The sequence below is a fragment of the Ammodytes marinus genome (assembly GCF_949987685.1).
Source record: "Ammodytes marinus genome assembly, chromosome: 5".
Lineage (NCBI taxonomy): Eukaryota > Metazoa > Chordata > Actinopteri > Uranoscopiformes > Ammodytidae > Ammodytes > Ammodytes marinus.
In genome coordinates this window covers 23277419-23421597 of record NC_137234.1, presented here as the reverse complement: position 1 = coordinate 23421597, position 144179 = coordinate 23277419, and the positions used below count along the sequence as shown (strand labels likewise).

Genomic DNA, 144179 nt, shown 5'->3' with positions numbered 1-144179 from the left:
GACTTTGGAATGTCAAGATATGTACTTTCTTGTTATTAACCAGTATAGTAAAGTAAGACAGCATGATAAACTAAAGATTATGTGAGTATGGAGGCTTGCAGAGGAAGATCACCCTCAAGCGAGAGAGGTTTATCGTTCAAAGCCTGAGTCGGCAAAAGATTCAACCGCTTTACTCCCAGCTACACAGCAGCAAGCAAACCCAGAGTTTTCCTGCAGGGATCAATAAAGAATCGTATTAGTTCAACATTATCCAACTAATATTGTGTTCATTACACTCAAACTAATCAGACATGATTAGTCATAACTAGTTCATTTCCTTCAAAGTGGTGCCCATGGGGAAATCGCTGAAAAAGTTACAAACACTGTTTCCTTTACCTCTACCATTCTCTGCTAATGATGACCCATCCTTTGAGGTGCTCCTTCAGCTGAAGAAGGTGTGTCCCACGGTCGATCCTTTGTGGCCCTTTTCTGGGCGAGCAGCCAGAAAGTCTGCAAATTATGAGTTGTCTCGCCGTCACGCTGACACGTAACCGCATGCTTCGATCAAAAATCTTCTTCAAGCTGTGTGTGCACACATGAGCATACATGCCTGTATGAACATGGAGCGCGTTGTGGATATGGCTTTGACAAAAGGTGAGACCTAGGCGCAAAGAGGCAGCAACACTTCTTGCTCTTCTGTGAGCAGCACAAATTGCCCTCCTTAAAGAAAAGCATTGATTTTTTTAAAGAAGAAGGGGAAAAAAGGTCAGAGCATGGTATAGGAGCAGAACACAGCATATTGACTTACCACTTAAAATGGCTAGTAAAGCCCTGTTGATGACCAGAGAAACATTGCCATGAAATTGTTATTCCTATTCTGTGCCAGACTTACAGCAGCACTTAGATGTAGCTTTTCACAGCACACAATATTTATATTTTCTCTTTGCCTCTCAAGTGCCAAGAGGTACTTGTTACTAGAATTATTTCATCAAACTACCCAAGTATTTGAATAATTGAAACTGAGTCAGGCCTTCTTGGAAGCAGGTGAATTTACTTGCAAACAGCAGCAAGGGTCAAACAATAATGTACCACAAATGGGCTTACATGATTGAATACATCGAATGAACAGTGTACATGGGATTATATGCAAGAGAAGGTGGTGTGTGCGCAAACACATACTAGGTTTGGTGTGTCCAGCCCTTATTTTGCTGGCGAAAGCAGAAATGTTTTTAATTGGCAGATATTCCCAGAAATTCATCTCAGCTGGTGTTATCCTTCATACAATGTCTGATAACAGAATATGGGGAGTGAAATTACTGTGCACATGAATGCGTCATACCTCTGTATTGTGCCAAAATCTTATTAGGCTTCAAGGCTAAACAACAAACTTGTAGCAAAACACTTTGGAGTTCTCAGGTTCTGGGACAAAGTTCAACAGCCAGAAAGCATGTATTGTGCATTAAAATATTATACAATAAAGCAAATTAAATTCTGTTAACAGTACTGTAGGCTGTAATTTCCACAAAATAAGTACATGGAGAGTATCATATCTAAATTAAAAACATTTGGGATCATGCATCGGGCTCTCCTGACATTTAAGCTCAGCAGCTTTTTCCTCCATTGACACCAGCGGTAAAATCCCACTAGCACTGGCACATACAGTTAGCATTTTCCCCTCTCCTTACTGGAAGCCAAATGCGTCTTTAATGAGAGAGATTAGGAGCATTTAAGACAGAATGAAAGCACTTTTCAGCCATTGTATCTTTATTACTGGAGCCACAAGGGCCCTTAGCACACATCAGCCTCTGTCACACCAATCATTCAAACGCTGTTATTTCCCCCCATGCGCACAGTTCAGATACACACAAAAACACACAAGTCCTCCATTTGCACCCCTGATCTTCAGCAGCCATCTTTACCTCACAGTCTTTGCTGTTGCTCTCTCTCTCTCTCTCTTCCTCTCTCTCTCTCTCTCTCTCTCTCTCTCTCTCTCTCTCAGCATCACCAATTAGACAACGGAAAAAATAGTCCTTGATTGTGTGTCTGTTAAACTGAAGGGAATGTTGCATCTTTATGACATCTCTGCCAGAGTTGGCTACCAGCGCGAGTTCACTCACAGATAATCTATTTTGTTTTCGACTGATCTTAATAATGAGCTTTCATGGCGAAGATCAAAAAGCCAGCTGGCAGAGCTGCATCTTGGGTAAAGCTCCTCAAGGTAAATGCAAGCGTGCCCCTCTCTGTCAAAACGTAGCACTGTCAGCAGTATCACACCCATGCTCCAGTTGAAAAAGTCATTGGTGAATCCCAACAAATCATTAATAAATCAGTGCCTAACTTTCAACAACAGCAATACATTCAAAACACCATATGCATGCATTATTGGGTATTGAGTGCCGTCAGCAGGGTTGAAATCATAGGTTTATGTCTTTACAATAATTAAATGCTCAATAGATTTCATCCCTTAGTGCCCTTTTTTGGTCGAAAACACACTCCAGTAGGGCATATGGTGATTGCTTAACTGCTGTGATACTGCAAAAAGCAATTAGGCATTTTACAATCAGAGCCAAATGTTCAATTTAAGAAGTGTCTAGAGCTTTTGAACTGTTTGAACTGAACTTTTACGACACAATGAAGTAGGCAGATTCGGGTTGTGATTTAATGTAGGATCCTCACTGAGAATGACCCCGTTCACATTGTTATGTGATTGTTTTATATAAACATGTGGATTACAGCACTTTTACTAACTTATAAAATGTTGACTATTTTAGTCCAGTGGTTTGCAAACTAGAGGTTGTGCCCCCTCCAAACAGGTACAAGATAAATCTGGGGGATTTGATAATAAAAATCTTTAAAATGTATATTCAGCTTACTTTATAATACCATGGTATGGCTACTGGTGTCTGGTTACCCTGAACTCAGAATACAGTGGAATAGAAGCAGTATTTTATTTACATATTAATGTATTATTCATGAATCTCTCTCTTTAGTGACTTTTAGTATGTTTATAATAATTTCACCTGGCCTCCTAAGGGTGTTTTCAGTGCAATAAGGTAAAATCAGTCTATCTACTGGGGTTCAGTCACACACCCAAATGACTGCTCTCACCAGGCAGTAACAGCCAAGCTCTTACTAAAGGATCTTACCCCGGGGAGAGTGTTTCTTCCGGGAGGTTTTGGAAAACCCAGTCCAAATCTTTTTCAAGTGAGCAACGCTCAGATGTTTTAGATGTGGGTGTTGGTTACTGCCCCCTCTCTTCCTCCCCCACAGCCAGCCGTTATCCCTCCTCCTCCTCTGTTTGGCATCTCTTTCTTCCTTTCATTCCCCGCTCCACTTGCAGGGAACAGTCGGTGTGAAAATGTCTGTAGGATTTTTATTTCTCTTTAAGTATTTAAGTCTTTTACACAAGGAGGACCAAAGCAAAGTATGGGGCGTGGGCTGCAGCATCACAGAGGCAGTAGGAAGGTGTGATCACAACGCTGCAGGCTCAGATAGAATCACACATCATGCTTTTCAGCCTTGGTCTGTGAGTTTGGTTTGGCCCCAGTTTATCCAGCCCACTCATCTCCGCTTGCAGCAGCTGAAGGTTTTCGGACAAGTTTGAAACACAAGAAACCGAAAGGAAATGTGGTTCCTCCTTTTCTTTGTCTGGCTTTTACCTTGCATGCTTTGAATTGAAATTTCTACTCTCTCTGTTGTTTGCCTACCTGCTCCCACCCAACACAGCCAAAGGGCCTAGATAAAGGTTTACCAGCAGTGTCAGCAGTACCTCAATGAATTCCCAACAAGCTTTAATTTTCAGACTCATCCATAATTCACCGATAGAGGGCACCGAACAAAATGGCATCAAGCTGGATTAAAGGCGCAAGTGCGGTATCTTTCCTTTCGGTTTAATTTGAATAGATTTCATATTCATTGAAACAGCATATGAGACATCCAAGTTCATTAAGTTGAAAAGGAAAAGAAGCAGACAGCATGGGGTACAGACGGTGGGGGGATGGACTCTGACTACAGAAACATCAGCATGGATGGCTGTGAGCTGTTTTTGAGTGTCCTGATGCTGCTACTGGTTTAAAAAAAGCTGTCTTTTGCCATTATTGTCTATTTTTCCTGACTATCTTGTATATTTTGTCTAGTGTTGATGTCTTAAAGAGATACTTGCAATTTAATGATGCACTTCCATAAAGTTGCGGGACAAGAGAAATCTTATAAAAATAGGTACACCAGAGGCCTAGACCTCCTGACTTTTAAATCCTAGTATGGGTCAAGTGAAGTGTAAAAAAAAAAAAAGGAAATCTGGATCCTAAATTTCCCAAAATGCAATTCATCAGCATATTTTCACTTTCTATCTTATCTTGCAGTAAGAGTTTGATATTTTATGAAATACACATATTCTCTTACTTGCTAGGTGTTGGTATTCTCTTTCTTGCAGGGAGTTATGTGAAAAGATTGATACTCGGTCATCTCTGCTACACTAAATATAAAGCCACAGTGATTTAACTAAGTTCAGCAGCTAGCCTCGTTCTATCCTTTGTTAGGAAAATATTTTGTGTTCTTTTAACCAGAGTTGAAGAAGGAAAAACAAGTAGAAGATTTATTTCAAAGCTTAAAGATTTATTATCTAAATTGAGTGAGCAGAAACATGTAGGCCTACATGGAGCTTACTGGTTCTCAAAAAGCGTCCCCAGTAAGACTGAAGACAAAATGGTGGGACAAAGTGTTATATGGAAACAAATACATTATTTCTGATTGGTTGACTATGTGTTAGAGGCTGGCCGTAGATGTTAGGCTTGGCTTGATGACGTCTCCTTCTTGCTGGTCTTCATAAGATACATTTCATGTTTTACACTACACTGCTCATAAGAGAGGTGAAGGGAGGGTGCGGGTCGTTGCTAGCCGGTTGTCATGTGCTGGCTCATCCCACACAAATAGTTCTCCCCTGACCTTGGGCAAAAACTGCCTGCCTCTGTATATACAGTGTTGTTATGTGCACTTAAAAATGGTGAATGAATGTGAAGTTACTAAACATACAAAAGTGTATAAATTTAAAAAGCACAAGAGTACAAAATTAAGATTTATTCTCACACCTTACAGGTTCTAATGGCGCTTTTCCACCGCATGGTATCAGCTCGACTCGACTCGACTTGACTCGCATTTTTGGCTTTTCCATCGCAATTTCATGGTACCTGGTACCACGTAGCGGCTGCTTTTTTGGTATCGCCTCGCTCTAGGTTCCAAGCGAGTTGAGCCGATGCTAAAAGGTGACGTCGGCAGACGGCCGGCCACTGATTGGCCAGAGACTATTGTTTGGCCAATCAGTGGCCAGAGACTACCGGCTTCATTCTGTTGTTTATTCTCCCCAACTCTCCGGCACTTTTGAGTGTATTCACGCCGCGTGCAGCCTTCTCTGGCTCTCTTTCATTTGATTTGCATCACAGATCCGAATTTATTTTCCATATATTCGCTAAGCTCACCCAGTGTTGGTTGTTGGGGAAGTTATTTAACATACGAGAGGAGACATGTAGGGCAGCTAGCAGCTAGGCTAGTAGCCAGCTGGGACAGACATGATAGCGTGCGATTACATTACAAGCCTCGGACTGAACTGATTACCTCAATAAAATATGCAGGCTGAGACACGGCTTGCATTTGAAAACACGTATCCTGAAACAAGCACTAAACAGTCAACTTTATCATGCCCGTGTTTACGTAGGGATGTACGTGACGCATCCCTACAGCTGACTGTGTGGCACACATCGGGACAACAACCATCCCTTTTAATGGCCCATAGCAATATTCTTCTACTTCTTTTAGCAAACAGATACAAGGGGGGTATTTCTTAAACATTTTTCATCCGTGTTTTTGGCGGTTGGTTCAGTTAATAGTGCAACAACTGCTCGTAATTTCTGCTTTGCTACTTTGCTCCGGAGTAGGCTTTCAGCCCCTTACGACAACCCCGCCCACGTTCAGCAGGTACTATTTGCGGTGGAAAACGACCCGTGCTGCTACCAAACCGAGTTGAGTCGAGTCGAGTTGAGTCGAGTCGAGCTACATGTGCGGTGGAAAAGCGCCATAAGGTAATGAACCCAAGCTGAAGCAGACTAACGTATGTATGTATGTACAATATATATATATATATATATGTATATATATATATATATATATATATATATATATATATATATATATATATATATATATATATATATATATATATACTGTATATATGTATAAAGTAGCAGTGACCACCTGGTGTCCATGAGGTTGCCAATTTTTATTCTGCAGACTTTGGTGCCTGTGTTACTGCTGCCAATTGTAATTTTTTTTGTTTACTTTACAGTTTAAAAATTCTCGTCATTTATGCATAAAACAAGCAAGATAAATAATGTAAATACCACCTTTAATTTGACTGTAACCTGAATCAGTCTACCTGCTTTCACCAGCCTCGAGTATGTATGCTAAACTAAGGCTAACCTCGTCCTGTCTCACTCTCCATACATGATATAGATAGCAAACTTTTCATTTTACTCTTGGAAAGGTGGTAAACATTGAACTATTCCTTTAAATGGCTGCAGGCTCTTGTGGGCTACAGTATGTTGGTCAGCTTGTACACCTCGATCGATGGGTCTCCTCCCCATCTCCTCCTCCTTCATCTCCCTCTCATTTTCCACCCTTTTCTTGTTTCCAGTCTCCAGTCACACAGCCCCAGTCCCATCAGTAGGCTACCCCGGGGCTGACATGTCTACTGATGCTAACAAATGACGAGCGTCCCCACTGACTGCAAGTCCATCTGTCTGTGTCACAGTAATCTAATTTCATAAATATAATCAGAGGGGTATGTTATGAAAGGACCTGTAGTGTAGTCTGGACTCCTCTGCATCTTGGCTGTGTATTATTCCACACACAGACACAGACACTGTCTGCAGCCACAAGACCGACAACAAACATGATCATTGCAATACACAGATCGACGTTAGTTTGGTACGTGACGAGTATTGAACAGAGAATTTGCTGCACTATTTAATCTAATAGGAAGAGGCAGTTGCCAATTACATGCCAGCTTCATTGATCGGGTAATGGAGGGACAATTGATGCTCTGCGATGATTTTATTTGGTTTGAAAAGTAGTTGTGCTGAAGAACTCTGCTAGACAATTTAACATTACTCAAGTGAATGAATATACAGCAGTCAATTTGCCACAATTGATCGAAACAAAAAAATAACACAGAAAACTCTAAACCCACTGAGGGCGGATAGACTTGAAACCACAGAGCCCATTGATTATTAGCCAAAGCAGCGCCACAGTATTCCCACCGACCAGCATTTGCATATTCAGCTTTAACTGTATGTTCTGATGAAACAGAGGCTTCACAAGAGCCATATGCTCAATAGAAAGCATCTAATTAGCTGGTAAATGAGACAAGCGTTGACCTCCATCGTAGGGGTAGATAATCCCTGTTGAGGCAGTTTGAAGAATTATTGATCGTTAAGGCCCATCAAGCTGAGGATGCAATCGACCAAAGTATACAGAGAGACCAAAGTAACCATTCAGACCACAAATTCTTGAGACAACAGAGAATAAGTTGAAAAAAATAAAATAAATAGAATGTCTATGTGTACATGATCACGAAAAAGAGTGAACTGACAGGACCTTGAAGGGTTCTCAAAGATACTGATATAATTAGTGGCAATAAAGACTTTGAAAACTCCTTTGACGATGCTCTCGACAGAGATTATCTCTCTCCCAAACAGTAGAGAGCAGAGCAGCAGGCCGGGATCAGGGTTCTCTTGATGCCACTGATAGTAGACTCCACATAAGCCAAACCATTGTGTGAAAAACTCCATTCAGAAACCCAACAACAACTTGAAAGAATCCATCTAAAGTTATGTGTGCTCCGTTTGATTAAGGCTTCAATTACTGTAACACCCAAAAGAAATCCCTCAAACAACATTGACTTCATTTGGAGCATATTCCAATAAAAAGATCAAAGTAAGAAATAACAGGAAATATGTGAAGCTGTCTCTGTTTGGCAAGCTTTCTGATGGAGGACTGTGATGTCTGCCAAGCTGCTGAACCTGTCTGGAAGGGAATGGAAGCAGCAATTGGCTGATTCACTCAATCTCTCGTGTTCAAGTCCTAATAGACTTCATTTCAGAACAATTGATAGTTTGTCGCGTCGGCTGTGCTATGGAACATGAAGCCTGGGATGTGAAGCGATAGCCAGCATATGGCAGATTTAATGAATGTGAACCATCTCGTCATCTGCCTCCCTACAGACAGTTTATGCATGCTAGACCCTGCAGACCTTGTGTGTTGTTGGGATTCACAGGCACTTCCGGACCACTTCACTCTGTGGGGTTCACCTTACTGAATTAATTAGTATGCTCTCTGTCCACCTGAGCCTGGGCCTGCTATCACTTAAAGCCGAAGAAAAACGACTAGAAATTTGATTCGTTTGTTTTGAGTTTCAGTCACTTTTATTCCGCCGAAATGCAGAAGCTTATTACTCTGATTCCCCCAGATCAATGGGCTGTGTTCCAAACACTGTTTGTATTTTATCTCTTTCTTTTTTTCCTCTGTTCTGCCAAGGAGAGTGCTCCTTTAATGGATTTGAACACTAACCTGATGAAGAAGCATTTATTGGCTTATCAGGACAAATCATGTTTTTGAGCAGGCTCTTAGAATCAGAACTCTTGTCTGTAATAGGATAAACAAAATGGCCTCGTCTCAAGTGGGAGAGTGTGTGAATCTTCCATTGCCAATAGAAAATATATGTTCCAAAAGAGATGGGAGGGAACATTCGATTAAACTGATCGAGCCCCTGGATGTTAATCCTTTACTCACATGCATCAAAGAAATAGCCTGTGCCCTGTGAAAAGCACAACAAGAAGAACATAATTTCAAATTGAAAAAATGAATCTCGCCTGGGTAAATTAGATTAAAATAGCTGAATAGCACATGTCCAGGCTCCTACTTGGAGCCAACACATAAAAAGGATGAGGTTTTAACACTGCGCTGCCTTCGGTGTTAACTGGAGTGATCTCTCTGAATATACAAAGTGCCCAAAATAGAAAAAGTTATGAAATATTGAGATTTAATGGGGGAAATATTTTGCTCTTCCCTCTGGCGCACCAGTGTTTCTTCTGTTCTGTCCACCAAATCATTCTCCAAATTCAAAAGAGGAGAGTGGAAGTAGCGAGTAACAAAAACACAAATATCATCACTCACCATCTGACAACATGACAGCTATATTTAACAGCACAATCAAATATGCAACATCCTCTAGTTATTAAATCACCTGAGGCCTGAGGAAATGTAAGTAAAGGAGCATTGATTGGGGGGGCCAACACAGCGCTCCGTCATTATCGACTGACTCCGCTGTCAGGAAACAACCTGACAAGCTATTCACTCTGGAAACACAAAGAACAAAACTGAATAATGCAGTCATCAAAACGTTGGTCATTTGAGACTGTTGTTGGGTGATTGTCAAAGATATATGGAGTGAAATCAGTCTCAATATTAATGAATGCACAGAGAAGGATTCAAACTTGTATTTTGTGATTTATATATAAATGACTCTCTTCTCACAAATACATTTCAATGCACACACAAATGGATACCGTCATATATAAATGTAAAATAAATCCATCTATAATAAAAAGTTTCACAAACACATTTCCGATCCACACACAAATGTGTCTTGTTTTAAATAAATGTAATATAAATCCATAAATATATTAATTTAAAAAAGATTTGCAATTTTCATAAAAAATGTGTTTGGATTTTGTTACATTTATATACAAACTGTTACATTTGAATTTACAAAATGCTTTTAATTTGTGAACTTCCTTGCATTCATGTGTGAATTGGTCTGTATTTATGTGTGGATTTTTGAGACTCCCCTGACGTCGCTGGATTCACAAATGCGCTTTTTTCAACCAGGGACTACCTGTAGCCAATCGGATGTCTTCCTCGTTTTCAGCCAATCACAGGAGCGCAGTCCCACAAACAGTCCTTATGAGAAGAATAAATGCAGTGTGCTTGTTTATTAACTGAAACAATCAAATAGAATATAGAGAGAGTTCTATGCAGTTTAGAATATCTTTAACTACATTAGCATGAGTAGATTGTTCATCATACCTCTGTTCCTTTTCTTCTCCATGGTTCCATTTGTGTGTGCATTGAAATTTATTTGTGAGAAGAGAGTCATTTATATATAAAACACAAAATACAAGTGTGAATCCTTCTCTGTGCATTCATTAATATTGAGACTGATTTCACTCCATGAAGAGATGGCGATGATAAAGTTCAAATAGATAACATAGTTTCAACTAAAATATTCTTATTCATATTAATTGCAATGCAGTTGAACACAAGAGCATAATCAAAAAGAATAGAGTAGCATATATTTATTTTATATTCCACTCAGTATGAAATTAATTATTTTCTTTTTCAATAAGGAAATGATTCATTCAAACATTTCAGATGAACAGGAGCCAGCATGGTAAGCGTTATGCATTTACAAGTAATATAAAAGGCTTTATACATGTTGTAGATGTTGTAGAACCATAACAAAATCTCGTTCATACGGCCATTAAAGATGAAAACAGACTGTGTCAGCCATGCAACACATGAAATAATTTCCTTTTATTCTGATAAACACCAAAAACTGACTATGAATTGACGGAGCAGGAGGATCATGTTAACTGGAGAGAGTGTGGCTTGTGGTTACACTGACATTGTGTGAAATCGTATTTTAAATATAATCTTTCTCATGAATGGATGCAGTCTGGTTCTTACGTAAGAAGGCCAAAATTGTGGAAAATGAACTGGTGCGATTATGATGTGATTCTGACAATGCGTTATGAATTGGAGAGGACAGTGATTGTGTTGACAAATATTCAGAGGCACAGCACAGCACACATACCTTACATGTGTACGTCCAAACAAGGAAATAGGTACATTTATCACTGTGCACACTTGCACCTTTAAATCTGTCAAAGTAGTTTATGTATGCATTAAACATTCATCATGAATGTTGTTTGGTTTTGTGTTTTTTTGTTGTTGACTAATTCACTTTTTATGTTGTCATGGCTGATATTACATGGGCCCTATTTTCAGTGGTGGCAAAGCACCAAGCTTGGGCTTTGTTCAGGTGAATGAATAATATGCTAGTGTCCAACTGATTGCGGGGAGGCTGAGACTTTGCTGGAGGGGGGATCCTGCTGCTCTCCACCAATTAGAGCCACCCAGTCACTATTGCCACCTGCTGGTCCACACAGAAAGCTCATCATAGTGCCAGCTTGCAGCTAATCCAGTATACTGAAGAGGGGACAGGAAGAGGCACGTCCTGAAAGCTCGCCATCTGAAACCTGTTGTAGCAAGACAAGAATGGTGATCTTCACCCTCCATCTCCTCAGTTACCTAGCTGCGATTCTATAGGTTTTCGTAAGAAGCATTGCGACACCCAGGAGCCTCGATATATACACAGCAGGTCCTAGTACTCCCTGTCTGATTGCCTTTTTTTCATACCGCCATGGAATAGAGGAGTGAGAAAAATCCAGAGATACCTGTTCTGTTGCTATTCTACCACATTGTGCTACCCCTCTTCTCTTGGAAGTCTTCACATTCAAGCATGTATTCATTTGCAGGGCCTGATAACATGGCTAATGGGATCTCTGCAGTCCGATCACTCAAGAGCTGGATGCCATTAACAACCAGGTAGCCTGAGCAATGTTCTTTACATTAGGCGAACATAGGCATTTTTAGGAAAGAAATAATAAAAGAGACATGGTAGTGGAAGTTACCATGGAGCAGCTTTTTTCTGATGGTTACAAATATATGAGCAAAACAACAAGATAATATAGCACAAAAACAGGCCATAGGCGTGTGAAGAACACCATATTATCACACAAAATACCATTTAATTTAACTTAGGTTTAAAGTGACAATGGGTTGCTGCAAAATGCAAGTCCTTGTATACCACCTGTGAAGGGATAATTTGACCATTCGCAATATTTTTTAAACACTGTTCTATTTTCTACAGCATCCAAAAATAAAACAAGGCAAAACTGACTAGATGTAACGTGTTGAATAGTGAGCCTCAGAGGTGCTGGTAATGCTAAGCTAAGCTAACCACCGCATGCTTTCAAGAATCAGCTTTAATTTGTCATTGCACATGTTACAGAGCAACGAAAATCTGTTTTCAGTTATACCCCGCCAAGAGACATAAAGGACTGTAACCGTTACATTGGAGACAGGAGGGATAAACTGAAAAGTTGTCAAGCGTGCGCTGCGCCCCTTATCATAGGTAGGAAAGGGTCAAACAAGATGGGAAACTAGGGAAAAAAGGCTGTTCCCAAACTGGGCTCCTGTAGCAGGAACGCAGTGTGGAATTGGGGAAAAAAACACCTCAGCACAGTAAGCACATAGAAGAACATCACAGACAGAAAACTTGAGGACTTGCACATTGGGCATGGGAGAAGGGTCATTGAGTTAAGGCCTTGGCACACCGGGCGCGACACGAATAAACGGCACGTAAAAGCAAATGTTTTGAAATGTGAATTTTGTCGCGTCTCACTTTAAGAAGTGACGTGTCTCTGTTCCCACAGCCCTATGTTCCCACATTCCTAAGTAACTATATAATAGAGAGTGTGTGTGTGTGTGTGTGTGTGTGTGTGTGTGTGTGTGTGTCTGCGTACGTGCGTGCATGTGTGTGTGTCTGTGTGTGTGACTGTGTGTGTGTGTCTCAACTGCTCCAGGGGCGCTGTACTGCGGCTGACCCTGCGCTCTGACCCCCTCCGAAGTGTGGTAACTTGAGAGGGGATATGCGAAAAGACGAATTTCAATGTGCCTCGTGTACAACTGACAAATAAAGATAACTTAACTTAACTTATTCCTGTCACTTTTCACTCTGACCGTGTCTTGGTTTTGTGGAGAATAAATGAAATAAAAGGAGTTTCCACTACTCCTGCACTGTGTAGTGTGGGCTGTTATTTATAATGTATGATATCAATAAACAATGTAGAATTGACTTCAGTGAGAATTAAACAATGCCACACCAGATGTCCTGCAGCAGCAATGGGCCTGATCTAAAGGAGAGTTGCTGCAGAGTTCTCGGAAGGATGTGATCAGAGCAATAATCAAACCGACACGTGCAGGATTTACGTAATGGAGGACATGAATCAGCGAGCAAACAAGCAATTAAAGCACAATTAACTGAGAGCACAAACTTACAATTCACACCGGATCATTAATGGCTGTAAACGTTATTTACTAAACGTAGAGAGAGCTGCAATAAAGCAAACAGAGTACCATGTGAAGCGGTGTATACTTAAACTGGAATATAGGGCGATGCTTGTCACATGTGAATGATGTCCAGTAAATTATGTACATGACCTAAAGCTATTGGCCATGAAAGGTAAGTCTCGAGAGAGGGGCTAACACATGACACATACTTTATCAGTCTAAACAAAAAGACTAGTAGGCTATGTACTTTTTCATTTCAGCTACCAAAAGAACATTTTGCTGGTTTCTTTCGGTAGAAAGGAAATTGTTGCAGGTGAAGTCTGTGGATCTTTAAGAGAAACTGGAAAGACACGCTCCTTCTGAGTGTTTCAAATGTAATTTTGAAATGCTTTCAGTGCCTCAAATGGCAATTCTGTTCACCTCTATTGTTTGTGGGTTGCAGCAAAAATCTCATGGAAAGACATTTCAAAAGTATGGCACAATAAACCAAGGATTTTGATGATCTGTCCCTTTGATTTGCACGCGTTTATTTGCAAGTACAGGTAACGATACAATACAAATAACAATACATCAAAGACCAAAGACAGACACCAATGTTGACAGTGGCAGAAAGAAAAGTGTGTAAGTCTGGGAAATTGAAGTTCCAGTGGCAAAAATACATACTTTTGAAGCAATTGATCCCAGAGAAAAAGGTTCAGACACAGATTGGAACAGCCATTTGAAAAAAAGCTATTTTGGCACAGAATCAACATAAATCGTCTTTAAAAAAAGCATCAAGGTCACAAAAAAGTATTGATCATTACCTCTATTTTCCTCAGTAGGCATGTGTCTTTGATTCAATGGAGGTTCAGCTGGAGCTCTGTCGATGCGTGTGTCAGACAGGAGTGGTAGACAAAGATAAAGTCCCAGGTAGCTATCTGTGTCATCACTGATATAAACAAAAAAAATGTTGTATCAGTGATATCAGTGGAACAAAAATGGTTTGTTATCTCGTCATCATTATGTTGACTTCATCTACTCAAATGCCGACAAATTAAATACATTTTTATAATTAAATCTCGAATTTAAAAAATCAAACCTTGCTTCTTTTAGAGCTACAATTTACTCAATCAAATATTTAAAGCGGATCGATTTATGTATTTAACTGTGTATATTTCCATTTGCAGGAGAGCTTAATGTGGTTTGGTCTTCATTGACTCGAAAGAATTAAATCATACACAAGATTTTAGTGTATATTGTAATGCATAACTGATGGCTACAAATATCAGTGTACTGTACGTATGTTTGATGCTTAAGCAAAAGCAGCTATAAACCCTAATCCATTTCCATAATAACGATTGATGACAGTACTAAGTCTGTGTAAAAGGAGTCTCTCATTGTGACACATCCACAGAGATTAAGCTCCCCCTCAGCTCTGCAGTGTTTCAGCATTGTGTTTTGTTTTTATGGCCTGCTACTGTACTGTTACAGTTCACTCTCACTGCTCTCATCAGCGTTGTTTTCGGATTACATGCCTGGGTGGTAAACTGGCAGCCAGGTGAGTCCCTCACATTTGTTGTTGTTGAAGAGTGAGGCAGTTGCTTTAAAAAAAAACTCAGAAACAAGTCTTAAAACAGTGTGTGTTGGTTTTTTCCATCTCTGGTTTTTCAATCAACACATCTTTCCTTGCAGGTTTTCAGGCGCTGCTTCTTGTCCCTTAATACACCTCCTCTTGGGCCTGTACAAACTCTCCCTCACTGTCACACAGTCTGTGTGTGGACTTACACTTCTATAGTTCTTACTGGTGTGATCAGCCAGAATAACAAAAAACATATTGTATAATGTGAATCACTAAACTGTTTCCATGTATGGTTTATGTAATGATGTGATATGAAAATAAATATGTCTCAACAGAAAGTGGAAGGAGACGGGGGAAGAGAACATTTATGTTGTAACCAGAAGAAGGAGGTGTGCAGGACAATGAGCTTTGGTGGATAATGTACACCAAATTATATCATGGTGACATTAACTTTAATTATATAAATGCATTACTTATTAATGACTTTGTTATGACTAGTCAGCAAATAAACGAATGACAGATCAGGCACCGACACATGCAGAGAAGAAATCTCTTCTTTATTCCAATCTAAATGTCATTGATACATCAGTAGTCATGGAAAATAGACGCCTGTATGTGCACATTGCGTGGTGTGTGCCCCCTTTCGGTGCTTCTGCCTCTACCAGCCTCCCAGTAAGATCTTTAAGACAACCCCCTGAGTCACAGTGTGCCTGAGGTAATAAGAGAAGACTTCTCACTTAAGCTAAGCAAACATTCTCCCCATCTAGCAGCACCTCCACACGCATTTGAGTTTCAATATACTGTGTGTGTGGGTGTGTGGGGGCCGGGTTACAGTTACAATGGTGGCGATGGCGCAGAGGAACTGAATTCAAGATTCATGTTGTATTAAAGGGTATCATCGGGATGTGTCATCTCCCTCCGACAAAAAAAAAACGTATTAAAAGCTAAATGAGAAATTTCCCTTGTGAGTTTCAACACACCCACATTTCTCAGCAGCTTTGCGTCCCTACCGTCACAACACCACAGAAACCTAAGCTCTCTGTAGTCCCATCTCCGCATGAGGCCCTGCGCTGAGTGTTGCTTTAACCTTGAACTACCTGGAAATCCTATTTTCTCTCTCAGCAGCACAAACAATCTTTTAGGATCAAGCAGCGCAGACGAGCAGTGACCCGCTCTCCACATTCTCTCCCCCAGGACGTTAAACATGGTCCAACTGGCTGGCACAGGGAGGAGTGTTTCCAGAGATGAGTCTGCTGCCTGTGTGTGCAATCTCCCTCAAACCCCCCATCTTCTGTAAGTGTTATCCACTGGGGAGCACTGCTACCTCCTCCTGCTTCATATCTTACAACTGCCTTTGAAACACAAGTCTTTTCAGGGGGAAACGGCCTATTTCGTTCTGTTTTTCTGGTGGCATTTTTATGTGTGTGCATCTCTCGGGGGAGCAGCAGCCAGCTTTAGCTTCAGTGTATTGTGCCAAAAACTTTCTAATGGAGGTGGATTTTCTTATCACAGACATAACATCAAAAGACTTCCTTCTTTCAGTGTGTGTGTGTGTGTGTGTGTGTGTGTGTGTGTGTGTGTGTGTGTGTGTGTGTGTGTGTGTGTGTGTGTGTGTGTGTGTGTGTGTGTGTGTGTGTGTGTGTGTGTGTGTGTGTGTGTGTGTGCAGCTATAAGAACTCTGTGGGAGCAGGACCTTGGTTCTGCCTTCACAGATCACATGTGGGATTCAGTCCTGGATCAGATACATTCTACCTCCATGTGCGCCCGACATGCTCTTGTGCAATTTAAAGTAGTACATCGTATCCACATATCTAAAACTAAACTAGCTCGTATGTTTCCCGATGTAAACCCGACCTGTGATACAGTCATATGAAAAAGTTTGGGAACCCCTCTCAGCCGGCATTATAATTGACTCTGCTTTCACAAAAAAAAGATAAAAGTGGTATGTCTTTAATTTACCAGGAACAGCTAAGTACTGGGATGTTTTCCAAACAAAGATTTTTTGAAAAGCAGTATTTGGTTGTATGAAATAAAATAAAATGTGAAAAACTGGCTGTGCAAAAATATGGGTACCCTTGTGGTTTTGTTGATTTTAATGCCTGTAACAGCATGTAAAACTGATGACTTTAAACACACAGTTGGTTGGATTATGTTGTTAAGCCTTGAACCTCATATAATTGTCTGTTTAATCATGAGAAAATGTATTTTAGGTGCCTAAATGCAAGTTGCACTTCTCTTTGACTCTCTGCTGAAGTGAAACAGAATGGGATCATCAAAACAGCTCCCAAAAGATCTGAAAAACAAAGATTGTTCATTGTCATGGTTTAGGGGAAGGCTACAAGAAGCTTTCCCAAAGGTTTCAATTGTCAATTTCGACTGTAGGGAACGTTGTCAGGAAATGGAAGGACACAGGCATAGTGGCAGTTAAACCCAGGCATGGCAGACCAAGAAAAAAACAGGAGCGGCATAGGTGGAGGATTGTGAGAATGGTTGCACACAACCCACAGATCACCTCCAAAGACCTGCAAGAACATCTGGCTGCAGATTGTGTATCTGTACATCGTTCAACAATTCAGCGCAATTTGCACCAAAACATCTGCTTTTTATAAAGACCAAATAACTTAATTTTTGTCTCATCAGTCCAAAGCATTTTCTTCCAATATGAAGTTGGCTTGTCTAAATGAGCTTTTGCATACTCCATGCAACTGTATCTGTGGCGTGGGCGCAGAAAGGGCTTCCTTCTCATCACCCGGCCATACAGATGTTTTGGTGCAAATTGCACTGAATTGTAGAACCATGTACAGATACACAATCTGCAGCCAGATGTTCTTGCAGGTCTTTGGAGGTGATCTTTGGGTTGTGTGCAACCATTCTCACAATCCGCCGCATATGCCGCTCTTGTACTTTTCTTGGTCTGCTAGACCTGGGTTTAACTGCAACTGTGCCTGTGTCCTTCCATTCCCTGACAACGTTCCTTACAGTAGAAATTGACAATTGAAACCTTTGGGAAAGCTTCTTGTAGCCTTCCCCTAAACCATGACAATGAACAATCTTTGTTTTTAAGATCTTTTGGGAGCTGTTTTGATGATCCCATTCTGTCTCACTTCAGCAGAGAGTCAAAGAGAAGTGCAACTTGCATTTAGGCACCTAAAATACATTTTCTCATGATTAAACAGACAATTCTATGAGGTTCAAGGCTTAACAACATAATCCAACCAATTTTGCGTTTAAAGTCATCAGTTTTACATGCTGTTACAAGCATTAAAATCAACAAAACCACAAGGGTACCCATATTTTTGCACAGCCAGTTTTTCACATTTTATTTTATTTCATACAACCAAATACTGCTTTTCAAAAAATCTTTGTTTGGAAAACATCCCAGTACTTAGCTGTTCCTGGTAAATTAAAGACATACCACTTTTATCTTTTTTTGTGAAAGCAGAGTCAATTATAATGCCGGCTGAGAGGGGTTCCCAAACTTTTTCATATGATTGTAGCTGTAAGAGCGCACCGGCATCAGTCTTTCATATGTACTGGCTATGTCCCACCTTGACTGGGTTCTGGTCATCAGTTTTTCAAACAATTTCTGAAGTACTTCAGCATCAAATCGAGCCGAACCCTTTCACTGCAATTTTTGGCATTGCTCCCAATTCAGGCTTGCCTAAGGTGAAGCTAAAGGTACTGGCCTTCACCTCTTTGCTTGCTCGTAGGGCTATCTTGCTCAAATGGAAAGATCCTGCTCCTCCCTCCCACTCACATTGGATTAGAGACATTATGTCATGTATGAATCTGGAGAAAATTCGTTGTACTGCCTATGGATCTCATCTGAGACTAAATTTTATAGATTGTGGCGCCCCTTCCTGGACTATTACGAGAAACCGACCACAATGGTTGAGGAGTAGCTACCCCCTCCCCTCTTTTATTTTTTATTTTTTTTATTTTATTTTTTTTCATATTGGTTGTTTGTTTTTGTTTCTTGTTGTGTGTGTTTGTGTTTGTGTTTCGTTTCTGTTTTTTTTGACGTTGTGTATTGCTTTGTGTGTTGATTTCTTAATGCAGGACTGTTTGTGATTGGGTGGGATATGGGTGGGATATGTTCGTGAGGGAAAAAAAGGGGAAAAAAATTTAATAATCCATTGTATTGCAGCTGTTTGATACTTTGTGATTTAATAAAAAAACCTTTTAAGGAAAAGACTTCCTTCTTTCAGTGTGTGTGTGTGTGTGTGTGTGTGTGTGTGTGTGTGTGTGTGTGTGTGTGTGTGTGTGTGTCTATAACCTTCTTCCCATTCCTGTCACTTTTCACTCTGACCGTGTCTGTTTAGTCTCGTTTTTCTCAATTTCCCTGCAAACTGTGAGTCTCCATGGCTGGCGTTTACAGATTATGCTGCACACACACACACACACACACACACACACTCCACAGGGACTCTCTTTCCATCTGACAACTTAAACAACGTTCGGTCACCATCTGTAAATGCTCTGAATAAGAACCATGAATTACTGCACTGCTGTAAAATGAAGTATTGAATTGATTTATTTGGTGATTATTTACAAACCCCTTAGACATGAAGCGCATCTCATTTCTTTGGCAGTGCAAAGACAAAGCTAATTAAACAGATAATGGGTTTTTATCAGGGATTCGTTCTTCTCTCCCAGCTGGATGTGAATGAGAGGGATCATTGTCACTCTGCTGAAGACTGTATTCCTGTTTGAGAGCAGCTCAGTTGTCAATCACGACTTGCGTAACCTGCTTTAATGAGATGTACGCCCTGTGCATTATAATACTTGATCTGCCTGTCAGTTGGACTGGAAAATACATATGACAGCTGAACTGACACAAACAAGCACATGGGCTGTGGTGCACCGCACATGCAGCTACACGTGTGTGAGTATCTCTCATCCTGTGCTGTTCTTAAAAATAATCTCCTTTATAAGAGAACTGTTGACACTTGAAACTGAATTAATTAGTTTATATGAGCGTGTCTTTATTTTGTGAAAGGAATCACAAAAGCTAGATGTTTAGAGCAGATGGTGTGCTTATGAATGTCACCATACGTCAGCTGTCTCACACACTCATACAACAGGAGGGAACTGATGTAAACAGTATAGTCACCATATACTGGGTTTTCCACCACATACAGTATGTATATCAACAAAGATGGACATCATCATCTATCTTCCATAACTGTGTTCCCAAGTCAAATAAAGCAGAAGAAATGCCCCCACCCCATCCCCCATTTCAGCAAATGACTTAACTTTATGTCACTCAGCATGGTGGTGGTCTTCATTTTAGAAGACGCACGAGAAGAGAATGAACAAGAGAGAATTACGCCTTGTTACTGTGAATGACTGTCTACAAAAACATGAGCGAGAGAAAACATTATGCACCTCAGGATGCTTCTCCCCCTCTTTTGCTCCTATCTGAAAACATTCGTACCACTCGTACTTCTGAGGAGATCATTGAGTGCACTCTTGCACAAAGCTTAATTCCACAGAAGCATATTAATGGGGGTATTTGCATATACGGAGAAAATGAATTGCACGTCATACAAGACAAGCTAAGAAGTACCATTGTGTCATCAGTTTTCCTTTGACAGTAAAGCATATCGTTGTGTGAACACGATCAGTCATGTGGTAGCACCTGGGAATGCAAGTTCCAACTCGGAGCACACTGTTTGATTGTTTTTACTGTTCTCCCCCACCACGTGCAGTAATAATTACAAGGAGGAAAATCAATTCGGCAAAGCTCATTGTTTTGATTTATATTAATCAAAGAGTAAGCTCTCTAAATAAATGATGCTTTCTGAAATTCCTGCCAAGTATTTCTGCCCGCGCCCTGCTGTGCATATTTGTCGAATGAGCCAAACTTGTTCAGAGACCAAGTGAAGCCGCTTTTCTCAAACCTGGTGGGAAAAGCGTGATGTGTGGGTATAAGAGGGCTTTCAAAGTCGTTTGCAGGGTATTTTATGGATCGATGTTTGTCTTATTTAAGCTGCAAGCAGGCTGCATGCTTACGTCTGTATTTCTGCATTAATCGCATCAGTACATATACATCTTTAATTATGCAGCCTGCTTGCAGTCAGCAGAAAACTGGCAGGTGGTCAAACTGAATCCTGCATCAACACAGCGTTACCTGTAACATCTCCATCATCACACAAGGTTGAAGCAAACAGCTTTCTGCTTAAAAATGTCCATTTTGTAAGGAATGATTCCGGTACACTCAGTAAAGTAAATTGTGATCACATTTTTAGACCAAACTCAGTATCACTTATTCCTGAGTTTCCTCAGTGCTCACTCAGTAATATTCCGCTTTATACATACATCTTCTTCCTGTGAACTTTTTACCCACATTGAACTCTCTTACATGATGGCCTGTTTACCTAGCCTGGTCCTACAAGACCATCATACTTCATTTCATTTGTACAGAGGGTCTGGAATCTCTCAATTGACAAACGTTAACTCACTTGAAGGCGGGTGTCTGTTGAAGTTTAAAACTATTGGATCTGCCAGTGCCACTCTGGATCTGCCAACCAATCGCATAACGTTCGGTCCTGACGCATGTCATGCGCCGGCTTCTGACTACAACTGAAACTGGTGCACGTCATTGTTCTCAGCCACTCCCTCTGCTCGCTGATTGGACCGCCAAAAATCTGGACGGAGAAAACCCACTAATATACTGCAGGCCCAGACTACTGAAGGGAAATAAAAATTGAGCAAAAGTACGTAGGCGGGCGGTGCCAGGCTACTGTTTTCCCTGTTATTAGAATACATTAGTCCTGTAAAAGAAAGCAACATTTCCCTAAATCTTAGATTGTTCCTTATTTATATATATTTTGTATCCTTTATGTCCCACAAGCCCGGTCTGAGCTAGGAAAGACAGCTTTTAGCTTCAGTGCCCCTGACTCCTGGAACAACTTACAGCAACAAATTAAACTAAATAACTTCATATCCTTTAACCAATTTAAACAAACTATTTTAAATCTGCCAAACTCTACCTGTAACTGTTTTAATTAGGCTATATTGTACTCTCACCCATTTAATTTTAATTGCTACCACTTAATTTCACCACTGTGTAAATGTTTCAATTGTTTTTCTCTTCACCTGTTGTTGTGTATTTGATGTATTTGCGTTGAATATTGTTAATGTATTGTTGTTTTTCCTTTGAATTTGTTTGAACTCGACGTCATTGAAAATGAGGGTCACCCCTCAATTGGTCTCTCGAGGATAAATAAAAGTTAAATGAAAAAAAATGAAATGAAATATTCAGCACACTGTACGTTTACATTTGAGGGTGAGGTCAAGTGTAAGAAACTGTCATTTGTTTTCAGTGAAGTGTTGGTCTACTGTCCCTGACTAATGACTTTAGTGTGTAAAGTTATTAACAATATTGGCTCTGAGCTCCATACACATTCTTCAGTACTTCTCAAAGATCAGATGTCCATGGAGGGCTGGAGAAACAGCACTGTGACCCTGGACTCATCCAAAAATCTGAAACTTTTAAATCATTCTTTCTTTTTATCTGTACATGTTAAAAATGTTCTGCTTAAAGCCGAGGGACCGCGAATATCCTCAAGAGGTGGAGTAAGGATGCAGGAGGAATACTGTAGACTCGTCCTTCCCTAAAATTGTGCATTCAAGGATGACAAACCCATGCAGCGGTCAGGGAGCTTAGATTCCCAATTTTCATAATGATTATAATGGGACAGAAGTCAGAGGCAGACCTAAAGGTTGCTTGCTTTGTCTTTATTCACCCACAAGCCTGGCGAAAACAGCTTCTGTTACAGAACTGCTTTGACAAACCACATCGGCTTGAATTAACCACAAAGAATGAGAAGTATAGCACGGAAAACCATCCAACTTAGAATTAGCAAATCAATTAGTTTCAAACCATTTAGCTGGAGGATAAACAGAGAAAGACTGCGGGAGAGTCTATTTAACCCAAATGCAGAGCTCTTTCTCCTGTCTATTTTGAAATGAAGCTGTAAAGAGAAAAATCAGACAATTAACTGTAGCAGCAGAGTATTTAATCAAGCAATAGCTGCTCCAAGATCTTGAGTCCTTTGATCTTTAAGGTCCATCCATGACGTAGCAGCACGTCAGGAATGGCAATGAGCACAACCAAAATCACAATACTTTATACTGTTACATCAAAGCATTCAGTTATCACACAAGCACAACAATGTAGTGTGTCGGGATTAACTGGGCATGTGAAGGGGGGAAAGGCTCTAGGCAGTCTGAAAGGACAGTGATTCACACAGCATGGGGCGTCTGGGCATTTAGACAATGGGTTAGATGTAACCAGTTAGCATATAGGGGCCTGTGGGGAGGATGGCAGGGGGTGTCCGAAACGCAGACAGAACAATGCTTTGTCTATGTGAATATTTCTTATCACATTTCTCCCTTTCTATCATTTATGATAATAACAATAAGTTACTGTAATATTTCTCTTCAAGAGACATACAATATGCAATATTTTTCATCACAAAGCCGAGAACCCAGAGTATCTAAGAACATTTGCTCATTTGAGTAGTGTATTTACGTACACATTTGAGGCCCCTGTACTTGGCTTACGTATTTTTATTTCAAGCCACCTACACTTCTTATCCACTGGATAGGGGAAATATTGCACTTTTTTACTCTACTACAGTTTGTGGGACAGCTTTAGCTACTGGTTATTTACTCAAAATAATTAAGATTATACCTGACATACAGTCTTAATTCTACTCACAAAAGGCTTCTAAGATTTGACGCAATGGTACAGATTTAACAACCAAACTTTATGATAAAAATAAATAATAAATAAAATAATTATTAAAGTACACTTTATTATTTAATAATATGGTGTTTAATAGTATGACTGTCAGTGCATATTACCAATGTGCTTTTGCTACTTTTACTTGAGAAAATGATCTGAAAACTTCCCTCTTCCACTGATTCAGAAAGAATATCATGGACCTATTGTGGCCAAGGGTTTATCCAATTCGTATCAGTATGACTTAAGGTTGTTCCTGTTCACCTGTGTGGATACAAATAGACTTGGCTGTCTGGGGGGTTTGTAATGATGAAGATGATGCAGACAAACACTCACCAAAGACTGCACACACTAGTTTTACTGCACCCTCTCTGTGATGTCTGGAGATTGTGTTGCACTGAACTCTGGCCAGACCTCGTACTGACATGTGAAACAAAGAAAAAAATACTCTTCAGAATAAAAAAGAAGCAGAGAGACAATTTCCCATTATGAAAGGGAGAGGTACCCAGAGACTATGATAAGGGGGCAAATTAGTTATATCATCAAATCTCTCTCTCTCCCTCTTTCTCTCTCTGTCTCACACACCGCACACACACAGAAACAAACATACACACACACAAGCAATGATCGTGTTTGACCAACAGGGGGAGCTAGAGCAGTTCTTTACTAACTAGTTGCCGCACTTAGGCTGTTGAATTGCCTGCATCACTTGGAATTAGCAGACAAGTGAAACATGTGTTTGAACGGTAGGCTAATATGTGTAGCAGTTTTTCCCTGAAATGACTCTGATACATAAACAAGGACTCTTATTCATGATTTTAATGAACACTCGAGTGGCGCTGGTCCCATCAACAAACACCAACTAAAAACAGTCTTCTAGTCACAATCATATGACGACCACAAAACACCTGATTCAATTATATCCATTGCTACTGCAGTGCTGAAACACAAGATTTTTTATTTTTTTTTGAACTTGCAGCCGCAAATGTATTTCTATTTCAACCGCCTGTGTGAGAATAATTTAAATGTTATACTCTTGTGCTTTTTACACTTATACACTTTTGTATGTTTATTAACTTCACATTCATTCACCATTTTGTAAGTGCACATAACAACACTGTATATACAGAATAGTGCTGTCAAACGATTAAAATATTTAATCGCAATTAATCGCATTAATGTCATAGTTCACTCGCGATTAATCGCATTCTTATCTTTTCTAGCCTAAATGTCCCTTGATTTCTTTTTGTCCCATTATTTTTTCTAATTTTAATGCTCTTATCACACCCATTCTCTACACCCTCCACAGTGTATTTCTTCTAAAATGTCATAATTTGCAATTCAGTGCAAATAGCCCACAATGTAGCCTAGATCTCGCCTTTTGAGAACCAGTAAGCTCCATGTAGGCCTATATGTTTCTGCTCACTCAATTTAGATAATAAACCTTTAAGCTTTGAAATAAATCTTCTACTTGTTTTCCTTCTTCAACTAAAAGAACAAGAAATATTATAGGCCTACCTACACCTGCATTGCTTTTGGGGCTTTCTTCCAGAGTGAAGAAAAAGTTTTTTGATCTGATGTAACCTGTAACCTCTTCACCTTTAGGCTAAATGTGTTTACATGAATCAGTTGAAGTGTTAACACAAATACACTCAGTTGGTAAACACATTATAGAAAACGTTTTTACACATGTTAGGTCATAAAACAATTGATGAACTCTTAAAGCAGCTCTGAGTAACATTTAAATATCTTTTAAACAGCCTCATGTTTCCTCTCATAATCATAAATTACCTTTAACAGCAAACGAGACCATCAGTGCAAAGAAAGACGTTTTTAGTTTTTATTACTGCTTTTGGTCTGGTCGTACACCCAGTCCGATTTTCGGTTCGCTCGTTCAGGCTCTATGGTCACATATCCGTATTGGTCGCAGATTTCAGTGTGGCGCTGCAATGCGATTTGAGAAGCCTATCCCTCCAGGTGAGGGAAGTGGAGCGGGAGCCTTGTTTGAGACAGTTATTTGTCGTCATAATAACTGATAACGGGGCTGAACCGTCAAAGAAAAAAATTAAAATGCAATGAAGAAAAGCTAAAAGGGAGAGTGATAGACGGGCGGGAGGAGGGGGTTGCCAAGCAACGTGTACACAATTTCACGGGAGCGAATTAGACTTACTTTGCCTCACCAGCATCATCAGATGACCATTATTCATCTGAAATAGTCATTATTTACAACAACATAAACACATTACCTCATCGTGATCCATACTAACTGCCGTCTCTCGTTCATTCACTTTGTGTGAGGACACGGACTCTTTCAGCTCCGTGAGAGGTGACACTGCATCAACTCATTGCAATCAGGTGTGTGTAGCACTGACTGGCATTAGTTGATGCTGTGTCACTAACCACTCTCACGGAGCCGAAAAGAGTCCGGTGCCCTCACACTTTCAACACACGGACATGTACTATATTGCTTCCTGATTATTTGAATCTCGCACGCCCGGCACGCGCTAGAAAACAGCTTTACGACAGCTGGCGTCGTAAAAATACTACCGCTTTTGTCCAAAGGGGCCGCCAACGTGCCATGTTACTCGTAGTGGCTTTAAGGAGTTGTTTTCCTTAAACATCCTTTATTGCCACCCTCGTAAATGATACTTAACTCTAGCAGAAGGTTTGAACTTTTACTTCTTCAGTGAACATTATACAATTCACAGATGTCTAAGTAAAACATCACGGATCAGTGAGTGAGTGAGTGAGTAAGTGAGTGAGTGAGTGAGTGAGTGAGTGAGTGAGTGAGTGAGTGCGTGCGTGCGTGCGTGCGTGCGTGCGTGCGTGCGTGCGTGCGTGCGTGCGTGCGTGTTTGTGTGTGAGAGCGAGAGAGAGAGAAAAAAAGACGTTCAACGGAAGAGGAACACACTTTGTTGCACCTGTGTAAACAAACCCAGACTTTCCCAGACTTTTGTTTTTTGTTTTCACTTCATCGGCATCTTTATAGCACTGCAAGATACAGGAGTGCGCGTCACTTCATAGAGTATCAAGGAAGGATTTTCCATTATCAAAGAGGCTCTGAGCTGTTCTTTATTCTTATCCACATGAATAAAATCTATATAAACTACTAAAAATTATTGTTTTTGGATTAGTTTTACCACAAAATGTTTTGCCTTATTATGCACACACACACACACACACACACACACACACAAACACACAGTTTTGGGAGAGTCTCAGTGAGCATTTGTGCATGCTTGGTGAGAAGCCCTGAAAGCCCCAAAATAGCACCTTTTAGCTGCATATATATGGAAGCACACAAAGACACACACATGCACACACAATAATTTCCCAACAAACAGACAGACACAACCCTTAGATATCCGTATGGATCCTAACCTTTCATGTGTTGCTCATATTTTCTATGTATAGGGCTGCAACTCTGAAAATTGACAAAAATTATTAAAAATCATGTTTTTCTTGTTTTGTTTTAGGGAGCATTTTGACGTATCAGTAAAAGCTGGAGTAAAAGGATAATTCAGCTAAATGGGGGTAAAAAGTATAATTTTGGTGTCTTAACTTTGCGACGCATGGCTAGTATCATCACATTTACATATCTCTGTCAATATGTCTATCGTTTGAAAAAGAAAGGTTTTTACAGGTTTTAATGCTTTCAAATTGAGCCATTTTTTACATACAAGTTTGGGTGTGTGAAGTTTGGCTGTCTGTACAGTGTACACAAATACACAAACCATACTTTCTCAATAGCTACATATAAACCACACATTGGTATCCCTACCAACACATCAACACCATTTAGGTTGAAATATTTTTTGACATTGACCTTTGGGGGGCAACAATTTAGCAGGACTGACAACCAGGAAAATAGCCTGTCATTCAACCCCATGCAAAATATACCTAAAGGGCACCACCTCGTATTTGGGTGAAAATCACAAATATTGATGCCTTGTGTCAAGGACGAAAGCACAAAATAATAGAAAAATATATTTTATGCTGGTTTGTCAGCAGGATAAAATTTGGAAAAATAGGCCGTTTTGAATGGAAGTCAATGAGGGCCGAAAATGGTCTTGGGTCTTCTGTGTAACAAAAAAATGTCTTGCCTTTATTATAGGTGCTATGAAGTTGCTGAGTAGAAATTCAGAAATTATCTGCATAAAAATTAACACTGGCCAAAATGTATTAGGCTAACATAAGCGCAGCCAAAGTTATTCAAAAAAATTAAAAAATAAAAAGGCCAAAAGGCCGAAAATGGTCCCAGGGGTGCATGAGGGTTAAAAAAAAGTCAAATTAAATTCTAGAAACCCTTTAAGAAGTCTTACAGGCGTCTGTAAATATATGACTGCAATAAATTACTTCAATTAGCCTACTTCTAAAAGGGTGGAAAGATTGGCATCAGGCTCTTAGCTGTTAAAAGTCCTTTAGTGCTTTAAACATGTCAATTCTTTTGACGTTGGGCAGAAGGACAAAGAGAAAACATGCCATAGTAGTGTGGGATTACAGGGGTCAAAAAAAGAGTGGAGGAAGGGCAAGGCTCTGCTGTTAATCTTTCGGCCTTTACTCAGAAAAACAGCATTGGTAGCAGGTTGATGAAAGAAGACGCAGTTTGAGGCAGATGAGGAGGTCTTCAGTAACAATTATTTTATTTAAACAACAAAACTCATCCTGCAGTCAAAACAAAGCCAATAAAAGTTAAAGTGTTATAGCCAAAAAAAAACGAAAAGAGGTACATGCATAAAAGAAAAAGCTATGAAGAATTCCTGTAAACTAAAATACCTGTCTGTCACAACTTCAGCCAGTATTTAGTTTGTTTTCATACGTCTGTTTTCCTGGTTTACTTTCTACTCATGTCACTTCAGACCCGGCCACTCCCTCCTGCTCTGCACTCCCGGTTAATTACATTCACCTGGCCTGCCCCACACTCACCTGCTCCTCATCAGTTAATCAGCCCCAGTATATATTTCAGTTCAGTTCCATCAGTCAGTGCCAGATTGTGCTTAGTGCCTTCACCCAGCTTTCCAGCGGTCTGAGTTTATTCCTTATCATTCTGATCTTGCCTGCCTGTTCCTGTTTTTGACCTTGGACTTTCCTTTTTGCCTGCCCCAACTGGACTTGTTTGCCACGCTGTGTTACTACCTGATTTGTCATCCACTTTTCATTAAATCTGTTTTTGAATCTGAACTGTTTCCTGTGTCGTGCTATTGGGTTCTTGTCTGTCTTTCCCGGAAACCTGACACTGTCTTTTCCTGAATTGTGTCCGTCTTTAACCTGCCAATCTAAGTGAGCTGATTGGTCCTTAGGTCAGTAAGCTCCGCCTCTCCTAACTCCTGATTGGTGGACCCTAACTAACTCCAACCTATACTATTCAGAGGACATCTGTTAATCAATCCCTGGAGGCGATATCTCGTGGGGCGCCAAGAAGTCTGATTCAGTAACTTTAGGACAATCTCTTTAGCCAGGGACCAATAAATTAGCTGTTAACTCTTAACCAGGCTGTCCTAAATTGCCCCCCACAAAGGATCATCTCGGAGTCTCCCTTTGTGTGCAATTTGAATGATCTACAGATCAGCCTGCAGGCTTCCTCAATTTAAGCAATCCACATGCGAGAATGAGCAAAATATCCGCTTGGATAAATGATCATGAAAGTCTGGAGTTATTAGCTAATCATTATTATCGGACCCAAATGAAATCATTGACCCAGACAATCACTTCTACACTATCGGAAAAAGAGACTGTCATTACCATACTGAGGATTAATTCATCAGATGCTTTCAAACAAATGGGAAATTGTCCATCTTTAATTTTTAATAGCAGAACTCTCTACACTAACTTTTCAGAAATTAAGGAATATCTACAGAAATTCTCCAACCAGTTCAACATCATTGCAGTGTCAGAAACATGGATTTAAGAAGGCAAAAGCATGGACTTTGAACAAAAGGGATTTAAACTGGTTTGTGTCAAAATATAAGGTTTGAAATCGTAAATACAATGTGCTCTGCAATTGATAACCTAATGGAATGTGTGACTATTCAAATTCAAATGAAAGATAAATGTTAATCATCAGCTGTGAGTACAGAACACGTGGGAGAATTACTTTCAAAGGCAAATAAAAAGAAGATATTTATCTGTGGGGATATAAACTTTGATTTACTTTAAAAAAAATAATCATTCACTGACTGAAGAATTTGTAAATACACTGCATGTTATGGGCCTGCAGCCGAGGTCAGCAGACAGACTGACTGTTTTGAATACTTTTGTAGATGTGAATAAGGAGACCTAAAATTGTCTGTGTATTGCAGGGGTCCCCAAACTACGGCCCGCTGCCGATTTTAAAAATATAATGTAATATGGCCCTTTGAATTTTTTTTTTTTTTTTTTTTTTTGCATTTCTTAGTTAACCCACTAGTGCAGGGGTGTCAAACACTGATTGATTGGCCCGTGGCACATTTTTAAAATATAATGTAATATGGCGCTTTTAATTTTTAAATAATTTAAATGCACTCATTATATTACAGAGAAATATGTCCCATAAAAGAAAATGAGCAACAAGCCCATCCCAGAGGACCCTGCATAATATTTTATTTTAAATTAATATTATTATGGAAAATCTATGCGTCGTTCTCCAATAGCTTCTAATTCATCTGACACAGTGTCTCCATTTTTTTTTCATCCAAAATTCTTCAGATTTAGCCTCTTAATTTCCCTCTCAAAGTGCACCAGATTCATGCATTTCGCTTTAAAAACTTTAAAAAATCTCTTTGGCTTCTCCTGCCCTTCGGACGATAACACAAAGTAATATGTGTGAATATGCAAAGAGAAAATTGTGTATTGTGTGTAATTGTCCGGAAGAATAATAATAAATAAATAAATTCCTAACTCTGGTCCCTGCAAGATGGGACCAACTCAGTGTGTGTCCTCCTGAAGCAGTATACCTTAATAAAAAATGTTTAGTAACATAATACACTACAGCTCTTTAGGGAAGCTGTCCAGCTGAATATTTCTTAAACCTGATAGAGTGAAGAAAAACACTCTATTACACTGTTACCTGGCCTATCATGTTTTGAAGGGTGAAAAAAGGGATGATTTTCACATGAAAATGTGTTCAGCTGTTACCCTGGTGGTCTGTCAGAGAGGGAATATGTGTGAAAAACCCAGTGGCACAAAGAGCTATGTGTGGCATCAGGATTTACCCACATCCTTTGAGATAAAACTCTTTTTTTTTTAAAGATATTTTTTGGGGCATTTTTATGCTTTATTTATAGTGCAGAGAGACAGACGTGAAATGGGGAAGAGAGGGGAGTGACATGCAGAGAACGACCGCGGGCGGGAATCGAACCCGGGTCTGCTACCGCCCTACCAACTGAGCTAAGGGCGCCCCCTGATAAAACTCTTTTGAGATAAAACTCAAATAATTGCAACAGTTTTAAGCAAATTTTTACTTACAGTAGGCTAATAAATAATAACTTCAATTACAACAAAAAACTATAGCTGCTGTTAGAGTGTGGTGACTATTATTGAGTATTATAAAACTAGTAGGCCTATGTATAAAACTATTAACATGTAAAATTATCACAAAGGCCCAGTCAGAAAGAAACCCCACTTTCTTAAATGGTATAGCAGTCATGTACGTTGTAGTATAAATCACGACTTCTATGTCCACAGATCTCTGAAAATCGTCCTCTTCCTGTCTCGGCAGCTCAGAACTTTAAATTGCTTTTGAAGTGTTGGCATGTGGAAGGAGAATGATGCCTCAATAACAACCTGGATAGTTGAGGACAAAGGTAGCCTATGTGTGTATAGCCTATCTCATCCCCTTTATCAGCTTTGTGTGAACACATTGTTGGAGCCTATCTTGCCAGCCACACTGACTCATAGGCAGAGGGCTCAAGGTTGCAATTCCCCGTCTGAAATCAAGTCACTACATCCGCTGACGCTGATAGACAGCCGCCATCTATATAAAACAATCCCCAGGTGTGCTGGTCAAGGCCAGAAGGGTCATCTACTCTGGGTAACTTCAATGACATGAAGAAAACGATCCATTAAGACTCATCCACCTCCCCCATCAAATAGCAATATCTTCACACAAGATGAGAACATAAGGGGCTCTGTGATTATACTGCCAGGCTCAGGTCACCACTGTCACAGGATAAACAGTGTGTAGCATATGACTGTGCCTCTGAGCTGCCCTCTGCACACATGAGATCACACACACACTCTCTCTCACACTCTCTCACACTCTCTCACACACACACACACACACACACACACACACACACACACACACACACACACACACACACACACACACACACACACACACACACACACACACACACACACACACACACACACACACACACACACACACACACACACACACACACACACACACAATTTCCTTTTTATTCATTCAACTTTGAGTGTAAATCTAAAATGTGCCATACCTAGCTCAAGGTGGTAATTATTCATTTATTCATAATATCAGAAAGTAGGAACGTTTTTAAGCGGAACCCAAGTTTTGTGTCCCGCTTTCAGGAAGGCGATGGAAGTTTTCTGTCCGACACTATTTTGCGTTCGTGTGGAAAACACATGAAACAGCAATAATGGGTGACAGCTGGGTCGACATTTGACACGTCTGTTTTCCCCATTAGTGAGTGTGGGAAGTTGCTCTTAGCTGCAACATGTTTTTTTAAGGCAAAGCCTATGTGGCTGACTTCATTTAGGCAACTAGCTTTCAGTTAGCCTACTCACACAGACACAGCTGTTAAATCATGTCGGTCCCAAAATGTTTTCGCTGCGTTCAGGTGTTTTTCAAACAGACAACGAGGCACTTGTGTTCCTCACCCAGATGCCGGACTGATGAGGACATCCGGAGATTTATCTCGGAGAACACGGAGGTGTCGGGCGAGCAGAGCCTGACCCCTGAGGTCAGATTGAGGCTGTTCACTTCAAACTGCAGGTTCTGGAGAGAGAGACCGGAGCTGTGGCCTTTCGACGACCCGTACTGGGCCATATACTGGCCCGGAGGACAGGCGTTGTCCAGGTACTGTTTCAGCCGCCCTCACAAATGAACAACTGGAAGTGTTTTTAATGTGTGAGTGGGGTTGCCTCTTATGCAGTGCCGCCTGTCTGCAGGTACCTCCTGGATGACCCCGCGGTGTGTCGCGGGAAGACGGTCCTGGACCTGGGGAGCGGCTGCGGAGCCTCGGCCATCGCTGCAACCCTGTGCGGAGCCGCTCGTGTAGTGGCTAATGACATTGACACTGGTATGCATGTATCAAACCATCTTAAAATAACTCAAGGGGGATACTTTGGGTAAACCTAGCCTTCAAACCCATCACAGTGAAATGTGTAGGATTTAGGAATAACAGAAAATATTTAGCTCCCCCTTCAGACAATTCAATTAGCAAATAAATAAAAGATTATTGGCCTACTGTGTGTAAAGCTTTTTCTTGTCACTTGTGTAAAAAAGATTCAAGAGTAGGCCTATCAAAATTTGCCGTAATTCTGATCATGGAAATTCACCACTATCAACATATTGTGAGTGTTTTTTGTTTTTAAAGTGTTATTGTGTTAAAATCTTTTATTGTCCCACTCCCATCAATACTGCCAAGCATTTTAGTGGGCCTACATAGGCCTAGTTAGACTGATCAATAAATACAGGCATCTTGTAGATAGAGAGTGATGCTCAAAATCCATGGCCCAGCCAAATGGGTTCGGATCCTCCGCCACACTTTCCGTAATAAAGTTTGATTCTTATCATGCCTGGTCTGGAGGACGGCCAGAGAGGGGTGAGGGATAGGGGAAACTGTAGGGTGGGGGAAGGGAGAAGGGGCCCATTTGAGGAGGATTGTTGAGAATGTGTTGTTGATACGCTCTGTCTCAGGGTTTCGTCATGGTTTAAACTCTCCTCAGGCGGGGGCTGTGGTGGCTCCTCATCATGATTTCTAGCATGTGGTTTCTTGTGTTATTCCTTGTAGTCTCTTGTCCTGCGGAGAAAGCAGAGGGCTGATGCAAGAAGTCAAATATGTTAAAGGTGAACCATTCTACTGTGGGCATCTGCCCCTGAAAGATATCTCTGGGCCCAGAAAAAGCTAAGTGATAAAAGTGCAGTAAATGCAGTGTACCTGCGGTTGAGCAAGGCAGGTGTTCGATGATTCTCAGACTCCTCTTTTGAGTGGTGGTGGAGAGCCACTGGTAAACACCTCAGTGTGTTCAATAGATCAAAAATTAGCAGTAGCCTAGTTTTCTGATAGTTTCTTGCCCTTTCCAGTATAACTCAAAATGGGCTAAAAACCATTGTAAAATGCTGTAATAAGTTAGAACATTCCTACATTTCAGCTGGTGCGATGGAAGATAAAGTACCAAATAAGACTGTTTTTGTGTTACAGTTGCAGCAGTTGCAACCCACATGAACTATGATCTGAACGGCCTGCAGCCGCCCATCTGTCTCACTCACAACATGATAGGTTCACGGCCCGAGAGCTTTGACCTGATCCTCCTGGGTGACATGTTCTACGATGAGGCCCTCGCCACCAGCCTTCACAGCTGGTTGGACCGCTGCATCCAAACCCGCGGCACCAAAGTCCTGATCGGAGATCCCGGAAGAGCCCAGTTTGAGGAGCACGGCATCCGGCGACTCCTGTTTCCGCTGGCTCACTTCGAGCTTCCCAAGTCGGTGAGGGAGGAGAACTACGGGCTGACCCACGCCAGTGTTTGGTGCTACCAACCTGAACTCTGAGGACGACATGCACTCACCCGCAATGGACTATGGGAGGTGTTGTGTAATCATGTTCTACGCTCAGGGTCTGTTTTCACTTGTGGCCGTACCTTTACACTGAAAAATTGAAGAAGGAAAACATTTTAGGAAGATGCACATAGACAATATGACAAAGCAAAATCTTCATATGTGGATGTTTATTCAACTTAATGTTGCAAATAAATTCCCATACGCATTTATATTCAGATCATTTGGAGCAAAATCATGCAACCTAAGCACAACATCACTAACTCAGAAAAAAAACTAAACAAAGTGTAGGAAATGGAATAAGTAGCCAACATGGTGCCCTACAATGTTATACAACACACTGCAATAAAGATTGTAACATAATTAAACAGTTTTTATTATTATTTAATATTGACTTTGAGGCTCCACTGTGTATTGTGGCATATGTCTTCCTTTTTTTTATCAAGTAGTATGCCAGTTGAAGCTCTCAAGCTAAGGCACCACACCCTAGCATCAGAGCAGTCTTCAGTTCACACCAAGTTTATTTGCAGTAATACAGAATAAAAGCAAACCCATAGGGTTATACAAGAAGTAGACAGGAAACTGGGTTTTAAACATAACTTGGCTTATCGTCAAATATTTTCTTCGCCCTTGGGGGAGACAAAGGTGTCTGTCTCCCAAGGTTTTAATAAAGTCTGGAGACAGGGAGTGTCTCGTCATTGAACCATATACCAGGTCATGATGACCTGACAGTTCACAGATAAATCATTTCCGCAAAATCTTACTCCCTCCCTCTTCTCTTTAGATGTCGGTTTCTAAAGCCTGCTATTCAGGTTGCATATGTTGTTCTGCCGATATCAATGTAAAAAAACTGGCTTACATCAGTAACATGCTGTTACTGATCAGCAGCCAGGTCCAACTCAGAACATGCAGATTTATGACATTTCGTATTCCAATTGTATCCATAATAATTGGTTTCTTATATTCCTATTCTAAATACCATTGTATATATATCATCATGATGCACAATGTGCAGTATCAATTGCCTAACTGCAATTACCCTCCGCCATAGGTACCACTACTTTTCCTGGTCATATAACCGCTTTGTGCTCAAGTTGCCTACAGTATACTGTTTTTAGGTGAAAAACACATAACATGTCATACATCATATGTTCTGGGTAGTTTTCTGGAACACTCACAAAGCTATGTTGCTGTTAATTCAATTTAACACAAATCTTGACACTTTCTTTAATAAACAAACTGCGAACACGCCTTAATATGCAAACCTCTGTGCTATCTGGCCACATAACACATTTTAAGCCGTACTAAGCAGAAAAGGATGCACACTATGATGTAATGCTATTTACATGCATGTAATTTAATCATGACAGATCTGTGTGTGTGTGTGTGTGTGTGTGTGTGTGTGTGTGTGTGTGTGTGTGTGTGTTAGGGCCAGCTATAAGATGGCAGAGCTATAGGGATCTCAGCAGATTCATTTTATCAACCAAACTTCACCTTTTGATAGAAGATGCTCAGAAAACTACATCACCTCCATCTCAGATAAGTAAAACAAGTTGCACATTCTGAGCAATAATATGCATTGTGTTCCCGCTGAAGTAGTTGATAGTGAAAATGCATGACAAATTTAATTCCAATTCAAGGCTGAAAACTTGCTATAATTCCACTCTACCATGGTACTTTATCTTGAATTATTGTATAATTTAACCAAATACTGTAGCTTTCATTTGGCCTTGAATCCAGAAATGACCTCAGAGTGTAAGGAGCCCAGAATAGAACATCCCACAGCCAGCTGACCCCTAACCCCAATGTGAGGGCTCACCTAAAGGGAAACAGAAGGTGGAGATAATGTCAGAGGCATGCAATCAAAGCCTTCTGTTGCTGTGTGCCTGTAGCCATGGCTTGCAGCAGTGGAAAAAGTATTCAGATCCCTTGGACTAAGAAAAGTATTAAAACCACACTGTGAAAATACTCCACTACAAGTGAAAGTTGTGCATTCAAAGCCTTACTTACGTCAAAAAGTGAAAGTTAGCTAGTAAGATTTATGAGCAAAATGTAGGCTACTTAAAGAATAAAAAGTAGTACAGTATGTGACGTGTTATACTTTTATATATACCGGATAAATAATGTGTGTGTGATAGGAACATCATATGTTGCCGTACTGTGGAGAAACAAATATCTAGGTGGTTAGTTTACCTGCACTGTTCAAATCTAAATCTAAATCTAATCAAATCAGTTTTATTTGTATAGCCCAATATCACAAATAGACATTTGCCTCAGTGGGCTTCACATTCCATACATATGACACCCTCTGCCCTTAGACCCTCAGCTCCCTTAGTGGGAGGATTTTTCCCATGAAGGAAACTCAAATCCATGCAGGGTGTTTAATGGATAGGAAGGGATTAGGGAGTGAACAATAGACTACTTGTCCAAAGTCTTATACTGTATTTGCTTCTTAGATAGAAGTGTAGAAGTACAAAGTTGCATAACATGGGAATAAACAGGGAAAGTTCCTCAAATATGTACTAGAACAGTAACATTCCACCAGTTTGTCATCTGGAACAAATCTCAAGGCTTTTTCCAACCAAGACAAACAGTGTCTTGGAAAGCTGTGGGTTGTGGTTTTTGACAGTCATGTGACTGCCAATAGAGTTTACTGTTTCTGACGTTTAACAGTTAAAAAAACTCAAAAGGGGACATTTCAACATAAAACTCATTGAATAAAAAAGCCATATTAAGACAGTACCTTCAGATACTGTGACATTTATTTTGAAGGAACTTCAGGGTCACAATAAAAACACAAACAAACCCTGCTCTTCAGGAATTGGCAGCAGTAAAGTACCAGTTCTTACTGCGTGTTGGTACAAATTAAATGCTGGAGGGCAATTCACAGAAACAAAGCTGAATAAGTCGATATGTTTGATCTGTAGTCACACAAAAGCCAGTAATACTAGGTAAACACATTCTAATGTATGTAGGCTAGTATACAGCATATTCATTATGTGACTTCTTGGCCTCAAGACGACAAAAAACTAAAAAACAGTTTGTGCTGAGATTAGAGTGCAGGAATTCAGTGGGAGTGCTTCATGGACTTCAGGCAATGAGAATGAAGCTCCAAACAGGAAGAGAGAGGGGATGGGGGTATACTGCCAGGGATGGTGATGAATGTGTTGTTAGATTGATAGGGCTCTGTCTGTGTCATGTGACCTTACACAAACAGGCCTCAGTCTGCTTTTCTGCTTAAAGGCCATAAAGGTCCCACCCCCCACCGTTAACAAGAGTTTGAAACCCCAAGGTGTAATTGATCACAGTATTTGATCATCTTCTATCAGAGGAACAACACTTAATATTTTAAGCAGATGCAGGGGGAAATCCAACACAGGTCATTGAAATAGAATCATTTGAATCAAATGACACTCTGGTGAGATAAATCACTGATTATGTTTTTGTGTTAGAATATATTTTTAAAGTTGCGACCCGTTTTCACTATAGAGCCATAGCATAGTAAGAGCTGTATGTAGTTATACTCCGGTGAGGATGACGACAACGACGCAGTTTAGCTTCAACTTCAGCATCTGTAATTGATCAGCCTCATGGAGTATCTGCAGGATGATAAAGTATGGCAATTCCCAAAACTCAAGTTAGATGCTGAAGGTATATTTAGGGTAGTTCACTGCCCTGGTATTCAACCTCAACCTGTTGGCTCTGATGTAAAGATTAAAGTGGAAGACATATGTATTAAGAACAATATTCTTCTTGTGTTATTCTAGATTATGTAAAGTACAAAGGTATTCCCGGTGACTCTCATGTAATGCCCTTTTGTAGTGAATATATCTGAGATAATTTTCTGCCTTAGAAAACTACCTCTGCTGAACTCTTGGTAGCACTGCTTCTACTGCTTTATTAAATGACCAGAAAATAATACATTTCTTTCCATTGAGTACCATTGTAATTTTTCGAGCCGAGAGGTCCCATGTCCCGGAAGTATCGCACTTCCGCTTAACAGCTCTATAATATGTCTATGGTAGCACGGGTCGTTTTCCACTACAAATAGAGCTGTTAAGCGGAAGTGGCGGAATTACGGGGCATGGGGCCTATCGGCTGAAAAAAAATTAATGGGAGTCTATGGAAAGTAATCTACTATTTTCTGGTCCCAGTCATTAAATGCCCTGGATTACATATATGTTTTGTATGGGTCTAAATGATAATTTTTCATGTGAAGAGTTTGACGGTATGTTGTATGATTATTCGTCTAACGGCTTTTGAATTTTTTTTACGAGAACAACTACAAGTCTTGTCGCCTCTGTGACGTCACCTCAACACATTCCCTCCACTTCTCGACTGACAGTGCTAATGCTAATGGCTGGCGTGGACAACGCCAACAATCTCCCCACTCGAGAAATTGAAACTCTCCACATGTCCACTTGTGTAGTGGTTTTCGCCACGCTGAAGAATTTTGTCTTGTCATTGAAAGAAGGCGGTAAAGTGCATTAAAGACAGCCATGTTTCTGAGCTAAGCGGGTGCGAGTGGTGGTGACGTATATCATAAGTGTCAAGAGCAGCGAAGAGCTGTAGTGCACAAAAGCGCTCTGCACAAAACCTGACCGTATCCAGCTTCTACTCGCTAAATTGTTCCATTCTTTGCACGAAAAAATACCATCTAAATCCATACAAAACATATGTGTAATCGAAGGCATTTCATGACTGGGACCAGAAAATAATAAATTTCTTTCCATTGACTACCGTTGTAATTTTTCGAGCCGATAGGCCCCATGCCCCGGAAGTAAGGGACTTCCGCTTAACAGCTCTATAGTACCTCCTGAACGTGGGCCGGGTCGTCATACAAAGGGGCTGAAAGCCTACTCCGAAGCTAAGTAGCAAAGCAGAAATTACGAGTAGTTGTTGCACTATTAACTTAACCAACCGCCAAAAACACGAATGAAAAATGTTTAAGAAATACCCCCCTTGTATCTGTTTGCTAAAAGAAGTAGACGAATATTATGACGGGCCATTAAAAGGGAGGGTTGGTATCCCGATGTGTGACTCTGCCACACAGTCAGCTGTAGGGATGCATCACGTAGGTCCTACATCCCTATGCACATTAACACGAGCATGATAAAGTTGACTGTTAAGTGCTTGTTTCAGGATAAGTGTTTTCAAATGCAAGCCGTGTCTCAGCCTGAATATTTTATTGAGGTAATCAGTTCAGTCCGAGGCTTGTAATGTAATCGCTCGCTATCATGTCTGTTCCAGCTGGCTACTACCCAGATAGCAAAAATCATCTGGCCCAAATCCGGCCCGGAGGTAGCAGAAGTTCCGGGCCAGATCCGTAGAACGGACCCGGGCCGGTGTCCTTACGCACAACGGGCCAATACCGTCGCGGATCCGTTTTCCACAACTGGGCCGGTACTGGGCCAGCTCCGGAACGGCTCTGGAACGGATGTGGTGAATGTGTGGTCAATGAGTCCAAAGGTGGGCCAGACCTGGAGCGGGTCCGTAATGGAACTGGCCCAGAGTTTATTTGACTCTGGACCGGATCGGTAAAATGGATCCAAACCGGCACTCAGCCAGCTCCAGTTAGGATAAAAATCCTTTTGTAGATTATAATGGGCTGAATTTTTATTTATAAATCGGTTTGATCCACACCACCAGCAGGCATTGTCATAATTCATACCCAAAATGTATAAAAAAATTGGATTTTGGTACATAGAGTTACATTAAAATGAAATTCTTCTTTGGCTATACATTTCTGAAATTATGTTTCTATACACTTCACACATTCACAGTATATTACAAAGGATAAAATGTAATGCCCTTTTTCTGTCATGAAATTACTTTAAAAAAATTAAATAAACAATGTTCCTAGTTCTTATTATTTTATCTGTGTATAATGCTCTCTATAGTAGCCTACTATGGTAGCCTACTCCAAAGACTGCATTGTTTTTCATACGCATACATTGAATTTTAAAAAATGGATACAACTCTAGATACAACTATTTTTGAAACTCATATTACATTTTATTTAACATAAACATGTATTCACTGTTAGTCCTGTGTTCTAAAGGTAATTTACTTATTGTTCTCATTAATGTTAAACATGATCAGAATATAGTGAAAAGTGACTATCACATTCTTCAAACTGCTTTTATTGTATCCATACAACAGTTCAATTAACAGTCCAAAACCAAATATTTAAGACAAGGCAATACACATGTCATGTCAAGTGAATGTCAGTTAATGACGTCCTGCTGAACTCATTGATGCGTCATTCCTGCAAAGGATAAAAGAAACATTAATTACTAAACTGATAATGGCATCAACATCCCAGTCTGAAACCTCATCAAAAGCATTTCTACACATGTAGTCACAATAACCTCTTATGCTGGAAACACACTGGATGTGGAAGTGCCTCATAACGCAATAACAAATACAATAATTCAGTCAAGGGAAATGGCCCAAGAATAGAGTTATGATCTTTCATGCCTTAAGTCCGTATTTTCTGAAAATGTTGTAGCATACACGGAGACACGCTTTTTATTATAAAGTAGCAGCATTCATGGCCTACAGCAGACTGCATGCAGTTGTCAGGACAAAAATCATAGCAAAACCAAAGCAGATAAGGTGAGTTCATGTAAAAACAATAGATCATGACACTTTCCAAATATCAAGGTTAAACACCCTGGGGCAGATTTCACATCTGTTCACTCCATAGATAGTAAATAATAGGTTCACTCATGTTGGTGGGGATCGGCATACCGACATCCTGTTTCGAACTGTCGCTTCCCAGAAGCCTGGGCTCACGTGCCATGATGGATCCAATGTTTGTAACTCAGGCACTTATCTAGACCAATTGAATGCTCACCTCTGTCCATGTTACATTTTGTCACAATCAGTGTCTTAAAATCGAAACAGCCTGATTAATGACTAAAGCGATTGTTTCTGTGAATTAAGATGAAGATGTTCTGATCATCCATTCCTCTCCAGTGGCTGACTAATTGGTGTCGTATCTGCAATTAACATACAAAGACAACCTTTTGACAGTTTCCCTTGTTTAATAGATTGGCCGCCACAACAAAAATGTAATTCACTCTGTGGCTCAGTAAATGTTCGTTAAGAGATAATTATGTGTGTGTGTGTGTGTGTGTCTGTGTTTAGCTGAACCTGAACATGCTTGTGACTTGTCATAAATAACCTTTTATGTATGACGTAGGATAAAGACACCAGGTTAATTGAATTATTTCCCATGGCCAAACAGCCCCAACAAGTTAAACGGGAGTGAGTGTGGGAAAGACTGCAGCTATAAATCAATGCAAAAAAAAGTTTATTCAACTATGGAAAATGTTCTCTTCTTCTCATTTTACATGTCTGTTCCCTGTACCAAGACTTGGTGTCTGTGCCCATTGCTGCACTTTAAATTATTTCTTTGTTAAATTAGTCTATCCCACCTACTGTATAAGCCACGACACAAGAACCTTTCAGTTCCTTGAAGAGGAGTTCCTGGAACTAAAACTTAGGTAGTGTTGTTTGAAAAGCAGATTATGTAATTTATGACTATACCTGCAGGCATGCTACTCTTGGCAAAACCAAACTTTTACATGTCACATTCTGTAGTTGACTTGTCAGCCCGCGGCCATCCTACCCTTCTCTTACCCTCACAGTGCCGTCTTTGTCTCAGCTGTATCTGAACTGCATTTTTTAAAGACTATTCACACCCTAATTTTTTTAAACGTGAAGTACCTAAACAGAATGGTCCTTTTAGCTAACTGAATTTTTTTTAATTTGATACCCTTGTGAGTAATGAAGAACAAATAAACTAATTTCTTGGAATATCTGACCATAGACTCAACAAATAGCTTGTGTTGTAGAATAACAATCTATCTAAATGAGACGTGTTGTCACTGAAATGTAATTGTGATATAATACTTGCTGCTAAACATTTGTATTGAAGTGCTTTAAGTTTTATAAAGTCAAATGCATGCTGTAACCTTTGTCCCAGTAACCTTGAAGCTATTAAAACTATTTCTCGTGTTTGTTTGTATGGAAGGTAAAAAATAAAAGATGACTGGAAAAAGTTTCAGAGTTCTCAGGTGTTGTTTAATGAAGTGAGATCACAGGACAGCATATGCAGGAGTCAGTGACAGACAAAAAAAGAGTCGTGAGCCTTTTCGACAGCAAGGCTTTTTAACATATCTTGACAAAGTCTATTGATTGGTCTATCTTGTTGTCTTGCATCTTCTCGTCCAATCCTCTTCTACTTCGCTCTTGACCTGAACTATGCCGAAACGTAGAATGATGCTCCTGGCCTTGAAAGTAACTTGTATCTATGGTTTGGTCAGCTGAGTCAGGAAAATACAGTAGGCCTTTGTTTAAGATAGATACATCTCTCTGTATCTAGCCTCGTTATTCTGGGAAAAACATGTTAAAGAACTTTCCCCACTATCATGTGTCCTTTCTCTCCTTGTCTCTTAGGGCATGTATATCACATGTTATCAATGTATTAATTGTTAGTTAGGTTATATAAGATTAAATGCAAATTAATGATGGTGGTTATAAGCATCATTAATAATAAAATCCTGACAAAGCCCAATGTTTTTCTTCCACAGATACGGTTTATGGCACGCTCATGTTCACAAGGTCAAATGTCCATGAGAACTCTGAAGAAACTCTCCCTACCTACGCATATTTCATTAGACAGGCTATGAATTGCAACAGCATCCTCTGTGTAACACACACACATTTTTGCACACATGGCCAAGGCCACACACATATGGTCAGAGAAGCACACAAACAAAAACGTGCCAGTATGGGTATAAAGGTTTGTAACATTCCTGTTGACTTCAGTCAATTTCTGTACCACTTGTTGCTACAAGTAATTGATTCCTTGCTATCAAGTAAAGATCTGACTTTTGATCCTGATTCTTTATTGAAACTCTTGTGTTTTATAGATTATATCTGGACAGTATATGCCAATATATGCTTCAAAGACAAAGAGTGATGATATATTTGGTCAGATTCTAGGAAAATACAGACTCCACATATTCCAATATATGCCATGCGGGCATATATGCCATGCGGGCATATCCGGATATATATTTAATCTGTGTGTCAACATTAGATGTATCTGGACACGGAATAGGCCTACTTTATGAGGCAAATATGACACTGGATTTGATCTGACATAGTGTATGTAAAAAAAATCTCCAGATATACTCCGTATTCTAAGAATAAAAAAAGGTAATCTCCGGATTTTGCCTATGACAAATAGTGATGATATATTTGGTCAAATTCAAGCCAAATACAGACCCCACATATTTCAATATATGCTATACAGACATTTTCGGGTTCATATTCTATACGTGTGTGAACATTAGATGTATCTGAAAACAGAATACTATATGAGGTAAATATGTTGAAATATGACCCAGCATTTGTTCTGACACAATGCATGTCAAAAAAATCTCCAGATATGCTCCTGATTCTAGCAGAATTAAAAAAAGGCAATCTCCGGATTTGGGGGGTTTTCGCGCAGTGGGGGTTTAGTGTGCGTGTTTGGAAAAAGCAATGAGAAGAGAGATTAGAGCATTAGCAGAGATAGCCCGGACCACCATGTACAGACAAGAGCAAGCTACTGGCCTTACTTGAAGAGCTTCCCAACCTGGAGGACTAGTGAGGACATCGATCACCAACAACAGAATACTGCCTTCATCAAATCACGTTAGGTAGCCTATTAATTCCGAACTTACCTGGCATATTAAAACAATAGTTTAAAACTTTGCAAGTTTCAAGTACAGAAATAATATAACTTGAAATTGTGTTAATTTGTTGCGTACCTAGAACGGGCCATTTTCAACAGTTTGTAAGAAAAAACATAAAAAGGGTAACAAGACATCTGTAAAATACTAATCAACATAGTCAAACCTCAAAATTGCTCCCGATAGTTAGCCTGCTATCGGTGTATGAAAGTGTGTGTGTGTGTGTGTGTGTGTGTGTGTGTGAGAATGGTAACGTGTGTGGTGGCAGATATTGAATGTTGGAATGCTTATTAATGTAATAGGAAACATTGTATTTATCTTGTATTACTCCTGTATGTCTAAGGTTAAAATCCTCAAAAGTGTATTACAGAGTACTCAGACTGTACCTCCCCAACCCCCCCTCCCTTGGATATCCCCCTTGAACAGTAAACAGTCTGTCACTGAGGCCACAGAAAACTTCTAATCCGACTGTTTTGTGTCCATTCATGTTCTGTATTGTACAGAAAATTGTATAGAAAAAGTTATTTAGTAAGAAATCAGTAATTAAAACATTGAAATTAAACAAAAATTACTACTGTATGTCTGTTCAGTTGTGATTCAGATTAACATCCATACATTAGATTGTCTTTCCCACCAACTTCCATTGATATGTGATTAGTGATGTAGAGAATTAAAACAGCATTTTCTTAAAGTACATTTAAAAAAATATATATTGCTTGTTTTTCATAGAAAAAAGAAAAAAATATATATACATATATATATATATATATATATATATATACAATAAAAAATTTAAAAAAGTAGAAAAATATAATAAAAAAATATGTAGATCAAACACAGTTCATACTGTCAGCAAGTTAAGTTTTTCGATTTACCTGAAGTTGATGACGAGAAAGCTTTAACATCCATGTACAAAAAATGTCTACTTGACAAAAAATGTGACCTGTATACATTATTTAATTATTTTGTCATCAAATGCATAAAAAAACTAGAATAACTTTTGTTTACTCCTTGAGTACACAGTACAACAACTAAAATCATTTCTGTAATAATCTTAGATGCTAATTTCTCAAATGAGAAATTCCTGTCTGTCTCTATGGCCGCCATGTCATTCATCCACAGACGGCTGCGTCTGCTCCATGTATTTCTGTCGAAACATTCGGAAGAGGAAGGAGGTCTTGGGAGGTAGTGGAGAATACTTCTTCTCCGGATTTACATGCCATGAACCTATGGTGCAGTTCATTTATATAATTAGGAAACAGTGTAGGAACTACCAAAAATAACAAATAAATAAAAAGAAGGATAATTGATAATGTTTTATTTGCTTTTATTACCTGATGTTCTCATGAATGCTTTTTTGTGGCGCTTGTCCTTCTTTTCAACCAGGTCCTGTCTATCTGAAAACAAAGAAAAAAGGCTTAGCTGAGAAAAGACAATAAAAAACATAATCACATGAATATATTAGATAGGCACAGCAAGATTCCTGTGTTTATTAATCTGGGAAGCATTGGAGTTGGGCTTTCAAACATATCGTCTTAGTATGAGGAAATAAATTATGTGCCGAGACTTGTTATTTCCTCTGCTCACTAATGTAGACAGTAAAACACAATTGTTATGTAATCCAAGTGGGTTGGAGTTTCTGACATATAGCAGACAGTCATATGAAACAGAAGAACTTTTAACATTTATTTCACCTTTATAGCAGCCGGTGACCAAACTTCCTGTGTAATTTCAGCATAAATTTTGACCCCTCTCTTTTAATCTGTCTTCTACAAGTCCCCCACAATTCCAGTGCCTCCATTATCTTAATATTTTGACTTACCTGGAACAGGATCATTGGTTTCCTTTCTCCCACTAGGTCCATCAGTGAAGTTGAAGGTTTTTGGTAACACACTGAATTTAAGCACAGTGTTCTGCTGAGGCGTGCCGGCATGGCTTCCATTTTCAGCGTTACTTCTCTCAGGCTGTTTGAGTGTGACCATATACTTCCTTATCGTTTCTACTCCATGTTTTTTTCCTTTGGAGTGGTACCTCCTCCACTTACGAAAATGTTTTCTATTGCAGAACCTCATTTCAGTAGAAACCGGCAGCTTCCTTATGTTGGTGGGGCCAATTCTCTCGGCTTTCTTGAGACTCACCCCAGAAAAAGGGGCAAAAGTGCACCCCTGCATTTTTGGTTGAAAACTTCCATTGCTCCTTGGTTTAACTGAATATTTACCAGTTGGGGCAGTTCCATTGGACTTTCTCTTCAAAGGGCTGGGAATCACAGAAATTACTTCATGAGGCCTTGGTACTGCATTTGACACATCCCCATGAGATCTCTTTCTGACACCTACTGAAGCACACTTGTTTTGTTGTGCTGAGCCAAACAGTGCCAGCTCTATAGGTCTAACATGTGTGGCTAAAGCTTTACCATTCTTTGCATCAACTAAAACCTTCCTACAATTTGAAACGTCCTCAGGTGCAACCTGCGAAACCACATCGACACAGCCTTTGTTTGATTTCTTAAGGAATGGTGGGAATCTGTCAGGACTGCATAGGTCCTTGCGCTTTCTTTTAAGATTTTCATGTTTCCCACCTAGTGTGAAAGTTCTCCGGAGGGCAGCCATCGCAGTAATTTCAGTTTGTTCTTCAGTTTCCAATGATAACTGTGTCACATCTTTTAAAGAGAGCTGAGCTTGTCCACAGTTGTCCTCAAGGTATAACATTTGGATGTTATCTTCACAGACAGGGAGATCTTTAATTTTGTTGTCACTGCTGTCCAAAGTACACAACTGTGCCGTCCCTGGAGATTTCAACGGGTCTTGTACACAGTCCACCTCACGGTCTGACTGATTTTCAGTGTCGCTGCATGAGATGTCTTTGGTTTCTTTCTCATTATTGTCTGCACCGCTACTTTTTGTCATTTTCACCTGAACATGTTCAGAATCCTTTTCAGAGTCTGGCATCTGGTTGAGAATTTCACTTTTGCTGGTGGAAAAATCTTTATTTTCACTTCTGATTATAATGCTGGATTGGCTACTGGTTTCTTTGGATCCTTTTTCAAAATATGACTGAGGTTTCTCATCTTCAGCTAAGGCAATTGTTTGACTAAGTTCATTGAATTGATCAGACCAATTATATACCATTATTTGATGGAGGACATTCTCCATACTCTTAGCTTGATTCTCCCCTTCAGTGACAGAGAGACATTTCCTATCAGGCATAATCACATGCAGTATATCTTCCTTTTGAATGGCCATCTCTTCCTGATCAAGGGTATTGTCATTAATATCTTCATGATCTAGTTCTTTCTTGCAATTGCATTTACTCAAAGAATGCGAGTCACAAATCCTTTCCATCCAGCTTTTAAGGCAGCAAACATGTTCTAATGGATTGACCAGCACGTTCTCCAGTTTTGAGTCATTCAATGGGACATCTATATCCTTGGGTAGATCACCCTCAACAGAGTTACTTGTTATTGTTTCTGGCTGACTGTCCTTGTCCATGCTTTGTAGCATCTTGCTTTGTCCTTGCTCAAAGATAAGTTTGGCCTCTTCTGGATGCAAAACTTCAATTTGAAATGAGTAAAATGGGTCACTGGAATCTGCACTCTCCGTGTTAGGGGAAGCAGGATGTGTTGGAGCCGCTTTAACGGTGGATACCTGTTTTTCCTCAACTGAGTCAATTGGTTTAAGCTCCGTTTTCGACAAGACCTCAGTTGACAACTCACTTACAATATGTAAAGGATTTATGTCAGCTTCCCCGAACTTATCTGGCCTCTCAAGTGTGGGAAAACAATGCTTCCAAGACAAATGGAATCCAAACTCTTTATCGATGTCATCTAGCTGCTCATTGACATTTAACCATGAGGATATGTAGGGTGGTTCTGAGTAAACTTCCTTATCCTGGAGGACATGATAGCATTCAAGTTGCTTTTCAAACTCATTTTTTACTTGTGACAGTATGACAGAGTCCGAATTTGTGGTGGAGAACTCAACCACATCAATCATTAATCCCTGGTACCAGCAAGTTTCCAGCTTAGTTTTCAAGTCTCCAGGGCTGTCCTTCCAAAAAGTAGCTAATACATTTTGTGGAGGAATTAAGGTTGTACAACTTCCTTCAAGTTTCATCTGAAGTTTTTCTCCATCCAGTATCAATTTATTTAATGAGGCGGCGGTCCATGGGATTGTTGGGATTAAGGAAAGCTCGCAAACGGAGGCCGTTGGATCAGGTGGATTCTCACTTTTGTCTTCTTTACCTGTACCACACTCTGGCACCTCTACTTCAGTTTTTTTAGCCACACATGGTGACAGACGTTTGTCAATGTCACTCAAAGATTTATCTGTTGCGGTGCATTCGTCGGATTGAAAGATCGTGTTAGAAGAAGTATGCTCACTGGCAACCGGGAAGCCTTTCTGTGACAATGGTTGCACAACAGCAACAGCTCTTGTGCCTGTGCGACCAGGAGATGAGTGAATGGAACAGTCATTTGCCTTGCCTAATAATAGCATTTTAATCATTCCATTTGTGTTTGCTACAGATGATTTGGTCTTGGGCAATATCATCATTTGAGATCCTCCATGTAAAGATCCAACTAGATTTTCCCTGTTACTTGTAGGGACAAATTTAGTGAATGCCTTAGCTCCATTACCACGTCCATCTCTTGTTGATGTGGCATATGGGGAAGCAATTGGAATGGAGCCTTTCTGAGGCGATGCATTCATGCTGTGCTGTGCTCCTGAAATGACTCTTTGGTTGGTCTTAGGCAAAGACAGTCCAGAATTGAGTGATAATGATCGTTTGAAGACATTTGAGGTGTCATTTTCAGAAACATTCAATGCTGCAGGTTGCATGTTTTGATTAGACCCTGTCATTCTGACATCACTGACAAACTGCTTTTCTCTGTACTCTGAACTATGGTACACCAAAGGATGTCCATCCGATTCAGCAGGGAATGAGTTACGCAGATCGTCTTCAATTCTTGCGATTATCTGTTGGCTGTGCATTTGCTCTTGTGTATGAGCAGCAGTATTTGAGGGAAGTCCATTTGTGTTTGACAAGGAAACGCTGGTTTCGTACTGTCGGCTATAGAAATTTGAGTGAATAGAGGATGTGGCCTTCTCCCAATTATTAAGTCTTGAGATGAGTTGAGTTGGGGGTTGTTGAGCTTCCTGAATCATGTTGGAATTTGTAACATGCAAATTTTGTTCACTTAGTGATGAGTTTATTGAAATGTTGTTGTTCCCAAAAGAACAAGATGTAGCCATACTGTAATTTGGTGGGGGAAAGGAAGGAAATAATCCATTTTGAGTGCTGATTTGATGGTTAGTGTGGTGGTGAGCAGCCTGTCTGTTGTGATCCGTCGCAGACCCTAATGTGCGGGTGCAAAGCACTTGTTCATGTGGGAGCGAGGTAGCTGTTGTAAAGCTTGGTGAAACAGATTTAGTTGACTCCCCATTTACACTTTGAAACAAGCTTTTTTGAATCCTACAATTATGTAGATCAGACACCCCGTTACCATGCTGTGTCCTAATGGATTGGTTTCTCCAATGTTCTGACATGTCTTGCTGGGAATATGTACTGTTTGATGTCTTCATGTTGTGTGGACTCTGTCTCAATGCATACTGAGCATTATTTTGATGAAAATCGGAAAACTGAAACCCATTATTGACCAGCAACTGAGGGTTACCATTTGGCAATGGGAGCAATGTATTTTGCACGTATCCGCTTAATCCTTTCATTGAATAATTGTCATTATTCCCCCCAACTGGCTGTTGATAAGAAACTGCCTGATGAGGAACTGCAGAGGTCTGCCAGACTGAAGTCTGTTCGTTGCAGTAAGTTCTGTCGCTGTAGGTGAAATGAGCACTTTGTGGTAGCCGGACTCCTGTGTTTGATGTAGTATACTGAGGTGAGTAATTTGCTGTCCCATTCCTCATTGTGTCATGGGTAAGCTGAGTGGCAGTTTGTGGGGATTGCGAGGGTGGTCCAAGCTCTTGGTACTGTCCATACAGCCGTGTACCAGACTGCATTTTGTTCCTCTGTTGAGCCTTAATGTGGTCTGAAGAGGCAACTAACCCTGAAAGAAGGAATTAAAAAATATTAATAGTTTGAAAAAAAAGAAAGGTTTGCAATTTCATGTTGAAAAATCATAACATGTAAAATTGTTATTAGTCAAGAACACATTTCCACTCCTCTAGAGTCCACTGACCGCATCACCCACTAACTCCACTCAGGGGGAGATCTACAGGGGGGCAAGGGGGCAGCAGCCCCCGACTGTAGAGCCTTGCCACTTCAAGCGGCCCCCTAACTTTTGTGTTCTTAAAACTGTACTTGTAAAAACAAACCTCCACACATATAAACAGGCCCATGCATGCCTAAATATTACATTCAACTAGGGCTGTGAGTGTGTTTCCTTGAGGCTGTTCAGTCAAAAAGTGACGGAACATAAGTAAATGTAATGGACCACCAGCATGCTCTGTGTTCGCTGCTGGCGATCATACTATTACAAAGGACAGTAGCCTACAACTGCATGTTTCATACATCAACATCTCATACAACAATGCTGAGAACCTGCCTGCAGAGGGTAGATGACAGTGGAATGTGGCACAAAGACCTGTACTTGGTGCCATTCCATAGATAGTAAATAATATGGATGTAACATCCGGGCTGACCTCAGTTATTCACACGGCATCCAATAATCCTGGTTTGTGCGCATCGGCATTTTGTGAGGGGGAGGGAGATAGCTGACGTATACCTCCGAGGCAAAGTGAGGGACAACGGGCGGAGAGCTGTCACTCAAGAGATCGCGCCAATACATTTTAACCTCCGATAAAATAAAAACTAGTGTGGTCCAAAAAAATTCACCCCCCTCAGTGTTGTCATGGAGATATGACCTAAACATACAGACTAAAATGGTTTAGTGGCCCAGGCTGTAAATAGGTTTAATAAGACTTTGAAAACGGCCTATCTAACAAGTGAGTCAAAGAAAAACTGCTCGGTCTTGGCACCACCCCCCAGTGGCACTTCCTGGTTACTACAGTTGTGGTCACTTCCTTATTGGATGCTGGTAAAAATCGCTGAGGTTGGGGCTTGTGCCATTCATTCAGCTTGATTAAAGTCTGTAATTTTGTCCTGCTATTAACATGCTCCTACCTCCAACCACAAACAGACAGAGCTAGGAAGTCATCAGGAAGTGGTTATAATTACACTGTTTGTTTCCAACTACGCTCTGTGAAACTCAATTATGTAGTACAAGAGGAGGAACGTATCATCATAACTCGGTACATCTCTTTCCTTTCTTAAATCTTAAGCTCTCACGTCACCTACGTATATCTTACTATCCGCCATCTTGCCCTCAAATCCCCCTTTTTCCCTCTCCACAAACAAGTCTGTGATTTATTTCACTATAGTAACTCAGTGTTTCCCACAGAATTTTTTGAAAGTGTGGGGGGATGGGGGGGGGACCCCGACCCCGACCCCCCTAGGGGGGTCCGGGGGTATGCTCCCCCGGAAGAAAATGTTGTACCTTTTAAATGTTAAATGCATCAATCTGGTGTACTTTGAGGAACACTATTCCTATATAAATGGTGATTAAGATGGAGTTTAACACACTTATCAATGGTTAATGAATAAATAATTTTCTATGATACACATTTGAGCCATCAAAAAAATGAAGCAAAGGTGGTGGTTACCTGTGGTTCAAAAGAGTGAACACAAGCGCCCTTTTGTTTTATTAGATTGTTGAATTACTAGTACTCAAATAACTGTGACTACAATCACGAAGGATAGCTCACAATATTCTTTCCAGCAGAGGGTGCTCAAAGAGCGCAGAATGAATTGTGATGGAAAAATTGCAGAAAATAGCTACTTATGAATACAGTCACAGCGCGTGTTGACACCGCAGGGGGAGGGGCTGATTGACTCGGGGAGATTGAAGCCTCGATCCCTCAAGCGGCGCTTTGATAATACGTCCATGATTGAAGGAAATATTGTTTCTTGAGATCACAGCGCGAATCACACGTTAAAGATTTTTATGCGGAAATGCTATTGTTTCCAAGTGAAACTTGCGCATTGCAAATGAAATGTATACATGTATATTTTTAAATAGTAAAATATACATATATATTAAAAAAAAAAAAAAGAAAAAAAAAAAAAAGTGAAAGTGAAAGTGTGGCGGGGCAAAATGAAAGTGTGGCGGCCCGCCACGGAATGATACATTAGTGGGAAACACTGGTAACTCAAGTTGCTTCCTCATTAGCTGTTGTTGCACTTACTATGTATTGCTTTGAGCATTGTTGATATTTACACAAGATGCTTTTGTAAATGAACACTATTTTAAGTTTCTGAAGTAGCTGTTTGTTATTGTTTTAGCTAACCAACAGCTATTGCCACGATTTACTACAGTTCCTGCTGTCCAGGAAAGCCATTTGCTGCTTCCCGAAGTAGTAGATAGGTAGGCTACACACACTCACCTGCCTGCTTTTTTTAAGAGGGTTGGATATCAAGGACAATTTAAGAGTCTGGGCCCATTATCTCATAATCCGTATATGAACCAAATGGTTTCCACAATCTTTTTTTCTATTTTCGCCGGGAGCATGCACAAGCATTATTTATTGAAAAAGATTAAAAAAAAATTAAAAAAAAGTGGGGGGCCCCACACTCGGTCTTGAAACGGGCCCCGAGATCGTTGAGACCGCCCCTGCCTGCTTGTCGTGCCGCCTGACGACGGAACGACACACACACACACACACGCACGCACGCACGCACGCACACGCGCACGCACACGCGCACGCACACGCACACACACACACACGCCCCTCCAAAAAATATTTTCTCAACGGATCTCCACGAATCACATAGATGGCCAGTTTTGGGGTAATTGATTCAATGATTATCAACAGTAATTAGGGGTAATTGATTTAAGTAATTGATCAACAGTCAATCAGAATAACATTTGGTTAAACGGCTAGCAAAAACAAAACAAACAAAAGTTTAAAAAAAAATCAAATCAAGAAGACAATAGCCTATTGTTGTCGGTAGGCCAGGCTCTATTGATTTTCTTCATAACGCATATCAAGATGTAAACTGCTGGACCTCACCCACCCCCTGAAATCCCAGGAAAAGAATGGTCCTCTGACACTTTAGTTTGATGGTTTTCTTAATTTGGAAAAAAAAAATTACATGATGGCCTAACATACAGTGGCTTGCAAAAGTATCCAAACCCCTTGAAATTTTCCACATTTTGTCACGTTACAACCACATACGTACATTTATTTTATTGGGATTTTATGTGATACACCAACACAAAATGGCGCAACATTGTGAAGTGGAATGAACATTAAACGTGTTTTTTTTTAATAAATAAACTGAAAAGTGTGGCGTGCAAAAGTATTCAGCCCCCTGAGTCAATGCTTTGTAGAATCACCTATCGCTGCCATTACAGCTGCAAATCTATTGGAGTATTTCTCTACCAGCTTTGCACATCTACAGACTAATATATTTTGTCCATTCTTCTTTGCAAAATAGCTCAAGGTTCAGATACAGCATCAGGTTGGATGGAGAGTGTCTGTCAACAGCAAGTTTCAAGTCTTTCTCAATATTCTCAATTGTTTTTAGGTCTGGACTTTGACTGGGCCATTCTAACACATGACTATGCTTTGATTTTAACCCTTTCATAGTAGATCTGGCTGTATGTTTAGGGTAGTTTTCCTTCTGGAAGGTGAACCTCTGCCCCAGTCTCAAGTCTTTTGCAGACTCTAACAGGTTTTCTGCCCTGTATTTGGCTCCATCTATCTTCCCATCAACTCTAACCAGCTTCCCTGTACCTGCTGAAGAAAAGCATCCCCATAGCATGACGCTGCCACCACCATGTTTCACTGTGGTAATGGTGTGTATAGGGTGGTTTGTAGTGTTAGTTTCCGCCACACATTGCATTTTGCATTCAGGCCAAAAACTTTACGTTTGGTCTCATCTGACTATGTATGGCTTTTGGCAAGGGTTGGAGGAGGGTGCTCTGTTCAGATGAGATCAAAATTGAAGTTTTTGACCTTAATGCAAAATGCAATGTGTGGTGGAAAACTAACACTGCACATCACCATATACACACCATCCCCACCGTGAAATATGGTGGTGGCAGCATCATGCTATGGGGAGGCTTTTCTTCAGCAGGTACAGGGAAGCTGGTTAGAGTTGATGGGAAGATGGATGGAGCCAAATACAGGGCATAAAACCTGTTAGAGTCTGCAAAAGACTTGAGACTGGGTGTACCCTAAACATACAGCCAGATTTACAATGTATTGGTTTAAATCAAAGCATAGGCATGTGTTAGAATGGCCCAGTCAAAGTCCAGACCTAAAAACAATTGAGAATAGGGCTGGGCGATATGACGATATCATATCGTGGACGATATGAAAGTGTCTACCGGGAGAGATTTGGCCATACCGTTTATACTGCGGAGAAAAAAAGTTCATGTGGCGGGAGCATAGATGGAGCGGGAGGCAGCTGTCCTTCCGAGTCCCTATAGTTACACTGCAGTTACACCGCCGCGCCACACGGGGCTCTGCAGCAGAGTTCTGGGCTGCAATACAGCTTTTCTACCCTCAACAGAAGAAGCCTCATCTGTTGCTCTAGCTGTCTAGCTCCGGTGCGCCATTACTACAGTTAACAAACCAACTCCGTGTCACGGTGGCAGAGCAGCTGGTTTTAACGGTCAAAATGTCATCGGGCAAAGGAAACTTGCTTGCTGCTTCAGCGTGCTGTTGCCGTGACGCAGAGTTGGCTTGTTTTAAGCCGCAAACTACATGGGTTAGCTCTCGTGAGCTAGCTGGCTAATAATGACATCTTTAGCCTACTCGGGGCTTCACCCCCGTGCTGTTATTGTTGGAGACAGCCAGCAAGGCTGCTTTTATGTAACTTTAAAACATGTCAAACTTGAAAATATTATTTGTGTTGAAGCTGGAGTTAAAGTATTATCAGACATTTGCTCACTAGTTAATTTTGACAGCTTTTTTAAATAAAGATGAGCAAATACTGCAGGAAAATTCAAGTCTTTCATTATTTTGACATAGGCTACTATCAATTAGAACATGTAGGCTATTTTGTTGCTGCTGTCATTTTTATTTTGCACTGACTGACTAAAGCCAGACTGGTGTGGTATTTTGCACCAGTTTCTCTTTTGTATAGAAATTTAAGTTCCAAGCAAAAGATGAAAATAATCTAATGTGATTAAAGTTCAGTACGGTTATTGTAATCCATTGAATTTAAAGGAAAAATACTATATCGTGATAGGGGAAGGTGGGGTGATTTGTGCATTTTGGAAGTTGCAAAACCCCTTGTTTCTAGAAAACCGTGGAAGAAATTGGAAATGTGACCACATATTTAAGAAGAGCCATCCATTTGACTCATCCTGTAAAGAAGGGAGACACAAGGAATAAGATATAAGCACATTTAAGCTCAAAAAACTGTGTTTTGCCTTTCAAAGTAAAATTTCCATGATCAAGGTTTTTTGATTATTGTGTCTGAACAATTATAGACACGTTTGAAAACATTTGACACATGTTTTAGTGCTTTGGTATGCTACACTTTGAGTCTATATAGTTAGCACAATGTCAACCCTAAATTGCTGCATCATGCCTATTATCCAAAATTCTGGGGATGGGGTGATTTGTGCGCAAGGGCCTGGGTGAGTTATAAGTAAGTAAGTAAGTAAAATGTATTTATAAAAGCACATTTATGACAGTTTGCACTGTCCAAAGTGCTGTACATAGTGCATTCAGTAGGTAAACAATGAAGGTAAAATAACAATAACCAAAATAAAAGACGTAAAGCCCATACATCCACATAAACACAGATAGTAGTGCAGAGGTAAGTAAGTATTGCAGAGGTTAATGGGGAGGAAACACCAGGGTGTACATATGGGTTTTGAGCCTTGATTTAAAGGCAGAAATGTAGGGGGAATCACATTTGTCAGGTGGCAGTTGGTTCCACAAGCACGGAGCAACTAGTGCAAAGTACATTTCTGAGAGTTGTGCCAGTGGCATGGCTGTATACGCTGGTCACCAAAAGAAAGTGATAGTCTACAGTAGCTCAGGAGAGAGTGACATCTCAATTCCACTTAACGACACCACTGATGAGAGTTCAGATGGCCAGAAAGATGATGATGGTGACTTTGTCATTGTGACACAATGACGCACAAATCACCCCACTACGTGGGGTGATTTGTGCGACAAGACAACTTTTTTTCCGAAAGCTATATTTCTTAAACAGTTTATTCCAGATCCAAAGTTTTTATTGCCAGGGATGCACAACATCCTGAAATATATGTACATATTTGAGTTGGAGACATAACTGTCAAGGCCTCACTTTAAAATCACTTTGAGTAAAAAGTTGCACAAATCACCCCACCTTCCCCTATATATCCATATCGTGATATAAAATTACCTATATCGTGATATAAGATTTGGTCCATATCGCCCAGCCCTAATTGAGAATATTGAGAAAGACTTGAAAAGTGCTGTTGACAGACACTCTCCATCCAATCTGATGCTGAATCTGTAGTTTGAGCTATTTTGCAAAGAAGAATGGGCAATAAATATCAGTCTGCAGCTGTAATGGCAGCGATAGGTGGTTCTACAAAGCATTGACTCAGGGGGCTGAATACTTTTGCACGCCACACTTCAGTTTTTTATAAATAAAAAAAAATTAAAACCACGTTTCGTTTTTATTCCACTTCACAATGATGCGCCACTTTGTGTTGGTGTATCACATAAAATCCCAATAAAATAAATGTACGTATATGGTTGTAACGTGACTAAATGTAGAACATTTCAAGGGGTATGAATGCTTTTGCAAGCCACTGTAAATGGCCATTATTATCCCGGAATTAAACACTTTGTGGAATTTTATTACCCTTAATAATATTTAATGTGGCATATATTCAAACCATGTGGCTTTGTTTCAGATAAAGGCATATTGCAAATATAAAATAAAGTCGCACAAAGGCTTTTACACCTAGAAGTTCAGGCAGAAATTAGCGAAGACCTGCGTACTATGGCTGTAACAATGGACAACAGAGTTGCTGCCGTGGAGGGCCGATTGAAGCCGGGTGGTGGCGGAGGACTGGCTGTATCGGATGGCCCTGCAATCGGTGCTGGAAGTGCTCCGCACGATGGCCCGGTGAATGGCACAGCGCATGTTGCGAGTGCACCCGGCACCTCCGTTGCAGGTGAACCCACCTGTGTTGAACCTGTTGCTGCAGCAATAACCGTGACAACCTGTGTGAGTCCTGGAAAAACAGCACCGAACTCGCCGAGATGGAGTCAAGTCGTGAAACAGGGTCGAGGTCGGAGGAATAATCCCGATAAGGATGCCCAAGCCTATTGTTGGCACTGCTGCGCAAAAGGATATAAAAGTGGTGCGTACGAAATTGGTAAGTGTTTTCGCCACCAAATTCTCGCCAGACCTAGATGCTGAGACACTGAGTATATATATATCTTACTGAACAACTTGGCCGCAACGTTAATTGTCAGCGTATTGTCACTGCAGGCAATAGATATAGCTCGTTTAATGTGTGTGCTGAGTGCGATGAAGTTGCGGAGATGTACAACCCAGAACTTTGGCCTGAAGGCTAGGGATGCACAGAGCCACTATTTTTAGATCCGATCCGATTCCGATATTTGGATATCGGCCGATACCGATACTGTCCAATACGATATCATAATTGTTATAAATTTTTTTGTTGGTGGTGATGTTATGTATAAGGCTAGGAAGGCTTAAGCAATTCTAATTTAAAAGAGCAAGAAATATACACTAATGCATATAGGTTTATCTTAAAGACAGAATTATAGAGTCATACAAAAAAAAAATCCTTCTCAATGATCACTTCTGCCCCACTAGAATATGTGGTGGTCTGTTTGTCTGAACAGTCTTCCTCTCTCTGGCTGTATTTTACATAGTAGAATTTGTCACAGTGCAGAAGCCTCTCCACTTCCTTGACTTGGATTAGCTTTGGTTAGCTCACTGGCTAACAAACTACTGTATGTCAAATAAGAAAGTGGTGTCCTCTCTCCCTCCACCGAACGTCGGCGCATGCTCGCACGGCTCGTTCGCTCTTTCATAGTAAAAAAAGAAAAAAAAAGAGAAAAGAAAAGAAAAAATTTATAATCGGAGCTGTCAGTCCGATATCCGATACGCAGATTTCGGCCATATCGGACCCGATACCGATACTGGATCGCAATGCAAGTTGGATCATATAACTGTCGCGGGCTGCGCCTGGGTAACAGCGAAGGTGATAGGAGCCGACGTATAGTAGTGGACAATTTGCTGCAACATTGTGACATTTTACGTTTGCAAGAAACTTTTCTACCAAAGCAGGATTTGGGAAAGTTGAACTGTTTTAATGACAATTTCCATGAGGCTGGCGAGTCCACAACGGACCTATCTTTAGGACTAGTGAGAGGGAGGATAGCAGGGGGCATGGCTATCCTCTGGCACAAAAAGCTGGACTCTGTCATTAATGTCATCAGGCTTGAAGTTGACTGGTGTATTGCAGTGCGCATACTTAACAATGAGTTCAGTATTCTAAATGTATTCACACCATATGAGTCGCAACAAAATGAAGATGAATATCTGAATAGGCTTGCTTTTATAAATTATTTTATTTCTGATAATCATTCCACAAGCGTCCTTGTAGTGGGTGATATGAATGCTGACCTTACAGACAAATGTTCCTCGTTTGCTATGCATATGCTACAGTTCTGTGACGATAACAATTTAATTGTATATCCAGCCAAATGCGTTTACCTGCTGATAGCTATTCTTATATAAGCGAGGCTTGGCACACAACATCATGGCTTGACCATTGCATTAGCACCGCTGATGCCCATGAAATTATAAGATCTATTAAGATTGTGTATGAGGCCTCCATGTCTGATCATATTCCTTTTGTTATGTCACTAGATTGTGAGAGTCTCTCTGAGATGTCTCAGGGGGGTAAAATGCCTGTAAGGCCAAACTGGATCGGGCCAAGCTCACAAATGAGGATATCTTAACATACTATGGGAAAACTGATATCCTTCTTAGTGCTGTATATTTACCGAGAGATGCAATTATGTGTTCTGACGTAAACTGTAATGTAATTTCTCACCGTAAAGATCTCTGTGCTATGTACAATGATATTGTTGGAGCTGTGTATGAGGCCAGCAGGTCATATCATAATTATTCTAAAAGGGGAAATTCTGACACCAAGCCAGGTTGGAAAAAGCATGTTGCTGCATGGAGAAGCTAAAGAGGCATATAAAGCTTGGGTTCAGGAAGGCCGACCTAGACAGGGGCCTGTCCTGGTCCTGGATTATAAAATGGTAAATGGTAAATGGACTTGACTTATATAGCGCCTTCTAGCCGATTTTCTCAGCCCCAAAGCGCTTTACATTTCTTACCACATTCACCCATTCATACACACACTTATACACCGATGGCAGTAGCTGCCATGCAAGGCGCTCTCTGAACCATCGGGAGCAATGTGGGGTTCAGTGTCTTGCTCAGGGACACTTGGACATGTGGCGGGGAGACGGGGGATCGAACCTCTGACCCTGCACTCCAGAGGCGACCTCCCTACCCACTTCACCACTGCCGCCCGATTAATAAAAAGTTAACTCTTTCAAAGTTTAAATATGCAGTTCGTTATATACAAAAATTAACAAGTTATGAGAGCAGACTCTATGGCTGAGAATGTCTCTGGAGCTGATAAAATCGCTGATTTGTGGAAACAGAATTACTCGGCTTTATTTAATTGTGTAAAAAGTGACCCTTATACAGTTGGCAATATTTCCAATAGGGATGCAGTAGGAATCACAACACATGAGGTATTTGAAGCTATCACAAAAGTATCTGTCAATAAAGCAAGTGGCTCAGATCAGATCACTGCAGAGCACCTTAGTGGCCGCTCTACTTGCCATATGTTTCACTGGCTTTATGACACATGGGCTGTTGCCCGACTCTATGTTGGCCGTAACTCTTGTGCCTGTCATTAAGAACAAAGCAGGCAAGATTGGGAGCATGGACAATTATAGGCCAATCGCACTGGCAAGTGTGATTTCCAAAGTTCTGTAGAGTATTCTTTTAGATCGATTGGGTAATTATATTAATACCAGAGACAATCAGTTTGGTTTCAAACCAAAGCATGGCACTGAGTTGTGGATTTATAGTTTAAAAGAAATAGTAGAAATGTATAGAGGGCAAAATTCCTCTGTTTTAATTGGTGTTATTGATGCCTCTAAGGCCTTTGATAGAGTCAATCACCAGAAGCTGTTCACAAAATTAAATCAAAAAGGGGTGTACCTGCTAGCATTAGTGTCCAATGCCCAAGCCAATGCAGTTGGCAAGAAAATTTCATGTTATGATCATGTAAAAATATGTCTCTTTAGAGCAGTGGTTCTCAAAGTGTGGCCCGCGGGCCAATGGCGGCCAGCAGAAACATATCTGGCGGCCCGCATTGAATTATGAATTATAAAAATAAAGTTTGTCACACACAGCGAGTCAGCGAGCTGCTGTGCCATGCAGCCCGGCGAAGAGTAACTGACCTGCCCCGAGCATCCGAAGGTGAAGTCAGTTTACCCTTGTGAATTTTAAACACAACAATTTAACTTAAAGTTAAATTTGTAATTAATATAATGCAATGTAAAAGTAGCTAATTCATCAATAAGAGCACACCCATTAATCGTTGGCCAAAAGGGAAATCACTCGCTTATGACTTGTAGGAGCATATTGCCCTTTTATTAATTTGTAGGCCTATTGTAGTACAGGCAAGAGCTTGATAAAAATATTTAAAAAAAAACTTGCATGATCGGATCCATACAATTTAACAGTGGGTCATTTTCCCCCCACGTAGGAGCAACACTTACAGGCCCCATCTGAGACCAACTGTCCAGGGAAGAGAAACACTTACAGAGCTCCCCAGAGACCTGTAAGAGCAGGGAATCAATTCCCCCAAGGGGGCACATGTGGTCAAATAGATGGCCTAATGGACACTAAAAGGAATAAAATCGATCAAAGGTCAAAGGTCAACCATCAATCAAATCAAAACCCTTTGATTTGATTAACTCTCTCACAAATTACTGCACAAAAAATAACCAGAATGCACAAAATTAAGTGTTTGAACCTCAAAGCCCTTCATTTATTAATTCAAATGTGTTAATTACATATTAGCCTACTGGATGCAGACCAATACACGTAAACTGTAAAGACGCAACCTGGTCATTGACATTATTTCAGTTTTTTTCAGTCCAATGTTGGGTTCCTAAATTGGCCCTCGGCTATCAAACCAAAACCAAAAACGGGAACAGTGCCCCTAATAATAAAAGGTGATGACACGAAAAAAATCCAACTAGCCTATGCCCTATGGGTTGTTGACGAGATAATGGACCGTCGGGCTTATGGCATGAGTCGTTTTCATATCAAGTGGAAAGGCATGAAAAGCTTGTGGTTATAAGGTTAGACGAATGAAAAATATTCCTTTTGCCATGACCACAGATTATTTGCGAGTTAACCCCAATAGAATGCAGCTAAAAATGTCTTCCAAGTCCGACAAAACATTATGTTATGAGCTCAATGCACGCTAGTTGGGGAAATATTTTTACGTTATGGTAAATTGATTATGATCAGTTGACATTATTTTCCAAACTGGAAGAACCACAAGACTTTTTCCCACTCTCAAGCTTAAATGTAGCTAGCTATGGTGGGCTAATGTCCCCTTTCTAAATCCATGCGAGTCTATCGCCATGTGGTAGATTTCTACACAACGCCTGAAACCAACTTCTGCTTACACTCGAGCTGTTCTTTATAGGTCCATGTGTTGAACTTACTTTTAAATCTCGTAAGGGTCCAATTGCACCGTAGGCGGAAACAAGAGTAGTCCTACAAGTGAGCAAACAACTGCTCCATATAGGTGGCGTTCAATAATCCATATTCCCATTAGTGTCCGTCTGGTTTGACTCGATGTGCAAAATCCTTCCTCCTCCTGCTGCTGATGATGATGCTGCTGCTGAACTCTCAGCTAAACTTTGCTCACGTTTGCCCCCCCTCGGCTGAGTCGGCTCAGTCTTCTACTTCCTTCTTCTTCGTTTATTTTCCGGCAGACTGTATCCCTTTATGGCACAATACTGCCACCCACAGGAGAAAAAAAAATATTCCAAATGGGCCTATCTACGGTGGCGCTGAGCATTCACCAAATAAAAAAAAGTTTCACAGCAGGATCTCGTAATTACGAGATAAGGATCTCGTAATTACGAGATAAGGATCACCCTCTCATTCATCAATAACGATGTATGTGTGTGTGTGTGTGTGTGTGTGTGTGTGTGTGTGTGTGTGTGTGTGTTTGCAGTGACGTGCGGTGAGGTCAGTGAGTGGGTAGGCACTGAGTTCTGAAAGCCAGATTTCTCTAAACCTATATTGTTAAATCAAAAACAATAAACAACAAACAGGCACGCACGGCCGATTTCAAATAAGTTCCTCCCTTTCTTTCTTTATTTCTATCTCACTCACTCACTCACACACACACACACACAGACGGGACGTATATGAAATGTCACGACGGTGACTTCAGGTTTGCCCGTAGCCTACTGTAGTTTGGCTCTGGAGCGCGGTTTGTACCAGGGGCACGAAAGTCTTCAGCGGGTCACCAACTTCAAATAAGTTTCTTTCTTTCTTTCTTTCTTTCTTTCTTTCTTTCTTTCTTTCTTTCTTTCTTTCTTTCTTTCTTTCTTTCTTTCTTTCTTTCTTTCTTTTTCTCTCTCTCTCTCTCTCTCTCACTCACTCACTCACACACACACACGGGACGTATATGAAATGTCACGACGGTGACTTCAGGTTTGCCCGTAGCCTACTGTAGTTTGGTCTAAATGATTAAACATCGCATCCATCGACTTAATGGACCCGTCCCTCACACCGAGGGCCGAAAAAACGTAAGGCAACAAGTCAAACCTTCGCCGATTCAAACTACCGGTACTACTTCTATTCAACTTAAAAATAAAAGACAGCATTCATCATTATGTAGGACTACAGCATAACTGATGGCAACTCCACTCCATAAACTTTATCTTAATAGATAAAGTACCAGTAGCATAATGTAACCATGTATCCACATTGCAGAGCTTAGGTTTGTCCGTCAGTAGGCTAACAATGAAAACACAACTGCTCAATTGAATATAAAATGCAGAATGGATTGCACTCGGTATCAATTCATCCAAATTTATTATTAAATAAACCCCAAAAAAGTTTCTGACTCACCAATCTGACTCCCTGGCTGTAGAAATAAGCAAGACGACAGTAATCCAGTGACAGTCTGACTGACAGCACAGCTAGCTAGCATCCTTCAGTTCATGTAGGCTACCTGTCCGTTTGAAATGCTCGAACATTGTTTGTCCCTGTTGCTGCTGTACACCGTCCAAGGCTGGCGCAGGCCTTTCTCTTGCTATTCATTCTGTTCCTTTTTAAATTATAATCCAATTTGTTAAAATTCCTCCAGTCTGAAATATCTGCGGGCACGGACACGGCAGCTGCAATGTTGACTTAAAAATCCGCGGGGGTAACGCGACGTAATGACGTTGGCCTAAGCTGCGTAAATGTCTAGTAATATCTCGATTTTAATTGGTCCATGAATGATATGTAACGTAAAGGCTTATGTGGCATACCATTTACGTAAAAAAGGCACAAAGAATTATGCTTATTTGCGTACATGTTAAATAATACAGAATCAAGTGCGCATGCGCGAAAACTTTTTTTTTCTTGCCGTCCACAATGAATAGGCGCAAAGGCACTGATTCTTTGCCGTACACAATGAATGGGAAACAGCAAAGGCACAATATTTTTTTGGCGTAACTTACTAACTGCCACGTTTCTAATCAAAACGTCTACACTTTTTTAAAGTAATCGCGGATTACATGTAAAGATCGAAATAATTAACAGTAATAATACAAATATAAGTTTATTAAATAAAAAAAATATTTTATTTTATTTTATTTTTTATTTTTTGCACACGGCGCCAGGGTAGGCACTGCCTACCCTGCCTACCCTGACCGCACGTCACTGTGTGTTTGTGTGCAGACGAGGTGAACCTAGCCATAGGAAAACGTAGGCAATAGCCTAGTTTCCGGACTACAATGGGCCCCAATATATTTGTTTACTGTTCATTCATTAATCAGCGATCGCATCGGGTAGCCTACTGAGGGACATCTTTCGGCTTTACGCCCGTGATCAGCTGCTGGTCCGACTGGGCTTTTCTCCTGAACAGTCCAAGTGACTATATCTGCGCAAAGTTGACATGGCTAATACATTGTCATGCCCTCCTTGTAGAACGTTCGTATGTGTTCGTATGAGTCAAGGATCACACCGAGTTTAAAAGACTGCATTTAATCCAAGCTTTCAATAAAACTGCGCTTCGATACAGTAAACAGGAGGTAAAAGTGAACTAGCCCACCGGGCATTCTGATTGGATGAGGCAACACAGTATGGTGGCTCCGGTGGCTCATAGTGAACAAACTGCATATATTAACCAAATGCTAATGTTAGCACACTCATGCCTATGGCTAGGTTCACCTCGTCTGTACACACACACGCACACACACACACGCACGCACCATTATTGATGAATGAGAGTGATCTTTATCTCGTAATTACGGGATCCTGCTGTGAAACTTTTTTTTATTTGGTGAATGCTCAGCGCCACCGTACCTATCCTATTTCCAGAGGAATAATCCAGGGGCCTTTGGCTTTATAACATCCAAATTGTAATCCTAACAGTTTTTATAGTCCCAGGATGGTTCTCAATGGGATTAAGGTTAGAATCTGAACAGAGGACTTTCTGGGAACATTATTTAACAAATCTAGTGGCATTGCAACCAAATTTCAAGTTGCCAATTAGGTAGGCCTACTAAATATAAACTTTGAGAGAAATAATGGAGAACATTTTCATTCAATCACACCCAGAAGACATTCCAAAAACTCTCCAAAAATTAACAGATCAAAACTTCGGAAATACATTGGGTCCCCCACTAGTTTGAGAATTGTTCAGTGAAAGTATTTACCAGTTCAATTACCATTACATTGATTGAGGGTATACACCAAATGGAAGCCTTTATTAGAAGGTTAAAATAAGGGCTACATTTAGGATTCCTGATGCCACAGAAAACTTCTAATCCGACTGTTTTGTGTCCATTTATGTCCATTAATTTATTAAGAAATCAGTAATACAAACATTGAAATTAAACAAATGAAAACTGTATGTCCGTTCAGTTGTGATTCAGATTAACATCCAAACATTAGATTGTCTCTCCCACCAACTTCCATTGATATGTGATTAGTGATGTAGAGAATTAAAACAGCATTTTCTAAAAGTACATTTAAAAAAAAATACATTGCTTGTTTTTCATAGAAAAATATGATGCAAATATTGCAAAAGAAATTTTAAAAAAGTAGAAAAATATAATAAAAAAATATGTAGATCAAACACAGTTCATACTGTCAGCAAGTTAAGTTTTTCAATTTACCTAAAGTTGATGACGAGAAAGCTTTAACATCCATGTAAAAAAAATGCCTACTTGACAAAATGTGACCTGTATACATTATTTAATTATTTCGTCATCAAATGCATAAAAAAACTAGAATAACTTTTGTTTACTCCTTGAGTACACAGTACAACAACTAAAATCATTTCTGTAATAATCTTAGATGCTAATTTATCAAATGAGAAATTCCTCTCTGTCTCTATGGCCGCCATGTCATTCATCCACAGACGGCTGTGTCTGCTCCATGTATTTCTGTCGAAACATTTGGAAGAGGAAGGAGGTCTTGGGAGGTAGCGGAGAATACTTCTTCTCCGGATTTACATGCCATGAACCTATGGTGCAGTTCATTTATATAATTAGGAAACAGTGTAGGAATTACCAAAAATATAACAAATAGATAAAAAAAAAGAAGAATTGATAATGTTTTATTTGCTTTTATTACCTGATTTTCTCATGAAAGCTTTGTTGTGGCTCTTGTCCTTCTTGTCAACCAGGTCCTGTCTATCTGAAAACAAAAAAAAGCAGGCTTAGCTGAGAAAGGACAATAAAAAAACCATAATCACATGAATTATATTAGATAGGCACAGGAAGATTCCTGGGTTTATTAATCTGGGAAGCATTGGAGTTGGGCTTTCAAACATATTTTCTTATTGACCCGCATTTATCAAACTTGCGTGGAAACTGGTGCAGATTCTGGCGCAAATACCTCCCTACGCCAGGTATCGCGTGGGATTTATCAAACAGTCGTATCTCGCCAATCTCAGCGTACGCCAGGCCATTATTGATAAATGCGGCGGCTGAAAACAATCGTATCACGTCCCTATATTTTCTCAGTTTAGAGGCCTCGCCCAGAGGTTTTACGACATGGATATGCGCATTACGGCACAGAAGAGGAACTTCTCTGAAGTAGAAATTGACATAATAACAGCAAAAGTAGAAGAAAAAAAAGAGTTTCATTTCGGAGCATTACAAGCGGCATCAAAGAACGACAGAAGGCAGCAGTTAGGAAGGAAATAACTGCTGCGGTCAACAGCGTTGGTGTTGACAAAACGATCTCCAGCTGAGGATTTTGCATTTTAGGTGTACATCAGTAGGCTATCGCTCAAATGCTATAAAACAGCATATACAATTATATGTCGCCATTTCTTTACATAGATGAAGAAAAAGTGGTCTGACTCAATGGTCCCCATAAAATAAATACATGTCTGCAGAGATTTGAATGATTAGAATGTATTGACCCTTTTAGATAGCACTACTCAAAAGGGTTTTTAAAACAACATTTTGCGTTTTACTGTATGACAGCATGCGCTTGGCGCGAGTGGTCAGCCCGGCCGTCAGCTGCACAAGCCGACCCGGCAACGATCAGCTGTGAGAGCGCCTACAATCCTGCTCCACCAGCAGATCGGAAAAACGTGCCGGTTAACGGTGGAAATAAATCACTCGCTTAAGCGATCAATGACACATTAAAAGAGGAACTAACATCTAAAAAGTGCGTCAAATAAATAAAATTTTAAGCTGAATGTAGTGCCGTGTATTTTTTGTATCATAAAGAGCAATGTAGGCCTACTACATATTTAATACTTTGGCTAACATTTTGAATGAATGCAGCCCCCGTGCCTCAGTGTCCCCCCAGCTGCTCCAAGACGGAGACAACTGCCCGCAGTCCCATGCAGCGCTCTTAAATGGCCGGTGTGCGCACTATTGAATCAGCTCTCCTACTCAGTTGAGTAAAAATAAACTGCACATTTTTAAGTGATTAATATCTTTATTTCGGTCTGAGCAAACACTGCATTTGTATTATCTTCTAATAATTGTCCAACAAAGTCATCGGCTACCCGGCACAGCCTGCACTGCGAGTCCATGCTGTTTACAAACTTGCGTACACGAGCTGAGAGCTGCCGTGGGATTTGAGCGTATCCTACGCTTACGTCCATATTGATAAATGCCGAGGTTTGCGTGGAAATGTGCGTACATCCACTTTTCTGGTCTACGCACGATTGATAAATGAGGGCATTATGAGGAAATTAATTATGTGCCGAGACTTGTTATTTCCTCTGCTCACCAATGTAGACAGTAAAACACAATTGTTATGTAATCCAAGTGGGTTGGAGTTTCTGACATATAGCAGACAGTCATATGAAACAGAAGAACTTTTAACATTTATTTCACCTTTATAGCAGCCGGTGACCAAACTTCCTGTGTAATTTCAGCATAAATTTTGACCCCTCTCTTTTAATCTGTCTTCTACAAATCCCCCACAATTCCAGTGCCTCCATTATCTTAATATTTTGACTTACCTGGAACAGGATCATTGGTTTCCTTTCTCCCACTAGGTCCATCAGTGAAGTTGAAGGTTTTTGGTAACACACTGAATTTAAGCACAGTGTTCTGCTGAGGCGTCCCGGCATGGCTTCCATTTTCAGCGTTACTTCTCTCAGGCTGTTTGAGTGTGACCATATACTTCCTTATCGTTTCTACTCCATGTTTTTTTCCTTTGGAGTGGTACCTCCTCCACTTACGAAAATGTTTTCTATTGCAGAACCTCATTTCAGTAGAAACCGGCAGCTTCCCTATGTTGGTGGGGCCAATTCTCTCGGCTTTCTTGAGACTCACCCCAGAAAAAGGGGAACAAGTGCACCCCTGCATTTTTGTTTTGCACCTCATTTTAGTTGGTTGAAAACTTTCATTGCTCCTTGGTTTAACTGAATATTTACCAGTTGGGGCAGTTCCATTGGACTTTCTCTTCAAAGGGCTGGGAATCACAGAAATTACTTCAGGAGGCCTTGGTACTGCATTTGACACATCCCCATGAGATCTCTTTCTGACACCTACTGAAGCACACTTGTTTTGTTGTGCTGAGCCAAACAGTGCCAGCTCTATAGGTCTAACATTTGTGGCTAAAGCTTTACCATTCTTTGCATCAACTAAAACCTTCCTACAATTTGAAACGTCCTCAGGTGCAACCTGCGAAACCACATCGACACAGCCTTTGTTTGATTTCTTAAGGAATGGTGGGAATCTGTCAGGACTGTATAGGTCCTTGCGCTTTCTTTTAAGATTTTCATGTTTCCCACCTAGTGTGAAAGTTCTCCGGAGGGCAGCCATCGCAGTAATTTCAGTTTGTTCTTCAGTTTCCAATGATAACTGTGTCACATCTTTTAAAGAGAGCTGAGCTTGTCCACAGTTGTCCTCAAGGTATAACATTTGGATGTTATCTTCACAGACAGGGAGATCTTTAATTTTGTTGTCACTGCTGTCTAAAGTACACAACTGTGCCGTCCCTGGAGATTTCAACGGGTCTTGTACACAGTCCACCTCACGGTCTGACTGATTTTCAGTGTCGCTGCATGAGATGTCTTTGGTTTCTTTCTCATTATTGTCTGCACCGCTACTTTTTGTCATTTTCACCTGAACATGTTCAGAATCCTTTTCAGAGTCTGGCATCTGGTTGAGAATTTCACTTTTGCTGGTGGACAAATCTTCATTTTCACTTCTGATTATAATGCTGGATTGGCTACTGGTTTCTTTGGATCCTTTTTCAAAATACGACTGAGGTTTCTCATCATCTTCAGTTAAGGCAATTGTTTGACTAAGTTCATTGAATTGATCAGACCAATTATATACCATTATTTGATGGAGGATATTCTCCATACTCTTGGCTTGATTCTCCCCTTCAGTGACAGAGAGACATTTCCTATCAGGCATAATCACATGCAGTATATCTTCCTTTTGAATGGCCGTCTCTTCCTGATCAAGGTTATTGTCATTATTATCTTCATGATCTAGTTCTTTCTTGCAATTGCATTTACTCAAAGAATGCGAGTCACAAATCATTCCCATACAGCTTTTAAGGCAGCAAACATGTTCTAATGGACTGACCAGCACATTCTCCAGTTTTGAGTCATTCAATGGGACATCTATATCCTTGGGTAGATCACCCTCAACAGAGTTACTTGTTATTGTTTCTGGCTGACTGTCCTTGTCCATGCTTTGTAGCATCTTGCTTTGTCCTTGCTCAAAGATAAGTTTGGCCTCTTCTGGATGCAAAACTTCAATTTGAAATGAGTAAAATGGGTCACTGGAATCTGCACTCTCCGTGTTAGGGGAGGCTGGATGTGTTGGAGCCGCTTTAACGGTGGAGACCTGTTTTTCTTCAACTGAGTCAATTGGTTTAAGCTCCGTTTTCGACAAGACCTCTGTTGACATCTCACTTACAATATGTAAAGGATTTATTTCAGCTTCCCCGACCTTATCTGGCCGTCCGTCACTCTCAAGTGTGGGAAAACAATGCTTCCAAGACAAATGGAATCCAAACTCTTTATCGATGTCATCTAGCTGCTCATTGACATTTAACCATGAGGATATGTAGGGTGGTTCTGTGTAAACTTCCTTATCCTGGAGGACATGATAGCATTCAAGTTGCTTTTCAAACCCATTTTTTACTTGTGACAGTATGACAGTATGAAAGTCCAAATTTGTGGTGCAGAACTCAACCACATCAGTCATTAATCCCTGGATCCAGCCAGTTTTCAGCTTAGTTTTCAAGTCTCCAAGGTTGTCCTTCCAACAAATAGCTAACAAATATTGTCGAGAAAATAAGGTTGTACAACTTCCTTCAAGTTTCATCTGAAATTTTTCTCCATCCAGTATCAATTTATTTAATGAGGCGGCGGTCCATGGGATTGTTGGGATTAAGGAAAGCTCGCAAACGGAGGCCGTTGGATGAGGTGGATTCTCACTTTTGTCTTCTTTACCTCTACCGCACTCTGGCACCTCTACTTCGTTTTTTTTAGCCACACATGGTGACAGAAGTTTGTCAATGTCACTCAAAGATTTATCCGTTGCGGTGCATTCGTCGGATTGAAAGATCGTGTTAGAAGAAGTATGCTCACTGGCAACCGGGAAGCCTTTCTGTGACAATGGTTGCACAACAGCAACAGCTCTTGTGCCTGTGCGACCAGGAGATGAGTGAATGGAACAGTCATTTGCCTTGCCTAATAATAGCATTTTAATCATTCCATTTGTGTTTGCTACAGATGATTTGGTCTTGGGCAATATCATCATTTGAGATCCTCCATGTAAAGATCCAACTAGATTTTCCCTGTTACTTGTAGGGACACATTTAGTGAATGCCTTAGCTCCATTACCACGTCCATCTCTTGTTGATGTGGCATATGGGGAAGCAATTGGAATGGAGCCTTTCTGAGGCGATGCATTCATGCTGTGCTGCGCTCCTGAAATGACTCTTTGGTTGGTCTTAGGCAAAGACAGTCCAGAATTGAGTGATAATGATCGTTTGAAGACATTTGAGGTGTCATTTTCAGAAACATTCAATGCTGCAGGTTGCATGTTTTGATTAGACCCTGTCATTCTGACATCACTGACAAACTGCTTTTCTCTGTACTCTGAACTATGGTACACCAAAGGATGTCCATCCGATTCAGCAGGGAATGAGTTACGCAGATCGTCTTCAATTCTTGCGATTATCTGTTGGCTGTGCATTTGCTCTTGTGTATGAGCAGCAGTATTTGAGGGAAGTCCATTTGTGTTTGACAAGGAAACGCTGGTTTCGTACTGTCGGCTATAGAAATTTGAGTGAATAGAGGATGTGGCCTTCTCCCAATTATTAAGTCTTGAGATGAGTTGAGTTGGGGGTTGTTGAGCTTCCTGAATCATGTTGGAATTTGTAACATGCCAATTCTGTTCCCTTAGTGATGAGTTTGTTGAAATGTTGTTGTTCCCGAAAGAACAAGATGTAGCCATACTGTAATTTGGTGGGGGAAAGGAAGGAAATAATCCATTTTGAGTGCTGATTTGATGGTTAGTGTGGTGGTGAGCAGCCTGTCTGTTGTGATCCGTCGCAGACCCTAATGTGCGGGTGCAAAGCACTTGTTCATGTGGGAGCGAGGTAGCTGTTGTAAAGCTTGGTGAAACAGATTTAGTTGACTCCCCATTTACCCTTTGAAACAAGCTTTTTTGAACCCTACAATTATGTAGATCAGACACCCCGTTACGATGCTGTGTCCTTTTGGATTGGTCTCTCCAATTGTCTGACATGTCTTGCTGGGAATATGTACTGTTTGATGTCTTCATGTTGTGTGAAATCTGTCTCAATGCATACGGAGCATTGTTTTGATGAAAATCGGAAAACTGAAACCCATTATTGACCAGCAGCTGAGGGTTTCCATTTGGCGATGGGAGCAATGTATTTTGCACGTATCCTTTGTTTGATGTAGTATACCGAGGTGAGTAATTTTCTGTCCCATTCCTCATTGTGTCATGGGTAAACGGAGTGGCAGTTTGTGAGGATTGCGAGGGTGGTCCAAGCTGTTGGTACTGTCCATACAGCCGTGTACCAGACTGCATTTTGTTCCTCTGTTGAGCCTTAATGTGGGCTGAAGAGGCAACTAACCCTGAAAGAAGGAATAAAAAAATATTAATAGTTTGAAAAAAGAGAAAGGTTTGCAATTTCATGTTGCAAAATGATAACATAAAATTGTTATTAGTCAAGAACACATTTCCACTCCTCTAGAGTCCACTGACCGCATCAACCACTAAGGCCCTGTTTCAACCTGGGATCATGATGTGATTTTGGTCAATGTGATCACAAGTGGCCAGCTCTCAGTCCATGTGTTCACACTTGTCTTTTCACATGTGACTTCTTTGTCTACTTGCGATCGGATTGCATTTACCCGCACTGTATGTAAATCAACATGTACATAATTTCCGTTTGTATCGGTGTTTTAACCGGTGGGGTTCAAACAAGTGAACATACAGGGCTGTACAGTATGGAATCAGACGGGTATCAATATTAATGAATGCACAGAGAAGGGTTCACACTTGTATTTTGTGATTTATATATAAATGACTCTCTTCACACAAATGGATACCGTCATATATAAATGTAAAATAAATCCATCTATAATAAAAAGTTTCACAAACACATTTCCGATCCACACACAAATGTGTCTTGTTTTAAATAAATGTAATATAAATCCATAAATATATTAATTTAAAAAAGATTTAGAATTTTCATCAAAAATGTGTTTGGATGTTGTTACATTTATATACAAACTGTTACATTTGAATTTACAAAATGCTTTTAATTTGTGAACTTCCTTGCATTCATGTGTGAATTGGTCTGTATTTGTGTGTGGATTTATGAGACTCCCCTCACTTCGCTGGTTTCACAAATGCGTTTTTTTCAACCAGGAACTAGCTATAGCCAATCGGATGTCTTCCTTGTTTTCAGCCAATCACATGAGCGCAGTCCCACAGACAAGGGTCCGTTTATGCCCAGAGACACAGAACGGTACGGTAGATGGCAGGACTGAATGAGCTCAACGTCAGTGCATTATTTTTAAAACTGCCGTGGAGTTGTTTTGCTGCAGTGGACCACGTTTTTGGTGACAACAATTCCAGCATTTCCAGCGTCCATTTCTCCAAAGAAGAGTTTAGTAACTTTGGCTAGAAGGCTGCTGGCTTTGCAGAGCGGCTATGTCTAGCTGATGCCTGCTGGAGCTGCCTTTCTTTTCTTCAGACTTCACCGACCCCGTGCTGATTGCCGATCATGTAAGTCACTTATCAGCTTAGCTGTACATTACATTTTACTCTTATTAGCTTTAGTTATGCTACTACAGTGTAGTTCACTTGTGTGTGTTGCTAACATTTAGCCCTAGGCCCAGTGTTTGAAGCTAACGTTATCATAGTAGCCTACTACTGAATGTTTATTTTTAGCAGGTCATGCTAGCTATCTTGATGACAATCACACAAAATATGGCCACTGAATTAAGAATTATATTATACCCTATCAGAATATCTCTGTATTACAGCATTACAGACAGCCTACGCCAGAGTGAATGCTAGTGTTGAGGGCTAATGCGACATTGAGCCTGAACCTCTCATCTCTAGCCGGGACACTGGAGGACAGACGATGTGACCTACACCTGCAGTACCATGGAGAAGAAAAGGAACAGAGGTATGATGAAGAATCTACTCATGCTAATGTAGTTAAATATATCCTAAACTGCATAGCTGAATATATATTCTATTTGATTGTTTCACTTAATAAGCTTATTAGGTGAACAAGCACACTGCAATTTATTCTTCTCATTAGGACTGTTTTCTTCAGTATCATCATTGTAAATATATTCAATTTCTTCTTAAAAGCAGACAAGATTTTACTCAAAGACATCTCGAAGTGCATCTTCACAATATCACAAAAGTATTAATACCCCTTAGACCTTTCCACATGGATAAATCACACATACATTTATTTTATTGGGATTTCATGTAATAAACCAACACAGCATTGCTTATAATTGTGATGTGGAATCAAAATGATACATAGCTATAGCTAGTTCCTGGTTGAAAAAAACGCATTTGTGAAACCAGCGAAGTCAGGGGAGTCTCATAAATCCACACACAAATACAGACCAATTCACACATGAATGCAAGGAAGTTCACAAATTAAAAGCATTTTGTAAATTCAAATGTAACAGTTTGTATATAAATGTAACAACATCCAAACACATTTTTGATGAAAATTCTAAATCTTTTTTAAATTAATATATTTATGGATTTATATTACATTTATTTAAAACAAGACACATTTGTGTGTGGATCGGAAATGTGTTTGTGAAACTTTTTATTATAGATGGATTTATTTTACATTTATATATGACGGTATCCATTTGTGTGTGCATTGAAATGTATTTGTGAGAAGAGAGTCATTTATATATAAATCACAAAATACAAGTGTGAATCCTTCTCTGTGCATTCATTAATATTGATACCCGTCTGATTCCATAGTACAGTGCCTCTGTTTTAATCGCATTTGCTATTAAAATGCATTACGTGCGAAGATAAATACAAGTCTAGGTTGACAAGATAGGCTACCGTCTCATTTAGACAAGGAGGAGCGATGCACAGCACTGCTTAGAGGGCTCTACATTAACACTTGCCAAATGCGGGTAAATATCATAGATAGTATATAAAAGTTAAAACTCTTAGGCGAGTAAGTTATTACGCCACTTTGGCTGGTGAAAGATGTGTGCTCGACGGGCGGCTTTTCTAACGTCTGCTACACTCTTGTCACCACCACCAGTACACGGCTTTCTACAGTTAAGTTACTGCACATGTGCGAACAGAATATTTCCTGTGGGCCTTCACTTTAAAAGCCTGTTACTAGCCAAACGCAAGTTGACTTTTATTTTTAAGCAGATAAGAACAGGAAGTCGTTACCTTGCAGCTCACCAGTCAATAGCAGCGATTTCCGTGTTTTGAGATTTACGCAGTGAAATGAAAACAGAGGACAGAAAGCTTGTCATTTGCAATACTGGCAGATGCAACTAATGTTCATGAGGCTTCTATAAAAGCTGCATGAACGCCAGTGATGCATTTTCAACATATTTGCGCTCAAGCAGGGGGCGGCAGTTGAGTAGGAGGTCCCTAATGTGGACAAAAGTCACATTCTGTTTCCACTACCAAATGAATGTGGACACATCGGACACAAGCGACGTACACCACCTCCGAAAGTGTTTTTTGTGATCCGATATCAATGCGTCTTGAGAGTGTTTTTACCTGTAGTTAGAGCTGTATTCATGTGATCAGATCACAAAAAACACATGTTAAAGAAGAAAAATGGAAACGGGGTCTAACTCAACTCAGGAGGAGCTCTACAGGGGGGCAAGGAGGGCAGCAGCCCCCAACTGTAGAGCCTTGCCATATCAAGCGGCCCCATAACTTTTGTTTTCTTAAAACTGTACTTGTAAAAACAAACCTCCACACATATCATACAGGCCCATGCATGCCTAAATATTAAATTCAACTAGGGCTGTGAGTGTGTATCCTTGAGGCTGTTCAGTCAAAAAGTGACAGAACATAAGTAAATGTAATGGACCACCAGCATGCTCCGTGTTCGCTGCCGGCGATCATACTATTACAAAGGACAGTAGGTTAGAGCTGCATGTTTCATACATCAGCATCTCATACAACAATGCTGAGAACCTGCCTGCAGAGGCAAGATGAAAGCGGAATGTGGCACACAGACTGTACACGGTGCCATTCATTCAGCTTGATTAAAATCTGTAATTTATCCTGCTATTAACATGCTCCTTCCTCCAACCACAGACAGAACTAGGAAGTCATCAGGAAGTGGTTATGATTGCACTGTTTATGATTTTCCAATAACGCTCCGTGAAACTCAATTATGTAGTACAAGAGGAGGAACGTATCATCATAACTCGGTTACCTCACAGAGTTGTTCTTTGTTTAGCCTTAAAGCAGCTCCGAGTAACATTTAAATATCTTTTAAACAGCCTCATGTTTCCTCTCATAATCATAAATTACCTTTAACAGCAAACGAGACCATCAGTGCAAAGAAAGGCGTTTTTATATAGTTTTTATTACTGCTTTTGGTCTGGTCGTACACCCAGTCCGATTTTCGGTTTGCTCGTTCAGGCTCTATGGTCACATATCAGTATTGGTCGCAGATTTCAGTGTGGCGCTGCAACGCGATTTGAGAAGCCTATCCCTCCAGGTGAGGGAAGGGGAGCGGGAGCCTTGTTTGAGACAGTTGTTTGTCATCATAATGACTGATAACGGGGCTGAACCATCAAAGAAAAAAAAGAAAATGCAATGAAGAAAAGCTAAAAGGGAGAGTGATAGGCGGGCGGAAGGGCGTTGCCAAGCAACGTATATACACAATTTCACGGGAGCGAATTAGACTGCAGTGTTTACTCCTAAATTAATGAGCGGTAGCCTACTAAAACAAAGTCTACTTTGCCTCACTAGGATCATCAGATGACCATTATTCATCTGAAATAGTCATTATTTACAACAACATAAACACATTACCTCATCGTGATCCATACTAACTGCCGTCTCTCGTTCATTCGCTTTGTGTGAGGACACGGACTCTTTCAGCTCCGTGAGAGGTGACACTGCATCAACTCATTGCAATCAGGTGTGTGTAGCAATGACTGGCATTAGTTGATGCTGTGTCACTAACCACTCTCATGGAGCCGAAAAGAGTCCGGTGCCCTCACACTTTCAACACACGGACATGCACTATATTGCTTCCTGATCATTTGAGTCTTGCACGCCCGGCACGCGCTATGTAAGAATGCCGGATTCCTCAACCTGAACAGCAGTCTGGTGGAGCTCGGACAGCTTCTCTTTGTTTTTCAAAATCTCCTGTCTAATGACATACATTTACATAAAATAAATAGGCCTAAATAAAATAGCTTCAAATGACAATGCCAGAAAAAATTTACATTACATTCAAGTTTAATTAAGAGAAAAAAGGTTCTTGAATGCTAGAGCTACAATAACATAATAACAAAGTGCAAATAAAATGTTTATGTATGACTTGTATTGCTTGTAAACTGAAGTCAGATTTTGTATTACAAGATATAACACAAATGGTTTGAACCATGAGATTGGAAGCACAGACTGCATACAGTGGAATTCGTTGACAGAACTTATTACATGGCACTTTGAAAATCCTATGTAAATCACGGCATTCTACAGGTCTGTTATTTCCAGCAAGACAGACCTCTGTCAAGGGTATAATGACCGTTGCTAAGGACCTACGTCAGGGCTCTAGACTGCGACCAAATGCTCGCATTTTGCGACCATTTTTGGAGACAGTGCGAGTAGTTTTTAAAACTAGGGGCATGCGCGCGACCGGAAAATTCCGGCATTTGTATCATTAGTGCGTAGAGAGAGAGAGAGAGAGAGAGAGAGAGAGAGAGAGAGAGAGAGAGTCCGCGAGTGATCAGTGGAACGATCAACAGCGATCACGTGACCTATTCTCATCTCAGTGTCCCGCTGACTTTCCGCCATAGCATAAGGCTGTTAGAGTCCAGAGACACAGCTTGCGATTTTTTTTTAACCGTGCGCACGAGAGCAGACTGCGCTCACTAGCCTCGTTCGACTTGGAGCCGTCTTGCTCAGACCTGCGCAACTATGACGCGCGTCTTGCTGAGCGCACAGCATTTTTGTTGTGCGCTCAGCAAGACGCGCGTCATAATTGCGCAGGTCTTAGCAAGACGGCGACATCCCAAACGAGGCTACTTACACTGATAGAAGCCCCCGGCCACCTGCAGCAGCCAGCAGACAGCACCGTGTGCCAGGGGACGTTTGTGAACACGACAATAGTTGTATATGTCCACATTCAATAGGCCACTGCATATCTATAAAATAGCTAACCTTGTAGTTATATGGCAACAAAAAAAGTGTGTAAAGTGAGTTTGTAAATATGTAAATAGGCCTAGTTAATTTGTAAACTACCGTGTCAGCATTTTCTATTAATTTTGCCTCTTTCAGAAAAGCATAGGCCATAATGCAAATTAGTTGATAATGTAATCTAGCTCCTACTAGTTACCTTTGGGCCAATAACTAGGCTATTTTCCAGGAGTCAGCAGAGATAGAGTAGGACAAATCAGAGGGCTCGCATGTAGAAGTGGTTGTGGTGACAATGGGAAAAAAAAATCCTTTTCCAAAAGGAATGTCTGAAGAATTTCACATGGTGATGCAAAATCAAAAACACAATGAACTGTATCACCTGTTGTCAGTGTGCTCCAAAACATGCTGGCAATACAATATCAATAGGCCTAATATAGTTGAAATTGGGAAACATTTTAATAGATGCGTTGCAGGTCTATTTAATGTTTGCCCCTAAATTTTCTGCTTGCGCCCCTAAAAATTCTGAGTTAGGGGTGACAGTGCTCCTAGTAAAAAAAGTTAGTCTTGAGCCCTGACCTACGTCATAGTTTTGATGGATAGACGTCCACAAACAGGGCTACTACTCGTTCAGAAAACAATGGAATACTTTTTCGACATGAATCAGGAGAGCAGGGAACACAGGAGTCATGGTTAATATCCGACAGGAATCCAGTCAAGATGCCGTGATTGGCCGCATATTGACAGTTAGCCTATACAGTAACTTCAGGCTGCAGCTGGTTAATCGTTAAAGTTAACCCACCGCCGCAGCTGCATCTTCCATATTGCCGCGAATGGGGATTGAGGAAGTAACGTCGCCTGCTAACTTCCTGCTATTTCAAAATAAAAGCCAACTCACGTTTGTCTAGTTAAATACTCATGTTAAGCCAGTGAAATGCTTTTAATCTGAAGCCGTAGCCTGTTTGCAGCCCCGAGACTCAGGAAACAGAAATATTGCAAAAATAATAATAATGGCGAGACAAAATAGCCTTATAACATTTCGTGTCCTCTCGTTTTTGTCAATGAACATGAAGAGATATTTTATCAGAGTTTTTGTAAACCACATTAATCCCGTTTTTATTAGTCAACAATAAAGCAATATTTGATTATAGTCTTCGTCACATGACCACCATTTATGTTGCGTCTCGTCTCGTTTCTGTCACGTGATAAATGTTCGTTGACGACGATATTTTGTCATACATTTCGTTGACAAAAACAACACTAGTTCAACATAACTTTTTTTTCCTACTGGCCCGCCGGGCCAGTGGATCCGAGTTTTACTGGCCCCATGTACATTTTCACTGGCCCTGCACACACTTTTTTTCTTCTTCATAATTTAGTGTGAATAATTATAATACCTATATTAGAAAAATAACCAAATCTAAAGGGAATATCTATACTGTAACAATATAGATATTCCCTTTAGATGTGGTTATTTTTCTTTTAGTTAAAGCTACAACGAGTAAGTCGGCACGTTGGCGACACCTTTGAACAAAAGCGGTAGTATTTTTACGACGCCAGCTGTCGTGAAGCTCGTGCAGGGGGTGCAAGATTCAAATAATCAGGAAGCAATATAGTGCGTGTCCGTGTGTTGAAAGTGTGAGGGCACCGGACTCTTTTCGGCTCGGTGAGAGTGGTTAGTGACACAGCATCAACTACTCCTGATTGCAATGAGTTGATCCATTGTCACCTCTCACGGAGCTGAACGAGTATGTGTCCCCACACAAAGCGAATGAACGAGAGACGGCAGTTAGTTATGGATCACGATGAGGTAATGTGTTTATGTTGTTGTAAATAATGACTATTTCAGATGAATAAAGGTCATCTGATGATGCTGGTGAAGCAAAGTAAACTTTGTTTTAGTAGGCTACCGCTCATTCATTTAGGAGTAAACACTGCAGTCTAGGTTCACTCTGTGAAATTGTGTATACGTTGCTTGGCAACGCCCTCCCGCCCGCCTATCACTCTCCCTTTTAGCTTTTCTTCATTGCATTTTCTTTTTTTTCTTTGATGGTTCAGCCCCGTTAGTCATTATGACGACAAATAACTGTCTCAAACAAGGCTCCCGCGGGACAACGTCTCAATTTGCGGGACGTGTGAAAAGTAATGGAAATGCGATCTGGTCACCCTAGCAGTTAGAAGCATTGTTATTGAAAGTGAGCCCCCCTTTTTAAATGCGTGTTTTATAATCTGGCATTTATCCGATAGCTGTGAGGAGACAGCAGTCTCCGTTTGTCTGTGTGTGTGTTTGTCTGTGTGTGTGTGTATCGGGCTGCTGGGCTCAGTGGCTCTGTGAAGGTGCTGCCTGCAGTGCTTCAGCGTTTGTCTTCCTGTTACTTCAAAATAAAAGCCAACTCACGTTTGTCAAGTGAAATGCTTTTAATGTGAAGCCGCAGCCTTAATGCTCTATTTGTTTAACAGTAGCTAACTTAACTGCTGTGCGCTGATCTAAAGATAGTGTTTTTTTAATATAGAAAGCCGTGTCTCTGGCATTACCGGTGGTGACACAAGTTTATTTTGCTAAAAAAACGGCACTTTGTCCCGCATTGTCCCGCACAAACGTAGTCTTTGTCCCACATCTGGTGAATTGGGATCTGGTCTCCCTATCCCCTTCCCTCACCTGGAGCAGGGTTGCCGCGGATCTTGAAAAGCATTAAAAGTCATTAAATTTAAGTTTCAATATTCAAGGCCTTAAATGTCTTAAAAAGTCTGGAATTATTGGGTGGGCGGCATTAAATTTACTCGGGGGCAGAATTAATGAGTTTGCCTTATTTGTTTCATTCTAGTTTTATAGTTTAATTGTTAGATTTCTATGTTTTTATTTTATCGGTGTTTTATATACAAAGATATCCGGCAAGTCCGACGCCTACGCTAGAGGCAGTACGGCCGTGTGAGGCTGAGTACCGCATTTAAAACGTAGAAGAAGAATGTGTGTTCCCTGCTTTCGAATTTGAAGTCGGCCGCGGTAGAGCAAAAAAGGAGAGAACGACCCAGCGAAATGCATGCGCAGCTATTATAAATTCAGTGAGAGGTGGAGGGAGGACGACTGGCTGGCTTTTTTCACCCCGCGACCGCGACCACACACTGCCGCTGCTTGTAGGTGCGCAACCACCCGTCCGCTGATGATATAGGTAGGCTACTGTCGCAAATCACACAACACGTTGATTGTGTTTAGTGAACAATGTTTATGTATCTATATTTATAAATAGCTGCTCATCAGACGTTCATTCAGCTCATTCAGGTCGCGTTGACTTGGCGTGAGCTCATGGAGTGAGACGCGGGTCTCTTTCTGTCACTTTCTTTCTCTCCACTCTGCACTCCCTTTCTGACAGCTGTAAAAACTATTGCCGATCCTCCCATCAATCGCAGATAGTAGCCTACGTTTCCTTTGCCAATCGGTACAACTCGGTTTATTAACCTGAACGCCTGCAACAATACTGTATGAAGAAAAAATTACTTTGCGCAAATTACCGCAGGTCTCGTGAGCATGGATGTAAATCTACAGTGGGCCAACATACGATTTTGAAATTGCAAAAACCTCCCTTGACCTGTGGAACCAATTTTTAAATAGTTTCTGCCATAAGTTCTGAAAAATAAAGTTAATGGACTAAGTTTGTTATTTATTGAATAAGGAATTAAAATATGAAGAACATTCGGATTATTCTTCTCCCAAAAATATCCCATTTTTAATTTAGCCTAATTAAAATATTGTATGCTGCACCTAACACATATTTTCTAAATTTATTAAACTGTTCTTGTTACTCGATTAATCAGTAAATGTAAACCAATTGATACAGTTCTGTAATTGGTTAAAAAGGTGGTAATGATGGGTTTTCAGGTTGCCTTTACAGTGATCTCTTACACTGTGTGTGCAAATTTTTTAGGCAAGTTGTATTTTTGAGGATTAATTTTATTATTGAACAACTACAGTGCTCTCGGTCAATCCAAAATGTTAATGAACCTAAACCTGAATGTTTACGAAAGTAAAGGTGAGGTTTTGTCTTTCTTACGAGAATATATATATGTTTTGCTATTATTAGGTAACTATTAGTGTGCAGAATTATTCTGCAACTAAATAAAAAAACTAAAATTTTCCCATCTCACTTGTTTATTTTCATCTGTTACAGTGAGAATAATAAAACAACTCAGCATTTACAAATAAAAATGTCCGACATGTCAAAAAAAAAAATCAGTGACCAATATAATATAGCCACCCTTCTTTTCAATAACTGTCACAAGCCTTCCATTCATGGAGTCTGTCAGTTTCTTGATCTGTTGACGATCAACTTTTTGTGCAGCAGCAACCACAGCCTCCCAGACACTGTTCCGAGAGGTGTACTGATTTCCTTCACTGTAAATATCCCGTTTAAGCAGGGCCCACAGGTTCTCAATAGGGTTTAGGTCAGGAGAGGAAGGGGGTCATGTCATTATTTTTTCATCCTTAAGGCCTTTACTGGCTAGCCATGCAGTTGAGTACTTTGATGCATGTGATGGAGCATTGTCCTGCATAAAAATCATGGTCTTCTTGAAAGATGCAGACCTTTTACTGTACCACTGAAGAAAGTATCTTCTAGAAACTGGCAGTAGGTTTGGGAGTTGATTTTGAGGCCATCTTCAACCCGAAAAGGTCCAACTAGCTCATCTTTAAAGATACTAATAGTTCCCTCAAAAGATCAGCTAGTTGGACCTTTTTGTTTTTTATTTTCTGTAATTAGACAGCAGTTGTTAGCTAAAGTGCATTGAATATTTGGTAGTCAGATTTAATGTAACCCTTTACGGAGTATAGTGTAGTTTGTCGATTTCTGTTACCGCGGTATTGGTATTATTTTTCCATTTTAGAGGTCTTAAATGTCTTTAAATTTGAACTTTAAAAATTGGCAGATACCATGCTGGAGTGATAGGCTTCTCAAATCACGTTCCTGCGCCACACTGAAATCTGCGACCAATACGGATATGTGACCATAGACAGGGTTCAACATAACTTTTTTTTCCTACTGGCCCGCCGGGCCAGTGGATCTGAGTTTTACTGGCCCCTTGTATATTTTCACTGGCCCTGCACACACTTTTTTTTTCTTCATAATTTAGTGTCAATAATTTTAATACGTGTATTAGAAAAATAACCATATCTAAAGGGAATATCTATACTGTAACAGTATAGATATTCCCTTTAGATTTGGTTATTTTTCTTTAAGTTAATTATATGAAATGTTGATATTGCTCATACACATAATATAAAACCAGGCAAACATATTAAATTTGAAGCCTACAACTGAAAGTATGTTGAAAGAGTGGGCCAGTATTTTAAAGTCCAGTAGTTTGATGATTGTTTTTATTCTTGAATTTGGGCAGTTTAATGAATAGTTCACCTGCAGAAGTCATGTTCAAATAAGAGATGAAGGTCTGATCATTCTTTGTGGTGTGGTAGGCTGTTTTTATTAGCCTACTTTCTCTATATGCATTAGGGATGTGAATGTGTCGACCGAATGACCGGTTTTCCACTTGCGCTCAAGTTGACTTCAAAAATAGAATAGAAATCCGAAAATCAGTGGGTTATGCCGTTTTTTTTAATGGGAGATTTCACCGTGTACGAGTTCACGTCTGGTCGTGAGCGCGCTGCAGGAGTGTCACTTTTCCATGAAGTGTCAGCTTCACATAAGAGTCCGGTGTGGGACCATTTTTTCAAACTATTGATAAAAAACAATGCAGTGCAAAATATGCAGCATAAGTTAAACGCTCGTCTAAGACTATGACGTTAAATCACCTTAGAAACACACAATGCCTTCGTCCGATCACAGCAGCGTTTCACAAGCCCCTTTTACACAGCCAGTGAAAGCCGGGAATATGCCGGCCTTTCGGCCCTCCGCCCTGCTGTATAAATGCGACAGTTGCGGAACGAGGGAAGAAAGGTGCGAGTGATCGTTCCGGGAATTTTACTACCTCGGGGGGTAGTAAGATTCCCGACACGATCAGTTCCGCCTCTCTGTTTAAATGCTCCAGCTTGTTGATGCGGAACTGGGGGGCGTTTGACGTTCCATAGTCTACGTTCTAAACATGCGACCATGTTAGCAGTTGAAGGACGTGTGTTTAACATTAACCACGGCGGCCTGATGTCCCGTAAAAATCACCAAATAAAAGGAACGGCGTATAATCTAGCTGATCATAAGGTCCGTTGCTCAATCCAAACCCCCGCGCTTCATTTTGCAGAGTGTATGAGTCTATTTCTGCCCAGGAGAAGTTGTACAATGGGAAAGCTAGGCTAGGCTAAGTAAGGGATAAAGTATAGCGAACGGGTCACTTGCTAGAAATAAAGTCCGACAAGCTGAAGCAGGAGCCCGACGCGCAGCGGAGGGCTCTTGCTCTAGGTTCTTATGTAACTAAAACGTAGTTCAGTACGCCAGTAAATAGGAACGACCAAGGAACGGTGGAATAGTCTGCTCGCCCCGCTAGACTGTCTGCTTCAGCTGACTGAAGGCTCGGGCTCAGCTGTTAGCCACAGAGCTACTGTTTTGCTAACACAACTCAAGACTCGCACACTCTACAAATAATAATTCTAATCGGCCAATATGTTTAACAAGAGTTCCATCTAGCTAACAAAGCATTATCCCCCAACATAAATAACACAATTCATGGAGAAAATTACTGCGGAACGTTTACATTGCGGGCTGCAGCCTGAAGTTACTGTCTTAATATGCGGCCAAACGTACTCACATCGTCTTGACTGGATTCCGCCGCCGCTATTATTATCCTAAGTCTGAGCGTATATCCACACTTTATTTCTGCCTACAGTAACGTGACTTCACACACTGTGTGTAGGATATGTTTATGTCTATGTTTATGTCTGTCTCACAAAGAGACTCGCTCACAACCAACCTGTCACACAAACACACACACACACAGACAGACAGAGGTGAAGCAGTGAGCAGCGGAGTGATTTTTGTCAGTTTGGTTAACAGTCCCAGAGATGTTGGACTCAGCGCGTAGCGAGATCAACTGGCACATCGTGGGGACAGTAAAATACAGCCCTCTTACTGCAAGCTCCAGCACTTCTGCTCTCAATTCACCGGCCAGTATTGTTGTTGTAAAGCAGCTGACCGGCGCGGCGCTAAATGTTTACGTCACACCTGATGCTGTTTACAAGCACCTCTTTCATTCCGGAGCGCTGTGTAAAAGGGGCTACTGATGCGCCAGCAGGCCGGCGTTGCTTGGTTCTGTGTAAATAACACAGAAGCAAACAAAGCCGGCATTTTGGAGTGATGTTGTTCCGTCAATATGCCGCAATCTCTGTGTAAAAGGGGCTACTGTGTGATCTCGCCAGCGAGTGAGCCGCCGCGCAGATGAACTGTGGTTTGTGGCTAAAATAATAACCGGGGATATTCTCCCCGTTAGCGATTTCAATGGGAAATACTTCGCGATCTGATTGAATGTCTCGAGCCTGAAAACACAGTGCCAAACTGCGCGACTATAGGAACTGTACAGTGAGCGGAGTCCCTCCGTTCGTTTCTGTCTACAACCGACACAATCACCGGAGGCGCATTCACAGCGTTTAAATACAGCCTCTCATTTGTATTACCATTGGGGCTTGGATGCAAATACTGCAACATTACGGCGGCAGATAAAGGAAAAGCGCAGTTATCATTTTCTGCACCTCAACCTCTGCTGTGGGAAGAAAGAAAGGGGACAAAGCAAGTCGATTGATTTGTCGACTCGCAGGCGGACGGTAGGCAGCTCTGGCAACGGAGCGAGAGTGCACCCGCTTGTTGCTCCGCCTGTCTAAACGCCCACGCATCGGTTGTCCACTGGCCTTTCATTAAAAAAATATATTTTATATTAGGTTTATTATATTGAGTCTTAAATAAACACTGCTTTCATTCCGACTCTCAACCCGCATTTCAATGAACCATGATGTAGTCTACAAAAAGATACTGAACTGTGATTGGCCAGTCACTGGCCCGGGCGGGCCAGTGACTGGCCAATCAACTTGCCCTGCATTTGATTTTACTGGCCCCGGGCCATCGGGCTATACGTTATGTCGAACCCTGCCATAGAGCATGCACGCGTGAACCGAAAATCGGACTGGGTGTACGACCAGATCAAATGCAGTAATAAAAACTATATAAAAACGTCTTTCTTTGCACTGATGGTCTCGTTTGCTGTTAAAGGTAATTTATGATTATGAGAGGAAACATGAGGCTGTTTAAAATATATTTAAATGTTACTCGTTGCCGCTTTAATGATATGAAATATTGATATTGCTCATACACATAATATAAAACCAGGCAAACATATTGAATTTGAAGCCTACAACTGAAAGTATGTGGAAGGAGTCGGCCAGTATTCTAAAGTCCAGAAGTTTGAGGATTGTTTTTATTCTTGAATTTGGGCAGTTTAATGAATGAACCTGCAGAAATCATGTTCAAACATAAAAAAAAATAAGAGATGAAGGTCTGATCAGTCTTTGTGGTGTGGTAGTGTTTACTACTTTCTCTATGCATTAGGGATGTGAATGTGTCAAACCAATGACCGGTTTTCCACTTGCGCTCAAGTTGACGTTAAAAATAGAATTCCGAAAGTCAGAAGGTTATGCCGTTTTTTTTTAATGGGGGATTTCACAGTGTACGCGAGTAAACGTCTGGTCGTGAGCGTGCTGCAGGAGCTTCATTTCTACATGAAGTGTCAGCTTCACATTAAGAGTCCAGTGTGGGACCATTTTTTCAAACTATTGATAAAAAACAATGCAGTGCAAAATATGCAGCATAATGTTAAACGCTCGTCTAAGGCTATGATGTTAAATCACCTCAGAAACACACAATGCCTTCGTCCGGGCAAGGCAGCGTTTCACAGTGAGATCTCGCCAGGGAGCCGACGCGCAGAAGAACTGCGGGGTTTGTGGCTAAAATAATAACCGGGGATTAAGGCTGGGCGATATGGACCAAATCTTATATCACGATATAGGTAATTTTATATCACGATATGGATATATATCACAATATAGTATTTTTCCTTTAAATTCGATGGATTACAATAACCGTACTGAACTTTAATCACATTAGATTATTTTCATCTTTTGCTTGAAATTTAAATTTGCATACAAAAAAAAAACTGGTGCAAAATACCACACCAGTCTGGCTTTAGTCAGTCAGTGCAAAATAAAAATGACAGCATCAACCAAATAGCCTACATTTGACTTGAATTTTCCTGCAGTGTTTGCTCATCTTCATTTAAAAAAGCTGTCAAAATTAACTAATGAGCAAATGTCTGGTACTACATTAACTCCAGCTTCAACACAAATAATATTTAAGTTTGACATGTTTTAAAGTTACATAAAACCAGCCTTGCTGGCTGTCTCCAACAACAACAGCACGGGGGTGAAGCCCCGAGTAGGCTAAAGATGTCATTATTAGCCAGCTAGCTCACGAGAGCTAACCCATGTAGTTTGCGGCTTAAAACAAGCCAACTCTGCGTCACGGCAACAGCACGCTGAAGCAGCAAGCAAGTTTCCTTTGTCCGATTACATTTTTGACCGTTAATACCAGCTGATCTGCCACCGTGACACGGAGTTGGTTTGTTAACTGTAGTGATGGCGCACCGGAGAGAGAAGCTGTATTGCAGCCCAGAACTCTGCTGCAGAGCCCCTGTGTGGCGCGGCGGTGTAACTGCAGTGTAACTGTAGGGACTCGGAGGGACAGCTGCCTCCCGCTTTATCTATGCTCCCGCCACATGAACTTTTTTTCTCCGCGGTATAAACGGTATGGCCAAATCTCTCCCGGTAGACACTTTCATATCGTCCACGATATGATATCGTCATATTGCCCAGCCCTACCGGGGATATTCTCCCCGTTAACGATTTCACTGGGAAAGACTTCCGCGATCTGATTGTAGATCATGAAAACACAGAGCCATGTCGGCAGACAAACTTCGCGACTATAGGAACTGTCCAGTGAGCAGAGTCCCTCCGTTCGTTTCTGTCTACAATCGACACAATCACCGGAGACGCATTCACAGCGTTTAAATAAAGCCTCTCATTTGTATTACCATCGGGGCTTTGATGCAAATACTGTAACATTACGGCGGCAGCTAAAGGAAAAGCGCAGTTATCACTTCATTTTCTGCACCTCAACCTCTGCTGTGGGAAGAAAAAAAGGGGGCAGAGTAAGTCGATTGATTTGTCGACTCGCAGGCGGACAGCAGGCAGCTCTGCCAACGGAGCTAGAGTGCTCCCTCTTTTTGCTCCGCCTGTCAAAACGCCCACGCATCGTTTGTCCACTGGCCTTTCATTAAAAAATATATTATATATTATGTTTATTATATTGATAAACACTGCTTTCATTACGACTCAACGCGCATTTCAATGAACCATGATGTAGTCTACAAAAAGATACTGAACTGTGATTGGCCGTTACTGGCCCGGGCGGGCCAGTGACTGGCCAATCAACTTGCCCTGCATATGATTTTACTGGCCCCGGGCCAGCGGGCCGTTGGTTATGTCAAACCCTGGCTAAGGCGGCCGCCTTAGCAACGCCAGCCCCCCGCCTTGACTACCGTCTTTGAAATGCATTTAGTAATTTTAAGGGGAAAACGCATTGTATTTATTATTTCAAATATTGAGTTATTTTTCAAACAGCTTCTAGTGTAGGCCAAGCAGATTTATTTTCAGAATTTCAATTTTCAGAATTTATTCAATGTTGCTTTATTTTTATGTTTTAAATTGGGATATACATGTTCCAAAACGACCAATTACCTCTCTATTTAAAAAGAAATCAAGCAAGAAGGCTCAAAATAACCATTAATGAATTATAGGCTATCGCATCACAGTAGGCCTATTGTCCACAATACTCGCACAACAGTCCCCCATCCAAAAAGGAACTTTAAAAAGTTGAATTTGCTCTTTGATGTGCATACACATGTTAAGTGTATGGTCCATTATTTGTATTTAGTATATCTGCATGGTATTGCACCAAAACAGTAGAAGTTTTCTTTAATTGTGCTTTATAGCATACTGTCTAGGCCGCAACAACGAATCGATTACTAAAAGCGTTGGCGAATCAACGAATTTTGTAATCGATTCGTTGAGTCGCGCGATTAATAAGTCACTTGTAGGCGCGGCACTGTTTACATCCAGCCGCCGACAGGTTCATGCACGACCGCACGTGAAGCGGTGCGGGAAAGCTATAGTGTGAGCGGCCACAGCTTGTAGTTTGGTCAGCTGTCTTTGGGTTAAAAAAACTCCTTCAACTCAGTATCCGTCTAGTCCAAAAAAACTCTGTCAGCTGCTGCTGCAAACGGTGTGCAGACGGGCTCAGAGAGTCGGCATCAGCGCATCAACAGTCATTCAAAGCAGCGGCAGTAATCACACAACCGAACGGTGTAGAAATTCCCGTCAGTTAAATATAGTAATCCCGTTTTTAAATCCATGTTAAAATCGGAAGGATATAGAGCTAGTTAGCTTAAAAAAAGTAGCAAACAAAACATGTCAAATGTGATGTGTTCAGGCCGGCTCAGTAATATGATGATTGATGTGTTCAAATGCAACACCAAAAAAAAGAAATTTGAGATTTTGGGTAAAACTTGTTTTCCCAGCAATATAAAATAGATGGAATTATGACGTGTTTAATGTCCTATCTTGAGCAATGATCATATCAGCAATTAAAGCAATAATACAAGTTCTATTTCAACAAAATAATAGAGAAGTATCAATAGTGATATCAATAAAGACTTGGATCGTTAAGGAGTCTCGAAAATGGTATCAATATCAATAAAAATTAAGGATCTCCTGTCATCTGAGAGAAATTAAGATGATTTAATTTTTTTAACCGTTAGTATTTACCGGTTAAAAATCTTATCGGTTGACTGGTTTACCATGGACATACTGTATAAATGTATATCATACATTGTATGTTTTTTTTTTAGTTATCCCAGTTAAGTTTATTTAATTTTTTTTATAATTTAATATTACTTTTAATAGTTCCGGGACGTTGGAGCAATAACCTGGTGTTTTGACACTTCAGTCTGTACTGTGAATTTGAAGTAATGTTCAGTTTTTGAATTAAGATGCAGCATTTACAAATGTTTCGAATCGATTATTAAAATAATCGTTAGTTGCAGCCCTACTACTGTACCTGCACATAGCAAATAAAATTGCACAACTGTAAGGTCAGTGTCTGTTAGATTTTTGTAGTCAAATAAGCAGTTGTTTATTTCTTTACTGCGCATTGGCATAGGGCTGGGCAAAAATTTGATTACGATTAGTAATCACGATAAAACTACCGTCGATTACGTCAATATGCGTTTGACATAAATCCTCGATATGAAAATAAAAAAATAAAAAAAAAACATAACTGATATGGATTTACCTAACAGCCAATCACAAAGCAGAAATAAACTCAACAGCCAGTCAGATTGCAGTTTTTGCATTTCCTGTCTAATTACACGGCCATTTCCTGGTGCGACGTGCATGTTTGAGCTGCAGCGGTAAGGAAAGAGGAGAGCCTTGTGTGATCACCTCGGCAAGAGTGAAGAGAGTCTTGTGTTTAGCGGAAAATGTCGGCGCAGCACTCTGTAGTGCTTTTCCTCGTCATTAATTAATAAGTGGGATACACTGCGTCTCGCTGCTACGATGACACCATAGTCACGCCGCAGCCAGTGCTGTTCGCTCACTGACTCGCCCCGAGCCGTCTCTGTGCATTTACCGGCGTTGTACGCTCACTGCACGGGGGAATATATTGGAGCGGCCACACAGAAAGTGTGAAAATGCACGACAAGTTTTAACCGCCGTCCGACCGCTGCTATCAGCAGCGCGAGCGGTGGCTCTTCCAAAATAGCACTCTACTTAGTGTTGGGAACGTTACTTTAAAAAAGCAATTAGTTATAGTTACTCACTACTTGTTCCAAAAAGTAACTGAGTTAGTAACTGAATTATTTTATAATAGAAGTAACTAGTTACCAGGGAAAGTAACTATTTGCATTAGTCTACTGTAAAAAAAAAAGAAAGTTGCTGTATGTCAACAAATTTGGATTTTTCTGAGCAGTTTTCACAAGTCAGTTGAAATGAGTAGAACAGACAGGTAGGCCTACTTGTAGGCTACATAACCTTCAATATTTATTGCACATCAACAAACAGCAAGAGGTTTATCCTGCACTTCAAGTAGGCCTAGCCTATTTTGTTCTCAACAAAAGTAGTAGAGGAAACAGCTGAATGTACCGTGCTGATCTGCTATCACTGGATTCACTTCAGGGGTGTCGGCTAAAACACCACTTAAGGCCAAAACGTCAGACTATGAAGCATGAGACGATGAGAGGAGGAGTAAGGATTTATCCTATGCTTATTTCCTTCTTTAACATGCACAGCAGGCAGCAGCATACAGATACCAGGAAAATAACAGTAGCAATATTCGGCTCATGATGACACGCTAAACAGCTGTTGCAACTGGCGAATCGCGGCTGTTTAATAACGTGCATAAATTATAATTTATAGAGATCGGGAAACTCCATGCACTTACTCACAATGGCGATGCAAACAAACTCAGGGAGAGCACGTTTCAACCGTGGATTGATAGGTGGTTACTGCGGCAACGCGCACGCTCACACAACAGAGAGAGAAAGAAAAAGAAACTTCCCTAAACAGGCGCTCCGGCTGACTGACGTGATGGCGCTAACAGTTATAATGTCATCCACACTGAATAAAACACATCTTAAAACAGTATAAGAAATAACAATCGCTTATCTTGTTGTTAACCCACCGGTCTCCTTACTAGCAGTTTGTGTAGTATGGAGCCAGGGGTGCTTTCGGATTACACAGTTTATTCAATGAATTCATAGTAACGCACCGCATTTAACGTTCAGTAACGATAACGGCGTTGTAACGACGGAAAAAGTAATTAGTTAGATTACGCCGTTACTGAAAAAAGAACGGCGTTACCTAACGCCGTTATTTTAAACGGCGTTATTCCCAACACTGACACTGACGGACCTCTAATAAAGGCTACACTGTGTCCCACTGCTACGATGACACCATAGTCGCGCAGTAGCCGCGGCCAGCGATGTTCGCTCACTGGCTCGCAACACGGGGGAATAAATGATGAAAAACAATCAAAAAGAAGCAAAGCTACATTATAACATACAGGGAGCTGTTCAGTTCAGCCTCATTAGCCTGCTGGTCTATAAGACCATGTAGCTACAGCATGAGCATCTCCCCTACCTACAGCTGTTGTTGTATGTGTCAGTAGTAGCTTGTGATGTCCTCTGACACTCATCAATCATCTGAGCCACAGCTCTACAAACATTTAAGAGTGTTGCCTCCCTGCCTGAGGAGTTTGATGTGATAGTAGTCACTTTCAGATATTTTAGTTTTAAAAACATTATGTTATGTAGCATAATATCTGGTTTTACAATGTTTACATTTTGCACTTTATACTCACATTTCTACTTTTTAAAATAGCTGACATGTAAAACCAGTAATTCTCATCATATTCATATTTTATATCTTAAAGTTCAGTACTTAAATGTGTCAGGGCCTTTGTTGATCCAATTGTTTACTTTTTATGTATGGTTGTGTCTCTACAATATGTTTACATCTTACAAGATGTTTGCTGTAGCCCTGCCAAAGGAGTTTATCGTGAAAGAAGTCAGAGCTTTTATTTTTATTTACAATATTTTCAATAGGTTACAAGGCAAGCTATCTTATATTGTTTAGTTAGGTGCAGTTAAAACATGATTGTGAAGTTAAATGTTTATACAGTATTTAAATGTGATTCAATGTTCTCTTATCACAATATGCTAATAAACAACATTGTATAGTTTAACTAATGAACACTCTGGTTTCTTCAAGCTTCAGCAGTATCACACTATATATCATGGTCAATATAGATATCGATCAATATCAAAAGAATAATCGTGATAATATTTGTTGCCATGTCGCCCAGCCCTACATTGGCATCTTTGAGCATAATAACACCAATATGTTCGCTGCGCCTCCCGTGACCCTGGGCAGTGACCACCTTGACTAAGACATTTTCTGGGGGAACACTGAACTCCCAATATATGATAGACCTACATGGCTTAATAATAATAATAATAATTGATAGGTTTTATATAGCGCTTTATTGCCTAGGCACTCAAAGACGCTTTACAGGGTTCCTGGTTCAATTCGTTCACACACAGTCATACCGGTGGTAATAGGCCTATCTGGATTCATTTTACACAAACACATTCGTTCTCGCACTTCATACATGTGCCGACGGGAGTCGCCGTTTCTCCTTTCTGTGCGTACACATGGGTCAGAGTTTGCGTGGAGGACCGCACATCTTCCCATCAAGTTTGTTTTTTATAAATCCCAATGTTTGTGTACAAATTGGCGTGTGCCCTCTTCTGGGCGTACGCCACGTTTATAAATCAGGCCCCAGGACAGTTGGCCGGCCATTTGCTGCTTCCCGAAGTGGTAGATATAGGTAGGCTACACACACTCACCGCTTTTTTTTTAAAGAGGGTTGGATATCAAGGACAATGACATGAACATGCTGTACAAAATAGGCCTGTGTGCTGAATAGGCTACATGTTCATACAGGTCCTTCTCATATAATTAGCATATTGTGATAAAGTTGATTATTTTCCATAATGTAATGATAATAATTGAACTTTCATATATTTTAGATTCATTGCACACCAACTGAAATATTTCAGGTCTTTTGTTGTTTTAATACTGATGATTTTGGCATACAGCTCATGAAAACCCAAAATTCCTATCTCAAAAAATTAGCATATCATGAAAAGGTACTCTAAACGAGCTCTTAACCTAATCATCTGAATCAACTAATTAACTCTAAACACCTGCAAAAGATTCCTGAGGCTTTTAAAAACTCCCAGCCAGGTTCATTACTCAAAACCGCAATCATGGGTAAGACTGCCGACCTGACTGCTGTCCAGAAGGCCATCATTGACACCCTCAAGCAAGAGGGTAAGACACAGAAAGAAATTTCTGAGCGAATAGGCTGTTCCCAGAGTGCTGTATCAAGGCACCTCAGTGGGAAGTCTGTGGGAAGGAAAAAGTGTGGCAGAAAAAGCTGCACAACCAGAAGAGGTGAACGGACCCTGAGGAGCATTGTGGAGAAGGGCCGATTCCAGACCTTGGGGGACCTGCGGAAGCAGTGGACTGAGTCTGGAGTAGAAACATCCAGAGCCACCGTGCACAGGCGTGTGCAGGAAATGGGCTACAGGTGCCGCATTCCCCAGGTCAAGCCACTTTTGAACCAGAAACAGCGGCAGAAGCGCCTGACCTGGGCTACAGAGAAGCAGCACTGGACTGTTGCTCAGTGGTCCAAAGTACTTTTTTCGGATGAAAGCAAATTTTGCATGTCATTCGGAAATCAAGGTGCCAGAGTCTGGAGGAAGACTGGGGAGAAGGAAATGCCAAAATGCCTGAAGTCCAGTGTCAAGTACCCACAGTCAGTGATGGTCTGGGGTGCCATGTTAGCTGCTGGTGTTGGTCCACTGTGTTTTATCAAAGGCAGGGTCAATGCAGCTAGCTATCAGGAGATTTTGGAGCACTTCATGCTTCCATCTGCTGAAAAGCTTTATGGAGATGAATATTTCATTTTTCAACAAGACCTGGCACCTACTCACAGTGCCAAAACCACTGGTAAATGGTTTACTGACCATGGTATTACTGTGCTCAATTGGCCTGCCAACTCTCCTGACCTGAACCCCATAGAGAATCTGTGGGATATTGTGAAGAGGAAGTTGAGAGACACCAGACCCAACACTGTGGATGAGCTTAAGGCCGCTATCGAAGCATCCTGGGCCTCCATAACACCTCAGCAGTGCCACAGGCTGATTGCCTCCATGCCACGCCGCATTGAAGCAGTCATTTCTGCGAAAGGATTCCCGACCAGGTATTGAGTGCATAACTGAACATAATTATTTGAAGGTTGACTTTTTTGTATTAAAAACACTTTTCTTTTATTGGTCGGATGAAATATGCTAATTTTTTGAGATAGGGATTTTTGGTTTTTCTTTACTTTTTTGCCAAAATCATCAATATTAAAACAATAAAAGGCTTGAACTACTTCAGTTGTGTGTAATGAATCTAAAATATATGAAAGTCTAATGTTTATCAGTACATTACAGAAAATATTGAACTTTATCACAATATGCTAATTATATGAGAAGGACCTGTAATAGGCAAGGAGAGTGGTGTGCTACTGTCAACTCAAGACCAACTCCGCCGTCCCACCCGCCTTTTATTCACATCAAATGGTGTTTACAAGCCTCGTGTGTGTGCGTGTCTGCTAACGATAAGTGATGCTGGGAACTTCCCGTTTATCCCAGCTGGGGTATTGTCAGCGTTTCCTGCCTGCCTGGGAACCGACAGCCTCGGTCAGCCAGGTCATGGGAATCTTCAGAAAGTACATAGTTCAAAACAAGATGTGGTTATATAAGTTCCCTTCGGAGCATATGTTTACACAATGAAAAATCCAACTCTCACACCTAACATAAATGGCCCTTATCCCGGAATTAAAACACTATGTGGAGTTTTAGTATCCTTAATAATATTTAATGTGGCCTATATTCGCGTGCAAACCATGTGGCTTTGTTTCAGATAAAGGCCTATTGCAAATATAAAATAAATTCGCACATAGGCAAACCCTTTTACACAAAATAAATAAATCCAACTAGCCTATGGGTTTTGTTAACGGATGGACCGTCGGATTTATGGCATTATGAGTCGTTTTCATATCAAAAGGAAAGGCATGAAAAGGTTGTGGTTATAATAAGGTTAGACGAATGGAAAATATTCCTTTTGCCTTGACCACCAATTATTTGCGAGTTAACCCCAATAGAATGCAGCTAAAAAAAATGTCTTCCAAGTGCGACAAAATGTTATGTTATGAGCTCAATGCACGCTAGTTGGGGAAATACTGTTACGTTAGGGCAGTGCTTCTCAAATCGTGGGGCGGGAGTTGTCAGGCGGGGGGGGGGGGTGGCCTTGATTTCCAACTGACCATAGCGAGCGCGATGTGTGCTTGTGTATAGTAATATACGCGCGAAAGCACCGCGATTTGCAGTAAATAAATGTCCACATGTGTCTCCAAGTGTCTCTGTAGGCTATTTAAAAAGAAATCAAGCAAGTAGACTAATAATAATGTAACCGGGTGGTACAGTTAATATCTTTATGAATATAACACTTTCAGTTGCAGTACTTGGGAATGGGATTGCGGGTGGTTTGCAACGGGTAGTGTGGCCGTCTGGTCACAGGGTGGCAGTATTGAGTCTTACTATATAGTGCTGCGCCCGATGCATCCTGGTCCCTTCTTCCGTTGTTTACCTCTGGACAGCGTTGGTCTTTTCCGTGAAGACGAGGTATATCTCGATTGTTTGCGTTTATAGAGTGGCTTATGGACATATGCTGCCGGTTGTTGCTGTATGGAACAGTTTTATAGCGATACCAGTGAGTATTTGTGTTGGATGGCCGTGTTTGTTTAGGATGTCTGGGGATTTTCGACGCCAGTCGCCAAACGTGGGCGTTCGCTTGCAATGAGATGTATGGCACCACGCGGTGTGTTTGTGAATCGCAGTGTCGCTTAACAGTGTCTATCTTTTAGAGATAACGACTCGGGGGGAAATAAGTCCGCTGGAAACTTCAGTAAGGGCTTGCCTTAGTTCAAGTTGCTGAAATGTAAGTGTTATAAGTCAATGTGTATAATATGTATAATGAGTCATTTACTGTTTACATTATTAAATGACCTGTTAATGTTTATAGTGGTGAAATGTGTATGTAACATGTTATTTTACATTCCCTGTTTACAGTCATGCCACTGCCGTATTTTATAGGCTAGTATTTTATAGGTTAGTATTTTATAGGTTAGTATGTTATAGGCTAGTATACTGTATTTTTCCATTGTAGTATTTACTTTATTCATTTATTTTATAATTCAGTCTCCTAGAGTTAAATTGAAGTGCAGCTGTTGAGCACTGAAGGATAAAGAAAGTCTTTAAAGAGGACCTATGATACTTTTTGACTTTTATGACCTATAAACGTTGTTATGATGATTTATAGTCATGTTTAACCATACTAGATTATCAAATAATGACGTACATGCATTTCGACGTATTCCCTGCTTACCATCTGGGGTGTCTGTGCAGAGCACCAGACACTATTCTAGCCAGTCGAGAAGTCACGTGTTCAAAGCGGCTTGACGCTTTGTAACATCGTGACGTCGCATGTAACTTGGTGTCATCACCACGCGGATGTTTCCATGTATGGTAATGCTGCCACTTTCCTACTCGCGTCTGCCTCGCGCCCTTATAGGTCCATGCTCGCACCTCCCGCCCAGGCCCCCAGGACGCTGCCTTCTCCGAGCAGCCAGCATGGACAGGTGGCCACGCCTGGTATTACACGCATTAGACTGTCTGTGACGGGTCCGTAAATCAAAATGGAGATCATAGAGGTCCAGCCCAGGTCCAGCCCCATTCATTCCCAATACAATTTCGTCAAACAAGAATGTATCTCCGCTAAATTTTTTCTGGATATCGATCAAAGGCTCATACTTTTCTTTAGACCATGTACTAATAGAATGGAAGTTTTCGCTTTTCAAAACGCCACCGAAAGCGTTTTATAGCCGTTTTATTTTCAGTTTTAGCCGTTAGACGTGTAGCCGCTAAAAGGAGCCGTAGTGAAACAACCGTTGCTTTGGCCGGCCCGGCCTCCGATGGCGGGAGGAATCTTCGTTTATCACTATATTACTTTACAACGACGGGGTGTAATTTAAAGATTACATATAGAGAATCATCGGGGATTAGTAACTTATACTTCCATGGTCGATAAACAATGCAACTGTGCTCGTCCCGCTTAGCTTAATGCACGGACATATTATAACGTTACACTGAGTAACGTCATGCTTTAGGGGCGTGCCAAGCTCACGTGAAGCAGAAAGTCACTTCCTTGTGGCTTCCCTGCGCCAATGAGCAGCTTTCATAGGAATGAATGGGCGCCATGTTTCAATACGGTGTCCATTTCTTTATATGTCCATGCTCCCGCCACTGAAAGTGTTCCGGAAGGAAGGTAACCAATAACAACGAAGTTGGGTTTTCAGGAAGGGAGGGGAGGGGGCGGAAATGTCAAAAGCAAAGTGTTTACCTTTCTTTATAGGTCCATGGTGTTTATAGGGCATGCTGGATCGCCAAAATAAGAGAAAGAGCTTCCCGAAAATCTACATAGTTTTTTGTGATGTGATTCGTGTCAGGTTGCTCTATAGCAGTGTAAAACAAGAAATTAAGACCAGAAAAGTAGTATAATAGGTCCTCTTGAATTATTACACTCTGTCACAATAATTGAAATAATGTGTTCCATAATACATTAATGCTACAAAAACCCCGAATTCATTGTGTCCTGTGTGGCATCTAATTCCACGGGCTACAATAACAATGCATCACAGAAGGCATATTGGCCAATAAAAAAACGCCACCTTAACTAGGCCTATGTTTACAGTTTAAAAATGTTTTGAATGAAATGCAAACCTCAGTTAATCATTTGCTCTTGTTTCTCTGTCCTGAGATTCACACAGACTGAGTAGTCTTGTTTAAATGTTACAAATTGAGCTAATAAACTGAACTTCGAATTTGTTTTAAGTTGCTGCAGAAGTTGGCTATCTCAGCTAATTTTATAATCTAACATCTAATTTGATAATAAGGTGATTGTATGCAGAATGCTCGTGCCAGAAACTCATACAGTGGTTTTATACAGATAAATAAATACATATTAGCAGGTTCTCAACAGTATTTAAATTTAGGTGGGGGGGCGCGAAAAAATGACAGAAAATAATTGAGAACCACTGCGTTACGGTAAGTTGATTATGATCAGTTGACATTATTTTCCAAACTGGCAAAACCACATGACTTTTTCACTCTATAAAGCTTCAATGTAGCTATATGGTGGGTGTATGTCCCCTTTTTAAGTGCATGTGAGTCTATCGCCATGTGGTAGATTTCTACACAACGCCTGACACCAACTTCTGCTCACACTCGAGCTGTTGAACTTACTTTTAAATGTCGTTAGGGTCCAATTGCACCGGAGGCGGAAACATGAGTAGTCCTACAAGTGAGCAAACAACTGCTCCATATATTTCTATTTGTGGCGTTCAATAATCCATATTCCCATTAGTGTCCGTCTGGTTTGACTCAATGTGCAGAATCCTTCCTCCTGCTGATGCGGCTGCGGCTGCACCTGAACTCTCAGCTAAACTTTGCTCCCCCTCTGTCGAGTTGGCTACGACTTCTACTTCTTCTTCTTCTTCGTTTATTTACCTTCAGACTGTATGCCTTTATGGCACAATACTGCCACCCGCAGGAGAGAAATATATATATATATATATATTCCAAATGGGCCTATCCTATTTCCATAGGAATAATCCAGTGGCCTTTATAAAATCCAGGAACAGTTTTTATAGTCCCAGGCTGGTTCTCAATGGGATTAAGAATGCTCTTTAGTGTAAAATATGTTGTGCCCAGGCTTCAGAGCTGTATACAGCTGTTCCATCTGTTCCATAATAGATATATTTTTATTGGCTGAAAAAAAAAATACATTTTCTTCACTTTTGATTGTATGGGCAGGCCCACCCTTGCCTCTTGGCTACCGCCAGCCCCGCTTGCCATTATGAATCGCCATTCAAAAACAGCTTGATAAAGCTGGGTAGGCTATAATTGGGGGAAACATCTAATTTGCCCGAATTGAGAGTTACACAATTAAGAAAAAACAATGATGGGCCTGTTCATAACTAATTTATATATTTTTTGTAATGTAATGATTATCATGACATTTTTTAAAGAGGACCTATTATACTACTTTTCTGGTCTTAATTTCTTGTTTTACACTGCTATAGAGCAACCTGACACGAATCACATCACAAAAAACTATGTAGATTTTCGGGAAGCTCTTTCTCTTATTTTGGCGATCCAGCACATCCTGTCAACACTTGAGTGTGTGTGCTTCGGCAATCTCCGCTCCCTCCGCCTGTGCATCGGCCATCTCCGCTACCCTCCCCCCCCCCTCCTGCAAACCCCACTCCGTTGTGATTGGTTACCTTCCTTCCGAAACACTTTCAGTGGCGGGAAGCGCGAGCATGGACCTATAAGGGCGCGAGGCAGACGCGAACAGGGAAGTGACAGCATTACCATACATGGAAACATCCGCGTGGTCACATCACCAATTTTTATGCGACGTCACCAATTATGAAAGGGTAGACCGCTTTGAAGACGTGACTTCTCGACTGGCTAGAATAGTGTTTAGTGCTCTGCACAGACACCCCAGACGGTCAGCAGGGAATACGTCGAAATGCATGTAAGTCATTATTTGATAATTTAGTATGGTTAAGCATGACTATGAATCATCATAACAACGTTTATAGGTCATAAAAGTCAAAAAGCATCATAGGTCCTCTTTAAGAAACCTCAATTTTGGGGGGCCCCCGGGTCATCTCTTTTTCCTTTGTAATAAAAAATAAAAAATAAATAAATTATAAAACATTTTTTTGGGGGGGTACTTGGTGCCCTACGCGCTCTGCATACCCTGCGTATAGGGAGCGGCGGCCCTGGCCAAAGGAGAGGCACCTATTTGCAGACCCATGGGGAAGCGGAGCTCCACCGGAAGCACAACATTTCTTCTTCGTTTTGTTTTACTGGCGGCGATCACCCAGCGTTTCTTCTTCTTTTTGTTTTACTGCCGGCGTTCACCTAGCGGTGAATAATAACAAGACACAGTTTCCACCGGTTATGGTGCTAGTAGACAGTCAAATAAGTCAGTTTGTTAAGGGTCCCAAGTGGCCAGGACGGTGGTAAAAAGTAGATGTTGAGGTATAAGACGAATGAAGCAACAAAGCTTTGTGTGTACATCTTCCGAAATCCGTCTCTTTAATTCACAATTATCACAAGTAGGCCTAGGTCAATCACATACAAATATAAACTCTTATAAATAAAACACAAAAAGTGCCACCACATTAAAATAAACAGCTCATTTTAAAAAGTGGGGTGAAAGACATTAACGTCTGACACATAAGGTGACAGTTTCCATTCTAGATCCTGATTGATTTATTACCAGATCCCTTGTCCTCTAGTGATCACAGTTTTAATTATTCTATCATTTCTATATTCATATTAGGCTATTGAACGATCGATGCTCGTCTGTGACTTTGTCATCACGCAAGTGAACAGTAACGATCGCGTGCAGCCGCAGAATTACATTTCAACCAGACATAAATAGCCTATGCTCAGTGGCACAGACGTTAAAAAACTCCTGTTAATAAATAAATAAATAATGAGATACATACAATACAATAGGTTTATTAATCTGAATGTAGAGCATGTTCACGATGTGTTAGGTGGCCGCATATAAACGGCACGAGGGCTGAGAACTAAGCTACTGATCAGATAAATGATCGATCAAACGTAAAATCATCAGGAAATGATAAAAACATCCCGATGGAGATTTCTATGGAGTGATTTTGCTTTAAACTGTACAGGGTCGCGTTGTGGCAGTGACACTCTTTCTTCAGTCGGAGCTGCAGCGTAAAGTGAAAACAAACTCAGAGTAGGTTACAATTCTGACCAATGAAATGAGTTCGGGGCGTGGCCCCATCGTGCTTCCGGTGGAGGTCCGTTTCTCCATGGGTCTGCAAATAGGTACTCTTGGGCCAAAGGGCAAAATCCCCCACTTGATTCTTTGGTTATCCTCCCCTAATTAACACCTACTCCACTGCCCATCCCTCCTAGTCCTCCTTTCATCCCCCCATCCTCCTGTGATGGCCCTACTTAGCCCTCTTGTGGTTCCCAGTCTACTTATCGTCTCCTGGCTGAGGACTCCACCCCTCCCCCACCTGTTACCTCTGCAGGGTTCTTGACAGCTGATCATGTCAGAAGACAGTTGATGAGACTCCACCATAGTGTAAAAAATGGATATAGCATCCGGGCTGATCTCAGTTCTTTCAACTGTTTCCAATCCATGCGCCTCGCCATCTTGTCAAAGTTTGACTCCACCTCATTTCCTCGCATCAAAAAGGGCACTGATGTGACGTTGGGGGGAGGGAGATACTCCCATCTAGCTGACGTACCGTGACGTACACCGAATTAGCAACATTAGCACGACCGCCAGGAGCTAGGCTAACAGCACACCCTCTATAGACGAAGTGAGGGACAGCGGCTAGCTGTCGCCGCGCCCCTAATTTTTCATATATTTTAACCTCCAATAGAATAAAAACTAGCCTGCTAGAAAAATAATCACCCCCCTCAGTCATAGAGATATGAACTAAACATACAGACTAGAATGTTTTTTTGGTCCAGGCCTTAAATAGGTTTAATAATGCTGTGAAAACGGCATATTAAACATTGGAGTCAAGGAAAAATTGCTCTGTTTTGAAACCTGCCCCTAGTGGCCACCGGAAGTTACTGCAATGTGTGTCACTTCCACATTGGATGCTGGTAAGACTCTGTTGTGCTTCAAAGCCACCACCATACCTATTCCAAAGAAGCCCTTTCCAAACACTTTCAGTGAGGATCGCCCCATTGCACTGACACATGTAATCATGAAGTATAGTGAAGTTTGCAGACAACACAACTGTGGTGATGACACCCACTAGATTCAAAGGTTTTTATTTATCACATACTCATACAGATGTACAGTGAAATGTTTTTTCGCTGTGAAAGGTCTACAGGAAAGAGGTAACACAGCTAGCCACGTGGTGCAGGGATAACTACCACTTCCTTTACGTTGACAAGAGCAAGGAGGTTGTTATTGATTTCTGGAGAGTCCCCACTCCTAAACCCCCACTGACCACGCATTAATACTGTGGAGAGAGTGAGAAGCACCAAAATTCCTTGGGGTTCATATCAGTGAGGATCTCTCCTGGACAACCAATCCCTGCATCACTGGCCAAAAGGAGTGTGGAAGGGGATCAGGTGAGAGATGCAAGCTACAATATAATACAATTATTGGTAACACTTTACAATAAGTACACAAAATTGTAGTAGCTACTACATACCTACTACATAGATATGTGTTACCTACTACATAGGTTTTTTTTTGTGTTACCTACTACATAGGGTTTTTTTTGTGCTACCTAACACATAGGGTTTTTTTTGTGCTACCTAACACATAGGGTTTTTTTTTGTGCTACCAAACACATAGGGTTTATTTTTTTGTGTTACCTACTACATAGGGTTTTGTTTTTGTTACCTACTACATAGGTTTTTTTTGTGCTACCTAACACATAGGTTTTTTTTGTTGTGCTACCTAACAGGTTTTTTTTTGTGTTACCTACTACATAGGGTTTTTTTTGTGCTACCTAACACATAGGGTTTTTTTGTGTTACCTACTACATAGGGTTTTTTTTTGTGTTACCTACTGAGGTATATGGGCTTGTTTCCATTCAAAAAGGTGCAGTTTGGAAGATAAATGAATCGACTCGAGTACAGTTGAGGAGGTCAGGAACAATTCTTTATTTAAACAAAAAGCTCAACTGTGGTCAAGATTAGGGTTGTGGCCAGAACCCTGTGCCAATCAAAAAGTACTAAGTATCTGATTAAAGGATGAAGAGCTCCCAAAAAACCTGTCTCTCCCAAAGCAACAGTGGGTTTTGTACCTCAAAAAGGGATGATCTGATTGGTCAAACATTCTTCCTGAAACCGGCCCTTACTCATTCTATTGGTGAGCCTTAATTATCTCTTTCCTGGTCATTCTGTATCTGACTCGCGTGTAAAGCAACATACATTGGAATCTAAAAACGTGTAGCTATTGTCTTCAATGCAAACTATTTTTGCGTGTGCAGCATACCTTCATCCTGTTATGCTCAGAACTTCCTATGGAAAGGAACAATGTGCATCAGGGTGAGGCGTGGTGAAATTGGTTTCATATTCGACATTCGTCTATTTTCCGGGGTTGTAACTGTAATAGCGTCACGAAAACAACACAAATTTCCTCCAGAATGGTATTATTATGTACAGAAGACTAAGACTGACATTTCACAGGCTCGACCAACTCACCAAAATCAGCGAGTCTCGCGAAAGATCAAAGAAACCGCGCCGAATATAGTGTTTAGTGCCACACGGCAGCGGACTGCTTAGGGACCGTCGCAAAAGTGCAACGTCTTTTTTCTATTCTTAATAACTCACTGGAAATTCATCCTATCAACACCAAACCACTTCTGTTGTGTTTATGAACTCATTTTGTAGTTACCACAACCCTTTGTTTTAAAGAAAAGCCTTTGATTTTTTTTTAAAAGGGAAAATTATTCAGTGTGTATATTGCATGGATATTTAAGGCAATTTTTTCAATAGCTCACAGTTTTTTATAGCTATCAACACCAAACCAACTCTGATGTGTTCAAGAACTCACTGTGGAGTTCCCACAGCCCTTAATTTTCAAGAAAAAACTTTTAATTTTTTTTTGAAAGGCAAAATAAGTCACATCATATATTTAATCCATATTTAAGGCTCTTTTTTTCAATAGCTCACTGGTCTTTATAGCTATCAACACCAAACCAACTCTGGTGTGTTCATGGACTCACTGTGGAGTTCCCACAGCCCTTAATTTTCAAGAAAAAACTTTAAAAATGTTTTGAAAGGCAAAAGAAGTCAGATCATATATTTAATCCATATTTAAGGCTCTTTTTTTCAATAGCTCACTGGTCTTTATAGCTATCAACACCAAACCAACTCTGGTGTGTTCATGGACTCACTGTGGAGTTCCCACAGCCCTTAATTTTCAAGAAAAAACTTTCAATTTTTTTTTGAAAGGCAAAATAAGTCACATCATATATTTAATCCATATTTAAGGCTCTTTTTTCAATAGCTCACTGGTTGTTATAGCTATCAACACCAAACCAACTCTGGTGTATTCATGGACTCACTGTGGAGTTCCCACAGCCCTTAATTTTCAAGAAAAAACTTTCAATTTTTTTTTGAAAGGCAAAATAAGTCACATCATATATTTAATCCATATTTAAGGCTCTTTTTTCAATAGCTCACTGGTTGTTATAGCTAGCAACACCAAACCAACTCTGGTGTGTTTATGGACTCACTGTGGAGTTCCCACAGCCCTTAATTTTCAAGAAAAAACTTTATTTTTTTTTTGAAAGGCAAAAGAAGTCAGATCATATATTTAATCCATATTTAAGGCTCTTTTTTCAATAGCTCACTGGTTTTTATAGTTATCGACACCAAACCAACTCTGATGTGTTCATGAACTCACTGTGGAGTTCCCACCCTTTATTTTCAAGAAAAACCTTTTCAATTTTTTTTAAAGGTAAAAGTAGTCAGTGCGTATATTGGGTTCATATATAGGCTTTTATTTTTGTAATAGCTCCCTTGTTTTAGTAGATATCAACACCAAACTGCTTCTGATGTGTTCACAAAGTCATTGTAGAGTTCCCACAACCTTTTATTTAAAATAAAACATTTCAATTATTTTAAATGCATAAGTAGTCAGTGCATACTGTATATTGCATTCATCTTTAAGGCCTTTATTTTGTAATAGCTCACTGGTAATTATAGATATCAACACCAAACCACATTTGATGTGTTCATTAACTCATTGTGGAGTTCCCACAGCCCTTTATTTTCAAGAAAAACCTTTAAAAAAATGTAAGGCATCAGTAGTCAGTGCATATTTTGCATTCATATGTAAGGCTTTTATTTTTGTAAATTTGATTCTTACTTAAGGTGTTTATTTTTTAATGACTCACTTGTATTTCAACATTTCAGCACCAAACCACTTATTGTGTGTTAATTGACTTTATTTCATTTGCACACATTCATTAAAATATACAACAATACATCATATAATGTTATGGTTTGTCCTGTTGCGTGTTGGTGAGTCTCGTCTTCTGTGTTACCCATGTTACCTGTCTTTTGCCTTTTTGCCCTTTGCCTTTTGGCCGTCCTGAGTTTTTTTTGTATTTTTTGTGGAGCAATAAATTACCTTTTTTCTTTTTAACGTCTGCGTTTGGGTCCTACTTGCCTGCCTGCCTACCTCACCATAACAGAATGCACAGACCAAAATTGGACCCAGCAGACACTCTTTTTTGCCGTGAGTTGGAGGACATGCTATTTTTTATTATCAGTGCCATGGACGGCTGGGAGAACATTCTGTAATGAGAAAGTTAAGCAATAGTGATACGTTAATAGTAGCATTAGATTTTATTTAATCATACAGCAAGGATCTCCGCGGAGAGGCCACTAATCCAAAACACAGGGAATGTGTTTGCAAGAGTGAACCCCGTTTCGTAGGAGAGAGGGATATTGAAGCACATTGCTTCAGGCAGGCAGACAGACTAATTGTACATAACTTAACCATAGGAGGAGTTTAGCATAGGACAATAGAACAGACAGAGTAATTGTGCATAAATTAACCATAGGCGTGGCTGTCCATGCGATACTCTCAACCACACCCATAAGTCCATACAAACAATGGCCAAGTAAGCATTCTAACATCTGAGTCCAGAGATATATATATCATATGCAATATTTCCCACTACAATTCCCAGTAGGAAGGAGCAGGGGCATGTGCTGGGGCGTACATACAAGACTGTCGCTGCTAAGCCCGAGTTGGAGGACGCCTTACCCGAGTGGGCAGTCGAGCTTCTCAACCCCACCGTTTTTTGGCCTGAGAGCTACATGCCACTGCCACCGGACTTTTGCGACCGTCCCAAGCCTCCACGCTCCAGCCTCCAGCCACTGCCTCCGGTTTCCTGCTTCCAGCCACAGCCCCCGGGCCCCAGCTACCAGCCTCCTCCTGCCTTAAGGACTATCAGAGTGGGGGTGGTGAGTTTGGATTACCAGCAGTTTCCACAATGCTCTCCAGCTCCCGAGTTGTCTCCGGCCTCCAGCAGCAAGCTTCAGCCTCCGGCCTCCAGCAACAAGCTCCAGCAGCAAGCTCCAGCCCCAGGCTTCCAGCAGAAAGCTCCAGCCCCAGGCTTCCAGCAACAAGCTCCAGCCCCAGGCTTCCAGCAACAAGCTTCAGGTCCCGGGCCCCAGCAACCAGCACGCTAGACACCTGCCCCAGCACGCTAGCCACTAGCACGCTAGCACTGTCTAGTTCCTGAGCCCACTCCACGTTATCGTGAGGGGGCCCACCCTCCGGGCCTGCCAGGGGAGGCTTGCTGTCTTCGCCTTCCAGAGGGGGACCGGCCGCTTCGCCTTCCTGAGGGGGATCGCCCCCTGCTCCTGCCCGAGGGGGACCATCCTTCGCTCCTGCCCGAGGGGGACTGCCCTTCGCTCCTGTCCGAGGGGCCCAGCCCCCTGTTCCTGCCTGAGGGGTCTCGCCCCCTGCTCAAGGGGCCCAGCCCCCTGTTCCTGCCTGAGAGGTCTTACCCCCTGCTCGAGGGATCTTGCCCCCTGTTCCTGTCTGAGGGGGACCGCCCGTCGCTCCTGTCTGAGGGGGACCGCCCTTCGCTCCTGCCTGAGGGGGACCGCCCTCTGCCCTGCCTTCCTCCGGGGGCCTGCCTTCACCGTGGCCGGCCGCCTGAGTGGTTCTGCCTTCGCCGGTCTCCTGCGGAGGTCCGTCCTCGTCAATGCCGGCTACCTGTGGGCCTTCGCCGATGCCGGCTACCTGTGGGTCGTCGCCGCCGGCCTCCAGAAGGGGTTTGTTGCCTTCGCCTCTGCCGGCCTCCAGGAGGGTTCCATCGACCTCTTCCTGGCCGAGGCCGGCCTCCAGAAATTAAATATATGATCGGACTCCTTTTGCCTTTAACTTTTTTTTAAAAGTTTTTTCTTGAAAATTAAGGGCTGTGGGAATTCCACAGTGAGTCCATGAACACACCAGAGTTGGTTTGGTGTTGATAGCTATAACAACCAGTGAGCTATTGAAAAAAGAGCCTTAAATATGGATTAAATATATGATCTGACTTCTTTTGCCTTTCAAAACATTTTTAAAGTTTTTTCTTGAAAATTAAGGGCTGTGGGAACGCCACAGTGAGTCCATAAACACACCAGAGTTGGTTTGGTGTTGATAGCTATAACAACCAGTGAGCTATTGAAAAAAGAGCCTTAAATATGGATTAAATATATGATGTGACTTATTTTGCCTTTCAAAAAAAAATTAAAAGTTTTTTCTTGAAAATTAAGGGCTGTGGGAACTCCACAGTGAGTCCATAAACACACCAGAGTTGGTTTGGTGTTGATAGCTATAACAACCAGTGAGCTATTGAAAAAAAAGAGCCTTAAATATGGATTAAATATATGATGTGACTTATTTTGCCTTTCAAAAAAAAATTAAAAGTTTTTTCTTGAAAATTAAGGGCTGTGGGAACTCCACAGTGAGTCCATGAACACACCAGAGTTGGTTTGGTGTTGATAGCTATAACAACCAGTGAGCTATTGAAAAAAAAGAGCCTTAAATATGGATTAAATATATGATGTGACTTATTTTGCCTTTCAAAAAAAAATTAAAAGTTTTTTCTTGAAAATTAAGGGCTGTGGGAACTCCACAGTGAGTCCATGAACACACCAGAGTTGGTTTGGTGTTGATAGCTATAACAACCAGTGAGCTATTGAAAAAAAAGAGCCTTAAATATGGATTAAATATATGATCTGACTTCTTTTGCCTTTCAAAATATTTTTAAAGTTTTTTCTTGAAAATTAAGGGCTGTGGGAACTCCACAGTGAGTCCATAAACACACCAGAGTTGGTTTGGTGTTGATAGCTATAACAACCAGTGAGCTATTGAAAAAAGAGCCTTAAATATGGATTAAATATATGATGTGACTTATTTTGCCTTTCAAAAAAAAATTAAAAGTTTTTTCTTGAAAATTAAGGGCTGTGGGAACTCCACAGTGAGTCCATGAACACACCAGAGTTGGTTTGGTGTTGATAGCTATAAAGACCAGTGAGCTATTGAAAAAAAGAGCCTTAAATATGGATTAAATATATGATGTGACTTATTTTGCCTTTCAAAAAAAAATTAAAAGTTTTTTCTTGAAAATTAAGGGCTGTGGGAACTCCACAGTGAGTCCATGAACACACCAGAGTTGGTTTGGTGTTGATAGCTATAAAGACCAGTGAGCTATTGAAAAAAAGAGCCTTAAATATGGATTAAATATATGATGTGACTTATTTTGCCTTTCAAAAAAAAATTAAAAGTTTTTTCTTGAAAATTAAGGGCTGTGGGAACTCCACAGTGAGTTCTTGAACACATCAGAGTTGGTTTGGTGTTGATAGCTATAAAAAACTGTGAGCTATTGAAAAAATTGCCTTAAATATCCATGCAATATACACACTGAATAATTTTCCCTTTTAAAAAAAAAATCAAAGGCTTTTCTTTAAAACAAAGGGTTGTGGTAACTACAAAATGAGTTCATAAACACAACAGAAGTGGTTTGGTGTTGATAGGATGAATTTCCAGTGAGTTATTAAGAATAGAAAAAAGACGTTGCACTTTTGCGACGGTCCCTAAGCAGTCCGCTGCCGTGTGGCACTAAACACTATATTCGGCGCGGTTTCTTTGATCTTTCGCGAGACTCGCTGATTTTGGTGAGTTGGTCGAGCCTGTGAAATGTCAGTCTTAGTCTTCTGTACATAATAATACCATTCTGGAGGAAATTTGTGTTGTTTTCGTGACGCTATTACAGTTACAACCCCGGAAAATAGACGAATGTCGAATATGAAACCAATCTCACCCCGGTCAGGACATAGGCTACATCCTGTGAGGCCCACACACAGTCCAGTTAATGTTGGGAGAGGTAGAAAGGGCCTGTTCAGTTATCTACAACAGAAGATTTTGACACTTAGGGGCACTTTACACGGTGAAAACGTGAGTTTTCCCGTTTTTGGTTTAAAAAAAAAAAACCCGTTCAGACACAATTTATCTGACATCTTCACCCGTACACAACGTTTTCAGAGGAAACGGGCCGAAATCGCTGAAGTAGCAGCCATGCCAAGCCAATAGTCAGCGGTGACACAGCCTAGTAGATAGCTCTTCCGGTACAATTTGATGCATAAAACCTTACTGTAACCGAAAATTAATGCCACTAACGTTCATAAAGCGGTTGGTGTAAGCTTGGGGTTACAAATATTGTAAAAGACAAGCTTATTTCACCGCATTGAACTCGGAAAAACAGCAGACTTGCTGATAGTGAAGGGGCTTCGTGAGCAGTATACCTTCCTGTTAGGCGTACTTCAGAATAAAAGTCAACTCACGTGTGTCCAGCGAAATGCTATGAATGTTTAGCCAGTGAAATGCTTTTACTGTGAAGCCGTAGCCTTAATGCTCCTTTTGTTGAACAGTAGCCTAACTTAACCGCTGCACGCTGATAGTGTTTTTTTAATGTAGAGAGAGCCGTGTCCCTGGCATATAGAAGTGACACACGTTTATTTAGCTAGAAAAACAGGCAGAGCACAACTCTTTCCCTATTTGCTTGTAGGAGCGATTGGTGGCACGATAACAAATTCATCAGCAACAGCACAACGTCCATGAGCACAATGAATACAGCTCGGTGATCCGCCATTGTTGTTGTTGTTTTCCAACTGGCGCACATGGACCTACAAAGACGGCGCATGCCTATTTATATCCAAACGCAATGCGCATGTGTGAGGGCGGAGCCGTGACGTCAGCGTTATCAGAGGAAATGGTTTCGGTGTTTACAGGAAACCAAAACCGTTAAGTTTTCCAAAAAATCCTCCCTCGGAGGTGATCTCAAAAATCTGCGGTTCATGCCTGCGTTTGCGTTTGCGTTTGCTGTTTTCCTGTAAATGATATAGTGCAACCGCAGAAATTTTTCTGCGTATGCACCGTTTTGCGTGGCCGTGTAAAGTGCCCCTTAATTAAACATTATTTCTTAGTTAAACAATTACCTTTAGAATATGTCATAAGGGCAGATACAACACTACTACATAGGTTTTTTTTGTGCTACCTAACACATAGGTAGCAAAAAAAAAACCCCTATGTGTTAGGTAGCACAAAAAAACCCTATGTGTTAGGTAGCACACAAAAAACAAAAACCTAACACATAGGGTTTTTTTTTGTGTTACCTACTACATAGGGTTTTTTTGTGCTACCTAACACATGGGTAGCACAAAAAAACCTATGTAGTAGGTAACCCAAAAAAAAGACCTATGTGTTAGGTAGCACAAAAAAAAACCCTATGTAGTAGGTAACACAAAAAAAACCTATGTGTTAGGTAGCACAAAAAAAAAACCTATGTGTTAGGTAGCACAAAAAAAACCTATGTAGTAGGTAACACAAAAAAACCCTATGTAGTAGGTAACACAAAAAAACCCCTATGTGTTAGGTAGCACAAAAAAAACCCTATGTAGTAGGTAACAAAAAAAAACCTATGTAGTAGGTAACACATATCTATGTAGTAGGTATGTAGTAGCTACTACAATTTTGTGTACCTTATTGTAAAGTGTTACCCAATTATTTGCTAGGACTAGCACATGAAATAACTTGCTACTTGGCAAGAATAGGCCAAGCGCCTCAAACCTGTAACTATACCACATAGGTGGAACGATTATATTGTCAAATGACGTGATCAGCTATGCTATTTGTGTCAATGTATAAGTAATAACTATTTGTCATGAGTTGTTTGTGCTGCAGGTGGATGTGGTGGTGGGGAGGGGTTCATGAGATCCATTGACATGCCTTGTAGGGAAATTGGAACTGTTTCCCTGCCTTATAGGGTAAACTGACAGAAGAGGAGCTAGGGTGGAGCAAACAGAGATTATATAAACTGTTGCAAGTTTTTGTTCAGCAGACCAAAGGATCAATCTTTGTGCAATAAATAATGTAGCCAAGAGCCAGGACAGTGAAAAGGAGGGGAGGGAGCTGAAAACTGCAAACTGTGATGAGTGAAACTTGAAAGAGTTAAATTCGAAAGCTGTTCAGGATCTGCCACCGGGAGAGCTAATGAATTATGGGCTGCATATGTGTTTGGTTGGCCACGACAGATAAAGGTATGAATAACTTTCACACAGCATGCTGAGCCAAATTTTGTAGTGAGGACATTGGACACTATTAAAAGAACATTTTAACACAGACTATTGCCAACCAAGCAGTTGACAATTGCTGACTCCACTTAAAGCAAGCTAAAGCCCCTTTAGGCGGGCCCCAACCCCTTTCATGTAGGATGGTATAAAATGGAGCGATACACTGTCTTCAGTCTGAATTCATTGAACTCTGCCTGACTCTCCCTTTCTTTGGACCTTATAAACACTCCGACAGCAGGATAATTTAGAAGCAGATAGATATATTCTTCTTTTACAGTTGGCTAGAATAAATCTATGACCAAATAATTAAAACACAAGATAAATAGTTGATCAATCCACTGTGTAAAGTGATTATAGAATTAGGAAACCAGTAATTCACCCAACAGCAAAATATTACCTTTGAATAGAAACTTTTTTATTAGCAGGTATAAAATCACAGCTCAAAAAGTGAATATCCTAATGTAAACCTTAACCTGGGAGCAGTTGCAGTACATGAAGACCCTTTCTGACTTGGTATATTTATAAACTGTGTATATTTATATCCCCTTACTCTATATGTGAAATGAAGAAGTCATATTGAACGAATGAATAATGAAATAATGAATATGGCCTTCTTTAGCGCTCCAGTCACACACACAACACCTGACATCTGGCTGTGCTTTTGTCATTCAACTGTATGATTGTGCAATATTTGAGTAGTTGGGAATGAGAACGTGTTGGGTTGTGAGCATCTGTATAAATGTGTTTAAAAAAAGTTTTCGTACTGCACAGTCCTCACAAGGAATGTCCTGACATTAATAAAGATACACATTCAGAAGACAAATTTTACTATAAAAAAAACGGAACACTGTTAAAAGAGAGTACTAATGAAATATTTACAAAGGAGTCGAGTTTCTGGAGAAAGTGTGTTGTCTAAATCACTTTTTGTCAAAAGCAGTGAATTTGATATCCTGTCACGGTCCCTTACCTGTACGTAGGCTAAAAATCCTGTGTTAATAAACAGTCTAGGTTACGCCATGCTCAGCATTAAAGCTCCTGTAGAGAAAATTAACCTTTAGGTATGCCCGCTCATGATACACATATTACACATAATAGCTTTAAATCAGCAGGCCCTAGATGGAGTGGAAAAGATCACTAGGAGAGTTTGAATTCTCAGAGCAGTTTCTCAGAACAGTCTTATTACGGCTGCCTGTCAACAACAGAGGAAGTGACACTTTCAGGGAACTTTGACTGACTTCTCAGAACATACAGATACAGAGCAGAGGAAGTTGCAAACACTGAATGACCTTTGAGCACATGCAGACTTAGAACAGAGAAAGTAACACCTCTACACAAACAGATGTACAACTGCCACATTCGACGGTTAGACGTTGCACCTGGAATACCAGATTAAACTAGATTGATAAGGGCCCCCACTCTTTGCACCCGACAACATGCACACACAACCACTGATAGAGGGAGGAGCCGGAGGATCTTCGATGAGAGCCAGTTTGGGTGGAGTTACCCAGTGCTCCAACCAGGCCACGTATAGTAGAGTACGCCCCGCCTGCATCATTTTTGAATTGACCAATGGGACCCCACAAGGGGAATCTCTCATAAACTTCAGCGCATCCATGCTTAAGGTGCGAACACACTGCACAGCGCGGCGCGGCGGTTGGCCGCGCGAATCGCAGGTTCTGCGCCGCGTGATCATTTTGGCTCATTTGTGTCCGCCGCCGGCCGCCGCCTTCCGCCCGATGACTCATTGAATGTGCACGCCCAGTTTCTTCCCGCTATTTACATCTCTCTCATCATCGTCGTCATCCTCACTGATTTGTTTTTGTTGGGAGCGTCTCTGAAGTAGGCTATTCTGCCTTCATCATCTCTGCCGTCGGCCCTTGTATTGGTCTCACTGCATGTTAACAGAATTTAATTTGCTTTATTGTATAATATTTTAATGCACAATACATGCTTTCTGGCTGTTGAACTTTGTCCCACTAAACTTAAAGAACTCCAAAGTGTTTTGCTACAAGTTGTTGTTTAGCCTTGAAGAAGAAACTGCCTAATAAGATTTTGGCACATACAGAGGTATGACGCATTCATGTGCACAGTAAGAAAAGACTCCCTAAATTTCCCATATCCTGTTATCTGCCTAATTAAAAACATTTCTGCTTTCGCCAGCAAAACGGGCTGGACACACAAACCGAGTGTATACGCCTACACATTTCACTACATATAATCTCTGTACACTGTTCATTCGATGTATTCAATCATGTAAGCCCACTTGCGATACATGTTGTTTGACCCTTGTATGCTGTTTGCAAGTAAATTCACCTGCTTCCAAGAAGGCCTGACTCAGTTTCAATTATTCAAACACTTGGGTAGTTTGATGAAATAATTCTAGTAACAAATGGTCCTTCGAGTTGCCGGATCCAACATCCTCTTCTCTGGACAAGAAGAGCCTGCACGTGAAGACGGGGGAGTCTGGGACTCTCCACAGAAGACCTCCAGCCCGTTGCTACAGGGAGAGGCCGTCAGCAGACTCTACTTGGACGGAGAGGGGGTGACGGAATCTAGAGCCTGAGCGAATCGAGGCTTTCTTGAAATCAGGTGAATATTAACAGCTGATTTTGTTTTATATTTGTTCTTACTTAGAGACGAGTAAGGTAACTACTGGCTTACATAGAGACGAGTAAGGTAACTACTGGCTTACATAGAGACGAGTAAGGTAACTACTGGCTTACATAGAGACGAGTAAGGTAACTACTGGCTTACATAGAGTGGTTTGAACAGGGTTCAAGTCCCTGTTCGGGCCCCACGTTGGGGTCTCAACCTGTAGTGTTTGGGAAGATGCACTAGAGACAAACCTATCTCAACCTGTAGTGTTTGAGGAAATACACTCACAACAAATAAAGTCTCAAAAATGATCATTAGTGTGGGGTCGAGGGTGGTCCCTTTATTCTGACAGATATAGTTTGTTCCATTAAACTGAGAGTTCTTTGTAATTCGGGAAGGTTTTATGGAAACAAATTGATATCTGGCTGCTTGGTGTTATTTAGCCTGGGGATATAGTACTGCTCCAGGGAGTTAGTCTATGACAGGTTGTTTATTTGTTTTGTTTTGTTATGTTTGTCAAAAGTCTACAACTGCAGAGTAGACTTATTAGTTTTGTTTAGAATACATCACATAGGGTGTTCTAGTTTTAAATTGGTGAATTTTGTTAATCAATTGGAGGGAATAGGGGTGTTCACCCTGTTTAAATAGATTACTGGGTAATTTGATATTAGATTTTACATTTTAAAAATTAAATTACTTGTAAAATGGATACATTTGATATAAAAATAAGCAAAGACCAGCTTAAAAGCCTCCTTAAGACAAGTGAAGAACTAACATCTCAACTCCGGCAGCTAGTTACAGCCTGTGAGGAGGTTGTAATTAACAATGAGGTAATTCACCCGACAGCTGAAAGAGGCAGAGAAAAAGAGTTTAATAAGAAACAATGGGGAGGTGGGAAACAGAGAGGGGCCACAGAGAAAGAAAGGCAAACTGGGTGTTTCAGATGCGGCCAGAATGATCACTGGCTTCGCAAGTGCCCCCATCCCAGAGAAGGAAAAAATCAATCAGAGAGAGGTGGTGGCCCAGGAGATGAATAAGAGAATGTTGTTGAAAGTGTAAGAGGAAAAAGATTGTTTGGAACTGATTGTTTATGGATGTTATAAAGAAAGAAAAAGTATGTAGGGGAAGGGAGATAGAAGGTTTTGTAAGTGTGCATACAATTGTTATGCTGTTATGATGGGTTATAAAATGCTCGTCTCCTAAAGATGACCAGAGTTCTGACTAAATTGCTAAACGCTTTAAAGTTTAGAGCTAAATATCTTGCCAATCCAAGCCCCATAGTAAACCTTAAAGATTAAAGGTGCAGTCAATCATTTGAAGTCCCAGCATAAACTTACAAAAAGCGTCCTTTTGTGTTCTTTTTATGAAAGTGTTCACTAAAAAGAATTATTCAATGCTTTTGATTTGAACTACAAGTTAAAAGGGATTTGTGTGCTGAACAATGTGATCATAATGTGTTATGTGATGAATGAAATACATGTGTGTCTAACTGAGACTCAGTCTCTGTGAAAAGGAGAAAAGGAGAGAGCACAAGAATGTGTGTGTATGATTTCAGTCTGTGCAAAAATGTGCGTGGGAGACGTAGTCTCCGTGCAGTGAGAAAAGGGGTGGCACTATGTGTGTGTAACTGAGCCCAGACACAGACAATGTGTGTGCGAATTCTACCCAACACAGAAAAAAAAAATGTGAACTGAAGAATGAAATCAAACCTATCCTAAAATGTTGTTGTGCGTTAATTGTGACATCTAGAGCAAGCAAAATGGATAGGATGATATTTTAGAAACAACCCTGGCAGAATGATGAGCATTTCTTTTGAGAACATGTTACTGCTCAAATTCATTCTGTTTCAGATGCAAGGAGAAGACGAAGCTGACCATTCTTCAATAAGGACAATTGGACACTGAGGAACAATCTGAATAGGTTATGGTAATGCCTAACCATTCCCCCAGTGACTGTGATATGAAGGACACTTTGCGTCAAAATGCCACAAAGGGACTTGTTGACCATCAAGACGATCTTGGTTCCTGTTCCCTGGCTTCTACAAAGACTGTCCTCTCTGAAACTGTACATAGACGATGTTGCACCAGTACACAAACTTGCATTTTCACAACTGTGATGTTGATGTACTTGATATTATTCTGCTTGACTGAAATATATTTACTCATATGCTTTGCCCTTTTGCTTTGAAGTGTTGCAGAAAGTTGCATTAAATATTATAAAAAGGGTGGAATGTTAACAGAATTTAATTTGCTTTATTGTATAATATTTTAATGCACAATACATGCTTTCTGGCTGTTGAACTTTGTCCCACTAAACTTAAAGAACTCCAAAGTGTTTTGCTACAAGTTGTTGTTTAGCCTTGAAGAAGAAACTGCCTAATAAGATTTTGGCACATACAGAGGTATGACGCATTCATGTGCACAGTAAGAAAAGACTCCCTAAATTTCCCATATCCTGTTATCTGCCTAATTAAAAACATTTCTGCTTTCGCCAGCAAAACGGGCTGGACACACAAACCGAGTGTATACGCCTACACATTTCACTACATATAATCTCTGTACACTGTTCATTCGATGTATTCAATCATGTAAGCCCACTTGCGATACATGTTGTTTGACCCTTGTATGCTGTTTGCAAGTAAATTCACCTGCTTCCAAGAAGGCCTGACTCAGTTTCAATTATTCAAACACTTGGGTAGTTTGATGAAATAATTCTAGTAACACTGCACCTCTCACACATTTCTCCCCGCCACCTGCCACCCAAGCTTCGTAAACACACCCACACATGCGCCCACACACACATACACACACAACCCGCCCACACACACACACACACGCACATATGTATCCATGGCCGTGCATATAGGCTACACATTCACGCCGGCATATCAACATGTAGAGAAAACCCAAACAGATTTTCAGATGTTTAGGGAAATGTTTGGAAGTGTCAGTTGTCGTATTTAGTTTTTATTGTCTCTGCATATTCACTCATCTGCAGTACATCTTCCCTGGCTTTCTCTCCTTCTCTCTTCTATAATGTGAGTCTATTCCTTGCTCCTTTTACTAAAAGGTGTCTCATTAAACTGCTGTCATACATTTTATCGATGTGTTGGAACTTGCTCTCTCTCTCTCTCTCTCTCCATGTCTCTCTGTCTTTTCCTTCTTTTTTCCCTTCATCCCTCCTTTCCCGACTGCACCGCCAGCCAGGTTTCACGTGTCTTGTAGCTCAGCAGACTCACCTGAGTGATGTCGGGAGGAGCTCAACGCTGATTGGCTATCGCGGCGCGGCCGGCGGCAAAAAGTTCAATATTTTCAACTTCTGCGGCGGCCGCAGCATTTGCGCCGCGCCGCGTGATCCGCTCGCCGCCGGCCGCCGATTCGCGCGGCAGCGCTCGAAATACATTGACTTTCTATGTAAACTCGCCGCGCGGCGATGTGCAGTGTGTTCGTACCTTTAGGCGCCTTTTTTCTGAGCGTTCAACCCTGTTGGATACTCACTCTCTAGGTCCGTGCACGTTTAACTGTACGAGACACCTATTCTGCTTTGTGAAATAAAAATCACTTTATTAACTAAACATCTTGACTGGAAACTCCGTCCTTCATGCCATTCTTGTTGAATTAATTTCACAACACTCCCATATTATGCAAAATGCACTTTTTCGATGTTTTTGAACATAAATATGGGTCCACGGTGTGCCTAGAGACTGCCAAAGTATCAAAAAAGAAAACTCTCTCCTTTTCTCACTCTCCCCCTTTCTGAAAACCTCCCCCTCTCCCCCCAATATACTCCTGTCAGAATTCTCCCCGTTTCTGACGTCTAAAACAGGAAAGCCACCTCCCCCCACATTAGTAACCAGAAACTTCCACCGTGCAGTAGTCTATGATAACTCCACCCCCCTATTTCTTATTGGTCCACAGCCCCGAGATCCTCTGGAAAAATATTCCTTCACCTCCATCTTGTTTTCCCCGCTAAGCGACAAGATGCCTGTAGTACAGCAAAGCATGCTGAATGTTGCATAAACCAACACAGAATGGTTTTGCTCATAATCCACTAATTTATCTTAAATACAGCAGTCTATTAATGCCTCGTTTTTAATAACACAACGTATAGGAAGCTACTTGTGCTTTTTTTCAAACGGTGAAACTAAAATAATTGTTTTTATTGTAACGGTAGGGTCTGGAGGACACAGGCGCGGAGACAGTATAAGTAAAAGATGATTTATTTCAGGAGAAACTAGCAGAGTGTTAGGACCGTGATCCGGGGAGGGGAACTGGCTGGCATGGGGGTCCAGGGAGAGAGCAACGGGGCAAGTCCAGGGGGCTGAGTGGAAGCAGGCTAGAGCAGGCAGGCAGGAGGGGTCCGAGGAGTAGTGCTGGAGAGCTAGGGCTGGAGCTGGTGGCTGGAGTCAGGCCGGGAGAACTGTGGCAGAGAAACAGGGGTTAACCAGGAAAAAATGCAAAAAAAGCGAAGCTGTAAACAGGTGAGCAAGAGAGCGAACTGACTGTATGAAAACAGAAGCTACAATCTGGCAGTGTCTGGAAGGTAGGACCGGGTATATGTAGAGCAGTTGATGATGATAGAAGGCAGCTGTGAATGTTGGTAATTGACTCCAGCACACCTGACTCCAACCCTGCAATTAGACCAGCACACAGACAAGGGTGAAAGGGAAAACACACACAAGGCCAAGGGGCCCAAGCGGGATCATGACATTTATTAGCTTATTAGCTTTGGGACAGGCATCCAGCTTTTGCTCATAATAACATATTTACAGTATATTCCCCACAGCAGTCTGGCAATGCCTCGTTTTTAGCAAGACCAAGCATTGGGAGGTAATAGTGTAGAAGTCAAACTTTGAAACTCATTTTTCCATTGATTTTAGTGATATTTTTAGCCGCTAGCTCCCGAGCTACCTTCGGGAAAAGCATTGATCTTCTGCACATAAAAACCTATTTATATTCCCACAGCAGTCTGGGAATGCCTCGTTTTTAGCAAGACAAAGCATTGGAAGGTAATAGTGTAGAAGTCAAACTTTGAAACTAATTTTTTCACTGATTTTAGTGATATTTTTAGCCGCTAGCTCCCGAGCTAGCTTCGGGAAAAGGATCGATCTTTTGCTCATAAAACCTATTTATATTCCCCACAGCAGTCTGGCAATGCCTCGTTTTTAGCAAGACAAAGCATTGGAAGGTAATAGTGTAGAAGTCAAACTAATTTTTTCACTGATTTTAGTGATATTTTTAGCCGCTAGCTCCCGAGCTAGCGTCGGGAAAAGCATCGATATTTTGCTCATAAAAACCTATTTATATTCCCCACAGCAGTCTGGCAATGCCTCGTTTTTAGCAAGACAAAGCATTGGAAGGTAATAGTGTAGAAGTCAAACTATGAAACTAATATTTTCACTGAATTAAGGGTTATTTTTAACCGTTAGCCCCCGAGTAGCTTCGCAGTAGCCTCCATCTTTTGCTGCATTTTTATTGTGATCATGCCGTTTCCATTAGCTTGTGGCTGTCAGTGCATCTGTATGAACATTCTGGGAACTTGTTTGTTTATCCCAGCTGGCGCATGTCAGCGTGTCTTGACTGCCTGTGGTCAAAAACAGGGACCACGTGGCCCGGTCAGCCACGCCACTGGAAATCTGCAGAGTGTACAAAGTTCAAAACAACATGTGGTTATAGTGTTCACTTCGGAGCACATGTTTACACAATGAAAAAATCAACCCTACAGTCTTTCATGTAGACAAGGGTCGGTCATGTCAAACTGTTCAAAGTGCGGCTGAGCTCCAGCGTTACTAGCACTAGACATGGTTCTTCTCACGGGTAAACCTAACCGTGTTAACAGGCACGGCAAGCTATGGACCTATGGACAGAGGGCGAGGCCGATGGCTTCGCTTCCGGACAGGGGCGGTGGGAGCTCCTAGATTGTGTATAAAACGAGGGGAGCTGCAGCTCGGTTTCAAAAATAGGCCATCGTGAGATTAGCTGAAAATCAGGATATAGAGGCATACTACAATAAAAGATCTGAACGGTTTTTTCAGCAAACAACTAAAGAAAAACGTATTGGGGACCTCTAAGAACATATAATATTGACAGAGAAGTGTATAATATGAGACCTTTAAAACTTATTATTTCTGTATTTTGAAAGAGTTCTAGATTGAGGCTCATGAAATCAGGAAAAATAATTTGACTTTCCTTTTTAAGAAAGATTACTAACACAAGTGTGAGTATCATAATATGGGTTTTTGTGAGAGTGTGGTTATAATGGTATCAGCAGGTAAAAGAGCCTGAACAATTAGCACATTGAAAACAAGTAGGGACCTATGGACACCATTTAAAGAGAACATGTATGAGATGATGGGCCGGTTTCGCAGACATGGATTAAGCCTAGTTCTGGACTAAATTGTACTTTCAATGGACAATCCCCATTCAAAATTCCATTTAGTCCAGGACTAGGCTTAATCCATGTCTGTGAAACTGGCCCAAGATTTACTGTTAAGGCCAGGACACACCAGTCCGACTACCTGAAAATGGTGACTGCCGATTCAGGGAGCTCCAGTCTTCCCGTCGCGGCCGAAAAAGTGCAAAGAACACACCAAACCGACTGTTGCCTTTCCGTACGCTCTGCGCTTGCGCGGGACGTAATGTCTCCATAACAGCAGGCGGCGCTAATCTGTATTGTGGCCCGAAAAAATACGGAAGCCGGAAATTATGGGACGGCTCTCTAACATAGATAGAAATACGTATTTATATTTATGGACCATAAAGAGCACCATTTTTAGCAAAGAGTGTCGAGCATGGTGTCGAGCAGTCAACAAGGGTTGATGCACGTGAGTACTTGCTGAACGAAACAAACAAACACATTAAAACGATGGCTAACTGTTGTTAGCTGTTTGTGCTACCTGCCTCACTTCCGGGCTTCACTGATTCGCTAGCCCTCCACAAATCAAATTGCTCAAACTGAAAGACTGTCCGCCGCCGATTGTCAATCGGCTCAAAAGAATCCCGACGACATCAACTACGACCGATTTCACGGCACACACCAAACAGATTCGTGTCTCCGTCCCCTCGAAACTCTACGACGGCGACTATCGGGCCGGTGTGTCCTGGCCTTTAGACACATCTAGGGCCTGTTGACACCATTAGAAAGGAAACATGGAGGATAATATTACAATTTAACATGATAAGGAAAATACTGTATGTACAATTGACCAAAAATAAAGGTGAAAATATTTGTTCATTTTGCAATTAAAACTTTACAAAAATGCCATTCGACACAAATGTGTCCATCAATTTTCAAAATCAGAAAGATTATTAATTTTAATAAAGAAATGTACCATTTAACTCACTGGGAGAACCTGAAGAAGGGATAGTTTCATAGCATTGTGTTGTTATATGTAGTATTGTATAGTTTTGTTTGCACCATTGTGATGTACCACGATTAGGCTGTGCCCCCTGCTTGGTATTTCCATACCAAAGCAGTTCCCCGATTCTGAGTGGCACTGGGCATATCCAATAGTTTTAAATTTCAACAGACACCCGTCTTCAAGTGAAGGAACGTTTGTCTATTGAGCGATTTCAGACCTTCTGTACAATAATAATGAACTACGATGATCTAGTACAGGGGTGTCCAAACTATGGCCCGCGGCCGCTTTTTACTGGTCCGCGGCCGATTTTAAAAATATCATGTAATGTGGCCCTTTGAAAAAATAAATAAAAAATAAATGTTTTTTTTTTTTGTTTTTTTTTTGCATTTCTTAGTTAACCCACTAGTGCAGGGGTGTCAAAACTGATTGATTGGCCCGTGGAACATTTAAAAAATATAATGTAATATGTCCCTTTTCATTTTTAAATAATTTAAATGCACTCATTATATTACAGAGAAATATGTCCCATAAAAGAAAAAGAGCACCAAGCCCATCCCAGAGGACCCTGTATAATATTTTATTTAGGGGGCCAAGCCCGAGTAGGGCTGGGACCGCGTTTTGCAGAGCAACGCGGTTCCCAAGCCCTGCGGGGCAGGGAACCCTATTGTTTTTGTTGGGCCTTTTTAGGGGGCCAAGCCCGAGTAGGGCTGGGACCGCGTTTTGCAGAGCAACGCGGTTCCCAAGCCCTGCGGGGCAGGGAACCCTATTGATCTTGTAGGGATTATTAGGGGGTCAAGCCCGAGTAGGGCTGGGACCGCGTTTTGCAGAGCAACGCGGTTCCCAAGCCCTGCGGGGCAGGGAACCCTATTGTTCTTGTAGGGATTATTATTATTCTTTATTCTTCCATGCGTAAAAGTGGTGCTGCAGCCCAAACCGTAAAGGGTTTGGACATGCAACTTGCATGGCTTATCCAGGTCCATGGTACGTACGCAGACACAAAAATTCAGACATGCCGGCCACTAGGTGGCGCTACAACAAAGGAAAAGGCGTTTTGGGCTCTAACTTCCGCACCGAAAGTCTGACAGTCAAAAACTTTATATCCACAGATGCCCACAAGTCAACTGCATATTTTGAGATAGGCCACGCCCATTTGCGTATATATACATTTTTCGCTACATTGCAAAAACTGTGTCAGTCACTAAAACATACTCCTCCTACAGTTTTCGCCCGATTTGGACGAAACCAAAAGCATTATACTCTACGGACTCCCACGAGCAAAAGTTGGTCAAATAATATTTCTACGACCATCGGAAGACCAAACGGTAGCGCTTTAAAGATTTGCGAAAATCCGTTAAAAAAAAAAAAAAGAGGGATTTTCTTGAAACTGAAGGGAGACTATCATGGGGCATACCTGAGCCTATGGCCAAAATATGGGCAAGAAATTCCTTTGTGGGCCGGACTTATTAAAAAAAAGAGTTTTTAAATTTTTTTGCCTGTTTTCGCCATTTTCTAAGTCTTTAGGCGGGAAAATGGGAAAATTCAAAAAAGTGTCTTTACAATGGAGAGGATGACAATTTGATTTTGCTATAACTCCCCAACCGAACATCGCACATTCAAAAACTTGACATCCACTTGTTTGGTACATTGAGCTGCATCTTTCTATCGAACGTAGTTTTGCGAATGTCATCCATAGGGGGCGCCAAAACCACAAAAAGCAAAGGAAACGCGTTTGGGGCTATAACTCCCACACCGAACATCCCACATTCAAAATCTTTACTTCCCCGGATTCCGTGAAGCGAGGGGCCGGCGACGCGGACGACAACGCCCGATCCCGAGTCGCGTGGGAGGCTTGGCCCCCGTTCACAACTGCTTGCAGTTCTAGTTCTTCTTATTATTCTTCTCCACATAAAAGTGGTGCTGCAGCCCAAACCGTAAAGGGTTGGGACATGCCACTTGCAGGGCTCATCCAAGTCCGTACCCCGTACGCAGACAAAAAAATTCAAACATCCCGGCCACTAGGTGGCGCTACAACAAAGGAAAAGGCGTTTTGGGCTATAACTTCCGCACCGAAAGTCCGACAGTCAAAAACTTTATATCCACAGATGCCCACAAGTCAGCTGCATCTTTTGAGATAGGCCACGCCCATTTGCGTATATATAAATTTTTCGCTACATCGCAAAAACTGTGTCAGTCACCAAAACATACTCCTCCTACAGTTTTCGCCCGATTTGGACGAAACCAAAAGCATTATGCTCTACCGACTCCCACGAGCAAAAGTTGGTCAAATAATTTTTCTACGACCATCGGAAGACCAAACGGTAGCGCTTTAAAGATTTGCAAAAATCCGTAAAAAAAAAAAAAAAGAGAGATTTTCTTGAAACTCAAGGGAGACTATCATGGGGCATACCTGAGTCTATAAAAAAAATATGGCCAAGAAATTCCTATGTATGCCGGACTTATTAAAAAAAATAGTTTTTCAATTTTTTTGCCTCTTTTCGCCATTTCCTAAGTCTTTCGGCGGGAAAATGGGAAAATTCAAAAAAGTGTCTTTACAATGGAGAGGTTCACAATTTCATTTTGCTCATAACTCCCCAACCAAACATCGCACATTGAAAAATTTAACATCCACTTGTTCGTTACATTGAGCTGCATCTTTCTATCAAACACAGTTTTGCGAATGTCATCCAATAGGGGGCACCAAAACCACAAAAAGCAAAGAAAACGCGTTTGGGCCTATAACTCCCACACCAAACATCGCACATTCAAAAACTTTACATCCCCGGATTCCGTGAAGCGAGGGGCCGGCGCCGCGGACGACGACGCCCGATCCCGCGTCGCGTGGGAGGCTTGGCCCCCGTTCACAACTGCTTGCAGTTCTAGTTCCTATTATTATTATTCTCCGCGAGAAAGTGGTGCTGCAGCCCAAACCGTAAAGGGTTGGGACATGCCACTTGCATGGCGTATCCAGGTCCATCCAAGGAACGCAGACAAAAACATTCAGACATCCCGGCCACTAGGTGGCGCTACAACAAAGGAAAACTCGTTTTGGGCTGTAACTTCCGCACCGAAAGTCCGACAGTCAAAAACTTCATATCCACAGATGCCCACAAGTCAGCTGCATCTTTTGAGATAGGCCACGCCCATTTGCGTATATATACATTTTTCGCCACATCGCAAAAACTGTGTCGGTCACCAAAACATACTCCTCCTACAGTTTTCGCCCGATTTGGACGAAACCAAAAGCATTATGCTCTACCGACTCCCACGAGCAAAAGTTGGTCAATTAGTTTTTCTACGACCATCGGAAGACCAAACGGTAGCGCTTTAAAAATTTGCGAAAATCCGTAAAAAAAAAAAAAAATAGGGATTTTCTTGAAACTCAAGGGAGACTATCATGGGGCATACTTGAGTCTATCGAAGAAATATGGGCAAGAAATTCCTTTGTGGGCCGGACTTATTAAAAAAAATAGTTTTTCAATTTTTTTGCCTGTTTTCGCCATTTCCTAAGTCTTTAGGCGGGAAAATGTGAAAATTCAAAAAAGTGTCTTTACAATGGAGAGGTTGAGAATTTGATTTTGCTATAACTCCCCAACCAAACATCGCACATTCAAAAACTTGACATCCACTTGTTCGGTACATTGAGCCGCATCTTTCTATCCAACGTAATTTTGCGAATGTCATCCATAGGGGGCGCCAAAACCACAAAAAGCAAAGAAAACGCGTTTGGGGCTATAACTTCCACACCGAACATCCCACAGTCAAACACTTTATATCCACAGATGCCCACAAGTCAGCTGCATCTTTTGAGATAGGCCACGCCCATTTGCATATGGGATTTTCTTTCGCTACATCGCAAAAACTGTGTCAGTCACCAAAACACACTCCTCCTACAGTTTTTGTCCGATTTCGACGAAACCAAAAGCATTATGCTCTACCGACTCCCACGAGCAAATGTTGTGTAAAGAATTTTTCTACGACCATCGGAAGACCAAACGGTAGCGCTTTAAAGATTTGCACATTAGCTACCTTTAACCAAACTGCTCCTATCCAAAACGATTTATCCTATTAACACCAAACTTCACACATGTGTTTGTCCTATGGTTCTCAGGCTGGTTCTACTTTTTCCTTAAATTGCTCCAAAAGGGGGCGCCAAAAACAAACTTGAGCATCTTTCTCTGCCATTATTTTTGCCTTTTGGTCTATAACTCCCAAACCAAACATCCCACATTCAAAAACTTTACATCCCCGGATTCCGTGAAGCGAGGGGCCGGCGCCGCGGACGACGACGCCCGATCCCGAGTCGCGTGGGAGGCTTGGCCCCCGTTCACAACTGCTTGCAGTTCTAGTATTCCTATTCCTATTCCTTACGTAAAAGTGGTGCTGCAGCCCAAACCGTAAAGGGTTGGGACATGCCACTTGCATGGCTTATCCAGGTCCGTGCCTGGTACGCAGACACAAAAATTCAGACATGCCGGCCACAAGGTGGCGCTACAACAAAGGAAAAGGCGTTTTGGGCTATAACTTCCGCACCGAAAGTCCGACAGTCAAAAACTTTATATCCACAGATGCCCACAAGTCAGCTGCATCTTTTGAGATAAGCCACGCCCATTTGCGTATATATACATTTTTCGCCACATCGCAAAAACTGTGTCGGTCACCAAAACATACTCCTCCTACAGTTTTCGCCCGATTTGGACGAAACCAAAAGCATTATGCTCTACCGACTCCCACGAGCAAAAGTTGGTCAAATAATTTTTCTACGACCATCGGAAGACCAAACGGTAGCGCTTTCAAGATTTGCGAAAATCCCTTAAAAAAAAAAAAAAGAGGGATTTTCTTGAAACTCAAGCGAGACTATCATGGGGCATACCTGAGCCTATGGCAAAAATATGGGAAATAAATTTTAATGTGGGCCGGACTTATTAGAAAAAAGAGTTTTTCAATTTTTTTGCCTGTTTTCGCCATTTTCTAAGTCTTTAGGCGGGAAAATTCAAAAAAGTGTCTTTACAATGGAGAGGTTGACAATTTGATTTTGCTATAACTCCCCAACCGAACATCGCACATTCAAAAACTTGACATCCACTTGTTTGGTACATTGAGCTGCATCTTTCTATCTAACCTAGTTTTGCGAATGTCATCCATTGGGGGCGCCAAAACCACAAAAAGCAAAGAAAACGCGTTTGGGGCTATAACTCCCACACCGAACATCGCACATTCAAAAACTTTACATCCCCGGATTCCGTGAAGCGAGGGGCCGGCGCCGCGGACGACAACGCCCGATCCCGAGTCGCGTGGGAGGCTTGGCCCCCGTTCACAACTGCTCGCAGTTCTAGTTTAAATTAATATTATTATGGAAAATCCATGTTTCCTTCTCCAATAGCTTTTAATTCATCCGACACAGTGTCTCCATTTGTTTTCATACAAAATTCTTCAGCTTTAGCCTCTTAATTTCCCTCTCAAAGTGCACCAGATTCATGTATTTCACTTTAAAAACTTTTAAAAAATCTCCCAGGGGGGCATACCCCCCGACCACCCTTGGAGGGGCGGGATCTCGGCTGGCTACTATTTTCACCCAGCTGGACATTGGACGCAAAAGTAGAAAATACTGGGTGTATCAATGGCATTTAACAAGAGGGGGAATGTATCTGTTTAATGTGCAAGCAAAGCGTTGCTGTGAAGAAGGATTACAATTTACGAAGACGCTATGAAACTAAACATCACAGCAGCTACATTTCCTGATAAATGTGTTATATTTGCAAAGTGGCCCGGCCCTTCGTAGATTTTTCTGTATGTGGCCCTCAGTGAAAAAAGTTTGGACACCCCTGATCTAGTAGGACCAGGCTACTGCTGGCCATCTTGCTTACTCGATAAAAAACTGTGAAAATCAACTGGGCAAAATCCTTCTCAATATTAGGACATGTTACACAATTATGCTTTATAGAAACTGAGTTGATCTTAGAAAAGTTAAGGGGGCTTAAAAGCAGGGGCTCAATCTCATTTCAGTCTGGTTCATGAACCAAGTCGATGATTCACTCTCTGTGCATTGAACTCTGCCTAACTGCCTGACTTCTTTAAACATTCTCCAATAGCTAAACAAGTGTTGTGAATGGGGTCCAGCAGACCAAGGAGGACATCTGGCCCAGTCCATGTCCTTTATTGCACGACACCCGCTAAAAATAAACTATAGTGACACATACATTAGTTTTGCTTGCACTTTTTTGTTCAGTGTCCAAAAAGCCGTTTTGTTGGATCTATCCTTCAAGCCATTTCTTGCTGTGAGCCTATACACTGCCAGAGTCACCGATGCACCACATCAGGAGAAAAGCAAGAGAGAGGAGAGCGGTCCCTAGAAGGTCTCCGAGGGCTGTGAGGTAGGGTATGGAGTAACTGTCCGGGTCTTTGCCCTTCCGCCATAGACAGTGGACCATGCAGTCGGCCAAACACAGCAGGGAGAAGACCTGAGAGGTAGACACCAGGCATATTGTGAAACAGTGAGATTAAACATACAGAGGATAAATGATCTCATGTCTGACTCACCTGAATCAGGGAAGCAGACAGGAAGCTCACAGTGAAGAGAGGACTGGGCAAAGTGTTGCCTCCTTTCATCAGGTGAATAGTGTGTAAGAAGATCAGCTGACCAGGGATGACCAAGAGCAGCAGAACCTGAGCAGAACGATGGTTTGCTCCTGCAATGACAAAGCTTAACATCAGATTTGTGGGGGTGGGGAGAGACATACAACACTGGGCCAGGAACTCAAGTGGTAGAGTGCACCATTATGGTCAACTTGGCCTTAATGGTGCACTCTACCACTTGTGCTCCTGAGCTGCCCTCTTGTTTTAAAAGCGTGAGCGTACCCTACCTGTACCAAAGAGCCAGCGAAAAGGGTTGTAGCAGCTCTTGCGGTCTTCAGGAACCTCTCTGGGTGAGTAATTCAAATGCAAATTGGTGGAAATACGACTCGACTGAATGGAGGCAAGGTTTCCTCCAATACCTGCATAGGTGAGAAAAGGTTGGGGCAGGGTCAATTGTAAGGTTGAATTTGCATGTTATGGGTGATTTAGCCTTCTGCCTCAGCATACGAATGCAAGTAGCATATAAATTATTCAGCAGCCGTTGAGTTGCATCTAAGGGATTTTTAGAAGTCACAATGGAGAGTTTAGAACAAAAGGTACCAAAATCGACCCAGATCTTTTTTTATTCCACATATTCTTCTTTGCTCTTAAACCCTGGGGCTTACATTATGCACAATTCAACTCAACTGCAGATAGTAAGGTGGTTCATTTGGGAGTGTAACACGACCACACTAACAGATTTTAGTTTTTATTTGTCAAACTTCGGCGGCTGCTGACTCATGTGACATCCCTTGAGGCAATTAATCAGACTTCCAACAGTTTCCTGTGGGAAAATAATTGTTTTATAGAGCCTTTTCTGCAGTTTTTGTCCATGAGGTCGGTAGCCTCGGTAGTCCATGAGGCCTTGCCACCATCTCCAAAATGTCTCCCATATTTATGACCTATAGGCACAGACATCTGAAAGTGTTTTAAAAGGCAATTTTTAACAGAAAAGTTTTGTACAAGTTAGCTTTGTCAGCACTAACTTTTGATGTCAGTTATAGGTATTTTAAAAGTGGGGGAGGAGTGTTTTGATGGATCTACTGGTGGGGAGTGCAGGAAGGCCAGTATTCAGCACCCAAGTAATAACCAAGATCCTGACACCCTCTCAAACTGCTAAAATGTGAAAGGTTGTTTAGTAACAAATTACCACTATACACCATATTCTTCCCTGACTATTAATCTTTATGGGGATTTTTGTTTGTTTTTTAGATAGCTTCATCCTCACAAAAAGTACATGCATGAATGCACTTTCAAAATAGGACAACTCACCATTTATTACTGGAGCATAAACTATCATTCCTGCCAGGTTTGGATCCGACACAGTCTTGTCCAGGATAAGCCCTCCTAGACTAAAAAAAAGACAACCAAAAACATGCTTTAAAATTAACAAACTCTGCATATTGTGCTCGCACTTCAACACATTAACATGCAAAACAATACAATCTGGGACAGGAGAACATTTTGAAAGCCCCTGTAGACCCACATCCACAAAATCACTCTAACTATGTTATTTGGGGAATTATATGCCTATGAGTAAGCATCTGAAAAGAGTTGGGCATTTTTGTTAATCCAAAACCACACCCACACAGTCTTGGCAAACGTTCTTCTAATCTAGACAGTAAAAACCTTTTTTTTAGCTAAGTTGTATAACATAACAAATTATGAACATTTAATTTAAATCTTTAAAATGTTACAGCATAAGAAAGTCAAGTAGTCTGAATGAATGTGCAAGCTTTTTGATGAGTCAGTTACAATACTGATGTGAGTATACCTGCTGATGGCCATTGCCGTAATGATTGGTTCCCAGCCTGTGCGGAGCAGGATGAGACTGGCTGGATGTTTGGAGGCGATAACCACCCAAAAGGGAATCAGGCACAAAAAGAACAGATCCACCAAGTACAACACATACGGGTACAGCTCTGTCAAAAGAAAAGGTTATTTATTTATTTTAAGCCTTTTTATAAGACAGTTTGGAGATACAGGGGTGAAATGGGGCGGAGAGGGGAATTCCAGTATCATGAGCGCCATCCGTTGGCCAAAAGGAACATGACATGATCTTTGACTCTTACTTCAACCAGTCTATTATTCTCTGTGCTGGTGTGTGTGTGTGTGTGTGTGTGTGTGTGTGTGTGTGTGTGTGTGTGTGTGTGTGTGTGTGTGTGTGTGTGTGTGTGTGTGTGTGTGTGTGTGTGTGTGTGTGTGTGTGAGCGTGTGAGCGTGTGTGCGTGCGTGAGTGCGTTCTGAAATGACCACCTTGTCCTCATCAGTCTTTACCTATGAGGGAGTAGAACCACTGACTGAAGAAAGCCAGCAAGGCAAGAGTGATGAGATCCCCAAAGCTTGCTGCCATGGGTGTAGCCACATTGTCAGGGTTGATTCCCATCCTTTTGGAGCCAATGATCACTCCCACCATAATAATACCTAGAGAAGGTTAAAAAACAAGGGAAAGCTCTTAATCTATGTGGTGCCATGGGGTCAGCCCTTGCGGGGATTTATATTGTCTGCAAAAACTGATACACTGAGGCTTTAAATACTTACCTGAATGGAAGTAGAATAACTCCAAACTCTTTATTTAGGTAAGTATATAGCTGCCTCTTTATTTTGATTACAGAGAAAATAAACGTGATGTAAGGGCCAAAAGGAAAGTAAAGGGAGACTTAGAAGTATCACTTGTGAATGTAGCTCCCTACGCCTTGCTACACCTCTGCTCTGACTCTGTGGCACTGAAGGTGTAATAATAATCAGTCTATGACGAAATTGTAAAATGGTAGGCTATTCAGAAGACATGCTTCAACCAAGAGTTATAAACCCCATTCAGAATGGATTTGAATGTTGTGCCTTGCCGCAATCCCCTGTCATACTCTTGTGAGGGCAGAATTATTTGCAGTAATGTATTTCTCTGTGAGTTTAGTCTTCTATTACAGATATGTCGAAAATATTAAATTTCCCGACAACTCCCATTTGTAGAATAATTTCTATCGGGAGAGCATCGTTCTTAACCAAAAGAAGAAGAAAAGTTTCTGAAAACGTGTTTTACCTCTAGGTAATTCGGAGTCTTTGAGAACAGTAACGAGAATTGATTTGTGTCTGCCTAATACAGAAACAGCCGTGACGAATGGAGATGTACAGAGCTGAGGAAGAACAAGAGATAATGGATTTCACAGAAACCCAGGGGTTGACAGCTGCCTGTGTAGGGGAAGCAGAGAAGGAGAAACTGGGGCAACAAGGGGGTTTTAGATGATGTTATGGTGATGTGTGTAACTGAGTTGTGCACCTGTGTAATGTTTTTACACTCAAAGATATAAGGTCGAGAACAGTGATTAAAGTTGGCGTTGTTACCTTGCAGCATTGAGGCAATGACAGTGGTGGAAACACTGGCCGAACACAGGAGCATCACGTGATGAAAGGGCATCTCTCCTTCTGCCATCCATCCCAACAATGTTGCCATCAGAGAGGCTAACAGGCCGAGCACCGTGGCCTGTAGCTGTGAAAATGAGGGTGGGAGTAAAAAATATCCACAGGTTGTGGTGGATTTCAAAAGAATTAAGCAAATGTCTAATGATAAAGAAATGGTGAACCCGGCAGATTAAATCCACATATTTCCGTGTAAAGTTTATTTTCTCAAATGAAAACAAGGTACCTGCTTGAGCGCCAGGTTCCCAACGATCAACATCCACTTATCTCTGGCAGGCTCCAGTTTTCCTGCATTCACCTAACAATATCAGATACATATTAACAAAAGTAAAACTTTACACTTCCATGACGACTGAGTACACTCAATTTGCTGATGAATTATCTGGCACAGAAGACATTTTAAGCCATGGTATACAGAAAGGATGCTCATTAGGATTTACTGCTGTTTACATGCAGGATGTCATTAAACATATCAGATCTGTGTGTGTGTGTGTGTGTGTGTGTGTGTGTGTGTGTGTGTGTGTGTGTGTGTGTGTGTGTGTGTGTGCGTGTGTGTGTGTGTGTGTGTGTGTGTGTGTGTGTGTGTGTGTGTGTGTGTGTGTGTTACGGTCAGCTATGGGGACAGGATAGCCTTAACTGGATCATATAGATGGACAAAAGCCATCGTCCAGACTGAGGGACGCCTCAAGTTTTGAGTAATGTACCCATCGCCAAATAAACTTAGAAAGTTGGATGATGTAAACTGTTTTCAGCCAATTCGAATGGACCAGGTCTTGACAAAATGTAAAATTGACAGGACAAGGGGGTAAGTCCGATTAATTGGACTTTAAGAAAGGGAATGCACAGAGGCAAAGACAGGTTTTTCCTGGTGGGATCTCAATGCATATTTCACAATCAAATGCTTATTAAGATGTATTGTTAGGGAATTGGTAACCAGATGTCGGCTAGTCCAGACTGACGCAAGGCTTGAGAAAAATGCTGTTTAAATAAAAGATCCCCTACAACCCATCCGCCTTGTCTCAGCGGATTCATTGTATCAACCAAACTTCACTTTTGATGGAAGAAGTCCACAAAGATACTTCACTGATGAAGATTATTCAATATGATTGAAAGCTTCAGAACATATACTAAATTAATCTTGATGTGAGAGTATTTGGTAAACTGATGCTTCCAAAGTCAGGAATTAACTTGGAACCTCAAAGGAATATATTGGATTGTTTTCTTTTTTCTTTCTGCAGTGGCATCAATAATTTAGCTATGCTGTACACTCCTTTAGAATCCAACTTATAAAATCAGTCCAGCATAAATAGAAACACTCTTTAAAAAATTAATAGTTAGATTGCTTGTAGCCATCGAAGAAGCCTAAGTATTTGTTCTGCAAATTCTACTCAGTCAGATGTATCATATGTCAGATATTCAACAGAATGAGTATATAACATCACCCCAAAAGTAACCACAGTGCCAATTTTCATGGTAATAAAGGAACACCCAGTGCAACAGTGAAGATAACTGATCTGTTTTTCATAGTTATTGGACACTAATGGACATCTATGGCACAGACGAATAGCCAGCAGGCATTTGACATGTTTATGAACAATAGTTATGATGAATATACTGTTAACTAAATGCTCTCCTTTTCATGGAAAACAACTTTTCAGATTATCTTAATCGTTGGACTATTGTTAGCAGTCATCTGTCCCGCACAACATTGTACTGCAAGTTGGTCTGCTGTTTTGGTCTTCACAGGTTTGTGAGGAGTTTCACGGGAGGACAGAACATTCTTGACACAAGAAGCCTTAAATATCATTCTGAGAATGATGTTGATGTTACCCAGTTGCAATTGTCAATCAATTCTTCATTCACTGAATTGTGTTACTGTAAGAGTTTTTCTTATAAAGTGTGTAGGCTTATGTTCTACATACATCTCACTTATGCCTGATGGTTGTTATGTCAATCTACAATATAATAATATATTAATTATATGCTGCCTTACATTCGGTTTAAAATTAGTAGCATATACTAAAAGTGCTACGAGAAACTTTTAAATATTTCTGAAACAGTCTCATTATTCCGCTCCTTGGGGCACCTTTAATATGTGACATGCATAATAAATGCATAGAGAAAGAAAGTCAGGCACAGTCAGGACTTGAATGTCAGCCAAACACAAGGAGGATGTAAGCAATTGGGGGTATTGTTTATGAAAGGTAATAAAATGAATGAGAGGAGTAAACTCAGAGGTGAGAAAGAGCAGGATATTATATAAGGTTAGTCCTTTATTTGTAGCTGTTCTGTTGTTTTATTATATAAACTGAGAATTTGAAGTACTGCGGTGTCAGACCACTTATCCATCCTTCATAGAAGTGAAATCAATTTCTGTTGTTCTCTGAATTTCCTTACTAAACAAACTTGTTATTTTTATCAAGGGAATTGAAATTTCAACCACAATGGTATTTCATTTGTATTGTGTTTATAGATTACTGTAAATATATCACTGCCAACAGGTCACTTTGTGTACATCATGGTGTGTGTGTGTGTGTGTGTGTGTGTGTGTGTGTGTGTGTGTGTGTGTGTGTGCGTGCGCGTGTGTGTGTGTGTGTCTGTGTGTGCATGCGTAGGTGTGTGAGTTTGTGCGTGCATATGTGTGCGTCACATCTGCAAACTCACAGCAGTCGAGAGTCTAGAAGCCAGAGTCATTTCCAAGTTCCCCTTCATGCCTAATACTGCAGGAACCAGGATGAAGAGCTCCGTGATTTCTTGGAACACGTCCCAGTTCTGTCATGAAAGCAATAATATTAGATGAATACGTTGGTTTGTTTCATAATTCCTGTTTATTCACTTACAGATCTCAGAACTGCAGAACCCCATCCTGTATCTACAAGATGCCAGGCCTTCTTTCCCTCTGTCTCCACGAGTCTTTGTATATTATTTTTCAAATTGTTTGTCTTATCCATAATTTGATCTCATTGTACACCTTTTCTTTTTGCCTTTCTTCACTTTGCACCCATTTCAACTCTTCCTATCTCTTACTTCCTGGCAAAATGCAATTGGATGGGACAACAAAATGATGACCTCACTTAGGAAATCATCGAAATTCGAAACCCCTTTACTGAATTTGGTCTTTTGTTTGCTCACCTGAACCACCTCAAGCAGCATCCCAGCAGAGACCGTCCCAAACCCGGCCAGCAGGAATGGCACCAGGATCTGAAGCACCATGGAGCAGACTGTCTCAGCAGCAGGTGCGCTGGAGCCACGTGCGTCATTTGCCCTTATGGCTCCACTGATCCTTGAAGAACCGTAGAGTTTATTTGGAAGCAGATAGTCCGTCTCAGTGCACTCCCGTGGCTCCGAATCGAGGCTGGCATTGACTGGTGAAATATTCCCATTGCAGTTCAAAAGCTGTGGACCTCCAGAGTGTTGAGGTAAGGACAGGATAGAGCTGTCCTGTTGGCCCACAGAGGCACCTGGGGAAACTTGCGCATCTTGTGATTCTGGGACAACCATGGTGCAAAGTTGGGTTTCAGCAGGATATCATTCCTTCTGCTCCCACACGTGAAACACAGTGCCACTTACACTGGTCGCAAACAGCTGGCCTAAAAGGAATCCAAGCAACACCAGAAATGAATTGCTTTGTGGAGTATTTCAGAGGTCAACAACATCTATCATCTGACCTGTGACTGTAAAGACCGCATCAACTGCACAGATGAAGAAATAAAGCAATAGAAATAAAGAAATGGTGGATGCATAATAAATAGCTGTAAAAGTCAAATTCCAGCATGCAGTTGTAAAGTCTTGTATCACATCAACAAGTACCGTATATCATTTCTTACTTTGAGCATGTACGTAACTTGGCTGTTGCATGAAACTGATTCAGAGTCATCTGACGGCACAGATTGCCCTGCATTATCATTCTTCATGCCTGATTCCCATCAGCAACACTGAGGCTGCGTTGTCTGACAGAGACAATGCCCTTAATTCTTTTGAAATTCCTAAGAGATGACCAGGTACTTAACAGCTGAGGTCATGAAGTTGTTACATGAGGAATTGTAGAAAATGTATACATTCTTTTAACACAATCTGCAGAGAATGTTCATTTTTGAAAACATGCGCGTCAGCGGCGTATCAAGATGTTTCACAAAATGGTCCCAATAGCATTGGAAAGACAGCATTGTTAGTGTTTTTATATAATCTTTAGTTTAAAACAGTATTTGGCAGTTAAGAAAATGAAACTACCATAAAATATACATAACTTTTATTAGATAGAAAAAGCGACATCTATCAAAATCCCTCAAAATGGTCAGACAAGTTACAAGCACCACACGATCATAGCCCTGTTGAAACATACAAGGCAAAGCATTGACTGTTAATCCTGAAGCCAAAGATCTGCTGATGCACAAGAGAAGCTAAAGCATGGGTTCATCAAACAAACACTAAAATGAAAAAAATATCTACAGTTATGCACTAATTAACTCCAAGGTCCATACCAAAGGGTTGTCGACAAAACAGCAAAAAATAAGAACTTGAATAAATTGATATGCAATGCCTAGCTTCCCTTAGTGTGACTGCATCTGTCCAGCATCTCTGCTCACCCATATTCTACTACAATCAATGAGTCATATTTAAAAGTTGTAGTCGAGTAGAATTTTAAAAAGTGTCATACCTTCATACAAAACCGTAGGAGAAGAAGAGGCGTCCCGTCCCACACAGTAGTATATTGTGACTCTTCCTGCTGGCTTCTGTCGTGCTCTGAATGGTGGACGGAGTCTGAAGTGTGACATTACCCTGACCTAACCCCCTACACAGACACACACACATACACCACAACGTGACTCTCACTCTCTCACTACCTCTATCGTATCAGTGCCTATATAAATTGAAACACAGTGACTATAGCATATAGCCTGGAGACAGACAGCAGGATGCACACACACAATTGGACAGTTTGTCATAGTTGTTATGTCAGGTATTGTTGCCTGACATGGAGTGTGACCTCAATGGACCTTTTACACAAATATAAACCAGGAAAAAAAACATGAAAAAACAAGACACAAACAATGTTACAATAACATCTGGATTTAACTATTGACCTGATTCCATCCTACGAACCCACAAGACTAGGTCATCTGGTGGCTGCTAACTGTAGGATAAGAACAAAACATGGGGAAGATGCGTTTAGCTATTATGCTGCCCTAACCTGGAATAACCTTCCTGGGCATATTAGATCAGCCCTATAAACTAAACTAAATACCTACATGTTAACCTCACATTTTAACTGAATTAATGTTTCATTTATTCTCTCCCTCTTTTATTCATCTAGGACTAGGTCCTATTTTTCCTTTCTCTTTCCATCTATCTATCTGTCTATCTATCTATCTATCTATCTATCTATCTATCTATCTATCTATCTATCTATCTATCTATCTATCTATCTATCTATCTATCTATCTATCTATCTATCTATCTATCTATCTATCTATCTATCTATCTATCTATCTATCTATCTATCTATCTATCTATCTATCTATCTATCCTTTGCCAGCTACATCTCGTCTGAACTCCATTTCCCATGAGCACTAGCGACCATTCACAGAATCATGAGACCCATCATGGGACCGTGTATCACCTTCTAACGACAGCAGTGTTTTGGGGTGTCCTGTGCTGTCAGTATGGCAGGGGAAACCATCGCACCTGACTGGGAGTTTGACCGTTTTGACGACGGTTCACAAAGTAAGTGCAACGTCCGCGCCTGACCCTGCGTCCTAAACTAAACCACACTAGCCTTCAGTGCCAGCCTCAGCTGCTAGCAAGGCTCCGTCTATTTGCTGGCAGAAAACAACACTCACTGTTTATTGCAAACAAATTCTCGTCAAATGGACACATTTAACATTATTAGGCGTAGTAGTTACTTCAATTACACTTCCAGCGTGAGTAAGGGTAAAGTGTAATTTCGTAAAATTAAGTGACAGCAAAGTCTGTTGACGTTAAAGGCTACTGATAAAGAATACAGCTGGATAAGTTCAACAGCTCAATGACGTCGCTTTGACAGTATATTGTAGTAAAAGGGACTGAGTAGCGAACTGTGACGCCAACTTGCTGCGATAATAGCCAACAAAATAAGGACAATGGCAGTGTTAGCAGTGTATATTTTAGTGTGTGTCCCCCTCAGCTATTATGCAGTGCTCCAAATTGAATTGAAATGGGTACTTTGGATATTTATTGTGTCCATTTCCGGCTTCTAATATGCATATGCGCCATAAGAATGCATACATTGTAATTCTTAAAGTTAAAAGATCAGCACTTTTTCAACAACATTTTAGTTACATAATGGGTCCAGTGCTGTGAGTTGCTAACCAGGTGAGATCATGGCAGCATTGATCTTTGCCTCAATATTGGTCTTGAACCTCCTCCCCCTGCAGAAATACACACAGAGGTTCAGCTGAAGAACTACAGCAGGTTTCTGGAGGAGTACACCTCTCAGCTGAGGGGCATCGAGGAGGCCTTGGATGACGCCGTAGGAGATGTATGGGACTTCACTCTCGACCCCATAGCCCTAAAGGTAAAACACCATAAACCAGTGGCTGTACTTCAACCTAAAATGACAGACATTCACTTCACTTCCCTTCCTTCCCAATACTTTCTACTCTCTTTCAGCTTCTCCCTTATGAGCAGTCATCCATATTGGAGTTAATTAAAACAGACAACAAGGTAAACGTTGAAGATGAGCGGAGTCTTTTTCTTTTTTTAAAGTCTCACACCCACTAAGTTGTTCCTTTTTTTCCATGATGACTCATTGTTCTGTGTTGTGTGCAGGTTCTGAACAAAGTCATCACAGTTTATGCTGCTCTCTGTAGTGAAGTGAAGAAGCTCAAGTATGAGGTAAGCGTGACCAAAGATCACGTGCACTCCATTGCACTGCAGCGAGGTTAGTAGCTCAAGTTGCCTACTCTCTCGCTCTCTCTTGGACCCCAAGGAGTTTTTCTTGTAAAGAAACAAAAGTTATGTTTTCATTCAGTTTTCCTTATTGCATGTTGAGGTCTAATGAATGTGATATATGCTTTCATTCCTCATATAATATTTAAAAATCTACGACTGCGTATCGTGTCTCCCTTGCGCCCACGATAAATCAAACGATGACCACTCATACAAAACCTCCGTATCGTAACTAGAGATCCAAAACTCCACTGGGAACCTTTTTTAAGCAACATCGCTCCTAACACGCGTCTGCGTTGTGCTACGAGATACAAATTCATATTTTTGTTTCCCTGCAGGCAGAAACCAAGTTCTACAACGGGTTGTTGTACTATGGAGAGGGAGGTAATCGGACAACTCTTTAACTCTTTAACAACTTATTTCTCTCAGTGGTAGTGGTAAACAGTGCTTTTTTTTATTTATATTAACTGACAGAATGAAGAGTTATCTGTGCATTTGTATTGCAGTGTCTGACACAAGTGTGGTTGAAGGAGAGTCACAGATTCAGATGGGCAGATTCATCTCATTTCTTCAGGTACACGATTCATAATATCCGAAAATAGTGTTGCTGACATGAAATCTAGGAAACACTAATGGTTTCTCTCTTTGTGCTTTGATAGGAACTGTCCTGCTTTGTTTCAAGATGTTATGAAGTGGTGGTCAACATTGTTCATCAGCTGGCTGCCCTCTACAACAGCAACAAGTAAGAGCCGCTTACAGAAGCCAGTTATGTTTCACAGTGAATGTACTGTTTGCGTTGGATCGGCCTAAACACCCACTTCGTCAAAAGGGCTTTTGTGCACTTCACATGCAGACATAACGGCAACTTACAGACTGTGTTTCTGGTTTAAATATGCGTTGCAGGTTTTGCTTGAAAAAAACAAATGTACAAACACTTTTCTCCTCTTATTTACAGGGGTGCAACAAAAATCATTGAGTCCTCGGGTGTCCATTTCCAGGTGGGTTTTTTTAAGATTGGACAGGTTTTATTTATGTCCTCAATCTGCATTCTCTATATAATGCAAAATATTTCTTCTTACCAATCCTGTGTTGCCTTCCCTCTGCAGATAGTGTACGAACACCTCGGGGAGTTGTTAGTGGTTCTGCTCACACTTGACGAGATTATGGAAAATCATGGCACACTAAAAGATCACTGGAAGATGTATAAAAGGTACACACACACACACACACACACACACACACACACACACACACAGAGCTATTGGAACAAGTGAGCTAAATAAAACAAAGACAACACAAAATTTCAAACTTCCTAGATAACCATGAAGGACGGCTCTCAACGGTTTATACAAATTTAAATGAAACCACTCCTACAGCCAGAGAAAATTGTTAATGAAGAATTCAAGACAGACACTATTTTGTATTATTGTTTACCTGTCTTAATGCCTATTTTCATCCCTGTAAATTACTTAGTAGATTTACTTAATCATTCTGTCACAGGCTACTGAAATCTGTACACCATAACCCTGGAAAATTTTCAATTCCTGAAGAGAAGCTTAAACCATTCGAGAAGCTCCTGCTCAAGCTCGAGGGACAGCTGCTGGATGGCATGATACTGCAGGTTACTTCATTTCCTTTGGGTCTTTTTAGTGAGTGTTTCGAGTTTTGTGCGAGATTGACTGTAAGCACAGGTCATATTTTAGGACTGAATACCTGATCATGTATGATCATCATTAACATCGCAATGTTTACAACTGTGTGACAGGCCTGTGTGGAGCAGAGATTCGATGATCCTGGGGAAGGAGTGGCTGTTGCCAAAAACAGTGCCTTTGCAGAGGAGTTCGCCTTCAACATCCGCACCATATTCACCAATGTTGAGTCCAAAGTTGGTCAGTTTGTCTTCTCTGGATTGCCTGCTTCCCACTTGTGTCTACTTTGTCCCGCTACTTCAAACTGACTTGATTTCATCTCTGTACCTCTTTTTCAGGTGAACCTTCAGAGATCGACCAGAGAGATAAATATGCCGGAGTCTGTGGACTCTTTGTGCTTCACTTTCACATCTTCAGGAGTGTCGACAAAAAGCTGTACAAGGCTCTTCTGGACGTCTGTAAAAAGGTAGTTCAGTGTTCTTGGCCTGTCTCTTCTTCTCTCTGTCATCTTTGTTTTTCCCTTCTTCATCTGTGGACAGTGGAAACTGTGTGCTCACGTGCGTTTATCCCCGCCCCTTCCTCTAGGTACCAGCTGTCACTCTGACTGCAAACATCATCTGGTTTCCAGACACGTTCCTCATCGCTAAGATCCCAGCTGCGGCTAAACTGATGGACAAGAAGAGCCTGCAGGCCATCAGAGCGCAGAGAGACACCTACCTGCAGCAAAGAGCCCAGACACTAACAAAGTCAGTGGAGCCTGAAATGTTTTCTTTGTTTTAAACTGATTTTTAGATTTGAGAAACTGATCATTTGTGTGTGTGTGTGTGTGTGTGTGTGTCTCTATCTCTCTCTCTTTAATGCAGGGATGTTCAGTCTTACTATGTGTTTGTAACTTCCTGGATGATGAAGATGGAGTCCATCTTGTCTAAAGAGCATAAAAGTGACAAGTTGGCAGAGGACCTGAACAGCAGGTGTAATGTGTTTGTACAGGTAAGGACAGACCGTGTTATTACCTGGCAAGATGTACAGAGCAGAACATGAACTGCAAAGAGCAGTTCAGGACAAGACTCATTATTCGTCAAAATGCATCTTTGGCGTGAGCTTCAACGAACAAGATTCCTGCTGTTATTCCTTAGCTGACTGTTCCCTCTGCGTTTTCTGTTCTTCACAGGGCATCCTGTACGCATACAGCATCAGCACCATTATCAAAACCACCATGAACATGTACATGTCCATGCAGCGGCCCATGACCAAGACGTCTGTCAAAGCCCTGTGTCGACTGGTTGAAGTGCTCAAGGTGTGCGAGGGTGTTTGTTCTTTTTGTGAGTGTGTTCATGCTTTCCACCAGTGTGTTGTCTCTAAAACTAATGAGGTCAAGTCTCTCCCTGTAGGCTGTGCAGCACACAGTTCACAGACGGTCCATGGTTGTTGCAGACTCTGTGTCACACATCACTCAACAGCTGCAGTCACAGGCCCTCAACGCCATCGGCAATGCAAAGGTAAAAACAAACACATGGATAATACATCATACATCATTGTTGCATGTTCATTTTATATGAAGCTATGCGTTGTTTTCTCCACGGAAGAAAAGGGTGATCTCCGACAAGAAGTACAGCGAGCAGCGGCTGGATGTGCTGTCGTCCTTGGTGCTGGCAGAAAATGCTCTGTGTGGACCCAGCACAAAGGAGCGACGACTGGTCGTGTCTCTGGCACTGTGTGTCGGTACTCAGCTGGTATGTTGGGACAAGCTGGTGGTTGATGTGTTACATACACCTCTGTTTCCTACTCGTTTCGTATGAAATAAAGATCTTGACATGTAAATGGCTTGCCTTGTCTTGTAGAAAACGTTCAAAGATGAAGAGCTGCTTCCGCTGCAGCTTGTGCTGAAGAAGCTGGATCTGATCAGTGAGCTGAGTGAGAGGTGGGATTTTTTCTTTTTCTTTAATCTGTGCAAAAGCAATCTGAATCTGGCAAAGAGATTAACCCTTCAGGCAGTGCAGAATATCTCCCAGGAGTTTAGATGTTGCCGTCATCACTGGCTCATAGTCAAAGTGCTTGCTTAGAAGAACAAGCCAATCAGTAAAGTTTGTGTAACCAAATGATTACAATGATGACATCTCGAACATCCATTCATAATCATGGAGTAACTGTCCTTGGTTATCTGTTGAATCATTTTTACTGGTACTTGTTGGAAACTGATTAAGGACCTTTTTAAGAACTTGTTTTTATAAACTCTTGGCACAAATTAATTTTTTTGCAATAAGATATTTCCTGTTTACCTACTTTTAAGAGTCTTGAGTCATCCTCAGGGATTGGTTTACTTTTTCTCCCTCAGGGTCAAGCTGCAGTGTGACTGTAGCTTCCTTTACTGGCACAGAGCTGTGTTTCCCATCTACCTGGATGATGTATATGACAACGCCGTAGATGCAGCACGAATACATGTAAGTCTACTGGCCTCTTAAGACCTCTTGTAGATGTTATTTGGGCAAGATGCGTAACCCGTTCTTCTCGTTTCTTAAAGGAGAAGTAAGTGATATGGTCCTTTTTAGCTAACTTCCTGTCAGTGACCAGTTAGCGGACCCCTCCCTTGTGCCTACGTCACCAGCACATGAACGCGCAGCCATCGTTTGTCAGATAGTGCCGCTAGGGGTGTACACGTGTAACCGTTTAGTAAATCATAACCGTTTAGGAAAAATCAATAAACAAAATTTAATTTTTTTTCTTCAAATTTAAAATTTTCCTTTTTTCAAAGTTTTTAAATATGTTCTGGAGACACGCATTTATTGATTTAACATCACTAATAAACTAATTGGGGATGATAAAAGCTAGTCTGCCGAATCTGTCTGTCCCTCGGCGAGTGTGTGTGTGTGTGTGTGTGTGTGTGTGTGTGTGTGTGTGTGTGTGTGTGTGTGTGTGTGTGTGTGTGTGTGTGTGTGTGTGTGTGTGTGTGTGTGTGTGTGTGTGTGTGTGTGTGTGTGTGTGTGTGTGTGTGTGTGTGTGAGAGAGTGTGTGTATCGGCGCACACACACACACACGGGGAGTTACCGTGCTGGGGCTCGACTCACAGCCACGGAAGAGTGATGAAAGACCTAAAGATTAAAGTTACCCGGTTGACGTGAACTACGCTCGTAAGTAGCCCAAACTTTATAACACCTGTTCAACTTGCATAAACGTGGACATGTAGAAATGTGCGATCGGCTATATTAATCAAGAAATTAATGAAGGCCGATAATGACGGTGAACACATGACAGACTGGCGAACGTGTGTGTGTGTGTGCCATGGACCTATTATAAGAGGTGTGTAAACGAGCGTAGTTCATGTCAACTGTGTGCTTACAGACGAACAAACGCGTATGTGTGTGTGCACGCGCCTACAAGACGGCGGGCGCACAAGGACATTGACGTCACGGTTAACCGTGTACACGAAAAAAATTCTGTTGTGTACACGGTTAGACATTTTTGTAAACGTTTACACCCCTAAGTGCCGCGATGGAGAGCAGCAAGACATCGTTCACGGCCACAGAGATCCGCCTCTTCATAGCACTCTGTCTCCTGATTGGATCAAACCAGCGGGATACTTGACATTTTAACTGGCAATTACTGCAAAGCTGAATGACTGGGAGACCTGTGTTATGAACGGCATACTGTTTAAGTGATTGCTGTATGGATATAGAGTGATTTAACACGTATATTAACATAAAAATATCACTTCTCCTTTAATGCCTAAGACATCACCTATGCTCTGTATATACAATTTGATTGAAATTGTTACTGTGTTTTCTTGTCCTTGGTTGGATCTGCTGTTGTCCCTCCTTCCTCTGTGACGTCTGTGATTGGCCGGAGCAGTACATGTTTAGTGCGCTGC

At 41.1% G+C, this 144179-nt stretch overlaps 5 protein-coding genes across 6 annotated transcripts in view; 2 read left to right on the top strand and 3 right to left on the bottom strand.

The window, feature by feature from the left end:
- The first annotated feature begins 32103 nt into the window (after positions 1–32103).
- etfbkmt (electron transfer flavoprotein subunit beta lysine methyltransferase) lies at positions 32104–35375 on the top strand. Its single transcript, XM_080027540.1, has 3 exons — positions 32104–32577; positions 32670–32800; positions 33926–35375. The coding sequence occupies exons 1-3, from the start codon at positions 32306–32308 to the stop codon at positions 34273–34275; spliced, it is 753 nt and encodes a 250-aa protein (XP_079883666.1). The 5' UTR covers positions 32104–32305; the 3' UTR covers positions 34276–35375.
- A 6985-nt stretch (positions 35376–42360) lies between these two features.
- LOC307250859 (uncharacterized protein) lies at positions 42361–61996 on the bottom strand. The gene is made up of 4 exons (XM_080028117.1): positions 61874–61996; positions 45853–50091; positions 45365–45427; positions 42361–45257 (listed from the first exon to the last, which is right to left on the bottom strand). Exons 2-4 carry the CDS (start codon positions 50042–50044, stop codon positions 45139–45141), a joined length of 4374 nt encoding a protein of 1457 aa, XP_079884243.1. The 5' UTR covers positions 50045–50091; positions 61874–61996; the 3' UTR covers positions 42361–45138.
- Positions 61997–65139: 3143 nt separating this feature from the next.
- LOC307250892 (uncharacterized protein) lies at positions 65140–98948 on the bottom strand. The gene is made up of 4 exons (XM_080028160.1): positions 98828–98948; positions 67870–71985; positions 66015–66077; positions 65140–65904 (listed from the first exon to the last, which is right to left on the bottom strand). Exons 2-4 carry the CDS (start codon positions 71936–71938, stop codon positions 65786–65788), a joined length of 4251 nt encoding a protein of 1416 aa, XP_079884286.1. The 5' UTR covers positions 71939–71985; positions 98828–98948; the 3' UTR covers positions 65140–65785.
- Positions 98949–127990: 29042 nt separating this feature from the next.
- Positions 127991–135239, bottom strand: slc41a2a (solute carrier family 41 member 2a; the record flags this gene model as incomplete). Its single annotated transcript, XM_080027687.1, has 10 exons — positions 127991–128167; positions 128247–128395; positions 128570–128701; positions 129594–129673; positions 130096–130243; positions 130599–130745; positions 131664–131808; positions 131965–132036; positions 134403–134510; positions 134871–135239. The coding sequence occupies 10 exons, from the start codon at positions 135237–135239 to the stop codon at positions 127991–127993; spliced, it is 1527 nt and encodes a 508-aa protein (XP_079883813.1).
- A 2086-nt stretch (positions 135240–137325) lies between these two features.
- washc4 (WASH complex subunit 4) overlaps positions 137326–144179 on the top strand; it is a 13898-nt gene continuing 7044 nt past the window's right edge. Inside the window, exons 1-20 of one of the 2 annotated variants that reach the window (XM_080027754.1) lie at positions 137326–137462; positions 138152–138291; positions 138387–138440; positions 138546–138611; positions 139004–139049; positions 139172–139239; positions 139325–139407; positions 139621–139663; positions 139772–139875; positions 140166–140286; positions 140431–140554; positions 140653–140780; positions 140900–141060; positions 141178–141304; positions 141486–141611; positions 141715–141813; positions 141901–142047; positions 142156–142235; positions 142650–142755; positions 144161–144179. The exon at positions 144161–144179 is cut by the window's right edge and continues 98 nt beyond it. In XM_080027754.1, the coding sequence (XP_079883880.1) occupies positions 137402–137462; positions 138152–138291; positions 138387–138440; positions 138546–138611; positions 139004–139049; positions 139172–139239; positions 139325–139407; positions 139621–139663; positions 139772–139875; positions 140166–140286; positions 140431–140554; positions 140653–140780; positions 140900–141060; positions 141178–141304; positions 141486–141611; positions 141715–141813; positions 141901–142047; positions 142156–142235; positions 142650–142755; positions 144161–144179 (1903 nt within the window). In that variant the 5' untranslated portion in view covers positions 137326–137401. Of the gene's footprint in view, positions 137463–138151; positions 138292–138386; positions 138441–138545; positions 138612–139003; positions 139050–139171; positions 139240–139324; positions 139408–139620; positions 139664–139771; positions 139876–140165; positions 140287–140430; positions 140555–140652; positions 140781–140899; positions 141061–141177; positions 141305–141485; positions 141612–141705; positions 141814–141900; positions 142048–142155; positions 142236–142649; positions 142756–144160 lie in introns of both variants that reach the window. The other variant, XM_080027753.1, reaches the window with a different exon arrangement.

Excerpts from the sequence above, each read along its gene's own strand:
- etfbkmt (XM_080027540.1), top strand. The coding sequence starts at position 32,306 with ATGTCGGTCCCAAAATGTTTTCGCTGCGTTCAGGTGTTTTTCAAACAG. Across the intron at positions 32,578-32,669 it reads GGAGGACAGGCGTTGTCCAG|GTACCTCCTGGATGACCCCG; the intron begins GTACTGTTTCAG and ends GCCTGTCTGCAG. Across the intron at positions 32,801-33,925 it reads GGCTAATGACATTGACACTG|TTGCAGCAGTTGCAACCCAC; the intron begins GTATGCATGTAT and ends TTTGTGTTACAG.
- LOC307250859 (XM_080028117.1), bottom strand. The coding sequence starts at position 50,044 with ATGCAGTCTGGTACACGGCTGTATGGACAGTACCAAGAGCTTGGACCA. Across the intron at positions 45,428-45,852 it reads AACCAATGATCCTGTTCCAG|ATAGACAGGACCTGGTTGAA; the intron begins GTAAGTCAAAAT and ends CTTTGTTTTCAG. Across the intron at positions 45,258-45,364 it reads AGCATTCATGAGAACATCAG|GTTCATGGCATGTAAATCCG; the intron begins GTAATAAAAGCA and ends ACTGCACCATAG.
- LOC307250892 (XM_080028160.1), bottom strand. The coding sequence starts at position 71,938 with ATGCAGTCTGGTACACGGCTGTATGGACAGTACCAACAGCTTGGACCA. Across the intron at positions 66,078-67,869 it reads AACCAATGATCCTGTTCCAG|ATAGACAGGACCTGGTTGAC; the intron begins GTAAGTCAAAAT and ends TTTTGTTTTCAG. Across the intron at positions 65,905-66,014 it reads AGCTTTCATGAGAAAATCAG|GTTCATGGCATGTAAATCCG; the intron begins GTAATAAAAGCA and ends ACTGCACCATAG.